The sequence below is a fragment of the Phyllostomus hastatus genome, unplaced genomic scaffold, assembly GCF_019186645.2.
Source record: "Phyllostomus hastatus isolate PE091 unplaced genomic scaffold, TTU_PhHast_1.1 phas_contig_1048, whole genome shotgun sequence".
Lineage (NCBI taxonomy): Eukaryota > Metazoa > Chordata > Mammalia > Chiroptera > Phyllostomidae > Phyllostomus > Phyllostomus hastatus.
In genome coordinates, this window is record NW_025333513.1 from 192459 (window position 1) to 302545 (window position 110087).

A 110087-nucleotide genomic window follows, 5' to 3' on the forward strand; every position below is an offset into this window, starting at 1 on the left:
TATAATATTTGTTCTGGCTTGTGTTGCTCAGGGGATTGGGAGCTGGCCTATGAACCAAGGGGTTGCTGGTTTGATTCCTGGTCAAGGCACATGCCTGGGTTGCAGGCCAAGTCCCCAGTGGGGGGCATGCGAGAGGCAACCACACAATGATGTTTCTCTTCCTCCCTCCCCCTCTCTAAAAAAATTAATAAATTCTCTTAAAAAATAAAAGTATATATTTAATATTTTAATAAATATATTATTTAATGTTTAGATCCCATAATTCCATTGCTCATTGCAATATTATTTGAAACAATGCAAACTGGAGATAACCTAATTGTCCCACAGCAGAGAAATAGTTCATAAATTATGCTATACGCTCTTGATGGAATGTTATGCAGCCATTAAAAATAATACCTACAGCCCTGACCAGCGTGGCTCAGTTGGTTGAAGAATCATCCCATAGACTGAAAGTTTATGGGTTTGATTCCTGGTCAGGGCACATACTAGGTTATGGACTCAATCCTCAGCTGGAGTAGATCTAAAAAGGCAACTGATAAATGTTTTTCTCTCATATCAATGTCTCTCCCTCTCAGCAACAATGGAAGAAAAAATGTCCTAGGGTGAGGGTAAAAAAAATGTTGCCTACAAAAATTTGGTTTAAAAAGTGAAAAATGTTATGACCTGATTTTCAGTGCAAAAAAACCCACATACATATATATGCACATATACATATATGTGTATATATATACATATGTTGGGAAACAAAAAATTATATATATTATGTGTGTGTGTATAAGGAAACAAAAAATTAGCATGTCCCTGACTGATATAGCTCAGTTGGTTGGGTGTCTCCCTGCAAAGAGAAAGGTCACCAGTTGGATTCCCAGTCAGAGCACATGCCTGGTTTGTTACGGGTTCAGTCCCCAGACGGGGCACCTAGGAGAGGCAATTGATTGATGTTCCTTTCTCACATCAATGTTTCTTTCCCTGTCTTTCTCCCTTCCTTCCCTCCTCTCTAAAAATAAACTAATAAAATATTTTTTTTTAAATTAGCATAGAAAAAAACTGGAATGAAACACACTAAAATGTTATTAGTAGTTGCATTTGGGTCGTGGTTCTGTGAGTTCTTATCTTTCTATGTTTTTATTTTGAGCATTTTTTTCTCATAATGGAAACATGGTTTGTTTTTAGGAATAGAATTATCTTCCTTACATTGAGGAAATTTGTATCCTCTTAGTTCTAGGCTTTGGAGGTGCACTAAGTCAGACTGTTCTCCATATAAGAGCCCCTGTGACCCCAAGCCCCTAAAGAACTTTTTCTTCTTTAAGCCACAACATTGTTCATTCCTCATATAAACGATCATGGGCCTTTTGCCACCCAGATGGTTGGCCTCAGAATGTGCCATTTTCAAGGCTTTTGTTGGTTTGGGTCTCCTAACTTCTGAATCACCTTCTCATATGAGGGGATCTCCCACTTCAGGAGCTGAAAATGTCAGGCATTCACTTCCAGCCTCGTTTGCAGCTAAAACATGGCCACATGACCAAGGCTCCACCCATCAGACGCACTGGAATCTGGAAGATGAAGAAGTAGGGAGTACAAATAATCCATTCAGGTACGTAGCAGAGCAGCAGCTCCACCTAATTTCCAGTTGTAAGAGCAGAGTCCAGCACTGGTGACACTAGCCATGGAGGCAGCTATCTCTGCACCTAGAGGTGGCAGTACCTGGAGTGTCGTCATAAGAACTGTTACTGTTAACAGGGTACAGCCAAGGAGTGGGGAGAGAGTGGGGATTTGAAATGGGGTCCAGAACTCAGTGTGTCCAGGAAATATTAGGAAAAAAATATATATATATAGGATGTCCTCATCCCCACAAGTCTGAGCTGGAGGATGGGACCCATGGAGCAGGGCCATTGAGAGTTGTTTTGAATAGCAACAGTTTTGCAGATAACCTCTAGAATGGTCATTTAACATGTCTGTAACCTTTAACTGGTTTCATAGATATGTTAAATAGCTGTGGCCTTGTCTTGAGACAGCAGGATAGTAGTGACTTCCACCCAGGATGTCACTGGGAGGCAACTCCCTCTGAGTACAGCCTCTGCGTAAAAGCTTGCAGATGATTGGTTCCACGCCATGGGGCCATGCCTGCCTGGACTTATTGTGGCACACAGTAAAGCTGGAAAATATGGGAATGCTGGCAAGTGTAGGGGATTGTGGGAGGAGTCGGAAATGGGGCTGCAGAGGAAGACTGGCATGGGGATTTAAACCCAGGCACGGCAGCCATGCTGGGGTTTTTTGGGGACCACACAGCTTTGGCTCAATCTGGGACAGTGTAGCTTTAGAGTGCTCCTTTTTTGCTACGTGGCTTAGGAAGCAGGAGAGACTTTGCCTGGAAGAAAAGGGCTGAAAGGACTCTTGCTGGTGGGCCATGAGAAGGTGCCACATGGCTTTGGATTAACTGGAGATTGCCCTGGCGACACAGCAGATGGTGCCAGAACCAAGGGGCTGCCTGAACCACAGACTTCTACTTCCTTTCCTGAGATACAGTGCCCTGGACTGGGCACAGGGGAAAAGGAAGGACTGTGCATTTGTGGGTATTCTAAAGGACTTTAGTACTTTTAATGAAGACATTAAGTTATTACTCTAAGTCTGTATAACTTTTTAAATAAACAATCCCTTTCCTTTTCACCAATCTCTGGCATTGAGAGATGTCTTTCCCTGGCAGCAGACAAGGAGAACCCAGTACAGATGGGGGGGAACCCCAGAGCACAAGGGTGAGTCCTTTTGGTAATAGTGCTGCAGCCAGGGGGCCCCAAAAGAAGGATTTGTAATGGGGTCCAGAACTCAGGGTGTCCAGGAAATATTAGAAAGATATATATGATGTCCTCACCACCCCCCACCCACAGGTGTGAGCTGGGGGAAGGGACATATGGAGCAGGGCCATTGAGAGCTGTTTTGCATAGCAACAGCTTTGTAGCTAACCTCAGGCATGGTCATTTAACACACCTATAACCTTTAACTGGTTTCATGGATATGTAAAATAGCTGTGGCCATGCTTTGAGCCAAGGAAAAGGGAGTGACTTCCACCTGAGATGTAACTGGGAGGCAACTCCCCCTGTTTACAGCGCCTGCATGAGAGCTTGGAGATGGTTGGCTCCACTTCATGGGGCCACGCCTGCCCAGACTTACTGTGGCAGCCCAGTAAAGCTAGAAGGATTCGGGAGTGCTGGCAAGTGTAACTGATTGTGGGAGGAGTCAGAAGTGGGGCTGCAGAGGAAGATTGGTGCGGGAATTTAAACCCAGACATGGCAGCCACTGAGGAGAGGACCACATGGCTGTGGCAGTGAGACCTATGCACTTTTGGCAGAGTGGGGACCCCCGCAACCATGAGAAGAATCACCATGTGGCTTTAGCAGAGAACTACCACTCGGCTTTAGCTGGAGATCCCGGTGACACAGCTGATGGTGCCGGGAACCAAGGGAGGCCTACCAGCCAAGCACAGGTTACTGGGAAGAACCGGGAGCTGCCTGAGCCATGGACTTCTGTTTCTTTCCCTGAGATACAGTACCCCAGATTGGGCAAAGGGGAGAAGGAAGGACTGTGTGTATTTGTGGGTGTTTCAAGAGACTTTGGGGTTTTGATGAAGACATTAAGTCATTACTCTTAAGTCTGTATAACTTGAATAAATAATGCCTTTCCTTTTCACCAATCTCTAACATGGAGAGTTATAATTCTCTGGCAAAGGGAAGGGTAAAACTAGTACAGAGCAACCCCAGGAGAAGGGGGGGTCAATTCAGTAACAATAGTATATCATATGCGCCCCCCGTCTGTTCTGTAACAGTATGTGCTGTGATTTTTGGTATTGTTCTTCACTATACAGCCTCCAACGTGCCTCCTTCATCCTCCCAATTACATAAGGAATTTCTCTATACTCTATTAACAAATTTCATTTTTACTCAAATCAGTCTGCTTCTTGAAGCACAAATCCAGACTAATACAACTTCCTCAGATCTTCATTTTGACCAGATTTGCCCAGAGACACAGTTTGAGGGAAAAGTTGGCTCCTACCAAGCTTCTGCAGCGCTTTCTGGACCCGCCAGAGATCTTCGCGTGTTCTGGCAACAGTTTGCAACAAGCGTCTTGCTTTCCAGTCAGTCACCTCCTCACATACAAACCACAAAGGGATGAGGTGAAACCAAGGGGGCCGCATGGTTTGTATTTCCCATGTGGCCCCAAGTTCATGGGTATCTCTGAGAGCATCAGAGATTGAGCATACTTGGCTTTGTCTAGAATGTTGGAAAGAACAAAGGAGTTATTTTTTAACCTTGGAATTAAAAGAGTGGGAAATATCTTCTCCTGACCCCTAGTAATGGCCCTCAAGACTGATAGCTTCTTCTTCCAGTCTTGGTGTGGATTGCATTCAGGCAACCAGGTGACTTTCTTCCACTCTCTCACACATCAACCATCTACACCCTCCTGTGTCCCATCATAGTGTAACAGGGTGCAGCCAAGAGGGGGGCCTCAAACAGGGATTTGGAATGGGGTCCAGAACTCAAGGTGTCCAGGAAATATTAAAAAGATATATAGGATGTCCTTACCCCTCCCCCACCACAGGTTTGAGTTGGGGGAAGGGACAAATAGAGCAGGGCCATTGAGAGCTGTTTTGCATAGCAACAGCTTTGCAGCTAACCTCTGGCATGGTCACTTAACATATCTATAACCTTTAACTGGTTTCATGGATATATAAAATAACTGTGGCCATGCTTTGAGCCAGGGAGAAAGGAGTGACTTCCACCTGAGATGTAACTGGGAGGCAACTCCCCCTGGTTACAGTGTGTGCGTGAGAGCTTGAAGATGATTGGCTCCATGCCATGGGGCCACGCCTGCCCAGACCCACTTTGGTAGCCTAGTACAGCTGGAAGGATTCAGGAGTGCTGGCAAGTGTAGTGGATTGTGGGAGGAGTCAGAAATGGGTCTGTAGAGGAAGACTGGCGCAAGGATTTAAACCCAGACACAGCAACCATTGGAGAAAGAACCATGATACTTTGGCAGAGTGGGGACTCTGCAGCTTTGGGGTGCTCCCTTTTGACACGTGGCTTTGGAAGCAGGAGAGACTTTGCCTGGAAGAAAAGGGCTGAAAGGAGGTGCCACATGGCTTTGGATTAACTGGAGATCGTGGTGGTGACACAGCTGATGGTGCCGGGAGCCCGAATCACGGACTTCTACTTCTTCTCCTGAGATATGGTACGACAGTTTAGGGCAGAGGGAGAAGGAAGTACTGTGTGCATCTGTGGTATCCTAACAGATTTTAATATTTTAATGAAGACATTGGGTCACTACTTTAAGTCTGTATAGTTTTTTTTAAATTTGCTTGGTATTTTATTTTATTTTTTTAAAAGATTTTATTTATTTATTTTTAGAGAGGGGAGGGAGGGAGAGAGAGAGAGAGAAACATCAATGTGCGGTTGCTAGGGGCCGTGACCTGCAACCCAGGCATGTTCCCTGACTAGGAATGGAACCTGAAGTCTGTATAGTTTTAAATAAACATTTCCTTTCCTTTTCACAACTCTCTAGCATTGAGAGACATCTTTCCTCTGATGGTGGGCATAGCGAAATTAGTGGGGGGTCCTTTCAGTAATAGGATATCATACAACAGCCACCTTGGGTCTGTTCTGTAACAACAGAACATTCAAAAGCCTGGAATGGACCATTTAGAGATGAGAAAACTGAGGCTTAGAGGTTGGCTTACTACCTCAAGTCTAAACTCTACCTAGCTTCCAAGAATGTCTATAGTCAGGACTCTTTCAATCTTTCTAGTCACAGGTCCTCCATAGTAGTAGTCTTCAGAATTTTTTGCTTCTCTGAAACTGAACCACTCTGGGTTCTATTGCCTGCCACCAAAGCAACTGTGACTCCCAATGCCAGAGTCTTATGAAAAGGAAAGGAACTCTTTATTCAAAAGTTATACAGGTTCAGAGTAATGGAGGAATTCTGCCATTAAATCCCACTCCCTTTAGAAACAAGAAAAACACCCATAATCACACAGTCCTGCCTCCCCTTGCCAAACCAGGCCGGTTGAGGTATCATCTCTCAAGAAAAGAAATAGAAGTCTGTAGTTTAGCTAGAGAGATTCCCTCAGTATTCCAGCTTCTTCCAGTCATCCATGCTGAGCTAGGCTCCTGCTTTTAATCCAAAACCGCATGGTCCCTCCACATGATGGGCCAGTGGGGGTCTGTCTGCATTCTTTCAAACCGCATAGGCAAGGCAGCCTTCTCCACTCCCAAGCTTCATGGTTCAGAGAGAGAGAGAGAGAGAGACTGGCTGGTCTGCACTTGGGCTTAAATCCTGGCACAGATCTTCCACCATAATTCCATTTCTGACTCCTCCCACAAAGGGTTACACCTGCCAGTATTCTGGTTTCTTCTGCCTTTCTTGGATTGCCTTTTTAGTCCAGGCAGGCATCTCCCAGTGACACAGGAACTGCCTTCCTGCTCTCTCTCAGGCTTGGCTAGCCCCTCTGGCTACAGAGCATCACAGGTTAGAGTCCAGCCCATTTCCCTGGCTCAGAGCCAGCAAGCACAACTATTAGCATTACTAACGCACTGGCCAAGTTCTTTAGACATGCAAAGTAACTCTCAATGGCCCTGCTCCCCTTCTCTTCCCCCAGCCGGGTCAGTGGTGGAACTTCCCATTTTGGGGACCCCAATATTCCCAGTAATACCTCTTCTCTTGAAAAAATAGGACAATATAGCTCATTTTTAAGGTGACATCTAATGTTTTTCATCACTAGTTTAAAACTTAACAGTTGCAGAGGATGAATGTAATTTTTACTTTTTAATAAATATTGACATTTTAAGGATTTTATTGACTTACTTTTAGGGAGATGGAAGGGAGGGAGAAAGAGGGAGAGAAACATTAATCAGTTGCCTCTCACATGCCCTCAACTGGGGACCTGGCCCACAACCCAGGAACATGCCCTGACTGGTAATTGAACCATTAACCCTTTGGTTTGCAGGCCAGCACTCAATCCACTGAGCCACACCAGACAGGGCAATATTGACATTTTAAATAAAACTATGTTACCCTTTTAAATGTATTGAGAAAGACTCAAATTCCATAGTGATTTGATGCTCACCATTATGCACCTTAAAAGTACATGGACAAGCCCTTCTTTAGCAATAAAATATTTTACATTATCTCTTTTTCTCCGTGTACTTGTATTTCTATTCCTTCCCCCCCTCAACAATCTAATCTTAATGTAACTTATTTTTATGCTTGAAAGTCTTTTATTGATCACCGTATTATACATCTCTGCAACCAAAAGATGTATATACATTAAAATTTAAATTTGTTTAAAGTTCCATGTAACTACAAAGCGCTAAGTAAGAAATTTCCATTTGGTTTGAGTGGCCACTACAGTATATTCAGTTGAGAAAAGCAGCATAAATATTATGATTTTCATACATATTAAACATAAACACAAAAAAATATTGGAAGTGTATTTGTCTGTGAAATTCATTGTCTTCTTCCCCCCTCGATAGTTTATATATTCATATATAACTAAAAATAAAGTTTCCTTCCTTTTTTAAAAAATTAAGCTTGGAAAGAGGAACATCAATTTGTTGTTCCACTTATTTATGCTCCACTGGTTGCTTCTTGTATATGCCCGACTGGAGATCAAACCCACAACCTTGGCATACCAGGATGATGCTCTAACCCAGCAGTCCCCAACATTTTTTGCACCAGGGACTGGTTTCATGGAAGACAATTCTTTCATGAACTGGGGTTGGGAGGATGGCTTTATAGCCTGCCACCAGATGCAGCTTAATTGTCACTGGCCACTCACTGATAGAGTTTTGAAATGAGTCTACAAACAGTTGATTTATTATGGTCTCTGTGCAAAGCTCTCCGCTAATGATAATCTGTGTTTCCCGCTGCTCTCTGGCTCTAGCATCACCGCCTCAGCTCCGCCTCAGATCATGAGGTGTTAGAGTCTCACAAGGAGCATGCACCCTAGAGGTCTCGTATGAACAGTTCACAGTAGGGTTCATGCTCCTATGAGAACCTGATGCTGCCACTCACCACCGCTCACCTCCTGCTGTGTGGCTGGTTCCTCACAGGCAAGCAGGGAGAGGGAGGTTTGGGGTCCCCTGCTCTAACCAACTGAGCTACTAGGCCAGGACATAGTTAAATATTAATTGTAGAATGGGACTGCATTCAATATCAATTCTAGTCCTGTTTTTTTGTATTAAAGCTGAGAAACTTCATTCACATGGTAAGTAGATGGGAACTGAGCATTTTAATATAGCAATGGCATCTCTTTCTGAGTTGTTTGATCCCCCCCAAAAATCACAGAGATTTTGTTAATGATGTTTCAGCTGACAATGTGATTAAGTCCCTCTGGTTTTGAAAGCAGATATTGGAAAACCTCCTGACTTAAAAACCAAAAGAATCCCTGGCTGGGTAGCTCAGTTGGATAGAGCATCGTTCCAATACACCAAGGTTTCGGTTCGATCCCCAGTCAGGACATATACAGGAAGCAACCAATGAATGTGTAAATAAGTGGAACAACAAATCAGTGTTTCTCTCTTTCAAATTAAGAAATAAAATAAAATGTCATGCTCTATTTTTTTAAAAAAGAAGTTGTCATCCAGTTTCGAACCTTCTCAGCACCCACAGCCCTGCAGTGGCATCGCACATTGGAGCTTTGTGTAGTATTCCGGGAACTTTATCCTTTTGGATAGTCCACTGTTGACTGGCAGTGGGTGGGAGAACAGTGAACCTTGCTACAGAAAGAAGGGAAGGTGAAATTGTGAAAGAAGAAAGCACTTTTGGTAAGCAGAACTTGGAAGCTGAGGATCTACAAACTGATTTTCTTAAAACTTGTTGTACCCTAGAGATACCCCACACCAATAGAGATCCACCGATCCTCCCATCCGATATCCAGATCCAGAGTTCTTGTGCCCACTAATGTGCTATACTTCTTTCTACCTGTATTTTCCCTGTTCTCCTACTCTCTTTTCTAATCTATTAGAATTTTTACAGGCCATCTCGAATCCCAGCTCCTACCTAAAGATTCCCCTTTTCCTGAATTCCTACTGCACTTGAGAGTTTGAACCTCACTTTCCCATCCCTGACGTGTACATTCATGTCATACCAGCAGCTTTGTTTAATAACGCTTTAGATAGATTATCGTAAGGTGTTTTGCAGTAGAGCTTGGTGCACTTGCAAAAGACATGAACTTTGATAATCAGATGGCACGTAAGTTCCAGGAGGGCAGGGGCTCTGTCTGTTTTGTTCTGTGCCATATTGCCAGCACCTAGCATAATACCTGGCATATAATAAGAGCTTAACTGTTGAATAAATGAATGGACTTGAGTTTGACTCTTGCCTCATCCCTTTTAAGATGAACAAAATAATAATATCTACTTCTCAGAGTTGCCATGAGAATTAAATAACCTGGGAAATTGCTGGGCATAGAGTGGATGCTCAGGTAGATCTAGTAGATGCTAGATCAACAGATGCTCAATAGACACTTTTGGGTGATACTAATAACAGTGCCTGCTTATGTACCAAGGAGTAAATCTTCACAAAAACCCAATAAGATAGGTACTACTATTGTCTGTATTTTACTGACATGGGAACTGAAGCACAGAGAGGTACAGAAACTTGGCCAGTCACTCAGTTAGTAAGTGGCAGAGTATACTTTCCTAGCATTGTACTATATCTTATTCTTTTAAAAAATATTTATTTTATTTTATTTTTAGATAGAGGGGACTGGAGAGAGAAAGAGAAGGAGAGAAACATCAATGTGTGGTTGCCTCTCACATGTCCCCTACTGGGGACCTGGACTCCAACACAAGCATGTGCCCTGACTGGGAATTGAACCAGTGACCCTTTGGTTCACAGGCCAGCACTCAATCCACTGAGCCACACCAACCAGACCTCCTTATTCTTTCTAGGACCTATAACTCTGCTTGAGGGAGGAAGAGAAGAAATGACAAGAGAAATGGACAGCAGACCTGATTAACAATTCACTCCAAGAACAGGTTTTATTTGGAAATGTGCCTGCACAGCTTGGTGGCAGTCTGGGGCAGATGGCCCCTGGCTTGCTTGTCTCCTCCTTCCTGGCCCAAGGCATAGGATCCTTGGGGTTATGGCACCAGATCAAGTTCTTAAGGGTCGGCACCCAGACAGCTTCAGTGGTCTAGGGCCTGGGGCTGATGCAAAAAATGAACTAGGTTCCATTTGGATCCTAGGTTCCATTCTAGGCTGTTTGGTGGTTGGAGGGCCTGGCCCCTGACACCAGGTCCTCAGTTCCCTCTTTTGCAGGGGCCAGTGTCACCCACAGGCCAGCTGTGGCCAGGTCCTGGTGGGCATGAATTTGGGGGTGATGGGGAAGGCGCTAGCAGAGGCTAATTTTCTGGTTCTGGGTCCACTTTGTCTTCCCGAGGGGTGGAAGCTGAGATGGGAGCCTCTTCCCCGCCGTTGATGGACTTCTGCTGCTCACTGGTGCTGGGTGACGGGGTACTGTTACTCCGGGACCCCCAGCGGGTCAGGCGCTTTAGGGAAGAATCACGGCGGGCAAGTGGAGGAGGCTGGAAGCCTGTGAAGGAGCTGCTGGTGGTGGGACGCTTGTCTGGCAGAGAACAGGCAGGCATGAGTTAGGGGAAAGGAACACGAAAGGGGAGAGGTTGACAGGCCTTGTGCAGCCCTGGGGTGAGAGGAGGACCTCCTGACCTTCAGTCCTATAGGCTCTGTAGATCTGGGGGTACCCCCTTTGCCCTTTCTTCTCCCTCCTCACTCTGGGATAGTTCCAGGGTCTACCCCCCTCTCACCTCCAGGCTCAATTGGATGCATGAGTCTGTTCATTTGGACGTTCCAGTGTTTCACATTGGTGCTGGCCTGGCGCAGCTTCTGCTGGGCGGCCTGTAGGACAGAGCCAGTGGAGTGTGGGTCAGAGCCACTACCCAAGATGGGGTGCCTTGATCTTTTGAGGTGCATAGGCCCCTCAGAATGTAACAAAGGCTATGGATCATCTCCTCAGAAAAACTCATGTATTCTCACAGAGTTATACATATGTACAGAGTCCCCAATTTCAGGGGACTCATAGCCCCCTGGCAAAGGGTCAAATATAATCGTAATTACAGTTTCCATTTATCAAGCAGCTAAGATGTGCTAAGTATATTTGTTATCTTATTTAACCTCAAGAGCAGAAGTTAACAACAAACAAGTACAAAAAAGGTTAAGTGACTTGTCTGGCGACACACAGACTCCTACACCACTGCACCACACTACCTCTCCAGGAGCTAACACAGAAACCTCTGCTCCAGTGTTCGCCTCGCCAGAAGCAGCAGGTGGTGGGATCATAAAGGAACTTTGTTTTCCTGTGTTACATATTTCTGTGCTTAAATTTTTTTCAATGACCATGTAAGCCAACAAAGCAAATAAAATAAATCATATTAATGAAAAGAAAATATCAAAATAAAAACCCTCTTCTATGGAGATTTGGGCTCCAAGGAGTGGATGCAAAATACAGGGCTAGCAAATTACGGTCTTGGAAGAGTAGAAGGAAAATTTTTGCCCACATTAATAATCATAAAAACGGCAGCTAATGTTTCTGTAGCCCTCACAACATACTAAATATCATGTACTATTTCATTTAATCTTTATAACAATGCTATTACCTATCTCTCTTCTCTGAGAGACTTGAACTCAGAGAGGTCAGGCAATTTTCCTGAGGTCACACAGCCAGAGGAGGATAGAGTCAGGGTCTGAGAAAAGGACCGCTTCCACCCAGCCCCACCCTAGGCCTCACCTCCACATCCTCGTCAGCCCTCTGCCGGTTCTGCCGCACCTCCTCCAGCTGCTGCTGGGCCTGCTGCAGGGAGCGGCTCTGCTGCGCCATCTCCTGCTGCAGCTCTTGCTTCTCCTGCTGCGCCCGCTCGATGTAGCGCTCCTGCTCCTCCTTCAGCTGCAGCAGCTGCTTCAGCTTCTCTTCCTCCTCCTGCAGCAGTCTGCCGGGCGTGCATTGTGTCGTCTCCAGAGCCAAGGCACCTGGCAGGTGCTCGGCAAGTGGGACGGTATGGGACTCAGGAAGGGGAATCAGAGGGGTCCCTCAGTCCTACCTCGTCTGGGCTAGACGCACCGCCTCCTCGTCCCGCCGAGCTTTCACCTCCAGTTGTAGAGCCTCCTGAAGCCTCTGTTGCATCTCCTCCAGCTCCTCGATGCGCTGCCGCTGCCGGGCAGCCTCCTCCTCCTTCAGCTCCATCTCAGCCTGCATGGAGGCCCGGGCCTGCCCACGGACGCAAAGCCAGGTCAATGGGGACACAGGAGAGGGAGGCGACAGGTATGCTGCCCTTTCCCCAGGGTCCTGCTAAGCCAGCCCAACTAGTTATCTCCAGGCGAGAGTCAGAGGAGCTCCTTCATGTCAGGGTTTCCTGATCTGATCGCTGAGAACCTGCCTAGGTCAGATAATGACCAGCGAACAGATGCTGCATGGCGGAAAGGGGCTCAAGTCATTCCCTTTCTAGAACCAGCCTTAATAATAATTATTATATATTATAATGTAATGTGTTACAGTTATAATTAAGGCTAGTACTAAGAAGGGAGGGGCTATAATTATAATAATTGTTATAACAACTGTTTCCTCATTTGATCCTCACCAAACTTCTGTGAGCAAAGTTCTACTAACATCAACATGTCGCTGATAAGTAATCCAGGTACACAGAAGCCACCTTGCCTGAGCTCACAGGGCTCCTAAGAGGCAGAGCTAGGAACGAATCCACTGTCTGACTCCAGTTCTCTCTCTTTTAAAAAGATTTTATTTATTTATTTTTAGAGAGGGGAAGGGAAGAAGAAAGAGAGGGAAATATCAGTGTGTGGTTGCTTCTCATGCACTCCCCACCGGGCCGTGGCCTGCAACCCAGGCTTGTGTCCTGACTGGGAATCTGACCAGGGATCCTTTGATTTGCAGGCCAGCACTCAATCCACTGAGCCACGTCAGCCAGGGCTGACTCCAGTTCTCTTAAATCCTAAATCTTACTTCCTCTACACACTTAGTCCGCCTCCACTTCTTCCCGCCTTTCTCCCATTCTGCATTCCCCAAAGTGGTTTCATTGTAAACTCAGATTAAGTCTAGTCCAATCTATTCTAACCTTGATCCAAATTCATCCTGATGACGTAATCATTAGCGGCTCCTTAGTCCAAGACCCGGCCCCAACCAGGCCCCAGTCTCCACCTAGTATTAGCTCAGGCCCCACCCAATACTTTGGCTTGGGCCCCGCCCCATACCATTTCTTCCTTCGATCCATCCACTCTGCTAGTTTCCTGAACCCTCCATCCTTCCCTATCCACAGGTCTTACCCCTGGTACAGGCTCTCCGTCCCATACTCATCTTCCAAGCTTTTGGTCTCTGTCCCAACAGCCCCTCATTCTAAACCCGGCACCATCCCTCTGCCCATGGGCTCCGCCCTCGCCTCAGGCCCTGCCCCTGGTCCTCAGTTTGCCCGCCTAGCTTCTCGGCATCCAGCAGCCAGCGCCTCAGCTCTTGGGGCAGGCCCCACCTGCTCCGCCTCTCGCAATTGGCCTTCCAGCGCTAGCTGCAGCTCGCGATGCTGGCTGCGGCGCCGCTCCTCCTCCTCCTGCAGCAGGCGCTCGGCCTGCCGCTGCGCCTCCTGCAGCAGCTCCAGCTCCTGCAGCTTCCGTTCCTTCTCCTCCTGCAGCTGCTGCAACCGCAGCAGCTCCTCCTCCTTGGCTACCCTGCGTCGCTCCCGCTGCTCCCGCTGCTCGCGCCGCTTCTGCTTCAGGTCCTTGTGCAACGAGGTCTTCCCCTCAGCCTGCAGCCGGATCGCCATCTGGATGGCTGAGGGGCGGGTGGGGATCAGCAGAGGGCTAGCCTGGGGCAGGGTGGCTGGAGGTGGCCCACTGCTAGAGAGGGGCCTTAGGAGTCACTCAGCTCGGCTCCAGCCTCTAATTGGGCAGTGTGTCATCACCTGCTTTACAATGATGAGGCGACAGAGGCCCAGCCACACCAAGACCACCCCGTGAGCAACTCACCAGCCGTCCACTCCTGGCGCTGGCGCGTGTCGGAGGCGCTCATCTCATACGTACGGGAGGCCGTCTTCACACAGAACATGCAGCGCTTTCCCTCGCGGTCCGGCAGCACCTGGGACAGGAGGGCAGGTGGTCCCAGAGAGACTGGCTTACTTTGCTGGATCAGACCATACCCGCCCTGCCCCAGGGTGCTCCAGCTCCTGGCCCTCCCCCTCCTGGCTGACCATCTTCCCCGGGCACCCCTCCCACCATCTGCCAAGGAGCCTGTGTGGCCCAGCTTGGAGGTTAGTTATGGGGGTATTTGTGTCCCCACAATTCTTGTGGCCTTTGCTCTTTGAAGGTGGGGTGGGCTGTTTTCATGTTAGTATCTCTCCGTGGGGCTTAGCATCTAGTGGCCACTCGGTGTCTATGCAGATCATGCTTGAACACCTCCGGTCACAGGGTCCTTGCTATCCAGACCATTCGTTTTCACATGGCCCTGCCTGTTGAGAATGTTCTCCATTTATTTCACAGATATTCTGGAGTGTCTACTGAGTGCTGCTCATTGTTCTAGGCATTTGGGATAGTGAGGTGTGCCTAACAGACCAGATTCCTGCCTTCCCTAAGTTACATTCTAGTGGGAAATAATAGCTACCACCTTTTGAGCTTCTTAGATTCTAGGGTCTGTACTAGTGTTTTATATGTATAATTTTATTCACTCCTCCCAGACAGTCTTGCCAGGCAGGCATCATTATCTCCACTTTACAGAGAAAGAAGCCGAGGCTCTAAGAAGTCCAGGATCTTGCCCAATTCACACTGCCTGTTAGTGTTAGAGCTGGGTTTTCTGCCTAGATCTGTGTTCTTTCCACAGAGACACCACAGCTTCCTCATTTGAAAAAAAAAAATGGACAGAGCCTAGGGTGGCTATAATTTTAAAAAATGTGCCCTGGCTGGTGTGGCTCAGTGGACTGAACACCAGCCTGCGAACCAAGAGGTCACTGGTTCAATTCCCTATCAGGGCACAGGCCTGGGTTGTGGGCCAGGCTCCTCTTGGGCGGCGTGCAAGAGGCAACCAACTGATGTTTCTTTCACACATCGATGTTTCTGTTCCTCTCTTTCTCCCTCCCTTCCCCTTTCTCTGAAAATAAATGTTTTTAAAAATGTAAAATAACAAGTGTTGATGAGGATATGGAGAAATTGGACCCCTCATACATTGCTGGTAAGAATGTCAGAAGGCGCAGCCACCATGGGAAACAGTTCAGCTGTCCCTCTACAAGTTAGACAGAGCAATCACAGGGTGCAGCGATGCTGCTCATAGGTGTGTGCCCAGAGAAATGAAAACACACGCCCACCCAGAAATTTGTATGTGGATATTCATAACAGCATTATTCACAATAGTAAACAGATGGCAACAATCCAATATCTATCAACGAGTGAATAAATAAGCAAAGGTCACATATCTAGAACGGAATATTATTCAGCCACGAAAAGAGATGAAGTCCTGAGCCATGCCGCAGCATGAAGGAACTTCAGAAACATTATGCTAAGAGAAATAAGCCACACACAAAAAAACAAATATCGCACTATTCCATTTACATGAGGTACCTACGATACTAAAGTTCATGGAGACAAAAAGTAGGGGGTGGGATGGAGGTGAGTTATTGCTTCACGGGTTGGGATGATGAAAACATTTTGGAAATAGATAATGGTGATGGTTACACAACACTGTGAACATATTTAATGCTACTGAAGTGTGCACTTACAATGGTTAAAGTGGCAAATTTCATGTTATACATATATATTTATTACAATTTTAAAAATTGTTATTTTAAGCCTCTGAAATAATGGACAGAGCCGGGGAGTGGGAGGAGGAAAGGAAAAGAGCGTGGAGAAAGAACAGGGCGGTACAGGGTTGCCACAGAGAATGGCACGTGGGTGAAGGAGAAAGGTCAGTAAAGAGGATTTCGAGAAAGTTTTGCTGTGTAGTGTGAGATGTAAGCTGTCTCCTCTGAAATCTTTCACTACTTCCACATTATTCACCAATGACTTTAGTATTTAATTTGCAGTTTGGTTGAAGAAAAAAAAAAACCTGACATGGATGAGAATGGCCTTGAGGTACCAGGTATATTTGCTTTACCTCATCTAAGCAGGAACTTGTCACTGGCTTGTCTTGATTTGCCCTCCTCCAGACCCCCTTGCCCTCGCACCACACTGCAGACCCTCTGGGCCCGGAGGCATGCTCCACCCTCGCCTGCCCCCTTACCTCCACACAGCACTGCGCATCCAGTGGGATGGTGCCCCTTTTCTCTTTGCACTCTTCACTCCCAAAATAGCAGAGGCAGCTGGGCTGCAGCTGGAACCAGCGTTCTGCCCAGTTCCTCCTCAGGTGTCCTCGCTTCCACAGGTAGCCCTGCCAGCCAGAGAAAAGTCAGAGGCTTCACAGTCCTCCCTCACCCCTCCCTGGGGGTCCTCCCCCAGTTCCCAAATGGCCTGACCTGCTTCAGGACATCTTGGATGAGCTCCTGGTAGACCTCATGGATGGCCATGCTGAGGGTATCCCGCCCCACACCTCGCAGACAGCGGCCAGAGTTGAAGAGCTCCAGGAACTGCCAGACGCTGAGCCCTCCGGTGGTCTGGGCTGCCTGGGCTTCCTGTGCCAACAGCTCCTCCAGCTCCGCCAAGCTCACCTCCAAGCTCATGCTGCTGAGTACCTTCTTTAGCAGGTACTCCACCTGAAGGAGGAGGAGGAAGGCCTGGTGACTGCAGCAGGCCGTGTTGCCAACACTAACACCAGGGGGCGCTCCTGTCTGGCTCCAGATCAAGGGCACAGGTGACCAGGAACAGGGGGTTGGAGGTAGGAGCAGAAGACTAAACTGGTGGAGACACCACAGTAGATTTGGGAGGGGATCCTGGAGCTCCAACCCCAATTCAGGCATCCTCTCCCTTTCCCCAACCTCCAATCCACTCCTTGCCTAAATTAAGGGCCGGTGAAGGTGGAAGCTATGGGCTGGGGGCCAGGCAGAGGCAGAAAATCACAAAAAATATGTATCAGAGGGTGTGCAAGGGCCCTCTCACCCAATGCCCTCACTTAGCAGATGACAAAACTGAGGCCCAAAGGGGGAAGTGACTTGTTCTAAATCACACAGCAAGTCGCTGGCAGCCAGAACCTGATGCAGATCTCCGGCATCCCACTTGAGTCCCATTCCAAGCCCCAACCCTGGGGACCCTCCCTTGTGGGAGGGCAAGGGGATTGGGGGTGGGGATCCGCAGGGCAGGGACAGGAAACCTGTTACGGAGGAACAGGAAGTGGTGGTTGGGGTACATCCTGCTGCAGTTTGTTCGCACTGCATGTTGATCACACAGCGAGCAGCCTTCTGAGAGGCCGCCTTGCCCTGACTGGCAGGGGTCTGGCAAGGGTGCCAAGCTCGGTGTCTCTGTGGATGGACACATGTCCCTCTCCTGCCCTGGTGGCTTCTTGGGAAACCCTCTCCAGGACTTCCATTGGGTCTCAGCTGGGAGCAGGGTGGGTGCACCACTCAGGGCTCAGGTGGCTCCTCTCCCTCTTACCCCCCAAAAAAGCAGGATACAAATCTGAGTGCAGTTCGACATGCCGGTTCTCCTTGTAAATGCAGAAGACCCCTCCCCTGTATGCCCTCATCTGAAGACCTAAATTCACCCTGGCGTCTTCGCAGCCAAGAGGGCTAAGGGTTGGGAAAGGCTGAACAGATGGGAGGGAGATGGAGAACGGAGGGAGGGTGCATGCTGACTGGAAAAGGGGGCACCTGCCCCAGCTTCGCTGATGAGTTGAGGAGGGAAGGGCGGGATTCCAGGCCTCCACTCCCAGGTCACCTTTCTGGGGTCCTGAGCTGAGTCCCCCCTGGCTCCCCCATGCTGTAAAGGACAGGAAGAGAAAGCCTGGAACCAGGGCCAGACACAGGTGTCCACCGGGAGTAACTGGGGAGATGGCCCATAAAAGTCTCCCTCCCCCTCATACAGCCCCCTTCTCTGATTGCCACAGCACCTAAAATCCTGCCATTTGATCTTAAATGTTCTTGTTCTTAAATGCCCAGTAATGTATCAGGCATTTACAGTTTTGTGTATATAGAATTGGTAGGTCATTTTCCTACTGAGAGGACCAGCAAAACCCCAAAGGAAGTGTAGTTTTGGTTCGCCTGGGAGAAGGCACAGGTGTTCTGGTATGGGCAATTCTAGGCACCTGGAGACAGCCAGGTGTGGACAGGTATCAGCATGGGAAGACAAAGAACAAAGGGGATGTGGGAAAGTAGAAAGGCAATTTGGCTTCCTTCATGGTTTTGCTGAGGCCTGGCCCCGAGTGATTCAGTCCCTGGGGGAGCCCGAGCCCTCACCTCATCAGGAACCATGATCAGGGGGTACTTGTCCTCAGACAGGAAGTTGAAGAGGCACCAGAGGCGGAAGGCATCCTGGTTGGACAGCATGCTGTTCCCGTTGCTATCTACCCGGTAGTTCTTCTTGGCCGTCAGGGTCCAGCACAGCTCATCAAAGTGCTCCTTAACAAAAGCCCCCTCCTCCACCTGCCACCAGGACTTCGAGTCAGCCAAGAAGGCTGCCCCATCCTGGCTCCACCCCTACACTAGTCTCCAGCTGGTTTCTCGGGACATCTATTCTCCTGCTCCCCATCCAGCGAAATCTGGGCTCTAACTTGAGGAATCCCTGAGCTGATTACCAGGTAACTAGCTGGTTCCAACCACCCGGTGCCCTCAACCCCCAACACACACATCCACGCCCACCCAAGTGCCCTGCCAACAGAGACACTCTAGCCCCTTAGCGCAGAGGAGAAGGAAGGGGAGGCCCAGGGCAGAATGGAAAGTTGAGAAGAACCTGAGAAGACAGTGCAGCTGGGACGGGCAGGGGGATAGCACTGGGGGAAGTGGGAGAGCTCTTTGTACAGGTTCCAGCTGGAAGCTGGAGGTGGGCCTAGGCAGGGATGGGGTGGGAAGCTACGGAGGGGTGAAGCTAGGGTAGAGATGAAGGAGACTGAAGGTGTGTGGATGGGGGCACGTGGCTGGAAAGCAAAGGATGGAAATGGGAAGCCAGAAGCACAGAGGGGATAGAAGTGGGAGTTTATAGGGGGGAGGAAATGTATTAGGGTGCTGGCTGGGAAATGGGGAGAGGTTAGAGGTGCCTCCCCCAGGCTGGGCCTCACCTTGTCCAGGATGTACTTGTTGAGGTAGGGCATGTACCCCTGGCTGGAAACAGGACCATCGTCATCATCTCGGAAGTGTTCCTCCAGAGCCACAGGGTCATGGGGGATGTGTAGGACCGTGTACAGGTTATGGGACAGCACCTGAGACAGAGTGGCAGTTCGCCTTCCTGTACCCCAGCCAAAACTGGGCCAAAGGACAGCCCCCACCTCTCTGTTTGCACCCAGCCCCGTCCTGGCTAAGTCCTCCACACACTATTCAATCACAACCAAACATATGTAATGGAATATTATTCAGCCATAAGAAAGAATGATCTTGTTATTTGCAACAACATGAATGAAACTTGAAGGCATTATGCTAAGTGAAATAAGTCAGACAGCGAGAAATATGTATAATGCTCTTGTATGTGGAATCTAAACAAAACAAAACAAAAACCCTCATAAATTCAGAGAAAAGATTGGTAGTTGCCAGAGGTAGGGTATGAGGGTGGGGAAAATGGGTGAAGGGGTGGAAGTTACAAACTTCCAGTTATAAAATGAAGTCATGGGGATACCATGCAGAGCACGATGATCATAGTTAATAGCACTGCACTGCACATTTGGAAGTTGCTGAGAGTCCATTTCCCCATCAGGAAGGATGCTGGTGTTGAGGAGAGTAACTACCACGGCCTCCAGTGTTTTAATGAAACCCCAGATGTGTGGCCTTCTGGCTAAGTGTCTGCATTTTTTTCCAGGGAGTAAATTGTAAAAGTTCTCATCACAAGGAAAAAACTTTTTTTGTAACTATGCATGGTGACAGATTTTTACTAGACTTACTGTGGCAATCATTTTGCAAAACAGTTGACCCTCGAACAATGTGGCGTTAGAAGCGCCAACCCCAGCTCCACGCAAAGTTGAAAATCCAGGTATAACTTTTGACTCCTGAAAAACTTAACTATAGTTGTCCGTAGGTAACCATGGGGGATTGGCCCCAGGACCCCCATGGACACCAACCCCCACAGATGCTGAAGTCCCTTATGTAAAACGCGCAGGACAGTGCATATAGTGGGCTCTCAGCAGAACCCCAACCGTGAGTTGAAAATACTGGGGGTTTTTTAATCCTCACCTGAGGACACATCCACTGATTTTAGACAGAGAGAAAAGGAGAGGGGGAGAGAGAGAGACAGAGAGAAACATCGATCGGCCACCTCCCGCATGAGCCCCGACTGGGGATGGATCCTGCAACCGTTGGGCATACAGGACAATGCTTTAACCAACTGAGCCAGCGGCCAGAGCTGAAAATGCTGTTTCTGGTCCACAGTTGGTTGAATCTGCAGATGTAAAACCTATGGATAGGGAGGACTGAATGTATATTTATTGCAACAAATAGGTATACAAGTGGACCCATGCAGTTTAAGACCATGTTCAAGGGTTTACTGTATGTACAAATACTGAATCATTATGTACACCTGAAACTAATATGTTAAATGTCAATTATACCTCAATAAAAAAAAACTTATAGCCCTGGCTGGCGTGGCTCAGTGGATTGAGTGCGGGCTGCAAACCAAAATGTCGCAGGTTCGATCCCCAGTCAGGGTACATGCCTGGGTTGCGGGCCATGACCCCCAGCAACCACACATTGATGTTTCTCTCTATCTCCCTCCCTTCCCTCTCTAAAAATAAATAAATAAAATCTTTAAAAAAAGAAAAAACTTAGACATTTACTATGCACCAAGAACTGAGCTAAGCACTTTACATATAATTCACTTAACCCTCATAATAACTGTTATCATCCCCCCATTTTAGAGATGAAAAATACCCCTAGGCTCTGAGACATTAAGTGACTCACTTGAAGTCAGAGAGCCAGCAGAGCTGGGGTCAAACCCAGGCAGCCAGGCTCTCAGCCACCTCACTAGGTCGGGGGATCTGCCCTCCGTCTGCAGACAAGGACACTGAGGCTCAAGGGACTCAGTAGCTTGCCTGAGGACCCACTGTGAACAAGAGCCCTGGATTCAAATCCAGCTCCGCAGATACCAAAGCCCAAGTACTTTGTGTGATACAGGGCTGTCTGCAGGGAGACAGCCTGTCATCCCAGGGCAGAGCCCAAATCCATCCATTTCCATCGAAGATTCAGTGCTCAGGATGCAGTGTGCCTAGCACCCAGGTATGGCCGCTGGGGTGGGGCCGTGTGCGATTCTGTGACAGCCCCTCTAAAGGTGGAAGGGAGCTGGAGAGAACTCAGAGGAAGCATCATGGAAATAGTCTGTGGGATGTGGAGGACAAGGCCCAGAAAGGATGGTGGCCATGACGGCATGGAGGAGAAACACAGATTGGTTAACAAACCCATGATACTGGAATGAAGAGGTTGAAGCTTGAACAAGGAAATCAGGGGAAGAAAATCGCCTTGGGGTAGTTCTATCATCACAGACAGCATAGTAGTTAGTCACTATTGCGCCAGCCACTGTGTGAGGCGCTTTCTCTACCCCTTGTCTAATCTCCACAACTGCGGTACCCAAACATTAGTACCCCTGTTTTTCAGGTAAGGATACTGGGACTTGGAGAGGTCGAGAGGAATTAAAGGCAGAACTCAGGTTGGAACCAGACGAGCCCAGCCCTGAAGGCTGCCGCCCTCTTGGAAGACTGATCAGGAGCCCCTTTCCCAAGTGGACTCTGGTCTCTGGAACGAGCTCTCCGTTCGTCTTGACGTCCCACACCACCTAGGTTCTCTTCCACACACCAAAGGCAGTCAGTAAACGCTGCATTTCATGGCTGATTCCACCACCGCCAGTTAATCCTGGGGTCAGTTTCTCCGAGGCAGGAGCCGGCAACATCTAGAGATGGCACGCGTGCCAAGTGTTTGTGTCTTCATTCTCTTTATTCTCTTTGTGAGAGAGGGGGGAGAAGGATTGGGACTTCTCCCCAGTGTTCTCCAGGGCCTGACAAAGTGGGGTGTCGGGGGGCCCAGTGGAGCAGCAGTGTTCTTCCTTTCTGTAACTTCCCTCTGGGCAGCCATCCCTAATCCCCACCCAGCCCTCTTTCCCACACTCGTTCAATTCTCTCTTATGCAATCTTTGGTTCTGCCTTCTCTTGTTCCAGAGGATGGCTGAGTTTCTTGTGAACTCTGCTCCCTCTCCCTTATTTTGGTAATAGAGGCTTGATTTCCCTTTGAGAAGCCCTTCTCCTCCACTCTCACATCTGCACCTGTCTCCAAGGGTGGGCACATCAGAGTCATAGTGATCAGGCCCTGGCCAGTGGCCCAGTTGGTTGGAGCATCGAGCTGTGAAACTAAAGGTCACATGTTTGATTCCTGGTCAGGGCACATGCCTGGGTTGTAGGTTTGGTCCCTGGTCTGGGTGAGTGTGAGAAGCAACTGACTGATGTTTCTCTCTCTCCCCTCTCTGTAAAATCACTAAGCATATCCTCAGGTGAGGATAAAAAAGTGATAGTGATTGGTTTAAGGAAGAGCACATGATCAAATCTGGGCCAATGAGAATCAGCCCTAGGATTTTTGCTTCGTCAAGTGAAAAACGGTAAACTCCCCGTGGAATTGCTGAGTTGTTGGAAGATATATACATCTGACATCTTTGTTCCTGTGTAGGAAGTGCCTGTTTAAAAATAAGGCCATCGGTGAAAACAGGAGTCAAGGGGTAAAGAGGGTCATCAGCCCTGGCTGGAGCGGCTCGGCGGATTGAGCACGGCCTGCAGACTGAAAGGCTGCTGGTTGGATTCCCAGTCAGGGCACATGCCTGGGCTGCAGGCCAGGTCCCCAGTTGGAGACGAGAGAAGGGCTACTGATCACCGTTTCCCTCTCTTTCTCCCTCCCTTCCCCTCTCTCTGGAAATAAATAAATAAATAAATAATTGAAATCCTTAAAAATAAAAAGGGATAAAGACAGCCATCAGTTGAGAACCTGGATCTAGCCATGCCCCAAGTCAATGCTATGCCTAGAGCTTTGGTTATGTGAGCCAATAAAAAAAATCTTCCTTTAGTTATTTTTAGTTAGGTTCCTGTCATTTGTATCCAGAAAAGACCTAACATATCTGTGATCGTAGGATACCAATCCCCACTCTGAGAGGTGCCACTGGCTCAATGCCACCTACACTCCAGGGTGACCAACACAAGAGAAATATCCACTTCTGAACTGACTAGTGTTATTCTAAGAGTTTTACATATTTGCACCTGGAGCCTCCTGGCTTCTTTTCAAACTACCCCTGTCCTTATCTTCCTTCAAGCCTCAAAGCACCTGTGTAAGAAGTGCTACACTCCAGGGGCAGGGAACGGAAGGCTAGGGACTTCCGGTTGTGGGGCCTTGGATAAACTCCTTCATCCTCTTGTTGTCGATAAAATGGGATAACATCTGCCATGCGGAGGGGCTGTGTGGACCGAGTGCCAGACTTAGGTGTGCATGGGACAACTGTTGTTCCCTTGCTGTATCGAATGCATGACCTAACGAATTGACGTAGATGGAAAAGACTGATAATATGAAGTCCTAAGGAGGTTGTGGAGAAAAGGAGACTTGGATGCCCTGCTGGTGAGATGTGAATTTGTAGTCTTCCCAGGGGGGCCAAAATCTATCAGACTTCACAATGAGCATGAGCCCAGCATTCCCGATCATCCCACCCACACGTGCTCAAGGGAACCCCGCTACACGTTCAGGAGTGTTCGTTCACTCAGCGTTGTTTGCAATGTGGAGAGTAGGAGACAGCTGAGGCTCCTTCAGCAGGGGCCAGGTGTGGCCTGTGGCCGACCTGTGTGTGGTTGCAAAGTTTACTTCTGCTACCTGTGTGCTGTGGGCAAGTAATTGAACTTCTCTGTGAGGATAATAAGGGCCTGCTCCACAGGGATTTTTTAGAACGAAGGTCTTAGCACAGCAGCCCGGGGGCGGGGCGGGGGGGGGGGAGCAGAGTGCACTGCTTAACAAAAGCTGCGAGCTATTTTTATTGTTTTATTTGTATAAACACATGGAAAGCTATCCATAATGTATTGACAGGTGAAGAAAGTAAGCTGTAGGATAAAATGTGAAGTGAATGTGTGTGCAAAGATTAGGTTGAACCACATACACTGCTATTTTAGTATGTCGAAGCAGTCAAATGTCAGCAATTTCATACTGTCCAACCTAATGTTTATTTGTATGGAGAAAAAATCTAGAAGACTCAGCAAACTGTTAACGGCTCTCCCCTCACCACCCCTCCTGAGGAGGGGAGGGACTTCTACCTTTACCATTACATTTGTCTCTGAATTTTATTAACTACTAACATGTTTTACTTTTATAATAAATTTCATCTTTTAAGAAATTATATTCTGCCCTGGCTCTCGTAGCTCAGTGGATTGAGCTCGGGCTGCGAACCAAAGCATCGCAGGTTCAATTCCCAGTCAGGGCATATGCCTGGGTTGCAGGCCACGGCCCCCAGCAACCACACATTGATGTTTCTCACTCTCTCTTTCTCCCTCCCTTCCCTCTCTAAAAATAAATAAAATCTTAAAAAAAAGAAAAAAAGAAATTATATTTTGCATTCTTATTTTTTTAAGCAGGAGCATATATTGTTTTTATGACAAAAATTTTAAACTACAGACAAAAGCAAAGGGTGCCATTAACCACTATTACTAATACACCCTGGAATGAAGCTGCTTTGCAGTAACATTCTTTGCTGATCCCTGTTTGTGTGGGCATCTCTGGGTGTTCTGCGTTCCCTGAGGGTAGCAAGGACTCTAATCTCAGCCTCGACTCAAGCTCAGTACAAAGTCCCCATATGCTGAATGTTTTTGATTGATGCTCAAGTCTAACTTAAATACTCCATTTGTTTCCCATCCGTCTCAGAGCAAGACTCCTTCCAGAGGCCTCAGGCACCACGTGACCTGGCCTGCTGCACCTTCCCTGACCTCATCCCTCTAGGTCACTTCTCTCCAGCCACTCTGGCCCCCTGGACAGTTGACAAGCCAGGCACACTGTTGCCTCAGGGCCTTTGCATCTGCTCTTCTGTCAGGCTGGAACTTTCCTCTCCCAGGTCATGGTGTGGCTCATATCCTCTCCTCCCAGGCTTTCCTTGGATGCCAGCTTCTCAGGGAGGGCTTCTCTGATCACCTTATTTGAATCTATAACCCCATCCGATCTGACTCCCACACTCCGATCCCCATTTCTGCTTTATTTCCTCCATGTCATCTATCATCTCCCATCACATGATACCTTTTTACTCCTTTCGTTTATCATATGTGTTCTCAGACTGAGCACCACAGGGGGTGGGAGGGTTTCTGTCTGTCTCATTCACTGCTGCTTCACGGGGTCTGGCACGCAATGGACACAATGCAGCTGTCAAATGAACTTAAATGCTTCATGAGGAGAAGCAGGAAAACTGCAGAAGGCAGACAGACATGGACTGAATCTCTCTGGGCAAGCTGACCCCACTGGGCCTGTCGTCATCTCTCTGACACTTAGAGGAGTTCAATGATGTAATGCACAAGCCCCTTCCACCCCAGGGCAGAACCTGCCACACAGCAGCTCGTGTTATTTGAGCTACTTTTCTCCCTGGTTTATTTGCCCACACTGTCCTCTAAGACCTGCCTTCCTCACCTGTACCTTTTTCTTTTAAAACCCTCACCTGAGGACATTTTTTTAAATTTCTTTAAAGAGACAGGAAGGAAGAAAGGGAGAGATAAACAGCGACTAGTTGCCTCCCATATGTTTGTGCCTGGACTGGGGATAGAACCCAAAACCTAGGTGTGTGCCCTGTCTGGGAATGGAACCCACAACCTTTTGGTTATGGGACGATGCACCAACCAGCTGAGCCCTGCTGGCCGGGGCCTCACTGATACCTTTTGTCAGTGGAATCTGAGGGGCCCAGGGCAGAGGATCCAATCCCTGTGAGCTGTCTGGTATCAGGACAAGGAGGAATTAAAGTCTCCACACACTTAGGGCTCAGGGCCTCTCCCGGTAGAGCTTACCAGACCTCAGACTGCCAGGCTTCCGGTGCCTGGGCGTGGTGGGGTCTGGGGTGGGGAGTGGGTGTGACCAGAAGAGGGTCAGGTGGGAAAGGAAACAGCTGGGATGGAGGCCAGCATGAGCAAGTCAGTCCTCGGCCCCGGAGGTAGGGGCTGTCATCATCCTCACTTTACAAATGAGGATACAAGGCTCAGAGAGCTGAAGCGTCTCACTAAAGGAAGGACTCTGAAGCCCTGCTCGCGATCTGTGCTGCCTGGGCTCCGGCCGAGCATCACCTGGGGAGCCCGTGAAACTGAAATATGCTGGGGCCCACCCAGATCTGCTGACTCAGAGTTTCCGAGGGTGGTGTCCAGGTGCCTGCACTGTTCACAGAGAGCACTCCCACAGGCTCCCCCGCCCACCCAGCTGGTCTCTGACCTCTGGGTTGGCTGCCCATTGGCAGCCATTGACCTTAAGGAGGCTTCATTTATTCACTGTTTCCTCTGGAGGCATGTGGGGAGTGGTTATCCTTCGGGGGTCAGGAGTTCCCTAAAAGCTCAAGTGCAGGAATTGGGGCTGGTGCCATGCCCATGGTTCGGTCATTTCCAGCCTTCAGAAGTAGAAGCAGTTACAGAGAACCCATCGAAGTAGCAAGCGATGACTGCAGAAAGAATGAACACTCAAATCTCTTCTCCTCCCCTCTGATCTCTCCCTGAGACCTCAGAGAAAACATTCCTGACTCCTGGGGCTACTTCTCAGAGGCCTTGCTGTTCTTCCTCCTCCCTCCAGCCTTGTCAAGGCTCTGCCCAGGACAGACAGAGGCAGCCCCTCTACCAACACACCGGGGCAGAGGAGGTGACCGTCACAGACAGATATCGCTTGCTCTGGCTGGTGCCGTTCTCCTGCTTGGTCCCAACCAAGGACTCCAAGAGCAGGGACAGTTTTAGTGAGAAGGTGGCCCTGCTGGTATGTACCTCTTATCTGCTTCTTCCCCGCCTTCTGACCACTTCTCTATTGCTCCTTAGCCTCTCCGGTGTCCCCGCCCCCAACACGATCACTACTTCCTCCCATTCCAGTGTTCACTCCCATTGACAGGGACCCTGCAGTTCTGCCCCACCCACCACCTGCCCGACACTCTCTCAGAGAGCTCAGATTCCTGGGGTGGAATGGTTTTCTGTCCAACGGAGAGAGAAATTGATCTTTTGTGACCAAGGAGGCTGCTGGCAGTGGGCTCAATGTGAGCCATGACGTGGTACAGACAGCGAACAGTTCAAGTATGCAAGCTCCCCATGGGCTCTCCCCTGCAAATACTCAACCTGTGGGGGTGGGGAGCAGGCACTGACCCAGTTAAAGGCCAAGGCAGGCTCAAGCAGAGATGAATTTGGGATGATCTTCTGTCTAAACTGAGACCCCACTAGATGACATGATCTGCAATAAAAGAATTTAAGCAGAATATAAGGAAGGACCTGCCTGTAGGGACATTCTCCCACATGATCAAAGTGGACTCCCTTTCCTGGGGGAGCCAAGAGTCTTTTATTGGATGCTCACAAGTCTGGCTAAGGATAGATTATTGGAGAGGACTGGTTTGGGACATCCAATGACAGGGTCTCCACGTTCAGCAAGGTGGGCCGTTAGAATAGGGTGGGGTGAACACCTGTCCAGTTCTGGCCATCTCTCTCAGGTTTCCCGGCACCTCCTACCTCGGTCATTAAGAATGGAGGTTTCCTTGAGACTGCACCCCTATTTTGGTATGCCCAGGGAGACACCAGAAATCTAGGGCCTTGGCCTCATGCCAGGTCCAGCGCTGGTGGTCAGTGCATACTTGTGAAGTGAATGGATGGACCCCTAAGGCAGATCCCAGAGAGCTGAGGGCTTCCTTGCTCTGTCCCCACTGTTCCCTGACCCTGACTGTTTAGGGCAGCAGTTTCAACCTTTTTCATCTCAGGGTACACATCAACTAATGACTAAAATTCTGTGGCACAACAAAGATACAGTATAATTTTGACCATTCATACTGAACAGTTATTGTAGTGTTGGCTATTGTCTTTTTTTTTTTTACTTGACAAGTGAAGGGGAAAGAGGTCAGTGCCCTGACTAAACAGTCAGGTATTGCATGTTTTAAAAATTCTTGCAGCACACCAGTGTGTCTCTTGCAGCACACGGACTGAAAATCACTGGTCAAGGGTCTTGCTTCTTCCCTACTAACTAGGGTGGAAAAGACAGCACTAACCCAGAACTGGAGGAAGGGAGGAAAGACACCTTCCAGCCTGCCAGGAATTGTCTAGGGCAATCACTGATGGGGCCCTTCCTGGGCTCAGAGTCCACCCTCCCAACCTGAGGTCTCCAGGCCTGAGATAACAATCTCCTAACATGGTGTGTAGGCGAAGGGGAAGGGGAAGGGGAAGGGGAGAGGAGGGAGGAGCCCGGCAGCAGTATAATGGGGTCTTTAGGTTTTGCCCCTTCCCATCTCTGTCCCATCTGGGAGGCAGGCTCAGAGGAGCTTTTCTACCAAGGGTGACTGAGCCGGCCTGGTTTGGACTAGGAAAGGCTCTTTGAGCCTCTCTCTCAGCTCCAGGAGGAAGTGACTGACAAGTACTAGCTAACTGTCTCTTTTCAAAGCCAAGAGGAAACGGCAGGAAGGACTAGGGTACGTGCCCAAGCTTGACTCTGAGATGTGTGCTCATCACATGGAGTCTGGGACGTCACCTGGCCCGTGGCCCTCAGAACCCCCATGCCGCCGACACACCCAGACAGTTGAGGGGCAGGGCTCTGGGCAATGGCTCCGCACGTGCCCCCTGGTCCTTAGACAGTAGGCAGCAGCCTCCGCCAAGCCTCCAGTTGCCCAGTACTGGCCCCCACCCCAGGCTGGGGCCTCTGGATGGCAGGGTGCCCGGAAAGGAGCAGTGTTCATGCCTGGCTCAGGCAGCAGAGACCGCTGAGGTGTGTCTGCCAGCCTCCCCTGGGCCCCGCGTGCCCCTCACCTTGAGCTGGGACTTGGAGACCTTGCCGCTCTTCTCCACATCCAGCGCGGTGAAAGCGTACCAGATGGACTTAAGCAGCTCCTTGCGCAGGGCCATGGCTGAGGCACCCGCCCGGCCCAGGGGTGGCTCTGACACCAAGATCCGGTTTCAGGAAATGCAAACGGCTGCACAGACCGCAGAGGAGCCCAGGCACGGAGCGAGAGCTCCACCTGCCTGCTCGCAGGCTGCCTGTGCTGGCGGTAACCAGCCTGTTGCTCTCGCAGTGCTCAGCGGCCCCCTTCTGGCAAGGCTGCTGAGGATCGAACCCCAGAGACTGGAGCCCCAGTCGTGTTCAGCTTGGCCTCCTGGGCTGCCGGAGGCAGCGTGCTGAGGGAACAAGTCAGCCCATCCTGACTCCAGAGTCAAATGAGGTTTGTTGGGGGTGTCCAGTCCCCATTCCACACTTACTGGGTTTTAGATAAGTTACTTGACCTCCTTGAGCAGTTTCCTCATTGGTAAAGCAGGAAGAATGCCCACCTCACAGAGTTATATGAAGGTCTGAGAGTGGATGTAAAGCACAGAGTAGGCCTGGACAAAGCACTTCTTGTAGAGCCGTCTAACAGCACTGTGGTGGTGGGGCGCCTCTCAGGCAGAAGAAAACAAAGGCAACAACACAAAGCTGGAGGAGGAACTGGGCCAGGGCACCTCTCCAGGTCAGGCGGACTTGACACGTGATTTGCTGCCTCCCCCTCCTCTGGGCTTTGGCTCTAAGACACTCAAGAGCATTGCCCACTCTGGGCCCACTGGACCTGAAGACCCAGAGCCTGTTTCTCAGGCACACGGGTGAGCCTTGTGGTGGGGCAGCTGGGGGCTTGGGACTCAGGGCTCTCCACAGCAGTGCTTCCCTTTTTCAGGTCCAGTGCCCATCACGGCTGGGACGCACCCCACCAGGAACAGGGTCATGGATGTTGAAGGTGCCTGCTTAGGCAATTGAGACAACCCCTCCCAGGGACATGCTCCAGTACCCTCTGCTCCCAAGGAGCAGGTGGCAGGAGCAGAGCTTTCTAGGGAGCCATGTTCTGGGAGCTTGCTAGGCATCCTGGGAGAGGACACCCGGGCTGGGGGAAGAGGGTTCCTTCCCCCAGTGGCAGGAAGGAGCTCAGGGCACCTTTAATCCCTGCAGTGTTTCCAGGCAGAAGGGGTTAAACCTAAAGATTCTTTCCCTTCTCCTGCATTTCTTCCTTCCCATCAGGGCAGGCCTGATCCTACCACAGTTTTCAGTGGGATCCAGCAGTGGCTTTGGAATGCCATAGCATGGTCCCGGTCCCCTGGGGGGGTATCCCCAGATCCAGGACTTCAGCACCAGACCCTCAGTAACCTGAACAAAGGCACCCCTTGCCCCACTCCAACACAGGGTTTTGCCCACATGGAGTAGCTGACTGGGTCTGGAGGGGCTCTGATGATGTAATACAAGGTAAGTTGCAAAAAACCAGAAATCCTCCAGCCTAACCATCTTGAGACCCAGCCAGCCTGGAAGCAGTGGTCACACTGACCCCACTTAGCCACCCCAAGGCCCACCTGCTTAGTGGTGGGCAGGAAGCCACTGGCAGGCCCTCAGGTCTTATCTCACACGTGGGCGCCTTCCCACCTGCACACCTGCCGGTAGGGCGGCCTCTCCAGCCCAGCTCCAGGGATCAGCAGAGTCGGTGCCAAGGACGGAGCTGTGAGCCTAATCAGAGCAGCTCCGCCACCAGGGCCAAAGACTGAGAGGAGAAAGGGATGGACCCAGGTGGAAACTTGAAACTTTTATTAAATACTCATTCACCCGTTTGCCACCACTGCTCAGAGCAGGAAAAAACTTATCAAAACGCAATTTTAAAAAATTAACCCCGATCCCCAGTATGTACAAGGCTGTTTCTTGCCTCTCTACCACAGAGAGGCTGAAGGGAGGTTGGGGGTGGGGTGGGAGGGCTGGGCACCTTTTCTCCAGCCACAGGCCCCTGAGCACTTCTGACTGCAGTGGTGGGAAGTCCCCTGATGCCAAGTGGCCAGGCACCTCAGCTGGCCTCTGGGGAGACAGTAATTGCTCAAAGGGGCAGGGCTGGGACTGTTCTGCCCCTATTGAGCTGAAGACCTATCTGCCCTCTCCCCTGGTGGACAGTGACCAGTTGGAGAAGATGACCAATCCCCACAGCAGCCCCAATTGCCACCTGAGAAGGGGAATGGGCTGAGGACAGAAAGGGGGTTCTCTGGAGCGGGGAAAGTGGGTGCCCAGCTGATTTTGAAGGGAGGATTCCCCAGTGCAGCCTGGTGATCAAGCGTGTCCTCCTTGGCTTCTGAGGAGCTGAGGAGACAGCTCCCCCGATTCCAGCTGTCCAGCCCTCCTCTTGGGCAGGGCCCCGACCTGCTTCGGTTAGGCCATCTTCCTGCTGCCTTCTGGCCCTGGAGATCTACGTGGCCACCTTCCATGTGTCAGTCACAGCCTGAGCCCTTGGAGGCCAGATGGCTGTGCAGCACAGCACCTCTTCCAACACGAACAGGACCCAGGCCTCTAGGGCTCAGCAGCCACTCTCTGACCCTGTGGTCTCCAAAGTCAAAGCCCCTTGTTGCATGGCAGCAGTGGCCACGCTGATGGCCTCCTCTAAGGTCTGCTGCTCCTCCAGCTGTGGAGAAGAGAGTGGAGAAAGGAGAGAGTGAGACTCCTCTCCTAGATTCTAGGGATAGTGGCATGTGACCCACTTCTCTGAATTCACTCCATCCACCCAGTGCCACACACAGCACTTAGTAGGGCCCCAATAAACAGGAAGTCACTGATAAAGAGTCCTATTAGGCTGGGTATGGCCAGGGGGCCACAGAATGGCCCAAGGTCAGAGAGACGGGCTTGCTCGAAAAAGGGAATGACTGGTTGGAAAGGACCTTAGTAATCATCTACTTCAGCCTCCTTATTTTCCTGATAAAGAAACAGAGGTGTGAAGAGACGAAGGGCTTAGTCCACCAGGTAGGCTGCCACTGAAATTATTCTGAAGGCTGGAAGGAGTGTTGCCACTCTGCTTCAGTCAACAAAGAGCCTGAAGCAGGTATGTGGATTTAGGAAGAAATGGATTTGTTCTCTGAAGTGAGCTCTTTTTGAGCCAAATGCCCTTCTCCTGGGTCCTTTCTCCAGCCTGGTGGGATCCTCCCAGACCTACACCCACCTGCACAGCAATGTGTGTTCCATTGGCCGTAGCCAACAGCGCCACCTGTTGATGATGAAGAGATGCTACACTTGAGTCTTCAGCCATCACAGCCCCAGAGGTAATGATTGTGACCTGAAATACAGGTAAATGAGGTTTTCCAACTCACCTACATTACTCTCCCTCCCCCAATCCAAGCAAAATCCCTCCAAGCAAGATGGCTGGAAATACCAGAAAAGAATGGATAAAACCATTATGGATCAGGTTAATGGACTTAAGGCTCACAGGACTTAGGGCTCACAGCTGAGTGATGTGTTTTTTTCTTACAGCCAACTTAATTTAGGGATTTTGAATCATAGGACAGAGGTCTAAAAGACCCCAGAGATAATTTAATTCCCTTTTGAAAATGGATTGAAGTCCATAAAAGTGACTTGTCAGTGGTAGCAAAACAAATAAGGGGTAGATTGAGATTTCGAAACTGTCTCTTGACCCCCGGTGAAATGCCTTTCAACAGGAAAGTGGCTGATGGCCCAGAGGAACTGAGGGAAGCCCTTTCTCGTGGGGAAATCTTGGTCCTCGTAAGAAAGCTTGACTGGGTTAGCCTGCACTTTACTGTCTACCCAATGGAAAGGAAGAACAAGAGAACAAGAAACCCCAAGCAAACCGCCTGGTCATACGGGCTGCGTCTGGGTGCCATCAGCGCTGACCATGGTGACTGTATGTGTGCCAGATGTAGCAAGGTCATCGTCATGATTGGGGATGGTGAGGGTGGTGCTGCCGTGCTGGGTCACCATGCTGATGGCACTTCCCAGGGCCTGCAGGTCTACCGGGGACAGGCTGACCTGCCGACAGGAAGGAAGGAGATGAGCTGGGAGTGCCGTGCGGGTTGTCTGAAAGCCCCTAGGAGGTCGGCTCCTGCCCTCCCAGACACTGTGTCACAGGGATGGAGGAAGTCAGGGACAAGCAAGTCAAACAGGTCCCAGGTTGTATGGGAGGCTACACTAAAGAATTCTGCTCATCACTTCTATTTACCACCACTTCGCCACAGGGCTCTCTGTTCCATGTAGTTCGGGGTCTCCTCCTAATTTCATCCTCATGCCAACTCCAAAAGGCATGGTGCCCTTGACAGTGAGGGTGCTGACAATGGTCAGATTATACTGCTGGCTGGAAACCCAGGCTTCCAGACCCCTCACCATGCTCTCTCATATCTACACCACCGCACCTCTCTTGAGAAGGACATCCGAGTGTCTCACTCAGATGTTCAGGACCTATAAGCCTCCAAGTAGAGAGGGAACTACTAACTGTGCTCCAGAAGTCCCAGAGACTTCCTGGAAGCATGAGGAGGAGGATGGGCTATGTTACAAGATTGGTACCCTCAGCCTCAGCTCACTGACACCCACAATGCTAAAAAGAAACTGGGGAGAGAGGGGACTGTCACGCCTTCAGGGTCCCCAGCGAGAGTGGGAGAGGGCACCAGCCACAGCGGCCCACCCCATCCTTGCCCCTAGGGCCTGTACCTGCTGGGCACCGTCCTGAGTGAGCAAAGCCACCTGGGGAGCCCCATCTTCCTCAGTCACCATGGCCACTTGGGCTGGGATGTCATCACCCTCTTCTTTCACCTCCGAAAGGTAAGCAATGCGAGGGCGTTTGGGTGGTGGGCTCTCCTCGGCTGCAGAGGCGGCTGGGAGAGGAGAGCCCAGGCTGACACCTGACACTGGACAGCCATGGAGAGGCCTGGCTCGTCCCCACTCTCACCTCCTGCCCACGCCCCTCACCCTTGAGCTGCTGTTGCTCATAAAGGGCCTGCTCGCTCTCCTCTGTGGCCTCCAGCTCGCCGTGGGCGCTGCGCTTATGCATGGCCAGGGTGGAGGTCTGCCGGTAGGTCTTGCCGCAGGTGCTGCAGGTGTAGGGCTTGCAGTGTGTGTGCACCACGTGGTGCTTATACAGGCTCGAGTACTCGGTGAAGCGCTTCCCGCAGCCTGGTACCGTGCAAACGTATGGCTTCTCCCCTGGGGACACTGGGCTGTGAGGGGGGTGGGAACTGGGGCTGGCAAGGGGGAAACTAATGGGACAAGGCTGGGAGCAGGGTTGGTGAAGGGAGAGGCAGAGGGAGCGAGAGGGTCTAAGACCTAGGAAAGACAGCCAGTGGAACACAGAGGGACACGAGTGTGGGGCCACTGAGCCCGGAGGTAGGTGGAGAGAAAATGAGGAGATGGGACAAAGTTGGGGCTAATGGAGGGAGCATTGGGGTCTTGTAAAGTTGAAGGTCACCATCAGAAGAGGAAAGGGATGAAGAGGTAAGACTGTTGTGTCAGGTGTGATGGCAGAGTGAGGGGACAGAAGGCTGGACGAGGAACGTAACACTGGGGAGGATGAGGATACACAGGAGTCACATGGACAGGGAACGAGGTGAGGAGTTGGAGGGGACATTTCCCTCTGCTTTTCCCCCCATCATGCCTGACCCTGGCCTTTTACTGGGTGCTCAGCTGGGGAGGGAGAATTCAGAGTGAGTGGAGACAGCTGGCAGGTAGCTGGGAGGGCGGGCGGTACCTGTCAGATTGCACAGTGCAAGTGAAGCAGTGGTTCCGAGGATACGGCTGGAACCACAGAACCCCCTCGCCCCGCCCACAGACCAGCCTGGACTGGTCAGCAGAGAAGGGCTCGGGGCTGTGTGTCAAGAATGTGTCTCAGGTCAGAAGCATACAGTAGAGGGGGCTAGGACCTCAGAGGGGGTGGTCCTCACATGCCAGCTGGCCCACCTGTGTGGATGCGCACGTGATTCTTGTAGTTGGTGGCGCTGGTGAAGCCGCGGCCACAGTGGGGTTCGGGGCAGGTGTAGGGCCGCTCGCCCGTATGGGTGCGCACATGTACCTTGCGGATATTAGATGTGGTGAAGGAGCGGCCACAGCCCTCGAACGGGCACCGGAACGGGCGTTCACCTGTGGAGGTGGGATGTGAAGGTTGGGTGTTGTGCAGGAAGGGGGCGTCCTACTGGAGCAAGAAGCAGGGGTAGCACCAGGCTCTAGATCTGAGACTGAGCGGGGCAGGGAGGGCGGGCCCAGCCTACCAGTGTGGGTCCGGACGTGTTTCTGCAGGTCTCCTGAGGTCTTGAAGGCCTTGCTGCACAGCTCCTCTGGGCACTTGTATGGCTTCTCACCAGTGTGGGTGCGCACGTGACTCTTCAGCCCATATCCTGTTGGCCACGTGGGAGTGAGGGTGAGAACACTCAGCGGGGCCTCATCCTCCACCATCTGCTGTCCCCAGTTCAGGGGCTCTCCATTGTAAAGTATGCCCTGTGAGGCTCCAGACCTCCTTTGGCACAAGAAGCTTGCATCTGCCTGGCAGATGAGGACTGGAGAAGCAAACTCTGCTCTCCTTCCCTTTCCAGGGGCAGCTGGTGCCACTCCAGAACGCAAGTGAGAGGGAACCTAGGGGTGCCTAGAGAACCACAGCTGAAGATCCTCAACTGACAGGAAAAATAAAGCCTAGAGATGCAATCGCTAACCCAACACCCACAGTCTGGTTGGAGTCAGAGCTGACACAAAAGGAAGGGGCTCTCTGCCAACCGACCCCCCAGCCTCCTTCTGCTGGCCTGGACCATGCTGCCACCTGCTTCAATGACAGGGCTTTGTCCAGAGAGAGGGCCCTGAAAGCAGTTTCTCCAGGAAGGCAGCCTGGTGTTGGCTTCCCTCGAGGGAGTTCCCAAAGCTAATCTAGAACCCTCTGCCCTCAACTAGAAGTAGTTCACCTTTAGTTTCCAACTAGATAGCTTACCTGTGGCAAAGGCCTTTCCGCAGCTGGGAAAGTCACACCTATATGGACGGTCACCTGTATGAGCTCTTTCATGTACCTGCAAGGACGAGCAATGACTAATTTAGACAGATAAGGATATGATGGGGCTCTTCGCTTCTTTCTCAGGCCCAGAGTATCAGTATTGGTCACCTCCTTTATTTTTGCCTCCTTTTCAGGTGAGAGGTCCCTTCCTCCAGGGAGCCTTCCCTGGTCCCCTTTCTTCCTGCACTTTCCACGTGTCACAGCCCCCCATGTGTACCTTTCTTCCTCCAGTAGGCAATGAGCAACTTGAGGGCAGAGACCCCCAGTCAAAGTGGGCAGGTAGAATTACAGGCTGGCGGGGAAGATGGAAACGCCAAAAGCTGTCTGTGGCAACCTTACCTTTAAGTGATGAGCGGTAGTGTACAGACGCCCACAGCCCTTGTAGCCACAGCGGAATGCTCTGTCCCCAACCTGCTGCCCTTTGCCGTTATGGGAAGCCTGGCTGTCGTGCAGAACCTAAGGAAAAATCTTGGGGTCCCTATATGTATTCTCCTCTATGGAGGGAGGGAAGAAGTAGGACATAGGGCCCATCTGTGGCAGCTTAGGACCCAGTGCATAGGGTTAAACTGCCAGGGGGAGAAGACAGAGAGGGAACAGACGGGGGACACTGGAAGAAAAATGCTGGCGTGTGGAGTCTCCACCCATCTTTGACAGATAGAGGGAGGATGAGTGTCATGGGGCTATGACAGCTACAGAAGAGAGGACATCCTAGAAAACCAGGTAAGGTGGGGAGGAGCGGTCTGGATGGCCACACCCAAGCTGGGCTGGGAGCCAAAACCCCCCCTTCTGACCACACACACATAGGAGGCCGCAACTCTGGACACCTCTCTCCTATGATGGGAGGAGCCCGGTCCTCCCTGGGGGAAGCCTGTGCTCAGAGGGGCATTAACAAGGGGGCTTTCTGTGGGCATAAGCTCACCTAGGTTCCCAAGAGTGAGGGGCCACAACCAGCAAACCATAGAAGCCCCCAGGACAGGGGCCTGCAGGTCCCTGCATGTCCCCATCAGCAGCAGCAGCTCCAACCACTGTGCCCAGCTAACAGACAAGTCCTTCCCTTTCATCTCTCCTGGGAACACTGCCAAAGCCACCCATGCACAGCGGCCTCTGGTCAGGGGCTGTTACTGTTCTTTTGCTTTCCTGGGGAGGGTCCTGCTGGGATTGTCCCCAGCCTTTGTTTCTGGGACACTTTGGCCTTCCCAGGAGCTGCTGAAACAGGGCTCTGGAAGTCATGGTGAACAGGGGGCCAAAGGGTGAGGCCAAATTTATGGCAAGTTCTATCTAGTCAGCTCCTCCAGGCCAGGGGGTCAAGCAGCTGACACAGTTTCATGGACACTTAGGAAGCTGGTGGTTGGTGGGGGAGAGTCCCAGGTGGCCAGGCCTGCTCAGCAAGCTAATCCACTCGGGCATTCAAATTTCACTCCTGCCTCACTAGCTCTCCGGGGGTGATCAAGGGAATCAAGTAAGTTCCAGGATGGGAGTGACCTCTGAGATCATGGGGTCCCATCTCACTGCGTTAGAGAGGAAGGAGCTGAGGCCTGGGAGGAGCGTGAACACCCACGGTCAGACTGGGTAGGGGCAGACCCAGCACAGACCCCAGGGTTCATGATTTGAAGCCCAGTTCTTTCCAAAAGCATCAGGTCTCAAATTTGGCTTCTAAAACACACCTCAGGGAACAAGGGTATGAGTGGACATAGCCCAAAGTGGCCTGCTGTACAGGTTTGTGCCTCCCTTTGAAAAGACATAAGGATGTCCTCTTCTATGATACAGCCTCACTAGTTTTATTATTAAAAATAAATAAAAAAACCCCATCCCATCTTTGGGTAAAGCTGGTGCTCCAGGAAGTCCCTGCACAAAGCCCCTGCCCCGAGGCTCTGTAGTTCACCCCCAGGGAGGGAGCGTTCGGGTTTGGAAAGCTCACAGATCTCCGCACCCACTTCCCCTGTGCGGAGGACCTCGGCTCCAGCAGAGGCAGCTGGGACTGACTGACATTTGAAGAGCTAGGACCCTTTTCCTTTGACGCTGAGCTACTGTGCAGGCCTCATGTTCCAAGAATCCCAGCTGCTCTGTTGCATCTGCCCTTGTCACTGCCTACTAAGGTTATTTCCCCAAACGACTAAATGAGTCACAGAGAAGAAATAAATACAAGAACATCTGACCTCAGTTGACTGGAAAACTAATAAAAGTCACTGGTAGGGCTTGCCAGGCAGCACAGAGGATTATTACAACAGCCAAAGTGAAGCTAGGCCCGAACCCCCAAACTCCCATTGGACGGATGACACTGCTTCTCACAGCTGCCTTCCTTCTGCAGAGGCAGCATAAACAAGGGTGAGTGCAAACAGCTGTTGGCAGCCCTGACCAGGCTGGGATGCACGCCTGGATGAGGATGTGAGAGACCAGTTGGGGAGCTGGGGTACAGGGGCAAAAAGAGTAGCCCAGGCCATGTCCTAGCATGGGGCAGTCTTGTCCTCTAAAGAGGTAGCAGTTCTGGCAGGGCCAGGAGAGCTGACAGTAGTGTCAGGCTCTGTGAGCTCACCTTGCTGGCATACTGCTCCAGGGCCACCACTGTGTCTGTGCTGAAGCCCTCATCATCCTCTGCAGCCAGGTCCTCCAAGCCCACCTCAGTCTGCACAGCAAGGATGGTGCTGTCGGAGGGCATAGCCGCAGGGTGGTGAATGTAAGCAGTGGAGCCATCCTCCAGCTGGACGACTTCCAGGGCGCTGGGGTCACAGCCCTCTGCAGAAACATGCCGTTAGCCAAAACGCTGCACACAGGCAAGAGATCAGGCGACCCTGGCTTCAGGTAGTGGGAGGTACATACACCAAGGAGGGTTTCAGCCTCGGGTTTTCCCTGGCCTGTCACCTCCTTCTGGGGCTGCCTCTCCCAAGGGTGAGGTCTGCTATGGAGCACTCACTGGGACTCACAAGCTCCTCAAGAGCCCGAGGGGATTATCACCACCTTGGCCTAGATGACCTCGAGAACCTCCCAAATGGTGGTGCCTTACCACCTCTACTTCCCTCCAGGCATCAAGCATCTGGAGGGATCTTTGCAGGACACAAATGTGATCATGTGACCTGAAGCCTAAACAATCTGACTGCTTCTCATCGGTCTGAGGCTAACGACCAAAACCCTTCTCCAGACATTCACACCCCAAGTGTTTTGGGCCCTGCCTCTATTTGGCTTCTTCTTACCTGTCCTGCCCTCACCACCTATACTCTAGTTTCCAGCAGTTTCTGGAATATGCCATTCTGTCTTCTCATCTCTGGACCCATGCATGGTGTTCCTTCTGTTCGCAGTGCTGAACTCTCCCTAGCTAAGTCCACTTCAGTCTTCAGCTCTCAGAGCCAGACACCCTCCCTGAGCCGGATCCCTGTTTGTGACGATCAGTGCATCAGTGAGGATGGGCTTCACCTCCAGCTCCCCACCTAGACTCTAGGGGAGCAGGGGCTGTGTCGGACTTTGTTCTCTCCTGTATAGTCCACACCCAGCACACCACCAGGCACGTTCACGTAGTCCCTCAAGAAACTACTTGTAAAAGGAATAAGTTGTTATTCTTCAGTACCTTAAAGGCTTTATTCTTAAATGTAAGTTTTTTGTTCCTGGTCTTGCATGACATCCTTAGGTCCTATTTAAAGTCCTAAGACTTTGTGGTTTGTGCAGAAGCAAAAGCTGCCATTCAAGGCCCACGCTACCAACCTCCAAGGTCCAGCCTCCCAGGGACAGAAACTGTTGCTCCTGTGACACCCACAAGGGAAGGTAGGTAGGATTGACTATGACCCCACCTTTGGGTGTGCGATGTATGTAGGCCATGCTGCCATCTTCCAGCTGCACGGGTTGTCCATCCTCAAAGGAAAGAGGTTCTGTAACGAGAGCAATGACTGCCTTTCTCTGGAGCTTAGTGCCAGGGAGGGGCTCCTCAGTGGGGGCTGCTGGGCCTCCCTCCATGGAGCAAGAGTGTCTTGGGGTGCCCTAGACACTCACCTTTCTGCACCGTCACTTGGTGAATGTATGCGGTGGTACCGTCCTCAAGCTGGATCACTTGCCCATCAAGCAGCTTCTCTCCTATGGAGGTGAAAATGGAGGGAAGTGGGCTCAGCCCAGTCAAGGGCTGAAAACACCTGCCTATTTTTAGTGGTGGCCTGAGACACAGGTGTCATGGCTGTGTACTTCAGCACAGGTGACATTTTCCAGGCTACCTCCCTGCCTGCATATATAGGCCTGGGCCTCAGTTCTAATACTGATCTAATCCTTGATCTTAAAGTGAATCTATACTGAATACACTACATATGTTTTATTAATATACATTTAACCTATGTAATTTACAACCTAATAGTAAGTTTCTGAGACTGAACTAAATGGAGAACAAAGGATGCCCTGAACCTAGAAAGGCCCCAGTGGGTCAAAATTCAGATACGGCTCACACTAACTAGATAAGAGCACATGCCCTGGACCCCCAGTGTGGCTGTGCACCAAGACACAGACCTCTGCTAAGGCAGCACGGCTTTCTGGTGAGAAGCAATGGGCTCTGGAACCAGTCCGGGCCTCCTGGGTTTGAACTTTGCCTTAACCTCTTACTAGGTGTGTGCCTGTGGACAGTCAGCTTGTTTACCCTCTCTGTGCATCACCTTCCTCTTCTTCTTCTTCTTTTTCTTTTTAAAGATTTTATTTATTTATTTTTTAGAGCTACACCAGCCAGGGCAGCTTCTTCTTCTTAAAGTGATTAAAAATTGTGTCTTCTTCATTGGGTTGGTATAAAAGTTAAATGAGTTAATGAATATAAAACAAACACTCAGAACAGTGCCCAGTATGTAGTCAGCTCTCAATAAGCCTTAGCTTTTCTTACAATAAGCCTAATTTGCCTATTAGAAGAAATGGAAAATAAAGTAATAGGGAGCAATGTGAATGTGACTTCTAGGTCTTCTTCCATTACCACTGGTGGGTAATGTTTCCTTCACTGATTTAACATTTTCTTAAAAAAAAAAAAGATTTTATTTATTTATATTTTTAGAGAGAGGGGAAGGGGAGGAGAAAGAGAGGGAAACATCAATACGTGGTTGCCTCCCGAGCACCCTGCATCGGGGACCTGGCCTGCAGCCCAGGCATGTACCTCGACTGGGAATCTAACTGGCAACCCTTTGGTTCACAGACCTGAGCTCAATCCACTGAGCCACACCAGCCAGGGCTGATCTGATATTTTCATTTCAGTTTTCCAATGAAAAATTGACTCATGGCAACCAAATAAGCACTATAAAAAGTCACTAAGACTCCAGAGTTCCTAAGATATTATCCTTCCTTTACTGGAAAGCCCTTCTCAGAACAGAAGGCTCTTAGATTTCTGTGTCCAGTGAGTATGAGAGGAGGGCACGGGGGAAGGAAGTGAGGCAGGGAAGCAGGGACACCAAAGAGTTAATAACAAGTGTTCTGTTCATTCCTCTCCTTACAAGTTTCAGGTTTAGGAAGTTGAGCTCTTATGATGTGGGTAAAGGACCAGGCAATTCCAGCCCAGCTCTCTGCTGACGTCTCTGCCTCAGAAGAATTTCCAACTTGTTCCCAAACTGGGTCTTCGTGGGTCAGTAGTTAACAGTTCTACAACCCAGCTGAAGGAGAGTGGAAACAAAGGTAAGAACTAGGAGAGGGGAGAGACACCCCCCTCTCTTCCCTCCCACCAGCGAGCAGTAGGCCACCCCGCATTTTAACACTCTGTCTGTCCTGGCAGGGGCGCCAGTGCTGGGGGTTCTGAGGACGTCAGCAGAGCTTCTGCTAGCAGAGTGGGCATTGCTAAAAGGCAGAAAACGAAATGTTAAGAAGAGTTATTTGAGCCCTGGTCAGTGTGGCTCAGTTGGTTGGGTGTCATCCCACAAAACAAAAGGTTGCCCACTGGATTCCCAGCCAGGGCATGTGCCTGGGTTGCGGGTTTGGTCCCCTAGTCTGGGTGTGTGTGAGCGGCTGCATGTCTCTCTCACACTGATGTTTCTCTCCTTCTCTTTCTCCCTCCCCTGCCCCTCTCTCTGTAAATAAATAAATAAATAAATAAATAAAATCTTTTAAAAAGGAGATGAGAAAAACAATTTTAAATGTAGAGCTATTAATGTTTTATTTACACTTCTGTATTTCTAGTACAATCCTTGATCTATAAGTGAATCTATACTGAACACACTACATATGTTTTACTAATATACATTTAACCTACATACTTTACATTTTAATTTAAAATATATTTTGAAATGTATAATACTGGCTGAGAAAAAATTTTAACTGACAATTTCTTCTAACTTTCAGAAGGGGAAAGGGGGTGGGGAGAACAGCTGGCCAACGTGGCCCTCATGTCCCATTACAGAGAGGTGACCGTACATTCCTCTCAGTTGGAACAGCCCAGTGCATTTATTGATTTATTACTTTAAAAATCTTTTATTTATTTATTTTTAGAGAGAGGGGAAGGGAGGGAGAAAGAGAGGAAGAGAAACATGGACGAGGGAGAGAAACATCCATCAGCTGCTCGTACACACCTGGACCAGGGACCGAACCGGCAACCCTTTGCTTTGTGGGACAGCGCCCAACCAACCGAGCCACACCAGTCAGGGCTCCGGTGCATTTATTCACGGCACATTCTTCCACGCTCAGAAGTGTCGAGTCTGAATGACATGCTTTATGCTTACCCTAATTTCAGGTAAATCTCATAAAGTTTTAGGGCTTCCTGCTCGTTGAGGGGCCCAGACACAGCTGCCTGCTGACAGAGATGAAAGCACCCAGGCAAGCGCTTCAGGGGAGCTCACCAGAGAGAAAGGTGCCTTCTGAGACAGTGGGGTTCTGCACCCGGAAGTCCAGCTCTACCCTGCGGTGAGAAATCTGTGGTGTGTGAGTGTGTGTGCACGCGTGTAAGCACACACTGCAATGCCTTGGAGGCGGCAGAGAATAGAGCCAGGAAGAGTGATGACAGAAGGGTATAAAGGGGACGTGGGAGTGGCAAACAGACCCAGACACAAGAAGCAAAGACATTAGAAAAGAGTGTGGCTTCCTCAGGCCAGGTGTGGCCACTTGCCTTTTACTTATTTTTCAACCATTAATCCATAGCAGAAGACTGAGGCATGGGAAATAACTGGGTCCGTGGAGTAAACAGCCCAGGGCACACAGTTCCTATGTTCTTCCACCCCACCAAGACCGCAGCTGCGGGGCAACACCTGTGATGGCAAGTCCGCAAACAGAGGGTTTTGGGCTTCAAAAGTATTCTAGAGAAGTTCCATTTTCAAGAAAACTAAGCCAGCCAGACTCACACATAGATCTTGATAAGAAACCTTCCTAGAAGGCACCCCTCACCCACTATCATATGAAAAGAGCTTACTGATGAGACTAAGAGGTCTCCTTGCCATCACCAAGAAGCAATTTAAAATAAAACCGACAAACAAATTACCCGAAAACTTGAGAACCGAAATACTTTTTAACGCTGTGTTGAAATGAGGAGGGCAATGCTGCAATGACAGTGCAGTCGTGAGGACGGCAAAGCTCAGAGCCCGGAAAAGACAAAGACAGAGAGGGAACGTGGCGGTGTCTGCCCAGTGCTGTCCGAGGGGGACAGGCGTGCCGTCTGGCGTGCCTGAGGGTGCGGGCGAGGAAGGAGGCTGCGGTGGAGGTGAGCGTCCCTGGCCCGACGGCCCGGCCCTTCAACAGCCCTCTGTTCTAATGCCACCCTCACCTTAAGATCCTAGAGAATCCGAATTTCAGGTAAATCCGAATTTCAGACATACAATGAATTTTGTTTTAGTACCTAAATGTCATTATTTTAGTGGTTTTTAGCACTTAATCCCAAGTTTACCCATGTCTATCCCATGCAGTATTTGGGACATACTTATACTATAAAATTATTCTCTGTTTATCTGAAATTCAAATTTAACTGTGTGCCATGTGTTTTTATTTCTGGCAACTTTAGTGGGGCCCACGACATGAGATCTATTCTTGGGCGTCCCCTCTGAACCTAGAAGAGTATCTTGTACATGGTGGATGTTCAGTAGATAGTTTGAGTGCTTACTACACTTGCTTGAGCCCTGGCCAGGTGGCCTGGTTGGTTGGAGCGTTGTTCGTACACCAAAAGGCTGCAGATCTGATGTCTGGTCAGGGCGCGTACAAGCAGCAGCTGATCAATGTTTCTCACATTGATGTTTCTCTCTCTCTCTCTCCTTCTTCTCTCTCTAAAATCACTAATGTATCTTCAGGTGAAGATTTAAAAGAAAATTTGCTTGAAAGCACCAAGAAACTGGACAGGGCTGTCGGTTTTATTTAACCAGCACTGTGCTCATCTATTCCAGAAATATTTGTGAACTATTCACTATATGCAAGAAATTCTGCTTTTCAAAGGTCTTGGCTCCAACAGCTGAGCTGGTCTGATTTTCCAGTTGCCTAGATGGCATTTTATTTTAAAGAGTTCCCTTTTTAATCAATTACCTCAAGAGATTCTCGTGCAGAACAAATTTTGGCAAGCGGTGGGAGGCCAGGGTCGGGGTGAGAGTGTTGGGAGGGGACACTCCTCTCCAGAAGCTGAGGGAAAGAGCAGGGATCCTGAGGTCCTCAGAAATACTCACCTTTGACAGCTTGCTGGACGTAGGCCGTTGTCCCATCGCTAAGGGTGACCGTCTGCAGCCCCAAGCTCTCCATGGCAAACTGCTGCTCGTGCACTCAGACATGAAGTTGGCTTCTGGTCAGCACCGAGAGCCGCAGCTGAGGTCAGGGATTTCCTTCTAGGTCACAAATCTGAGGGAACAGACAGTTTCACATTATGAGTTGCACAGGTTCCTAATGCCACAAGGACGCACAGCAGAAAAGTGAATGAGGGCAGCTAAGAAGAAAAAGAGCAAATTCTTCAAAGTAGAGAACTAAGTTGGTTTTTACGAAGTGGGTTCAAAATATATGCCATTTAAGAATTCTAAAATTTGGGTACAAAAGAGAAGCACGCCAGCCAAACTGGTTGTAAATTAAGATTTCACTCATCAAAACCCACTTTTAAACTCCCTCTCCTTAGAAGGGAGCCCTGTTGAAGGCAGCCAGCCAGCCGACCGCACTGTCCATTTGACACCTCTCCTGCGCTCAGATCCATTCACGCACCCTCTGCAGTGAACACCCACCCGCATCACAAGTGCAGTGAGTCCCCAACAGAACTCACCGCCCCTCCCCCCCAGAACTGTTCCACATCTAGTGTCCTCTATCTTGGGGATGGCATCTCCAGCTACCCAGAATTGGTGGAGTCATCCCTGATTCTTCCTCTTCCCTCAAAAGTCTAGGTACACCACTATATAACAGCTTACACAAAAATTAACTCAAAATAAAGACTTGACTGTAAGACCTGAAACCACTAAACTCCTAGAACAAAACATAAGCAGTAAGCTCCTTCACATCAGTCTTGGCAATGATTTTTTAAAAATTTGACACCAAAAGCAAAAATAAGCAAGTGGGACTATGTTACACTAAAAAGCATAAAGAACTCATACAACTCAATAGTAAGAAACCAAAAAATATTATTAAAAACAGGCAGAGGATCTGTACAGATATTTTTCCAAAGGAGATATACAGATGGCCAACAGGTACATGAACAGATGCTCAGCATCCCTAATCAGCAGGGAAATGCAAGTCAAAACCACCATGAGGTACCACCACACACCTGCTAGAATGGCTGTTATCAAAAAGACAAAAATTAAGTGTTGGCAAGCACGTGGAGGAAACGCAGCCCTTGTGCACTGTTGGTGGGAACGTAAACTGGTGCAACCGTTATAAAAAATAGTGTGGAGGAGGTTCCTCAAAAATTAAAAAAAAACCCTACCATATGATCCAGCAATTCCACTTCTGGGTATTTAACCACAGAAGATGAAAACGCTCACTTGAAAGGACACATGATCCCTCACGTTCACTGCAGCGTTATTCACAACAGCCGAGACACGGACATAGCCTGAGTGTCTACCGATGGATGAGTGGGTAAAGAAAGTGTGGTATGTATATATACAATGGGACATTATTCAACTATAAAAAACAATGCTCAGTGAAATAAGTCAGACAGAGAAAGACAAATACTGTATGATCTCACATGTAGAATCTACCCCCCGCCAAAAAAAATAAAACAAAATCAAGCTCCTAGATACAGAGAGTAGATTGGTGAATTACAGAGGACAGGGGCTGGGTGAGGGCAAAATGGGTAAAGGGAGTTGAAAGGTACAAATTCCAGTTACAAAATAAACAAGCTTTGGGGATGTAATGGACAGAATGGCAACAGTTAACACTACTACACTGAATATTTGAAGGTTGCTAAGACGGGTGAATCTTAATTCTGTAACTATGTATAGTGACAGATGTTAATTAAACTGTGGGTGATCATTTTGCAATATATACAAATATTAGAGCATTACTGTTGTACACTTGAAACCAATGTGTAACATTGTATGTCAATTATACTGCAGTAAAAAAAGAAAGTCTAGGTACCTTCTTCAGGAGATTATCACCTCTCACCTCTTGACTACTTGCATGAGTTTCTTAATGTATGTCTTCAAATAAACTCTTGCCTGTTTCCTATTTATTTTGTCAGGATGACTTAGAAATAAAAAGTATAACCCTAAATCCACTTTCTTGATGAAAAGTCTTCCATGGCTTCCTCCTGCCCTTAGAATCCATGTTGCAGGCAAGGCGGGGCCCCTTACAAGTCCCGGCAGCCCTGGGCACTACGTCCTCCTAGCACTCACACTCCTGGAGTCACCGACATCAGTGCTCGTCACTGCCTCTGTAGCACGTGTTGCCCACACAGGACTCTGGACTGCAGCCTGGTTTCTGGCTCGCTGTGGGCTCTCCACAAATTCTTGCGGGAAACTCTGGAGCGTCCAGCTGGCAGGACTTCCTCTGCATCTGTCGTGGCGTGGAGCCTACTGGAGCTGGAGAGCTCATACTTGTGGAGCCCTCTGCTCTAGGTTCAGTGGTTAAGGTTTTCTTTGCCACCCATCCAAAGAATGCCCCTGGACTCATAATCTAGACTGGCTACTAGACCCTCACTACCTGCCAGATGATCTTCTCAATCAATCACTGTTTTTGTGTCTGCTCCCAGAGAGGTTATTTGCATGTCATTGTGGATGTTGCTGCCTGCAGCCAGAAGCAATACTAGCTGGGGCTTGGGCAGCCCCAAGGACTGAGCGGATCAATTCCTTACACAATTATAGCCCATTTGTGGCAGACTGGTTGACATGCTCTTCCCTAGACTTGGCATCTCCACTGTCCATGAACATTTACTGAATGGGCGAAGCTCCAGGGATAGCAATACTACTACCATCAACAGTCAACACTGCTGCAGAGCTAACTACGTAGTAGGCATTTTACATGTAACTCCTCACAATGACCCTATTATTACCCTCACTTTACAATGGAGGAAATTGAAGCCCAAGATATAAGTAACTTGTTCAAGGTCACACAGCTAATAAGCGGGAGAGTAGGATTTGAATTCAGGCCAGTAGAGTACTTGGCTCTTAAGTACTCTACTTTGCTCCCTCGTACAGAGGTTTTGAGTTGAGGGTTTATGGACCCTGTAGACACCTAAAAATAGTGTATGAGCTTCAGCAGTTTTCTGAAGAGGGGGAGTCCACACTGCCAGCAGAGTCTTAAAGAGATTAAAGGTAAAGAACCGCTTGTCTCACTGTGAATTCTGACATCTGACCCATCTTCCCTGGTTTGCTGGGACCCATGCAGTAACCCCACCCTAGCCCAGGGCTCTGGTAACTCTCCCGTGGTCCCAATCTCAGGAAGCTCAGGTGCTAGTCTCTTGGTCTGCCCCATGACCCTCAGCTTTCGTTCTCTTTATTAGGGAGAGAAGTTGTTCTGGTAACTTATTTTTGTGTAATGGCACTGTGCCAGAAATAAGGAAACATGTGAGAAACCTATGTTGAAAGGGATTACAAAATGGCCCCAAATCTTTCTGGCTGGGTGCCTTGGATGCTGTGGCAACGGTGGTTTAATTTAGCTCACCTGGACTCTGTTGGGACTTTCTGAGGAAAATCTGTGGTGCGGTTAAGAACACCAGCTCAAAGTGAGACAGCCTGGATTCCGATCCAGGCTCTACCTCTTTGAAGCTGTGTATCCTTGGGCAAGTAACTGAACCTCTCTGAGCCTCAGATGGCCTTCTAATAAAATAACAGTGAAATCTTCACAAGTCGCTGTAAGGATTAAATGATGTCATGTATGTCAGCATTCAGCAAAGTGCTAAACGTTACATAGGAAGTACTCCAGAAATATGGGCTCCAAGGAGGAGGGGGTGGAAAAGAGCCTAAAGGGAAATGCTTTTGAAACAATGGGTATTTCTGAAATGCAGCCAAGAGTAGTGGCAACAGCCCTGGACTACTCTGGAGAATGGCTTCTAATCTTGATCCTACCTCTCAGGACAGCCGCCTCACCTGTAAAATGAAGCTGGTCCAGATGACCCTAAAATTCTTTCCACTGCTCATGCTAATTACATTTATCACATATATAGCCCTTAATATGTATCAGCCACTGTTCAAAGCCCTTTACCTACATCAACTCTTTTCATCTTGAAAATAATCTTACGAGGATGTAGATACATTATCCCCATTTTACAGATGAGACAACTGAGGCTTAGAGGTGAAGTAATTTGTCCAAGGTCGCACAGCTAGCAAGTGCTGAAGCTAGGATGCAAAGCCAGGTAGGCTGGCTCCATACCTCTCAGTATCTGGTGTATTTCTTCCTTCTGCTAATCCACTGTGATACAATGTCAGCAACCAAAACACTCAAATATTGGTTGTTAAACCTTCATCTCACCCACTGCAACTTAAACCCAGCTCTTCTTGACCTGAGCACAATGGGAAGAGGGAAGAGCTGATAGCCACATCTCCCAAAACAGCTCTTCTTAGACTCAAAGCAAAGACATCTCCAATCTTTCATATGTCCTTGCATCCAGGCTAAATACTCAATTTTCCTCCTTAAGCCTCATAATACACACTTTTCAAACAGTCCACTTTTGCTTTCTAACCTCTCCCGATGTCCGAAGCCGCCTTCCAATGGGGCCTGACTGAGGGTGGTGAGAGGTGCTCCATGGGTGTGAGGCACGTGCGAGTATGATTGCTGTTCTGCTCCCTTTCTTTCATCAAACGACTTTCTCTGAACCCTCCAGGGTCGGTACTACACTAACAGCAGTGAAGCTGACAGCGTCTGAGAGGCATGTCACTGCCTCAAGATGGCTGTGTCTGCGCAGCTCCCGCCCATACTTGACATTTTAGGTTCCTAACTCCCGTGGCTCTCTAAGAAAGGGTGAAAGGGGGAGCAGGGCAGCTGCTGTTTTCTCTGTGGAGGGGCTAGGTGTACCAGCTCCCCAGTGACCTGAGCTGGGCACAGGGAAGAGACAGACTGGGGTGGGGGGGCGGTGCAGGAAGTGGGGGAGGTAAGAGGCATGACAAAAAGTAGGGACAAAAAGGGGGCACTCTGACTCTGACAGAAGTAGTAGTAAGTCCAGTTTCTGTTTGTTACATTTTTTAAAAGATTGTATTTATTTATTTTTAGAGAGGGGGAAGGGTGGGAGAAAGAAAGGGAGAGAAATATCAACATGTAGTTGCCTCTCATGCAATCCAGGCATGTACCCTGACTGGGCACCTGGCCCACAACCCAAGCGTGTGCCCTGACTGGGAATTGAACCGGCAACCCTTTGGTTTGCAGGTCAGCACTCAATCCACTGAGCCATACCAGCCAGGGCTGTTTGTTGAATTTTTAAATGAATTTAACCCATTGTTGGCTCTGATGCAGGAAACAGCCCTATGGCTTCATAATACAGGGTGGGGAAAAAGTAGGTTTAGAGTTGTACATACACAAAATATGGAGTTTATTCTTATTAATTTCTATACAAACTGTTCACCTACTCTTTTAAAAATGTGTTTTTATTGTTGTTCAATTACAATTGGCCTCATTCTCCCCATTACTCTCCCCTGCCCTACCCACTCCCCACCTTCCACTTTCAATCCTCACCCCCCAACCCGTCTTTGTCTATGTTCTTACACATCCCCTTGACGTGACCCTTCCCCTTCTTTCCCCTGCTATCCCTTCCCCCCTCCCCTCTGGTCACTGTCAGTTTGTTCTTTGTTTCCAGGTCTCTGGTTCTATTTTGCTCACTTGTTTGCTGTGTTGATTATGTAAACCAACTTTTGCCTCATGCTGTATAAAAGGTTTCTCAATATAAAAACCTTTCTCAAAATAATTATTGCGGAGAAATAACACTTAGAAAAACTTTTTAGACATTTTAAATCTTTAGGTCTCTCTGTGAAACAAGGTATGCTTCAGTTGCCACCTCAAAGCAAACAAAGCGAGGATATGGAAGGCAAGAAACTGAAGAGCAGCCGTGTACTTGTGTTGCTCCCCTCGGCCTCCACCCCGCAGTGCAGACCCGACCCGACCCACACACAGACTGGGCTTCTCCTCCACTACCAGCACCTGCTCACTCTTGCATCCTTTCTGCCAACCAGAGCCCCCTGGGCATTCAGAACAGGCTTTCTGTACTCTGTCTCAGTCAGCCTGGAGGGCAACTGTATGTCGAAGCCAAAAAAGAAATAAAAAAACTTGCTTGGAAAGAGAAGAATGTTCAACTTAGGGGGGAAAATGACAATTTTCACTCAGAAAATTCCTCATTTGGGAATACAGAAAACTTCTCAGAGGGGATGGACAAAGTGGCATTAGGTTGAGAGGAATAAAGGCTGAGAGAGTCTAGTGGCAAATTAGAGCCAGGTTTGGAAGAGCTGTCGTAAAATTATTCTGTGTTTTTACTACAGAAAAAGACTTCATTGCACATACAAAACCCTAGTGAAACAGGCTTGGTCATGTGGGTTCATAAACACTAAAGGGAAAACAGGAAATCAACAGAAACTTGCATTAACATAACACATGCATTTAAAACATCAGCTAAGCATATCTTTCCAAAGGCCCACTGATGTTAAAAGCCCAAATCACTTTTTAGTATGGTTCCTACTTGGCTACTACAGTTTTATAGATTTGAATTAGTCATAGAAAGTTAGGAGTAATTAAGCAAAGTGGATTATTTTCAATTTCAAAACAGCAGTGAAAATGCAGACCCCTTTACTGCAGAACAGAATGCACTTAAACTAAAACAGGTAACTTAAAAATCTAATTCTCAGCCATATGTTTAAGCGAATTTTAACACCTTAGTTTATAAACACCCAATCATGGCTGAGTTTCAAAACCACCCTTTGTCTACGAAAAGAAAAGTCCAAAATAAAGGCATTTTGAAAGGGTTATCCTAAGGATTTGCTTTTACACCAACAAGCCAATCAATATAAATATGATGAAGTTATACCTGACTGTTTCTGGAATTCAGCCTGGGGGCTTAAGGGCTATTTGAAAATGAAACATTCACCTTGACCAGTGTGGCTCAGTTGGTTGTGCGTTTTCCCTCAAAGTGAAAGCTTGCTTGTTTGATTCCCATGGGTTGGGACACACGACTTGGCTGCAGGTTGGATCCAAGGTCAGGGTGCATACGAGAGGCAACCGACAGATGTTTCTCTCTCACATTGATGTTTCACTCCCTTTCTCTCTCCCTCCCTTCCCCTCTCTCTAAAAATAAAATAAATAAAATCTTAAAAAAAATAAGAAAATGAAACATTCCATCAAGATCAGGAGAGACTGGATCATCATAGATTAGAAACATTACCCAGTGACAGAAAGGTTAAATTTACTTCATTAGTTCATTAAAATGGAACAATATCCAGATTCTAACAAGGAAGAGAAGGCAAAAGAGAAGCAAAAGAAAATCAAGTCCAAAGAAGAGTTAGTTTTTAAAAAATTAGGAGAAAATATTAAAGAAATAAAACATAAGACATGACATTAAAAATACATGCAACTAAACTGTACACTTAAAATGGTTAAGATGGTTAATTCTATGGTATGCATATTTTGCCACAACTTTAAAAATTGGGTAAAAACAATACATGCACATATAAGCCTCTAGGAACAATATCAAATTCCTACTGGACAAATAAGGCTACAATATGAGTTCAAAAGCAAAAAACACTAATAAAAAAGGTGCATTCTCATCAGTAATTAAAGAACAAGAAAGAGTAATCATGACAATATTTTACTCATTAAATTACCAAAAACCAAAGTAAAAGTATTAGCATCCAATAAAGAGATAACTCTACACACCTGTTAGAATAGACAAAATCCAAAACACTGATGCCACCAAATGCTTGCAGGTTTGTGGAGGAATAGCTTATTCATAGCTTGGTGGTAATATAAAATGGTACAGCAAAACGGTACTTTGGAAGACAGTTTGGCAATTTCTTACAAAGCTAAACATACTCTTACCAAATGATCCAACAGTCCTACTCCTAGATATTTTACCCAAGTGAGTTGAAAACTGATGTTTACAGCAGATTTTTCGTAATTGCCGAAAACAGGAAGCAACCAAAATGTCCTTTAATAAACAAACATCTATACAATGGAATATTATTCAGTGATAAAAATAAATGAGCTATTAAGTCACAAAAAAGCATGGGAGAACCTTAGGTGCATTTTGCTAAGTGAAAGAAGCCAATCTGAAAAGGCTACAGACGAGTTCAACTCTAAGACATCCTGGAGAACACAACACTAGAGACAGTAAAAACATCAGCGGTCACCAAGAGTGCAGAAGGCGGAGAGGAGGGATGAACGGGGGGAGCACGAGATGTGTCTGAGTGGTGAGACTATTCTGTGACACTGTAATGCCAGACACCTGACACTGCATTTGTCACAATCCACTGAATGTACAACACAAAGAGTGAACCCTGATGTAAACTGTGGACTTCAGTGAATAATAATGTACTGATACTAGCTCATCAGTTGTAACAAATGTACCACACCGGTGCAAGATGTTAATACAGGCATACCTTGTGTTACTGTGCTTCACAGATATTGCCATTTTTTAAAAACAAATTGAAAGTTTGTGGCAACTTACTGAGTAAACATTAACGGGAGTTTGGAAGAAGGTGATTCCAAGAAGGTGATTCCAACCCTCGTGGATAACTTTGAGGGGCTCAAGACTTCAGTGGAGGAAGTAGCTGCAGATGTGGTGGAGAGAGCAAGAGACCTGGAATTAGAAGTGGGGCATGAAGATGTGACTGAATTGCTGCAATCTCACGATCAAATTTTAACAGAAAAGGAGTCTTATCAATGAACAAAGAAAGTGCTTTCTTGAGATGGAATCTACTCCTGGTGAAGATGCTGTGAAGACTGCTGAAATGATAACAAAGAATTTAGAATGTTACATGAACTTAACTGGTAAAACAGTGGCAGAGAGGATTGACTTCAATTCTGAAAGTCCTACTGTGGGTAAAACGCTATCAAACAGTATTGCATGCAACAGAGAATCATTTGTGAAAGGAAGAGTCAACCAATGCTGCAAACTTCACTGGTGTCTTATTTTAAGAAATTGCCGCAGCCATCCCAACCTTCGGCAGCCGCCACCCTCATCCGCCAGCAGCCCTCAATGTCAAGGCAAAACCCTCCACCAGCAAAATGGTTATGACTTGCTGAAGGCTCAGATAATGGTTAGCATTTATTAATTATATACACTGTTTTTATTTAGACATAGTGCTATTGCTCACTTAATAGACTGTGATACAGTGTAAACATACTTTTATATACACAGAGAAGCCTAAAAATTTCTGACTTGCTTTATTAGGATGCTTGCTTCATTGTGGTGGTCTGGAATGGAACCTGACATGCTCTAAGATCTGCTTATAATAGGGGAAGCTGGGAACAGGGAGTGTGGGGAGGTATATGGGAATACTCTGTACTTAGTTCAATGTTCTGTAAACCTAAAACTGCTCTAAGGAACAAAGTCTAGTAATAAAAAGAAATTCCAACTTCAGAACATTGGCAAAGGCGGGCAGGCACAAGCGTGTGCCACTGGCGGCACCGGGGACTGCTCCCGGCCCTCCAGAGAACACTCTGTCAAGGCTAAGCCCCCATGGGGAAGGTTCGGCATCTGAGATCTAACAACCTCATCTTCACAACTCACTCCACAAAAAGGATCCGCAGAAAACAAGAGTTATCTGAAAATGGATGCTTGTTTAAAAGTTTTAGACAAGAACCACAAACCATCTGGATGGATGGAGGAGGTTAACACATTGATGCTAAGTGAAAAAAGACAGAAGGCTGAACATCCGTACAGTTCCAGCTCACGGAAACCTGAACTCCAAGTGAGACACGGTAGGAGAGGCCAAAAACAAATGAACAGTTGTGCTGAAAGGAAGGGTATAATCTTTAAAAAAAAAAAAATCACTGGAGTGAAAAGACAGCACCATCGAGCTGAGAGGCAATTCTCTCGTGTACACTAAACCCGTTTGCCTGGCTGCCAGCTTCTCTCTCTCAGGGTTTTCCTTTGGTCTCCCCACAGCCTTCCTATCATGACCTGGTCCTCATCTCTCCATGGTACCGCAGGGAAAGACAGCTATCCTGCCTCTAATTCACGCCAGCCTAAATGCTGAGATTGGAAACTTCTTCCTCTGAAATTGTTCTTCCTTTCCTCTCTTCTAACCACTTGGGGCCAGTTACGTGTTTGGGATGTATGTTTAAATGCAACAGTCTTCCAATGGGGTTGCTGTGCTTTCTCCATCTTGTGGGACAGTGTCACAGTGGGGTTCCATTATTTAGTATTGTACCTTGACCTCTAGGTAATGTATATATTCTTTCTTTTTTCTTTTATCTTGAGAGTATGTTTATGAAAGCTGGGGACAGTGAAACAAAGAAGGACTTAAGACAGAAGAAGCAACAAGAGAGCCTAGGTGGGGGTGCTTTGCTCACTTTGCTCACTTCTCTCACTGGGAAGTCAGAGAACAGGGGCCTGCAGACAGGTTCAGGTGGGGGTAGCCTGGGACAAGTGGCCGCTGCCCATTGCTCGCCTGGTTGGAAGCCTGGTAAGGACCTTTAGAGTTTAGAAGAGAGGCATGAGTGTGCTCCCAGGAGGGAGAGTGCACTACATATACTAACTCAAAGCAATATCCACGACGCTGTAGGGAAAACAGGCAGAGTCATACGCTGCCCCTGGAGGTTCACACTGGTGCAAGCTCTCTGAGGGTCAATCTCCCAGTATCAATGAAAATTACCAATGTACATACCATGTGACCCAGCAATATCATGTCTAGTCTACAGGTAGACACACATGTGTGACATGATACATGTCCAAGGTTATTCGCGGCAGTTTTGTATGCAAAAATAGGAAAAATTAGAAATAGCATAAATGTCTATCAATATAGAAGAACTTCCTTCCTATGTAGACACAAATGAGGAAGCTTTTTACAGACTGATATGAAAAATTCTAAAATACAAGGTGGGGCAAAAGTAAGTTTACTATTTTGGGTACACAAAACACAGAGTTTATTCTTGTATTATTATTTACTAACTAATGTATTATTTTCCATACAAACAACTGTAAACCTACCTATGCCCCACTCTGTACACTAAATAAAAATGGCAGGGTACAAAACAATGCCTTCTGTATGCTGCCATGGTCATAAAAAGTCTGTGGAAAGGTAGTTAAGAAATTACTAACCAGCTTTGGCTGGGGTGACTCAGTGGATTGAGCACCAGCCTTCGAACCAAAGGGCTGCCCGTTCAATTCCCAGTTGGGGCACGTGCCTGGGTTTCGAGTCAGGTCCTGAGTTGGGGGCGCGCAAGAGGCAACCATACATTGATGTTTCTCTCCCTCTCTTTCTCCTTCCTTTCCCCTTTCTCTAAAAATAAATAAAACCGAAAGAAAGAGAGAGAGAGGGAGGGAGGGAGGGAGGGAGGGAGGGAGGGAGGGAGGGAGGGAGGGGACAGACGAACAAACCAAGGTTGCCTGTGAAAGGATAACTGAATGATGAGGGCAAAATGATAGAAGGGTGAACTTCCAGCCAAGATGGAGGTGTGGGTAGACACACTGTGCCTCCTCGTACAACCAAAAAGAAGGACAACAATTTAAAAACAAAAAACAACCAGAACTGACAGAAAATCGAACTGTATGGAAGTCTGACAACCAAGGAGTTAAAGAAGAACATTCAACCAGACCGGTAGGAGGAGTGGAGACAGGCAGCCGGGGTGGAGAGGACTCGCAGGAAGGCAGCGGCTAGTGGACCGGGCTGCTTAAGGCGGCGGATTGTGGAACGGGGTAGGGTGCTCAAGGCAACAGCTGGTGGAGCCGGTGGTCCCACATTCTCGCAGATACACTGGGAGAAACTATTGGGGAGCGAGACAGACCACTCAGCCCACAGCTCCAGCTCCTGGAAATAAAGCCTCAAACCTCTGATTGAAAACACCTGTGAGGGTTGAGGCGTCAGCAGGAGAGACTCCCAGCCTCACAGGAGAGTTCGCTGGACAGACCCACAGGGTTATAGAATGAACACAAGCCCACCCACTCGGGAATCAGCACCAGAAAGGCCCACTTTGCTTGTAGAAAGCAAGAGAAGTGACTGAAATCTCGCAGAGAACGGAGCAAGCACCATTGTTCCCTCTCAGACCCCTCACCCACAAATGGTGCCACAACGCAGCGAAGTGGGTTGCCCCTCCCGGGTGAACACCTAAAGCTCCACCCCTCACTACAGAACAGGCGTGCTAAGAAAAAAAAAAACAGCCCAAATGAAAGAACAGATCAAAGCTCCAGGAAAAATACAATTAAGTGACAAAGAGATAGTCAACCTATCAGATACACAGGTCAAAACACTGGTAATCAGGATGCCCATAGAACTGGTTGAGTTTGGTTGCAAATTAGATGAAAAAATGAAGGCTATGCTAAGTGAAATAAAGGAAAATGCACAGGGAACCAATAGTGATGGGAATAGTGATGGGAAGCAAACTAGAACTCAAATCAATGGTATGGACCAGAAGGAAGAAACATTCAACCAGAAAAGAATGAAGAAACAAGAATTCAAAAAAATGAGGAGAGGCTTAGGAACCTCCAGGACATACTTAAACACTCCAACATCCAGATTATAAGGATACCAAAAGGAGAAGACGAAAAGCAACAAACTGAAAACTTATTTGAACAAATAATGAAGGAGAACTTCTCCAATCTGGCAAAGGAAATAGACTTCCAGGAAGTCCAGGAAGCTCAGAGAGTCCCAAAGAACCTGGACCCAAGAAGGAACACACCCAGGCACATCATAATTACATTAGCCAAGATTAAAAATAAGGAGAGAATCTTAGAAGAAGCAAGAGAAAAGGAGACAATTGCCTACAAAGGAATTCCCATAAGACTGTTAGCTGATTTCTCCAAAGAGACCTTACAGGCAAGAAGGGGCTGGAAAGAAGTATTCCAAGTCATGAAAGGCAAGGACCTACATCCAAGATTGCTCTATCCAGCAAAGCTATCATTTAGAATGGAAGGGCAGATAAAGTGCTTCTCAGATAAGGTCAGGTTAAAGGAATTCATCATCACCAAGTTCTTATTATATGAAATGTTAAAGGGATTTATTTAAGGAAAAGAAGATAAAAAATATGAACAGTAAAATGACAGCAAACTCACAATTATTAACAACCACACCCAAAACAAAAACAAAAGCAAACTAAGCAAACAACTAGAACGGGAACAGAACCACAGAAATGGAGATCACATGGAGGGTTATCAACAGGGGAGTGGGAGGAGGAGAGAGGGGGAAAAGGTACAGAGAATAAGTAGCATAGGTGGTAGGTAGAAAACAGACAGGGGAAGGGTAAGAATAATACAGGAAAAGTAGAAGCCAAAGAACTTACACGTATGACCCATGGACATGAACTAAAGTGGGGAATGTGGGTGGGAGGAGGTGTGCAGGGTGAAGGGGAATGAAGGGGGGAAAATGGGACAACTGTAATAGCATAATTAATAAACTTTATTTAAAATTTTAAAAAGATAGAAGGGTGACTTTTCAACTGTATATCTTTTCTATATAAAAAATTAAACCTTCATGAATGCATTACTTATGTGAAATAAACATAAATAAATGAATAAAAAAGACAGTCTAAAAGCATGCTTTATACTCTTTTCATTGGCTACAGGAATATTTGATTCTCTGCTAGTGAGGTATGGCTAGTTCAGTGCTGACAGGATAGATTCCATGATGTTACAGGTTTGCAGCAAAACCACACCTGAAAACTTAGCTTCACAATTCATGGATGCCATTCTGGAGTGCATTCTGGAAAGCTGATCAAGCTGAGCATGAGGTACAAGCAAATCTATATGGGACCTGAGGCCATACTGGCTTCACCACATGTCCCAGCCTGGCCACAAGTGGGGGTCTGGCTGGAGTGGTGACTAAGCAGGGGCTGCCTTCCTCCTCACTGTTCTAAAGATCTCAGGACAGTATGTCTTAGGTTAATAGGTTGATCTCAGACCAAGAGAACCCCTGCCATACCTGCCACATCTAAGCCTCAGATAATTTCTACAACCTCAAAGAGCCCCCAGTTCCTTGATTCTCATCTTAAATGCATGTGGGTCTCATGCTTTATTAAATCCCAGAGTAGCAAGAACTTCCAACAAATAAAGGTTTATGCAGTAAGAAACACTACCAAGCACAAAAGTTGTATCTGGGCTCCTTGGAGATGAAGCACTTACTGAGGGCAGGCTTGGGGTGAGTGCTAACCCAGAGGCACTAGAATAAGCACTCTGGCTTCCAGCTGTGGTGTCTAACATGCCGTGAGGCTGTGAATGATGCACCCAACACTGCAGTTCTTTTTGATTCTGAACTGCACTTCTACCAGCAAAACAAAGATGACTGCATAGCATTTGTGAGATCCTCACATTTCTATTCCTTTATTGATAGTGGCCAGGGCAAGAAGCATCTGAGGTTTTGTCAGCTTAATGCCACCAGTTAAGACAATGGCTTCAGCTGCATTTGAATTTGTGTCTCAGTCTTGTTTAGCTGGTCAGACACTCTCTTTACAACATAAACATCAATAGCTAAATGACACAGGGTGAACTCAGTGGAGCAAGTGTGCTTCCAGATGCTGTGAGACTAATGTGCCACAATACGTTTTCCTTAAATTTGACTCCCTGGGGTGGGGTGGGGCGGGGCAGGGGGAATAACACACTCCTACTTTCTATTATACTGTTTATAGTTTCAGTTCCTGGAGTGCACGAACTTCAAGTTAAACAGCACCTAACAAAGAATGCACCCACAGATACTAAGTGAATAATACTATTAGGTCACATAGCTAACTGAGCTTTTTAGCTCAAATTTGAATCCTAAATCAACTCCACTTATTGTGAACTAAATGCAATTGCAAGTCCTGAGACCAGAGCTGAAGCTTTCCATCTACTGCAGAACTCTGAGCTCCTTAAGAGAAGTTCCTAGCAGAGGAGTAAATGCCGAGTGAAAGAGTGGAGGAGGAAAGGAACTGAGTCACACCACCCCAACGCTCCCCCAGTCTCAGTTAGGATGACCACTTCTTCCTCAGCTGAAGTACCACCTTGCCTCAGCTCCAACATCCATATTCACTGTTTTCTCGTAGACCCAGGTCAATAACAAGGCTTCCATGGCTGATGTCACACCAGATCAACAGACTCCAGCCTGTCCCCCCTGCACTTAGCAGTGACGCTACACCAGGCAGCTTGAAAGCAGGGATGCATCTTCTCTGTCATCACACACATGGGCCCAGCACAGTGCCCAGTACATGACAGGCGTCTCTGTGTTTTACCTTAGTGAAGGAAAAATCTTAACACCAATGCTGTCACCTTGTGTAGAGCTCAGCAATTTCCAAAGTAATTTCAGATATACAGATATATTATCTTCTTTAAGTACTAACTCATCAACCCTCACAAGAGGAGGGGCTAAGACAGCTCATGTCTCATCTAAACAGTCATTTTGCAGATAAAGATGCAGAGGCCACAGCTGCCAGAGGAGTCCCAAAGGATCACACAGCTATAAGGTGGTGGAGCCAGGGCTCCCCGCCATACCCCTTTGTCTCTTACTCAGTAATGGTGTTCTTTCAGTTCCCAGGAGAGCAGTTTATGATGTCTAATAGACTTGTAGATCCAACTGCCTACTCAACATCCCAACACCCAAAAAACCTCAAACTTGACATATTCAAAAGTGAATTCCTTATCTCCCCCTTCTCACTACTCTCCCCTCTTCCAGACTCCCCAGTTTTACTAAATGAGAACTCCATCCTTCAGTTGCTCAGGCCAAAAATGAGAGAGCTATCCTTAACTTCTTCTCTATTTACAATATTTCACATGCTACATCCAATCCATCAGCAATTCTGTTAGCTCCTTTTTCAAAATCCAGGGTGGTACAAAAGTAGGTTTACAGTTGTGAGTACATGAAACACAGTTTATTCTTGTATTATCAATTATTGTATTATTTTCCATATGAACAGCTGTAAACCTACTTTCGCCCCACCCTGCATACCCAGAACCCAACCACTTCTCACTTGTCTACTGCTTTCCTCAGGGCCCGAGCCACCACCTTCTCTTGCCTGCACTGTAGTGGTAGCCTCCTAACCAGTTTCCCTTCTCCACTCTCAGCCCCTGCAAGTTTCAGCACAGCAGCCAGAATGATCCATTATGTCAGTTCACATCACTTACCTGCCTAGAACCCTCCAATGGCTCCTGTCTCACTCACAATTCACACTAAAATTCAGTGCTTATGATGTCCAACATGAGCTGCCACAATCCTCCATCTCCAGCTGTTTCCTCTCCCACTCTGCAGCAGCCATACTGGCTGGAAGCCTCGTGTTTCTCAAATATGCGAGGCAATCTCCTGCCTCAGGACCTTTCTATTTCCTGTTCCCACTGACTTGAATACATTTATTTCCTCCACACATACACTCAGCTCACCCCTTAACTTCATTTAGGTCTTTGCTCAAATGTTACCTTTTAATGAGACCTTCCTCGACCATCCTATTTAAAATTTAATACCCTGGCTCCTGGTATTCTCTATTTCCCTCTTCTGCTTAACTTTCTCAATATATACTTTCCTTTTTTGTATATTGTAAGTCTCTCCCTCATCCACTCCCCAAAAGGTGAGCTCCATAAGTTTTACTGGAACTTTGTTTTATTCATTGCTCTATCCTCAACTACTAGAAAAGTACCTGGCCCTAACAGATATTCACTAGACATTTGTGGAATGGATGAGTAAATGAAAGAAACTCCATATCTTCAGAGTCTTCCAGTAATCTAAAGCCTTTAGGCCAAAAGAAGAACCTAATTGAGTTCTGAACTCCCTCTCACCTCCTCTGCTGCCTCACCTTCCTAGGTCCAGTCTGGTCCTTTACTACTAAAAACCATACCTGGGCTGGAAGCAGGAAGGACCAGAGCCACAGGTGCCTGTTGCCAGGATGTTACAATTCCCAGGCCACCAGGAACAAAATTCTCCAGGGTGCCAATTTTTATATTTAGCATCCTGCTGTGTCACACACAGAAGAGGTCACAGGTAGGGCAGGACTAAATATACCACTAACCTATGTAATGGCACTGACTCAGCAACAGCAGCTCATTTACTTTGAGGTGTTTTCCAGGAAACTGAGCTAAACTCTCACTTGTTCATCTAGCTGTTTATTTCTTTATAATTCTATTATGAATTTCAAACATTCACAAAAGTAGAAAGAATATATAATGAAGCCCAAGAACCCATTACTCAACTTTAAAAATTACCAACATTTTGTCAATTTGGTTTCCCCTATTCTGTGTCTGGAACACCCACTAAATATTGCATCTATCTGTTTTTTTGAGAACTGGTCTATATACGACAGACCCTGACCTTAGAACCACAGTATTCTAGCAACTATGTCAACCAACCAGATTTCTTCTAATCTTACCAGAAATACAGTGCAAACGAGCACTTACACCACTCCCTCACTGAAGCAATGACTGAAAAAAAATGGTGTCTAATCTCCCGACTGTTAAAATCAAGGGACTTGCCCATTGTCACCTATGGAAGGATTTGGGGAGAGGGCTGTTGTGGCTACAAAATGAAAGTATATGTAAGCTGTTTTCACTTGTTTGTACTGATGCAAAATTTCTGAATGTGTTCCTTCAATCCTTTAAGTCTTTACTGACTACCTGCTAAATATGAGGGTCAGGATTACGATGATAGAAGGTAAAGAAAACCCAGTCTCTGTTCTCAAAGAAATCTCAGTGGAAGTTGGGAGGTGGGGGTGAGGAAAGTGCACAAATACCAAAGACACGAGGAAGAATATGCACTGTGCCCTAAGAAAGATTAAATAAGCCTAAGGCAAAAACTCCTTTAAAAAAATAAATCCACATAATTTATAGACCCCAGGATTTACCCCTTCCTTAACTCTAGTTTTGCCCTCTGCTGTATTTATTGCTGTAGAGTCAATAAGTACATTATAGGAGACCTGAGAACTTGGTGACCCACAGAACAGACTTTTAGACAGGGATCTTTAAGGTCACAGTTTGCTACTCACCATCCAGTCTTCCGGTGGGAGGGCAGAGGAAAGCTAGAAAAGCGCTCCCTGCGCTTGCAAAACAATGGAGCTAATTCAATGCAGGCAGAAGCTGACACTCAAAGCATTCTACCCTGAGGGCATATACAGCAACCAGTTTCATAAACAAGACAGGATCTGTGGGAGTGGGTCAAGGAGACAAGGCTTGACTGATTCAGAAGAATTTCTAAGGCCTGCCTCTCTTATTGCTACCTAAAGAACTGTGATCTTGGTGATCTATTATCAGAACTTTCCAGGAAAAGTATAGTTCTTTGGACAAGCCAAAGAAACCAATGGTTTGGACAGTGCTGTGTGTGAAGGAAGGAGAGCTGAGTGGCAGGGCTGTTCATGTGGTCCTGGGTTAGATACACAGGACAGTGGAAGAAGGGCAGAGTTAGGAAGAGAGGGAGGTTTACATTGTAACCCATGTCATCAAGATTGGTGAGAATGGCTGGGAGAAAAATAAGAGGGTGGCAGGAAAAAGGCACTGCTGAGAAGTGATGGACACAAGGAGAGGGAAAAGGTGAAAGATGATTTCAATTTAAAAAGGACATCACTGATGAAAATGAGGAAAATGCCATGAGATCCAGGAATCCGAGGCAGAGTCTCACAGCATGTTGGACAGGGTGTAAAAAGGAGGATCTTAGGATGGGAGGATGTGTATGTTCTAGCTGATGAAGGGAGTCACTAGATAAACTATAGATAAGTTTTGGGTAACAGGACTTGGCTGAGGATGGTAGAAGAAAGGCAGCTAGAACACTGAGAAGAGATTGAAAATAGGAAAACATCACATGAAGAAAGACTGCTAGACTAGAAGGTTTTAGAATATATGAATTCTGGCCCTGGCTGGTGTAGCTCATCAGACTGAGTGCGGGCCTTTGAACCAAAAGGTTGCTGGTTTGATTCCCAGTCAAGGCATGTGCCTGGGTTGTGGACCAGGTCCCCAGTAGGGGGTGTGTGAGAGGCAACCACACGTTGATTTTTCTCTCCCTCTCGTCTCTAAAAGTAAATAAAATCATTTTTTAAAAAAGAATATATGAATTCCTGTGGGTAAGGAACTTAACAGCATGACAGGATTTGGGCTAAAGGGCCAATGAGGTGTGAGACATCTTAAAGTAAGATAATGGAAGGCTGGGAGCTCCAAGAACTTGCAGGGTGAGATGGTATCAGGACAAAGAAGGAAGAGAGGTATTAAAGGTGTCTCAGGGCATATGGGGTCAAAAGTCATGAACAACAGGGGTAACAGAAACCTTGGGGTTTGTGGAATGAGTTGATGTTGGGCTTAGGAATTACTAGAAAATAAGAAACAAAAGGCTGATGGTGACCTAGAAAACTAGGTAGGTTTGAGGCAAAAGAGGTAATGGAACAAGTGAGTTTTGAAGAATGAGTTCAAATCCCAGCTTTGGCACTTATCTGTGTGAGTTTCAGGTTCTTCATTTGTTTAAAGCCAACCCAAAACAAACAAACAAAAATGGAAGATGGTGGTGGAGGTAATAACAACCACCAATCTTGGGGTTGCAGAAAGGTAAATGTGGACCAGGCAAGGTGTAAAATGCTTTGCATGCATTATCTCAGGTACTACTATTATTCTCACTTAGCAGAGGTGGCAAATGAGGTTTCAGAGAGGCTAAATAGTATACCTGAGGAATGCCATGTATACCATGGCTGAAGGAAGGGCCACAGTCACTCTAGAACCCAGGTCTCTTACCACATCAATGACTGGACCTGAAGCACTCTGCTATCCTGCTCAGCAAACATGTTAACTGATGGGGCCTGATCAAAGGAAATGGCTGTGGACTATCAAGAGTGTAGGGGGTCATAGGAGTGACAGAATAAGGTTCATTCATCAAGTGGACCCTGGGGTGAGGTTGTAAGATTAAACTCCTAGGGAGGGGCACAAAAATGATTAGATTGCAAATATTATGTTAACTGAGAACTGCAGAATTTCATAGCTGAAGCAAACTTTGAGATACTTTAACCCAACCTTATTATAATACAGATGAGAAACTGACATCCAGAGTGAGGAAGGGGCTTCTCCCAGTTCCCCAAAGCACAACTGTGGCGCAACTAGGAAGTTGAATCTGGGCCCACACACTCAATCCAGAATTCTCTGATGCCTTCAACAATTACCACTTAACATCCGCCTCCGTATCTTCCTGGGCACCGGCATGATGCTAGGACACTTCTAAGCCATGTGCTGATTGACACTGGGAGGCTGGGGTACAGAGGGATGTCAGTGGGATGACTTTAGGATGAAGGGGGAACATGGAATGAGCATCATGAGGTAACAGGGCAAAGAAGGGATAATCAGATATTAAGGGTTTGTGGAAGATGACTGGGTGGGAAACTACTGGAGTAAGGCTTAAGAGCCACCAAGTTTGTGGGGGAACACAGTAGAATTGGATGGGTTACTGGATCAGTGAGGGTCACTGAAAAGGTTTGGTCATCAAGGAAGGGCGTGGGGATCTCGAGTCTAGAGTCACTGTATTAGAACTGAGGGATTGACTGACTTGGTGGGGTCCCTGGGCAGTGCTGGGGAAATATCTGGGTTGTCAAGAGTCAATGACTAAGAATTGAGGGTTACCTGGTGAGGTCTGAGGGTCAGTTGGTGGGGTGTGGGGTCACGGAGGTGGAGGCGGGCGCAGTCACGGAGTAAGGTGTGGGAGTCGTGGTGTAGGAGTCGCAGGGCAGAACAGAGGGGAGGGATGGGGGCCAGGATCCCGGGTGGGGGAAGGGTCAGGCCGCCGTCCAGTGGCCCAGACACCGGGCTAGGGCCAGAGGAGGGTGGGCAGGACGGGCTCGGGACCTTCTCGGGGCCATGCGCCCGCCCGGACTCCCACCTGGGCACGGTGGACCCACACTTCCCAGAGCCACCAACCTGACAGCCCCCGAGGGCGACTCCGCCGACAGACCGCCATGCACCGGGCCCCGCTACCAGCGCCGGCCCCGCAACCCGCCTGCGCCATAGCCCGCCCGCCCGCGCGCAGCTTGCCTCGCGCGATATCCAGGTTCCAGGGCCACCGCACTTTCCTCTCCTCCTGGCGCGCCTCTACCGGGCCCCGGAACCCGTACACAAAACACAGGGCACGCTCCACCCCAGACCCCCAGGCTCCGCGGCTGCCGTCCTGTTTATCCTGGTTCCCGGGCCCCTGGAGCGCGGCCGGCCGCGCTCTCACCGTGCCCTTTGCAATCCCCGCCTCCCGGCCGGGGTGACGCACTGCCCGCGAGGCCGAGCGCCTGGGGAGGGCGTGATGACGCCACCACGCCTGGATCAGGGCCTGGACCCGCGGGCGGCTTGGGTCGTCTCTATAGCCATGAGGAACGTCTACCTGCCCGCCGAGGGAGTCGGTACACCTGAGACCAGAGGGGGGAGTGGGGAGGAGCCCGAGGCCCCGAGGGCTCCGCGCAGTTTCGTCGGCGGGTTAGCAGGTGCACTTCAGGAGACCAGGAGGGCAAGATGGGCAGTCTGTGAGGGAAGCGGTTTCCGAGGGTCCCACTGCCCGCAATGGGTGCCACAGACCCAATTCTCGGGGCTCAGAGCCCTAGGCATCCTCCCGCGCCTTACCGTCCCGAAGCGCTTTACAGTGCACAATCCGTAGGCCTCGACCTTCGAGCCAACCCCCGGAAGGAAGCAATTGCAGGTACTCCTAGCTCCTGCTGGAAAAGGATGACGTTGAGGACCCTTGAGGGACTTTACTCTTTGGGGAGGGCCCCCTGACGGGCCTCTTGGGTTCTCTCAGTCTCATCCGCCCCCCCCTCCCCCGTCAGCCTCACCCCCAGATTCAAAACCAGCTACATCCCTTGTAGGCTAACTTGGAGTGAACAAAACCCAGCCGTTTTACTATTTCCTTCCTCCCACCAGGAAGGGGCTACTATTGAAGCATTCTCAGAAATCTAAGAAAAAATTGAAACAGAGTGAGCTTTTGGTAAAAAATTAAAACTAAGCCCTGGCTGGTGTGGCTCAGTGGATTGAGCGTCGGCCTGCAAACAGAAAGGTCGCTGGTTCGATTCCCAGTCAGGGCACATGCCTGGGTTGCAGGCCAGATCCCCTGTGGGAGGCGCGTGAGAGGCAAATGCACTTTGATGTTTTTCTCCTTCCCTCCCCTCGCTCTAAAAATAAATAAAATCTTTAAAAATAAGGAAAGGCATTAGATAAGTAACTAGTAAAGGTTGCCTGTTAGGAAAGGAATTGGGTGCCTGGAGGAGCGAGGTGAGAAACTTTTCCCTCACTACCTTTTGAGATTTTAATTCGTTTCTTCTGTGTCCCTCATTCCCTTACAGCCCCAAACACTTTAACGTAAAAGAATTTGAAAGAAGTATTCTGATGATTTGTAAATATTTCTACATTTATGCAGTACTGGGTTTGGGGCTTATGGCGGCTAAACATGCCACTAGGGGCACTGATACATTATTCTTCTCCTTCTCTGTCTGAAGAGCTTAACCAGAAGCCCTCCCCTTCAATTGTAATTTTTTTTAATTAATTTATGTATTTTAGAGAGAGGGGATGAGAGGGAGAGAAACATGGACGTGAGAGAGAAACATCAATTGGTTGTATTCTGTACACACCCCCAACTGGGACTGAACCTGCAACAAAGGCATGTGTCCTGACTGGGAATCAAACCAGCAAACTTTCAGTTTGCAGAACAATGCCCAACCAACTGAGCCACAATGGCTGGTGCTCTCCTTCAATTTTAGACATTCCCTCTTCCCCATCTTTGTTTTGGCTCAGCATTTCCAGAAGCGGGACTGGGGACAGAGTTCTAATCAGGTTCTCAGTTTTGGTGGGCAGGGAGTGACAATTGATGACCCATTTTTATGGTTAATAATTAGTCCTTTATATATCTCTTGTCATAGAAGTAAATAGAAAAAAAAAAGAGAAACACCCTGACCACTATGGTGGAAGTTTAGCAAGTCACTTCACATAGATATGGAGAGGGAGAAAGTGGCTTGTCCTGTAGCATCAACTACTCATCAGAAATAGAGCAGGGAATAGAATTCAGGTTGTCCTAGTTTGTTGCCTCACCACCTTTTTCCATAATAAAAAATGCATCTGTCCTTTCTCACATTCCTTGCAGAATCTAATGTGATTGGCTAATCACCTCTTCCATTGCTCAGTTAACAAAATTCTGGGAAATCAGTGTCTGAATTGGAAGTAGTAAGATTGTGATGGTGGGTAGTTTCAGGTACTCAAGAGAACTGGTGAGGAAAACACTTTGAAGTGGAGGATTGAAGATCATTTCTAGCAGCTTCTGCTCTGCCTTTGAGCCCCACCCCTGCAATAGGGCTAGTGGTCTTAAGGCATTTTTTAAAAATGGACTCCATAAAAGAATTTTAAAGAGCTATATACCCCATTATTCATTTTGATATCTACATTTTCTTTTTTTTAAAGATTTTATTTATTTATTACTACAGAGAGGGGAAGGGAGAGAGAAAGACAGGGAGAGAAACATTGATGTGTGAGAATCAAACTGTTACCTGTCATACTTACCCTGGGACCAAAATCACAACCCAGGCACGTGCCTTGACTAGGAATCGAACTGGTGACCTTTCAGGTCACAGTCTGGCACTCAATCCACTGAGCCACACCAGCCAGGGCATTAACAAGTTTTCTGAATTGAATTGTCATAGTTATTACTAGTACACAACTTACTAAACAACATAAACATATCTTTTTAAACTTATGAAACAAAAAATACAATTTTAATTGAAAATGTATCTCAATGAGAAATACAGTGTTTCTCCTCAATTAGTTCAAGTATTTGGATAAATATTACCTAATGGTAATATTCTATTTTTTATTTTTATAGACATAAGTGCTAAGAAACCTTCACATAGTAATTGGAAAAGGAAGAGATTTGTTATAATGATATTCCTCTAGTCTTTGAACTGTTTCTAAATCACATGACAGCAATCACAAAGTGTCCTATTACCAAATACTCTTATCAAGTACTATCAAATAGAGTATTTCTTTAATTTTATTAAAAGCAAAGAATTGGAAACCACTGAACCTACGGAAGGATTTGTTACTTGTTTCATTAGAGTCTCAGTCTTATAAAAATGATTATTATCTTTTATTATTCTTTTCACTCAGAAGCACCTAGTTGAATCAGATATTGATTTTCATCTTCCACCACTATTTTTTATTATATCATGCATACAGGATATTTTTGTTAAAATATTGAAGTACAGATTTATTTCAGTGTGGAAAATACCTGCCATTTGTGGGATTAGCAGAACCAGTCTTCATTTCAAACCTCTATGGTAGAAATTATTGTATGGTAATCAGCCAAGTCAGAATTGCTTTCAAGTTAGAATTTAAAGGAAAAAGTTTGACTTCATTCTTCAATTTAAATAAATATGTTAATATTCTTTAGAAAACATGCCCAAAGTCACTGGGAAATTATTAACTGTGGTTTATAAAATGGGTTACTAAAAGTCATGTTTCAGCCCTGGCTGGTGTGGCTCAGTGGATTGAGCACTGGCCTGCAAACCAAAAGGTCACTGGTTTGGTTCCCAGTCAGGGCACATGGCTGGGTTGTGAGCGGCCCAGGTTCTCAGCTGGGGGTAGTGAAATTGATGTATCATGTTTCTCTCCCTCTCTTTCTCTCTTTCTTGCCCTCTCTCTAGAAATAAATACAATCTTTAAAAATTTTTTAAATTTATTTTTAGAGAGAATGGAAGAAAAGGAGAAAGAGAAGGAGAGAACATCCATGTGTGAGAGAAATAAAGATTAGTTGCCTCTTGCACACCTGCAACCAGGGACCTGGCCCGCAATCCAGGCACGTGCCCTGGCTGGGAATTGAGCCACTGACCTTTGATTCACAGGCCGGCACTCAATCCACTGAGCCACATGAGCCAGGGCAACAAAAATCTTGTTTTTAAAAAAGAACTAACATTATAAGTGACTGTTTTCTAAAAAAAAAAATCATGTTTCAAAATTGTATAGATCTAATATTAATATTATAAAAATTGTAAACACAAGATGGTACTGTTTCTCATATAATTCTCATATAATTCAGGATAATGCCTATAATGTGTAGCTAAATCCTGTACTTATTTATTAAGTGATGAGTAGGATAGAAGGGAGAAGCATGTTAGCCACTTGGCAAATACGGGCATGAGCTTATGTGGGACTCTGATTTTGGCTTTTGAGAACAATTAAATAACAACCGTGTATAAACATCAGAAGTAACTCCAATGACTTTGTTACACTTCATGATCAAAATTTTTCTTATGTATTTAATAAAGAACAATGGATTGAGCAGCTAACAAATAATTTCATTTTTTACAAGTAGGAGGTAGAAAATTTATAAGTTGAAATATATAAGAAGACTAATTATAATGGGAATAAGTTTAAATCAAAGGAAAAAACAGCCCCTCCCTCCTACTTCCCAGTTTTTGCCCTGGCCATGCATTAAGATTTGGTGTAGGTAAGGGATTTGCCTTTCTTCTGTCAAGTAGGACAAGGACATGGTGAAAGAGATACAGAATGGAAGTGTGCGTGAATATGTCAGCTGGCTCTCAAAGGGTTAGTTTTCAGTTGAGGATCTGGAAATTTATTCCCTCAAAACTCTCCTTGGATTGATTTCTTTTTTTACTTTGTTTAATCCTCACCAAAGGACATGTTTATTAATTTGAGAGAAAGAGAAGGAAGGAGGGAGGGAGCCGGGGAGGGAGAGACAGACAGAGGGCGGGGGGGAACATTGTTATGAGAAGCCTCAACCTTTTGGTATATGGGAAGATGCTCCAACCAACTGTGCCACAAGGACAGGGCTCCTCAGCTTGATTTCCTTGCCTAGTTACCCCTTGGAAAGTCTTCATGTACTCCACTGTAAAGACTGTTTGATACAGGCAGACCCATACTCCACTGGCTATTGTTATCAAGCTGTGATAGCCTGATGCACAATCCCTGGCGTGTACCAGGAGCTCAGTAAATGTGGAAGGAATACACTTATTTCCTTTATAGATGCTAAAGGGGAAGTTTAGGATTCTGGTAGGCCAACACACCATACTTTTGCTCAGGTAGATTTTTTCCTTGTTCCTCTTAAATGGCTAACTACATCATGTAGATATTAAAGCCAATAAAATTCATGTCAGGCAATTATAAAGTTGCAACAATTAAGATTCACCTGTCATCTGAGCCTAGCAATTGGGATTGTAATTCTTCATTTATAAGAGATTGGAGATTGCTCTTTTGTGCCCTATAGTGATCTGTATTTCAGAATTCTGTTTGATGGCTAAGAATGTACTGCATTAAAAGAACAACCTTCGCTGAGTTGATGCAGGCACTTTGCTAGAGGCAGGCTATCTAGGGAGGCATCTGAGCTACCTGTGGCTTGGCTAGAGTTTGGGAAAGGTACTGTGATGAGGAGGAACAATATCCTAAATTTCCCCTACTCCCTAGATTCCCCTCAGGATGATTCTTGATACTGCTTTTAAAAATACACGAGACAATTTTTTTCAAATTCTGATACTGTTACAGAAACAAACCCCCTCCCCCAGGGTATTTGTTTGCCATGGTTCTTTGCCTGCCACCATCGTGTTAGGAACTGTGGCTCTTGGTGCCAGAGTTTGGTAAAAAGAAAAGGAACTATTTATTCAAAAGTTACTCAGGCTTAGAGTAATGGAGGAATGTCGCTGTTAAATCCCACTCCCTTTAAAACACCCACAAACACACACTCACTCCTGCCTCCCCTTGCCAAACCAGGCCAGGCAGGGGTACCACATCTCAGGAGATGAGAACAAGTCTGCAGCTCACTTCTCCCGGTTCTTCCCAGTAATCTCTGCTCCACTGGGCAGTCCCCCCCCAGCTCCCTGCACCATCAGCTGTGTCTTGGGGAACTTCAGTCAATGTAAAACCACGTGGCACCTCTCATGGCCTGCCAGCAAGAGTCCTTTTTCTTCCCGCATGACCTCGAAATGTCCCCATAGTCCTGCATTGTTCCCGTCCCACGTGGCAGCCTGCCTTTTTGTTTAAATCCCAGCCTGGAACCTCTTCCATAACCCCATTTCTGACTCCATCCACCCACAGTTGCTACACCTGCTAGCACTCCCATATTCTCTGCCTTTCTTGGCTGTCAGTCCAGGTGGTCGTGGCCCCGTGGAGTGGAGAGAACCATCCCCAAGCTCTCCTGCAGGAGCTGTAACGGGGATCTGCCTCCCAGTTACATCATGGGTTGAATTCATGGGTTGAACACCTTCATGGCTCCACAAGGGCCAGGACAGTCTGCTATTATTGATACGCAAAATAACTGCTGCTTTTCCCAGCCCCCAAGCTAGGCTTGTGGGGGCCCAGGGGCCTCTCAGCCTACACCGAATTATAAAACCATTAGGAATAAGATGGATAAATGAAAAATTTGAGTAAGTCCTGTGTAGAAGCCAGACACTTTGTCTCTTGAAAGCTTTTTCCAGCTCTAGGATAAGCTATTGACATAGAGGAAAAGATGCCAGGCTGAGGGGTTTCGTTTAATCTTTTAATAATAATAATAATAATAATTAAAAAACAAGACAATACAAAATCCAAACATTTCTTTTTACAAGTTCAGATACATTTTTTCCCCAAGTGCAAAATAGTCTATGAACTGCATCATTTACTGTTTATTGTTGACTGTGTAGATGCTTACAATATCGGCAGCAGTGGAAGGCATATATAAATACAATATTTTGAAATTTCTTCTGCATGAAAAAAAAGCCTCCCACATGATAATGATTAATCTGAAACTCAGTTCAGCTCACACAAAGGAATAGTTTTCAGCTTGTCCATACTGTTACAAGTCTGTGTTGTCTAGATAAGCTGATAACAGAACTGGGGACTCTATTCCCTCTAATCATATATTTTCTTAAAGGGTTCAGAAATTGCCCAAGGACAGGGTGTGATACTGCCGAGACAGGTTGAATTTAAAAATACCCTTGTGTTGTTTGCATCCACTTTTTTCTTACTGTGCTTGCGGAGTAAGCCAAGCAGCTAACATTATTTCCTGCTTATGGTTAGTTATCCTTTGTTTCCCTTCCCCTAGTTTGAGCCTCTTATATTGAGGTTAAGCAGCAAATAGAAAAGCTCAAATGCTCTATAACGTTTTCTGACATTTTGAGATCTGACCTCCTAACCCATTCGAGACTCACCTCCATCATGCATATGGAGAATACTTCTCATATGTAAAAATGTTTCATTAGGGCCAAAGATGAGGACTGTATTACTGAACCTTAAACAACAAATCTGAGCCTCTACCATCTCAAACTAAACCAACCCTGGGGAAGTTAGAGCAGTCACAGCTCAATGTCTGCCCCTGGGGATTTGTAGGCTTGGGGCAGGTGGGAGCTCTAGGTCAGACTCTGGTCAGCTTCCTCCAGACTGAGTTCCCTCAGGTTTAGGGAATGGGCCTGGTCTAATAATGCAGAATGAGGAGGCAGAGAAGTGAAAGGGATTGCATGTTGCTGAGGACACAAGCACCTTTCTGATATGCATCACTGGGTGCTCAGAGCCCCTGCAGAAATGGTTTCCCATTCCCTGACTCAGATCAGGGCAGGCTTTGGACTAAGATAAATGAAGCCTCACAGCACCGAGAACCTGTAAACACCCATCCTGCAGAGTGGCCTCTGGCTGATTCCGGGATTCCCATTTACATCTTTCCACTTCCTCCTCTTCCGTCTGACTTGTAAAGGCGAGACCTAGAGAGTCCCTGAGTGTTGACTCCTCATTCAGTCCACTTAATCCCCTCCCCTCAACTTGGAGAACCTACACTAAACTTGGACATTAGCAGTTCTTCACTGCTCACCAAGATCTGTCTTGCTTGACATCAGTAAGAAACCTCGAGGTCTATACTTGCCATACTGTGGAAATCATTTGCAGGTCCCATAGAACCATAGAATAAGATTGGAGGAAGTGTGTTTGTATATGTATGGCAAGGCAAAGCCAGACCCTAAAGACACACATTGGGAAGCACTCCAATGGGCTAAGAGAGATGCAAATGATAGGGAGAGAGGAATCAGTTATTTTAGCTTCTTCTGGTGGAGAAACAGGATGGCTAAAGTTGAATAAAGCAGTTTTCATGGCATTTCCTGGGGAGAATGGATACTTCTATTAAATGACCATTTTCCTGCTTGGAGGCAGCCACTCTGGATCTTTATAGCAGCACCCTCTTCGATCCAGAGAGGCAAAAGCAGCCAGACACTCCACCCCTAATGGCCACGATGTTGGCTAACAGATGTCAGGCAACCCGGCTGTGACATTGGTTACCTACGCACTAAGACTGTTTTGGCTGGTGAATGCTACTAGCTGAGGAAAGGGTAGGAGGTCAAGTCTCCTGAGGGAGCAATAGCCTGGGACAGTCACTTAGAAATAAACACTACAAGTCCATTGGTAGCCTCTGATTGGATAACACTATAGCTTTGGGGGAACTAGCAGTAGCAAATGGCAAATAATTTTACAGGCAGCGGTGGATTGTGGGTGGAGTGTGGGCATGGACTTGATTCTTCTTCCTTTTGAAAAGCAGTACTCCAGGAAGCTAGGCTTGAAGTCAACTCTGAAAGGGAATGGCCATGTCAGGCAAACAACTTGATGCCTGGATAACTGTCCAAATCTTGATTTCTTCAGCCTTGCCTCTGGCCTCAGGGCCGCGTCAGCCCCATCCCCAGGGGGTTTGTCCTGGTCCTCTTCCAGTGTACACCAGGGGAAGACGGGATGACGGCAGGGACGATGGAGGTTTCCCTCTTGGGGTGGAGAATCACTGACCTATTCCATCAGCTTATACAATCATGAGGTCCATGCTGAATCCACAGAGAGGAACAGGGATAGAGGGTTGTCCCTCTCCGTTTTGCTTCATGAAGTCCCCAGAACTACTGTCTTACACATCAGGTACCTCTGAGCTGCAGCCCTGGGTTACCCACACTGAGGGCTGAGGAAGTCCAAATGGCCACTGGTTCAGGAGTAGAGAGAGGTCAGATGCGCCAGCACTCCAAGTTCATGAGATTCAAAACCTTTTTTCATCCACTCCAAACATATACTCTTCTCTCTTGGGAAGCTATAAATAGGGTTGTCCTAATAGAGGAGAAAGAAACGAAAACAAAACCAGGAAACAAAAACCTCTCCCTCTAGACAACACAGAAAGACTCAAATGATTGCACTTATTAGATGTGGACAGGGCGGGCGGAAGGCTTGCCAAGTGCACACATGTTCCTCTTGCTGCCCACAGCCTGGGGCCAGAGGCAGGTGGCTCAGGGCTGGCTGCAGAGTGGGGTCCTCTTTGGTGGAGCCCACAAGCCATCTGGGGCTACAAGGGAAAGACAACTCTGAGGTAAGGCCCAGGCTGGCTTCTGCTTAGCAGCCATGCTTCTTTAAGGGCAATGTTTAGCAAGGGGACTCGGGCTCCCCCAGGGAGCACTTGGGTGGGAGTGAGGGAATGGCTGGGCCAGGGAAGACAAGTAATAAAAGGGACTAATGTTTGAGGCTGGCTTCCAGTTGTTCTGTAGTCTAGTCCTTTAGATGATACAATTTCTTTACCCCCAACCCTTTTCTTGGTGATGGTTTAGAACCCAGTTTCTGTCCTGCAGAGTTAGAGTCTTTCTCTTGGGAGTAAAGCAGTGCTTCTGCCGTGGTCGTGCCTGCTGCTCTTCCTCATTCAGCCGGTGTCCACCAGCCCCGTGGTGTGAGCCTTTTGTAAGCCCTCATAGACTGGACCCCAGGCAGACATGAGGGGGGAGGAGTGGAGGAGCTGTATAGACAAGGAAGCCAGATGTTTGGGTGGTCCAGGGCTCAAACCACACGCCCCAGAGGACCAGCACTGGCAGTGAGCCTGTAAGTCAGAGACTTCTTTGGCAGAACCCTGGGCTGTTAGAATCCCCTGGGCGGCGGGGGGGGGGGGGCGGGTAGGACATAGCCAGGGCAGATTTTGGCTCCAGACTAGTAAGGCACAACCTTATAATGGCAGAAGCCCCTCTTCTCCCTTCCCACTCCCCAGCAGACCCACTTTTTAGGCCTTTAGCACCCTTACAAGTTGATGGGGTTAGGGATGTGAGATGGTAAAATGGACAGTGTGGCTGGGGAGGAGCGTGGGTACTGTTCCTTCACCCCTCAGGGGGAATAGGGCCAGTACTGAAAGGCTTTTCCAGGGAATGTGTAGGAAAAGGAAAAACAGGAGAGGGGGAAAGAGAAAGAGAGAGGCAGAGAGACAAGGACACTAGAGAGACAGAAAGGGAGAATTCTTGGTCTATCTAGTGATTTTTTTTCTCTGAAAACAGAGAAGAGAGTTCCTCATCCGAGGGTGGGGGCTGTCGGCTCTGAGGGCTAAGGCGTGTGGAGTCTTCAAAACCTGGGTCTTGGGCATAGGGGTACTATTTGTAGGGCCTCAGGAAGCTGGAAACTTTGGAGCGGAGCAGCTTAATGAAGGATTTTGGCAGCATCTCCTTGTGCTTCTCTGTGTACTTGAAATAGTTCTGGGGGTGAGCCAGCACCTCAAAGAAGGCCTTGATGAGCTTCTTGTCCTGCAGAGGATGGCAGGCGGCAATGTCAGCATCAGTGATGGGAAAGGGGAACCCCAGCCTCACCTCGGCAGCAACCCCTCTTGATGTCTAAGGGGCATACTCAGAGGCGAGCTGGATTCCCATCCCCACTACCTGTTCCTCTAGAATTCTACAGCTCAGTCAGTGGCAGCCCTCTCCTTCCATTGCTCAGGTCCCAGTCGTTGGAGCCACCCTTGACTCCTTTTTTGCTCACAACCACAGCAAATCCTGCTGATTCTACCTTCAAAATGTATCCGGGTCTGACCACTTTTTGCTGCCTCCACAGCTGGCAGCCTATCGGAGCCACCGTCATTTCTCACTTGGACTACTGCAATAGCCTCCTAATTGGTCTCCACGCTTCTGCCTATCCTGCATTTCTGTAGGTTGTTCTCCCCTACACCGGCCAGAGTGCCATTTAAAATTTTTTAATTAGGTCATGTTCTTTTCCCATTTAAAATACTTCTCTGGTACTTTTCAAAAAGCCAAGTCCCTTACAGGGCCCACAGGCTGAGTGTGATTTGTGCCCTGTTCTCTCTTCCATCCCTCCTCAGCTCTTATTCTGTGGAGCCACACTGGCCTTCTCTAGGTTCTCAAACGTGCCACACTGCTCACATGCTCCTTAGCTTAGATCACTCCTCTCCCCATTGTCTGACAGGGAGTCCTTCACCTCATTCAGGGCTCTTCTCAGAGGCCTCCCCTGACCGTCCTGTCCGAAACGGCAGCCTGCCGTGTGGCGCCTACTCGGTGCCAGGCGCTGTGCACTAGGACTCATCTTCTGGCTTCTAGGCTAGTGTTCCTTCCCTTGCATCAGCAATTTTCAGAATGAGAGGTGGGGCTTCCAGTCTCCCATCCTCACTCCTATCAAAGGGCTCTGCTACTGTACACATTGGAGTTCCATAACACATTTGAGATAAGGGTTCAGATGCCTTAAAGAATGTTTAAAAAGCATTGCTGAAATTGTATTCTTTGCATTTGCAAGTTCTGAGGAGATCTGTGTCATCATGTCCCTTGTTTTTTTAAAAGTATTTTTATTTATTTATAGGGGAAGGAAAGGGGAAAGAGGGAGAAAAACATCGATGTGAGAGAGAAACATTGATCCTTTACCTCTTGTACGCACCCTGACCAGGGACCAAACCCACACCCTAGGCATGTGCCCTGACCAGGAATCAAACCGGTGACCTTTTGCTCAGCTCAACCAACTGAGCCACAGCAGTCAGGGCTCCTGACCCTTATTTTGATGATAATACAAACATTAGTAACCATAGAGACAAATCTTTTATTTTTTCATTCCTCACCCGAGGACATGTTTATTGATTTTAGAGGGGGGATGTGGAGAGAGAGTGAGAGTGTGAGAGAGAGAGAGAAACATAGATATGAGAGAGAAACATTGATTGGCTGCTTCCTGCACACACCTGATTGGGGATCGAACCTGCAACCTAGGTATGTGCCCTGACTGGGGATCAAAACTGCAACCTTTTAGTGCATAGGACAAGGCTCCAACCAACTGAGCCACTTGGCCAGGGCAGAGACAAACCTTTAAAAATATATATATATTATTTACTTATTTATTTTTAGAGAGAGAAGGGAGAGAAAGAGAGGGACAGAAACATCAGTGTGAGAGAGAAACATCAATCAGTTGCTTCTCATTATACTCCCCATCCAGGGACCAAACACACACGCTCCCAGCCATGTGCCCTGACTAGGAATTGGACCCGGCAACTTTTTGCTTTGCAGGACAACATTCAACCAACTGAGTCATACCAGTCAGGGCAAGACAAACCTTTTTTAAGTTAATAATTTATAAAGGGCTGTGATTAGGACTATAGTTTCTTAAGTAAAATTTTCCTCAAACTGGGATCCACAAGACCCAGGTGTCTAAGCCTTTCTTCAGTGTCGGAAACATTTATTTTCCCTTCAGAGAAGTCTGTACTGAATTAACTGTGAGAAACACTCTGCTGATCTGCGTTTCTGTGGGTGCTGAGGAAGGGAAGGAAGGGACTTACACAAAAGCATCTCTCTATACTGCATTCCCCCTATATTTTTTGATGGAAGAGGCAGGGGAAATTTCACCTCCTCATCTTTCTGTTCTCTGCCCCCAAGGTGTGGTTGACGCTACATACAGTCAGACGGGCTTAGGCTCAAATCCCAGCTTTGCCTCTGGGCAACTTCTGGAATTCTGTGCCTCAGTTTCTCATCCGTAAAGTGGGAATGATGGAAGTACCTAATTCATAGAGCTATTGTGTGTTATTGAATGTATTCATGGCCTATTGGCTGCACGTTGTTACACGTTCATTAAATGTTGACTATTGTTAATATTCACTTGCCTTTAAAATCTCTTGGTGGTTTTCAGACGCATAGAGCCGGCCATCTCGCACAATGTCTTCTACCAGCTGCTCGTAGTCCTCTGCAAAGTCAACCATGGGAAGAAGCTCCGGGGCGGGCACTCTACCTGTTCCCCTTGCTGCTCCCCAAGACCCATGAGCCTCCCATTTCTCACCCCCCTCCCTGGCTCTCCTGCCCTTGCTCACCGTCGTAGGTGACATAGGGGATCTGGAAGCCACGCGCACTATTGGCCTCGCTTGTCTTGAAGTTGATCCAGAGCTTCCTGGAGCGGGCTGTAAAGGCGATGGGGCGCTCGTACGTCTGGCAGGTCTCATAGGTGGTAATGGAGGATGGGGAGGCTGGGAAGGCAAGCAGCTAGTCATGAGAGCAGCAGGGCAGGCCACCCAAGCCCCCCTGGAGGGAGGGCTGGGGGAGAGGGGGTCGTGCTGACAGGCTGTCCCCTAGGCACACACCGCCGCACCCCACCCTCCACATACACACACAGTCTCCCACCAGCCTGGACTTACTCCACAACCCTATTTGACATCCAGGCATTCATGTGGTGAATGATATTTGACATTTAAGTGAATGGAACAGCAAAAACTCTCGAACAGGAAAGCGGCACATCTAACAGTACTGGTGTTCTAATCCCAGTGCTGGCTTTCTTAACTCTGCTCTCCACTGAACAGGTAGCATCACTGCTGTTTCCCTCCGTTAGCTCTTCCCCTCCCAAGGCCTCCCTTGCCACTGCTCCAGTCCTTCCTGTACCGGTTTCCTCTCTCCCCCTCCCAACTGGATTTGGACTGCCCTTCCCTGGTCCAGCTCTGCAGCCACCCACAGTTTTTTCTCATGACGAGGACGTCCCCACATTCGTCCTCAGATGGCAGGAAGATCTCGGGTACCACGATAAGGATCTTGCGCTTGGGTGGGGGGTTGATGTTCCAGACGCACTCCACACCGGCTGGGTAGTTGCCTGGGTAGTTGGGGGACTCGATATAGCCAGTGAACTCACCCAGCTCCCCACCACACTGACGATCTGTAGTCACGCGCCAGTGGACAGGGCAAGAAAGAGAGGGGGAGTCAGTGGGGAAACAGGTGGGGAAACCGAAGAGTTCTGAAGTGGAAATCACACACATCATCTATTCTCCACATTCTGGGGCCACCTTCCCTGCTGCCCTTTTAGTACCTTCTCATCTCCCCTCACCTGTCTCTGCCTCCCCATTACCTGTCTCCAGGGAGAGGATGCTACAGGGCCCAGCCCAGCAAATGGTCTCGAGACTGACTGGGTTGGGGAGAGATGGAGGGTGAGACTTGCCTGCCAGTCCACTTCTCAGCCCTGCTCCCTGCTGGGTTACTTCCTCCACCCTGCTTCTCCCTGTGTCCATTTTTCTCAGGCCTCTCCAACCCATTTTCTACAGCGGCCTGCCACCTACTCTTGCACTGGGCCACGCTGGTGGAGCCGTCAAAGTCAGTGCTGGTGTTTCCGGGACAGCGGGTGCAGAAGTTCTGACGGAAGTCGGGCTGATAGGATCCCATGGCACAGCGGATGCAGCGATGGATACTGGTGTTGTAGTAGTGCCCAGGGGAGCACTGGACTGCAGGAGGGGGGGGAGGGGGGCACTAAGGTGGTAGGCAAGTGGGAGTTCTGGGGCACGGGATGGGCAGGATACGTTCATCCCAGACACCAAAGCTCCTTCCCGAGTCCAGCCTTTCCTAGTCATTGCCAGGGTTTAAGGCCAGGGGAAAGCAGACTTGGACAGTGTGGCTACCACGGTGCCAATCCTTTTCTCCCATGCGCGGAGCGGTGCTGAGCCTGTACAGAAGCTTGTTTGTAGGATTGAGGAGGAAGTGCTGCCAGCTCTCTGAAGGGGACAGGTAATTAGCACTGCTGTTTATTTATTTAAATTTTTATTGATTGGTTTTTAGACGGAGAAGAGAGAGAGGAAAAAAGCATCGGTTTGTTGCTCTGCTTATTTATGCACTCACTGGTGTGCGCCCTGACTGGGGATGGAACTGCAGCCTGGCATACCAGGACAATGCTCTAACCGACTGAGCTGCCTGGCTAGGGCCTTGGCACTGTTACTTAGTCCCCAACTCCCAGGCTTGTGGCTTCCGGCAGGTCAGGATGGGTCCTGTGAGCAAGGTATTGGTAGTGGTGAGGCAGCTGGGCCTTTCTTGGTTTGGGGAAGATGGCGGTGCAACAAACCTGGGTCTACTCTGGGAACCGGGAGGGTGCCCTAGTGGGGTGAGTAGCCTACTCACCTTTGGTGTCACAGTCTTGGAAGGAGATGGCCCCCTCGTGCTTGGTGGTGAGGCCCCCACCACACGGAAAGCACAGAGTCCGTCCTGCTTCAGGTTGGTAGGTGCCACGTGGACATGGCTGGCAGGGTTTGAACCCATCTACAGAGTGTTGGCCAGGTGAGCACTGACCTGCAATGAACCAAGGGCCCAACTCTGATGGGGATGGTCCTGGTCATCCCTTTGGGGTCACCCACTATCAGGGGACAGAGGCACACAAACAGGATCTTGACTAGGAGAGTGGCCTGGAGCCTGGGCCTGCCCTTGGGAAATCCCATGGCCATGGGCGTCCCAGTGCCCACCCTACCCCAATCTGCATTGTTTGTTCCCCTGGCACCTGCACACGTGGTGACGTTGGTGGCTCCAAGAGGCCCGTGGGCATCACTCCCAGGGCAAAGGTCGCAGGAGAGCTGCCCTTCTCTCTCCTGGAAGGTGCCCGCTGGGCATGGCACACACTGCTCCGTCTGGCCGTGGTAATACGTCCCCTGCGGGCAGCTGACTGAGGGAGAGTCGGCCGCGCTAGCCACCCACCCCAGCCCCTATTTCCCACCACCCAGGCCTGGGACTCCCCTTCCCACTTCCCCAGATTTAAGGAAAATCTCTTTGGAAACAGACAGAATCCTGCTTGGAAGAATCAGAGGCCAAAGCCACATGCAGGAGGACTGGCGGTGCCACCTGTCGTTCTTCTAGACTGCAGCCTGGGACCACGGAGCAGAGGGTGACGGGCAGGAGGGTCTTGGCTGCCTCACAATTTGAGAGATGCAACTGAGGCCATAAAGCATTCTGCTCTGAGCCAGGCCCAAGCTGGCCTCTCCCACTCCCATACTCCCCTGTATCCCAGGAAGCTCCCTTACCACACTTGGCCCCAGTGCGGTGCTGCCCGGGCCTACAGGCCTCCACCAGCTCGGCTCGCTCCCCAGCTGCAGGGCCTGGTTTGTGGGCCAGCTCATAATCCAGGCCTGCCAGGCGCAGGAGGAAGCGGTCCTGGTTAATGGACTTTCTAAGCATCTTCAGGGACCCTTTCAGCCGTCGTTCCATCCGCTGTCGGAGGCAGGGCAGGCCACAGCCAGCTGGTGGCGGATGGTGGTGTGAAGTCAGAGGAGAGAAAGTGGCTGTCAGCAGGACGGAACTGAAGCCAGGAGCTTCAGGTGAGAGGGACTGGCTCCTGGGCTTTGCCTTAGGCACGGTCTGCCCTGAGTACAGGTTCCACCCCTCCCCCTTGCTGCTGAGACCTGTGGTTTCCCTATTTCTGCCCACACTCCCCCCACTTCCCGCCCTCTTTCCAGCAGTGCTCCCAGTCCCACCTGTGGTTTCTTCGGCTCTGACCTCTGCCTCCAGTTCCAGGGTGAGCCGAGTGACTTCCTTGCCTGGAGGGGTCCGGGCCCTCCGGCCCTTGCCCTTCCGAGAGGAGTCACATTTGAGGTGGATGAAGGTGACCTGGCAGTCAGAGCAGGGGGCACCACCTGGGGGAAAGGCCTTGTCAACCCCAGGGCACTCACGGGGGACAGGAAGCTCTCACTCCCAGCTCTTGCTCTTCCACCCGGATCTCTGCCTGCAGCTATCCCAATGCTCTTTGAGTCTAGGGCGCCAATTAATTGGGTTGGAGAACACCCTGGGACTTCCTTGGGCTGTATACCTACAATCTGCTTTTGCCCCTGCTCTTTCTAGAGTTCAGGGCACTAGTGGGGTTTTTGAGATCTCACTAAGCAGAGGAGCTAAGGGCTGGGAAGGGTTTGGTGGGCAGACAGCCTACTAGAGTGGGGTCCCCAGTCCAAACCTGGCCCCAGGATTCTGCTGGCCTCCTCCATTTTGCTTTTGTTTCGCAGGTGCAAACGGCATTTGGCGTCCTTGATCTTGAAGGAGGCCCGCTGCTTAACCGACAGCACTGCAGCCTCTAGAGAGATGGTAGAAGCTCAGCGCAGCCCGGGGGCCCCGTGGGGGTGAGGGCTGCTGCAGAGGGTGTTGAGAAGCTGGGCAGTAAGCCGGGGGCTTGGCTGGAGGAGACGGATTACAAAAGCCGAGGCAATCAGAAATGAGGGGAAGAGGGAGCAAGGCAGCAGGGCTGAAGAATTACAGAGCAAAGAAGGGGATCCAGAAAAAATTAAGGCCAAGGGGGTTACTGAAGAAGAGAAATGGGGGTCAGTAAGCAAGAGGAGGGCGGGAACTGGCCTCTGGGCCGGCGCTCACCATGGCAGTGGTTGGAGTTTGTGCTGTTCCCGGTGTGGCCAGCTCGGGCTGGAATGGCCCTGGGGCTGGGGGTGCCACAGCTCACCGTGAAGCCATTTTCAGACTCTGAGAGAAGGGGGCTGTCACAGCTCTGACCTGGTCCCCACAACCCTCACTGGTTGGACGTCTCTAAGGGAAGCAGAGGAGCTGTCTTCCCTCCCCGCCAGCCCTCTGGTAACTTCTTCTATGTACCTGGCAAAAACCGGGCCCGGGAGGGGCAGGTCAGGGCACAGGTGTCCTTCTTGCCAGACCGGTTGCAGCTGAGCATGGCTTTTGAGGCACCGGGACCATTCGGACACTTCACCGGCTCTGCAGGGGGGAGAGGGGCCTGAGCAGGAGAGGGCCTTCATTCCCCGCCTCTCCCTCAGTTGGCTAATTTGGAGGAACAGAATTAGTTACGTGCATAACTGTAATTGTACAGAGCCTGATAAAGGGACTAATGGAGCATCTACTGGAAACTTCATGTCTCTAACTCAAATAGCTATATTCTTCACCCGCTACTACCTCATACTTTCCTCAACGTGGACCGCCTCACTCTCCAGGATCCCTGAAACTACAGTTCCAGAGGAGGCCAGCAGAGGGTGCTGCCCACCTGTGCAATCCTTGCCATTCCAGTGCAGCCGGCCCTGGCCCGCGGGGCAGGTACACTGGTAGCTGCCAGGAGTGTTGACGCAGCCGAAGCGGCAGCCTCCCCGGTTGATGCTGCACTCATCCACATCTGGGGGAAGGAGCAGGGAGACACAGACAAACAAATGGTGGGGGACGAGAAGGAGCCAGGGAGTGGGCAATGAGTAATGACCTTTGGTTAGAGTTCCAGGCACTTCAGGATGACTGCTACAACTGTCCCGAGAAGAGCTCAAACTTAAGACCTCCTTCCCATATCTCTGCCTATGCTGATGGGCTTTTTAAAGGCTTCTGCCCCTATCTACTAGTGGGGAGATAATTTGGGAGCTGAGGATGGGAGTCAAGGGAAAGTGATCTGGATGGGGGACAGACATTTCAGAGGCAGGATGCCGTCTTTCCCCTGAGACCGGATCCCCAGTTGTGGTAATTCCTTCCATTTCATCATGATGGACGCAGACATGGCACATGTACCAGGGGACTGCCCACAGCCACAAGCCAACTCAGGGGCTTGTTCACTTGAGGGGTGAGGAGGTGAGAGGGACCTGGTGGCTGAGGGTCCAGATTTGCTGGCTTACCCCCACAGTGGGTGACACCATACAGCAGGTAGCCATGATGGCAGAGGCACTGGAAACTGCCCGGCGTGTTAACACATATGTGGTCACAGGTTCGGTCAAAGGAACACTCGTCTATATCTGGAAAAGCAAAGGTTCAAGCCACGGAATCCGTCCTGGGGGACTTGACCCTGGGAGCCTGGGGCCCTGCTCAGGTGAAGGGCCCAAGTGAGAGGCCATGGCTCCCCCCGTCCACCGGAAGTCCCTATTCATGGCGTAGCCCCAGGATCAGCGATTCAGCCTTGCTGAGGCCGAATCCCCCCGCTGCCTCTACTCGGGAGTCCTTGGAACCAGGAACTACAAGATCCGATGCCTACAGATCAGGGCCGCTCTGTGTGGTTACGTCAGACCCTGCCAAGGATACGAATGGGGGTGGAACCCATTCTCTCAATCCCAGCCAAGCCACATGCGCCCGTGTAGAGCTGGGCTGCTGGGGAGAAGGCACAGGTTTGTTCATTTGCAGCACGACACTGCTTATGGAAACTCTCCCCAGTGTCTACTGACTTTCTCAGACTCTGGCGGGTTGAAGCTCTCCTACCCTAAGAACCTCTCCAAGGCTTTCCCCTTGGCCAAAGTCTACTCACCCTGGCAGTTCCTCTCGTTGATGAGAAGCTTATAGCCCTTCTTGCAGCTGCATTCAAAGCTGCCCACTGTGTTGCGGCAAATGTGGTCGCAGCCACCATTGTTCAAGCGGCACTCGTCTATGTCTGGGGAAGCAGGACAAAGTAGGGAAAATCAAAGGTAATACTGAAGGCTGGGGACAAACCCCTCCCTTCCTCCCTCCCTCCCTCCCTCCCAGACTGAATCAAGGAGAGTCAGGAGCCTGCCCCTTCTGACTTTCTCGCTTTCCCCAGCTCTTTCTTCCCTATTCAGGGATGGATCTGCACCACTAGTAACATCTCTCCTCAGGCTGAGTCCTCATTGAAGGGGACAAATGGGAACCAGAGTCAGCCCTCAGGGAGTTGCCTGGAGCAGGAAGTGGGTGGGCATGTGACCAACAGAGCTGGCCCATGCCCTTCACTCTGTGGCCGGTGGCCCTTCCCAGAAGGGCTGGTGGATAGGGTGTATTCTTTTCCTGAACCCCACCTACACCTGTCACAGGAGCTCAGTGGGGCGGATGAGGAGGTGGCACAGCGAGGTGGAGATTAAAAGGGGCAGCAGCTCTTCGGAGAGAAGCCAGTGAGGCTGGGTAGCTGATGGGGGAGGGGTGGGGACCAGGCAGGGGGCTGGGCTGGAGAGATCTGGAGAGACTCAGGCCTGAGGCAGCTTTCAGCACTAGGAAGGGAAGGGGGGTGGGGGTGAGCAGCTTCCTTCCTGAGGTCAAGTTCCCCAAGCTGGTGGCAGACAGGACCCAGGCTATTCACCCCTACTTGGGGGAGGGGGCAGAGAGGGCAGCCTTCTACTTCACTCTTAGCATACCTGTCAACAGTGCTTCCCAGCAGGAAACCTCTCAACTCTGGCTGTCTGACCTGCTGCCCCAGCCCTCCCCCGTCCTCTCTGCCAGCTGTTGGGCCAAAAGACACAAAGAATGAGCCCAGACCTCCTTCCAGTCCCTACTCCTTGTGACCAAGGAACACAGCCCGGATGAATCATTACTTTCAGTAGGGCTTCCCTTTCCCCCAACTTTTCCCATAGACCTGGCTAATTAAAGGAGGGGCAACAGAATGGACAATGTGGGAAATTATACCAAAATCACAGCTAACATGAAGTGTCCATCATTTGTCAGGCACTGTTCTAAGTCCTTTATTTATATGTATATATAACTCATTTAATCCTTACAACATTCTGCAAGCACCATCATGCTGGTGAAACTGAGGCACAGAAATACTAAGTAACTTGCCCCGGACCCCGGAGCTAGTAAGAGGCAAGCTGGGATTGGAACCCATGAGCCAGGCCCCAGCACTGGTGCTCCCAACTGCTGCCCTTTCCTCGCTCTGACGCGTAGTACAGCGTTTTCCCAGGGAAGGTCCAAGGACTGTGGGGTACGAAGGGTGTGGAACACACTTGTGATGCACACACACACGGCTCACATACCCTTCTAGACCCAGGGACAAATGTGAAGGGCACGTCCATTAACCAAGAGGGCCGGGACACCAGGGGATGGGAACGAGAGTAGGGAAAACAAGGTGGCGTGGGGCAGGGGATTCGAAGGACCTGGTTAGACTTTGGTGCCCCTTGAAATGCGACAGGGAAGGTGGGCAGGAGACCAGCCTTAGTTATGACCTCAGTTCTTTATAATTAGGGTAGTCTCCAGGGGGTGCAGGAGGTCTGGGCCCGTGATAGGGGCCCTATCTCAGATCCCCTCCTCAGCCCTTTACTTGTACACGCTTGTCCTCTGAAAGCCCTTACCTTTGCAGGTCTTCCTGTCTGGCTGCAGCATGAAGCCCACAGGGCAGCTGCAGTGGACACCCGTCGCTGCGTCGTGGCACTTACTGTCACAGCCCCCATTGTTGACAGCACAGGTCTCTGTTTAGGGGGGGAGGTGGGGGTGGTAACCAGGTCATCGCCTGGCCTGGAGGAGCCCCACACTCTAGGGTGATGGACAGCACGGAGGCTGGAGGGAAGAGGGAAGGCCTCGGCTGCCTCCCTGTGCTTTAGAAGGAGCATGAAGCGGAGGCTCCCAGCCCCCATCCCCTCACAAGTGCAGCCAAGCAGTCCACGTCCCTGCCCCCTACTTGATTGAAACAAGGTGGACAGCGGTGAGGCAGGTACAAGCCAGAGCTGTCAGGCAGGAATGTGCTGAGGGGTGGAGGAGGTGGAGAGGGGAGGGCGCAAGGAGGGATGGGAGCAATTGCTATCAGAGAATAAGAAGGGACACACAGGAGTTTCCTCCTCTTTCAACAGACTATCTCTTTGGAGGGCGGGGCTCACGGCGGCACAATCTTGGGAAGAATGAGCCTGGTGGTTCCTAAGACAGCTGACGGCCACCGGTTCGCTCCCCCTTTCTGCCCAGCTCTCCTCAGATAGACCCCCGTCCCACGACTGACTGCTCGTCCTCAGGAGACGGCACACAGTCAGATCCCAGCCCCTTCCAGCCTACCTCCAGCTCCTCGCAAGCCCCCCCTACACTACCAGATGGAGACAGGCCAGCGTTCTGTGGTTTTACTTTCCTAGTGGGGAGGGGAGGAGAGGAGCAGAAGAGGAAGAGTCAGAGAAGGAAGGGCGAAAGAAGGCAGGTCAAACAGTCAGAGAACCTTGGAGCTGTTTCTTCTATTGTCCTCTCCTGACGGGTAGACTTCTCCTTTGCTGAAAGGCCAGAGTAGGGGTGTATGGATGGGTCACTCTCCCTATTTTCTGAATTCAGAGCCGGAGAAAAGCAGGTTTAATAGCAGAGGAGTGTTGGGTGAGCCCAGGGGAAAGCCATCAGCTCAAACAGTGCAAGGCCCCGCCAAAGGGGTGTGGAGGTGGTGTGAGGACCTGAGGGCCCTAGAATTCTCCCACTAGAGAGAGCAAATCCCAAGGCCTCCTCGAGGGCCCAAAGCAGAGTGTTTCTCAGGATCGGGAGCTGAATGAGAGAGGCGCCATCTTTGAATGAGAGAGTACTACCATCTTCGACTCCTAAAACTTCGGCCCAACCCTTGTCACTGAGGAGACCAGCAGAGCCAGGGAATCAGAAGGCTGACTCTGCCTGTGGGTGCCTGGTCACGCCCTGGCCCCTCGAATGCTCAGGTTGGGCGCAGCCACAGCGGGATCTCCGGTGCGGCACTCCCACCGGAGCCTCTCCTGAGGTTCCCAAGATCATGGGAGGGAAGCTTGAGTTCAGGCTCCAAACTCTGCCAACCCCCCAAGGATGCTCTTAGTGTAAAAAGCGGTCCCCCAGCCCTGGAGCAGGCAGAGGGGAACGGGTCCTATGCCAAGTCACAGTTGATCCTGAGGGATCCAGGGCAGGGAGTAGCAGAACTGGCACGGTGCCCATCCCAGGTCAGGGCAGAACGCCGGCATAGCTGTCTGTCCCCATGGGACAGCTGTAGGCAGGGCCGGGGCGGCGGGACAGCATGGCCTCAGCCCTGTGCTCTGCAGGTCACGGTGTTAAATCAGTTACTCTGTGCTGACTCTGCACCAGGAACTGACTAGCCGCTCTCACACAGCACCTCAGCCACCGGGGCAGCCCTAGGGAGCACTCGTCCTCCCGATCTTAGAGAAGAGGAAACCAAGGATCAGAGAGGAGAGCGGCTTGCCTGAGGCCGCAGGGTCTGAAGGTGGCAGAGCCAGAACCCGCACTCAGGCTGTCTGAGCTCACGCGTCCGCTCTGCACCGTCCCGCTAGGAGAGGGAGACCAGCGGTGCCGGGGCTGCGGGCTGCTGTGGGTAAGGAGCCCCAGGAGGGGCGGCACCCAGCCCTACCCACCCCTACCTCAGGTGGCACGGCGGGCGCGATGGGTAAGATAGAGCTGCTGTGTCCTCAGCTGTGTGGAGAGCAGAGGAGAGGGACAGATGGTTGGGCAGGGGTGAGGTGTTAGAAGGTGGGCAAGGCAGAAGGTGGAAAGGAGGGAGGAGAGAGGAAGGAGAGAAAGAAAATGACAAGATCGAAGAAAGACAAACCAACAGGAAGCCTCCCAGGCCAGCGCTGGGGGCTCCGGAGACACTCAGCGGGCCGTGCCCAGGCTGCCAGGGGAGCCCTGCGTGCGGGCTGGCGCCCAGTCAGGCCGGCCCGGTGGGCATGCGGTTAGTGGGAGCCCCGGCGGTTAGCCCTTCCCCTAGCAAGCCAGTGGGAGCAAGCGGAGAGAGCAGACATATTTACCATTAGAAACGGCCTGAGGGGGGACGTGCTGCTCTAGCCGCCTTTCCCCTGTTTGACATTGTAAAAAAGCTGTTTAGATGCCGGGCAGGAGCCACTGTGGCCCACCGAGCCCAGCCCCTCCCCGCCCTCCTCCACCCTGAGGCCCACACCACTGTCCCCATAGGATGAGCCCTGAGACTCCAAGACTTTACTCCCCAGCCTTCTGCTGCCCGATACCCTCAAGGAGGCTGGATTCCCACCAAGTGACTCATGGGCAAGTCTCAGAGAGGGGCAATCACGGGCCCAGCACCACGCGGCATGCCAAAGGCAGGGCTGGGAACCCAACCCTACGTCTTACAAGCTGCCAGACCCCGAAGGGCGCCCCATGCCCACTGCACTGTACCGCCCTCGGTCTCCCCACCGAATCTGAGTGGCCCGATGGCCCCGGACAATGACGTTTCCACCCACCAGGGCTGGGGAGAAAAATGAGATGCAGGGCAAGGTAAAACAAGTTCTACTGGAGAAGAGGGAGAGGAGCTCAGCATGAACATGGCCTTGGGCCTCAGGACAGCCACGCCGGCTCCTCCTGCCTTACCCGGCCGTGGCCTGGAAGGCGGAATGAGTCTTGCATTGGGGAAGAGCTCAAGCTTAATAGGGGAATCGTCAAAAGCAGCCGTGCCCAGGGCCATCTGCTGAGAGGAACCCCCCACACCTGGGGGCCCACAGCTCTGTCCTGTCACATGCAGCTTCCCCCTGGGGACTGCATGCAGTTTCTTCAGGGAGACTGCTGATGTGTGAGTGTATCCAGGGGGCGGGGGGAGGTTTGGAAAGCAGAATTAGATTCACAAGGGAAAAATGAAAGGAGCTGGAACGATCAGCCTGGAGCAGGCAACAGGAAGACCTAAAAGTGCTCCAAGGTCTTTGAAGAGTTAGTTCAGAGGAAAACACGTAGCGGGTGAGGTCTTCGTTAGAGAACTTTCAGAGCCGTGCGTGCAGGTCTCTGGAGCAGGCAGCTGAGCGGGACCTTTCAGAGCATCATCTGCTCCCCTGTCCCTGTGTCTGGGAAAAGGCTGGTGCTGTTTGCAGAGACAGGGTGGGTCTCCGGGGTGAAACGGGGGACAGTCTGGTTCATAAGCTGAATGTCGTGACTCTGGTGTTCACACTCCCCCAGCATGCTGCAGCCACGACCTGAACGGCCACCCACGAGTCCTGTGCCCGCAGAGGCAGCTTGCCCCTGCCTGGCTCACTCTTCCCTTTCATTCCCACTTCTCCTGGGGCTCACTGGTCCCATCACCTCTCTCAGCACTCTGTGAGCACACAGTGATCGGCTTTCACAAAAGACTTAAAGACTTAGGGAATTAGGAATCGAACTTAAGGAATGAAGCTCATCAAATGTACCTAAAGGTGTGTGAGGTGAGGCTTAGGAATTCAGGAAAAGGGATCCAGGTGTTAAGAAGGCCCCACACCAGGGCGAGAGGGATGGGAGGCAGGGTTTGGTGAGGAAGTGAGGCCTCGGGCAGAGCTGGGAGGGAGCCCACTGGATGTGTAGGCGAGAGGAGGAAACGGGGAGGGAAGGGAGAGAAGGCACGCAAAGGAGGAAGCTGCTGGAGTCAGGAAACCCCATCTGCCAGCCGAGGGCTGGCTGTTCAGGAAAGAGCTCTCAGTCCCGGTGGGGACAGCGGGCTGTGACAGCCCCGTCTCACCACGCTGGTCAACTGGAGCCTCCGTGCAGGCTTCACCCTGCACCGCCCCGCTCTCCGCCCCGCTCTCGGCCACAGACTGGGCCCACAGGTGCCTCTGCCAGTTACTCCCCTTTTGGCAACACCTTGTCCTGGATAAAGAGGGTGCTGAGGCTCTTGGCGGCAGGGCCAACGGGTGGGGGAGGAGAGGAGGGCCAGGGTGCCCTCCGGTCTCTCGGAGTCGTCCCTCTCTAGACCTGGCTCTGCCCGGGTCTCCAGCTCACTGACCAGCCATCCTGCGCCCCACACTTGGGCCCCCTGTGCTCCCCACGCCCCTGGATCCCAAGGACCCCCAACCCCTTCCCCCATCACGGGTGGACTAAGTGCCCCACCGGCCTCACCCACCGATGCACGTCTTCCCGTCGGTATGGAGCACGAACTTGACGTGGCAGCCGCACCGGGGACCCTGCTCTGTGTCGTCGCACGTGTGCTGGCAGCCACCGTTCCCGTAGTTGCACGTCACTGTGCGGAGAGGGCAGGAGGCCCGTCAGCTTGCTTCTCCCTCCGGAACACAGCTACTGGCCCTCTCGTCTAGTTGCAGCTCCTTCTCCCTTCCCCGCCCACCTCTTGCCGAGAGGCCCACACGCCACCTCTTTGTCTCCCTCTCTGCCCGGCCACCCCAGCCATCTCACGTTTGCAGTCCCGCTGGTTCTTGGTGAGCTCGAAGCCGGGGCGGCATTCACAGGCAATACCCCCTTTGGGTGTCTCCCGGCAAATGTGAGCACAGCCGTGGTTCTTGTTCATGCAGTTCATTCCTTCTAAAAGGGAAGAGGAGCGGGGTGGATGCCCTGTGCTTCCAGACGCCTAGAGGGAGAGGGACTGCAAGGGACGGCTGGGCCCAGGGAATGGGGAGAATTCCAGTGAGGCTGCAAGACAGGGCGGGGCTGGCTCCCCTCACAGGCTCCCTGTCCTGCCCTCAGAGCTCAAAGCCATTCTGACTGGGGTGCAGATACTGACACCGAACCCCCGAAAACCACACGATCACCCTCTCCTTCAAACAACCCAAATCCAAGTGTCGAATCATTGCCTAGTGCTGTGCGCGGCACTGAGGATTTAGGAAGGACCCGTATACAAGGTAAAATGTGACACGTGACCTCTTTTCTCAGAGAGCTGACAGTTAAACTGGGAAGAAGATAAATAACACAGTATGAGTGGGGAGCAACTGGCGTAGATCATTATTACACAGTTTTACTCAACAAATATCTGAGCTCCCACTACACACAGGACAGGCAGTGTATCAGGTTCTGGAGATGTGCAGATGTCGTTCCTGCCCTCAGAAACGTCACCGTCTCGGCGGGGAGCCCCCGAGAGAGACAACAGATGCCCACCGTTCCTGCCTGACCCTCCCGACCCAGTCCAAGGGACGCTGCCTCAGGCAGCAGCAGCTTAGCGCCAGCTGTCTCCGGTTCATTGGTAAAGAGATTCACCTCAGGCCTGGATACGGGGACGCCACGTAGCAGCCTCGACCCCACAGGGACCCCAACCCCAAATAAACCCTCCCAGTGTAGCTCTAAGACAGAGCGTCTATTCACGGAGCCCGTGGGAAGTGACCGGGTTGAGGGACCAGAGGAGGGGCTGGTGGAATGGAGAGCACTGGGTGAAACTGAAGGGCTGTGAGAGAAGCTTGCAGGCAGAAGGGGCGGGGAGCCTGGGCGTGCAGCCCTCCCCGGCAGGGGCTGACCTTCTGGCCGCTGAATGCACGTGTGCTGGTTGTCACTGAGGAAGAAGCCCTCCCGGCAGTGGCACTCGTAGCTGCCCATCATGTTGACGCAGCTCTGCTGGCAGCCACCGTTGCCCTCGGCGCACTCGTCCACATCTGTGCGGGACAGGGTCGGTGAGGCCTGCGGTGCGGGGCAGGCTCCGGCCGTGCGCACACGCCTCCCCTCAGCCCCGAGCCAGCACCCAGCCCTAGGCAGGCAGCTCTCACCCACTCGCCAGCTCAGGCCCCACGGCTCGGGAAGAGGCCACTCTGAGAGGGCAGAGCTGGGGGGCTAAGCACGGGGGAGGGGACATGTGGACATGGCATACTTAGGTGAAGACGTGCCCCCATCCCTAGCCCGCTGGAATTCAGTCTGCGGCAGAGGAGGCCAAGAAAGAAGGCCGATGGAGAGGGATGGAGAGGGACAGAGATGACGAGCAGAGACTGCGTGGGGCAGGGACCCGGGGCCGCCGGTTGTGATGGACAGCCTGGCCGCCAGGGACCTGGGAAGTGGCTCCGCGTGCAGGGGGAGCTATGGCCATGGTGGTGAGGTCAGCGAGGCAGTGGCCATTTCTGTGGACAGGCCACGGGCTGTCCTTTCTCCCCTCCCCCCGTGCCTGGGCTTGCTGCCCTAGTCCCGAGCCGTTCTCCTATTTTGGTTTAATAAAACAAAGTCTGGTGGCTTGGCCGCGAGGGTCGGGGGCGAGCTGCCAGGCCACACCCTAATCACCACCCGAAATCACGGCCCCCAGGCCCAGGAGCCAAGCTCATCCTGGGGCTCCCACTTCAGCACTGGACTCCGTTTCTATGCTACCTACTGCCCTCCCAAGTCCACAGCCCTTCTCGGTTCTCCTTGGCTCAGGAGGCATGACGGAGCTTGGTTCCCAAAAGGAGCAGCTGGAATCTGGGCTCCCGAGGGCTCCTTCTGCCCCTCTTCCCATCCTCTCTGCTGGGCCCTAAAACTCTGTCCTTTCCCCTTCTGGCCAAGGGTTGAGGGCCCCTGATACAGCAGGCTCCTGCCTGAGAGGCGCACCTGCTAGGAGAGCCAGGGAGGTGCACTTTCCTTTGCCCCCTCCGGCCTCTGCCCCTTCGTGGCCACACTCATGACTTCTCCCGTCCCTGTCTTCCCGCGCTTGCCCGTCCCGCACGCCATCCTCCTTGTTCCCCTTCCATTCCAACCTTGGGACTGTGCTGCTCTAGCCCAGTTCTTTCCTACAGTTCTCACCGGGAAGGCTGAAGCCACCCAGGGCGTGGATGACTTCCTCTCGGCTCCCCTAAAACCCACAGGTAAGGTTGGGACTTTGGCCCCAACCCTGGGGTTAGTGTTACAGGTAGAGCTTTGCTCCCAGTGACCGCTTCCATACCTACTCATGCTCATATCTTCTGGTTGGTTTTATAAGGAAACAAGACTTGATGAGAATCGGGGGCCTAGAGAGGTCAAAGGCAACCAAAGAAAGTCAGAAGCTGATGTTCATAGTCCTGTAGGCAGATCACCGTCCTGGTCCAAGTGTCACAACTTGTCTGTCCAGAGGAGTTCCCAAAGAGGCCCTCATGGGGGGCGGGGCAGACAAAGTGGGGTCCTTCCCGGGCAGGGCAGCCACAGTGCCGAGAGAGGTGGCCGGGGCTGAGGGCAGAGGGCCGGGGCCGGCAGGGCCCGGGGCCTAGAGGCCTGGGCTGGGAGTGGAACCCGATACACCGGGGCCAAGGACAAAATAAGGCGGGTTTAAAGGCGCTCTGCAGTAAGGAGGCTGCCCTCAGCCCACCGGGCCTCGGGGTGGGAGGGCGGCCTCGCCTGCTTCTCGGGGCACCGTCCCTCTTGCCTCTCTTCCTTTCCTGGTTTTCTACGCTTCCAGAGTCTTATGTCTGTTTTGGCACCAGAGAGAAAGAATTTGAGGAAGGATGCCTGGGTTTATATCTCAAATCTTTTTATGCCACGGGCTTCAGTTTTTCTACTGGTGGAGGAATCTGACGTGGTCCTAGTAAATGACAGAAACCACAGCTGAGTTCAGCTCCCTGGAGATTCTCTCTCTGATGCAGCTCCTGGGGCAAAGGAGACCAGGCCGACTGAGGCCTCAGAAGTGAGCAGAGGGTGGGCCTGTGGACTTCAGGAAGAGCTGGAAGAAAACCAGCCTGTGAGGGCCGGGGGCTCCGCAGGGCACAGGGAAGCACTGGCAGCATCGACGACGTTGCTCCTGTGCGCTGAGCACCCAGTATGTGCTGGGCTGCACAAGCGTCCTCTCACGGCGATTCACCCAGGCACGTGGAGGAAGCTGAGATCCCCGGAGACTGGTGGATTTGCCCGAGACCACGCAGCTAGCAAGTGGCAGAGCCACAGCTGTCTAGAGCCAAATCACCTTCCCACCACGCTCCACCCACCGAGGCTGAACCCACTCTTGTGGTCTCCTGGCCCTCGCCCTGGGAGCACTTTCTGGCAGCATCTCCTCTGCTATTTTTCACCCGGCAGTGGGATGGCTCCGTCCCCGATACCTAGTCTCCAAGGGAAATGACCTTGCTCTCTACTTTGCAGCTCTGTGGTCACTCTCCCCGCTGGCCTGGGAAATGGGAAACGCTGGAAACACCTTCCTCCCTACCAGATACCCCCACCCCCTCTCCCTTGCTCACCCAGACAGTTGTGTCCATCATGTGCCAGGTGGAATCCGTCGTAACAGGTACATCGGTAATTGCCAGGGATGTTGACACAGTCGTGCACGCAACCTGCATTATCCTCTCGTTCACACTCATCCACATCTGTGGGCAAAGGGGAGCTGAGGTGGTGCAGCCCGTCTGGGTGCCCCCACTGGCCAGCCCTGTGGTGGTGTTTTAAAAAATAAATCGCCATGTGTGTGTGTGTGTGTGTGTGTGTGTGTGTGTGTGTGTGTGTGTTTACGTAGTGACTTTCACAGTCTACAAACCATTTGGCACTTTGCTATTTTCATCAGGAGTCAAACATTTTCACGTGTTTCCATCCGGTCTTTCTAATCTCTACTGCACACAGCTGCATAGTGTCCCACTCTGTGGCTCTATCCTAATTTGTTTTTTCTCTATCATTAGATTCTTCCATTTATTTTACTATCATAAATAAGGCATCAAAGAATATCTTCTTCCGTATATTATTTTGTTTCTTTGAATTTCCTTTGAATAAGAGTAAAATTCTTGGGTCAAAGGGTGTAAGGGCCTTTTAGGAGTCCCGCTAGGTATGACAAAATCACTTTTCAATTTATAATGTCACCAGGAATTAATGAGTGTACCTTGTCCACTGAAACCGTATCAACACTGAAGGTCATATTTAAAATAACATCTCGAGACTGTTTATTTGCATTGCTTTAATGATGAGGGGGAAGGTGTGTTTGTTTACAGTAAGAATTTCCTCTGGGACAAACTGCCTGTTCCCACCTTTTGCGGACATGCTGGAAGAATCCAATGTCGGGCAACCTCAGGCCTCAGTCCCGTGACTGATCCCCCCACCCAGCCCGGTGTGTGCAAAGGAGAAAATGATGCTCTCTGGGAAAAGATGGCTTCTCTCTTCTCCACCCCTCCCCCATGCCAGTGGGAATTGCAGGCCTTAGCGCAAGGCACAGCGCAGCCAACTGAAGGCAGGTGCCCCCTGTCCAGGCACCCTCCCAGCCTCACCTTTGCAGTGTTTGCCGTCCCCCGTGTAGCCAGACTTGCAGATGCACTTGTACGAGCGTGGGGTGTTCTGGCAGATAGCATCAATGTGGCAGCTGTCGGTCCCCTCCACACACTCGTCCACATCTGGGAGGGGCAGAGGGTGCACGTGAGACCCTCCGCTGGGGCCTCCCAGAGAGTGTCTTGAAGGGGCTCCCCAAGGGCAAACCCCCCCTCCTCTCCAAAGTCAGGACAGCGGCTCCTCCAGCAGGGGGTGCTCTCCCACCCCTCTGGTTTCAGAGTGGTCTCTGCAATTTCAGGAATTTAGAAAGAAAAACCTAGTTCCCTCAGAGATACTTAATCCACAATGACAGCTAAAATTCCATCATTTGAAACACCCCCTTTGATTTAAAAACAAACAAAAACCCTTGGACTGGGTAGCACACTTAACTTGATTAGAAATATTCAGCCCAGTGTGAGTCAGGAGCAAGCCTGGTGGGAGGGGAGAAGGCATGCGGACCTCGGCCTCTGGGAAGGTGGCAGGGTCCAGGGCCACAGGTGGTTAAAGGAGGAAGAAAGGGAGACAGAGCCTCCGAGAAACCTGCGTTCGCCTCGTGATTCTGCTCGAGACCAGGCCTGCTTCCACTTGCCCACCACGGCGCCAAGAATCTTCAGAGGAAGGAAGCTCCATCCTGGAAGGTTTCCCTCGCTCCTGTGCCGTCAATGCCACGGGGACCAGGGGCTGGTGGGGGCTGGGGGGGGAGGCTGGCACCAACCCCTAATGCCTGCTGAGTGCAGCCCTTGTGACCCCCCAGCCAACTCAGGCAGGCGTCCACCCGGCACCCTGAGCAGGAGCCGACTCCCACTGACACGAGGTGCTACACACAGAGCTGTGCTAAGGGGTGAGGCCACCTGAGGTCCAGCAAAAAGAGGACGGCTCAGAACGGACAAAGGGAAGAATCACTTATCGCCTCTTGGTTAGAAGACTCCAGTTTCTGGGGTAATGTTAGGGTGCCCCTAAAACTGAACCGAAATAGGAGAAAAAAGTTTCACTCGGCTGAAAATGCTATGTAAGGTGCTTGCAGAAGGTACTACACCGAAGGCTGTGGAGGCTCAGAGGTGACTCAGTCCACCCAGAAGGCGTCACGAGTGAGTAACATGAAGCAGGATGTGGCTGAGCGTCACGGAGGCATCAGAGGTGAGGTCAGGGTTCCCCAGCCTGGCTGCACCACTCAGTCGGTTCCCCCAGGAGATGCCCCAGCTCCCCGCCCTCCCCCAAGACTTTGGTCAATAGTCTGGGCTGGCACCTGGCCAGCAGTATTTTCCTGTGGCTCCTCAGATACGTCTAGAACGCAGCCGGACTAGTGGAGAAGTTCTGTTACAGGGAAGATCAGCGGAAGAAGGAATTATTTCTAGCAGTGAATTGGGAAACTCAAGATAGTGTTTAAGCAGTCACTTGCAAGTAGAAGAAATGTATCAACAAAAGACTGTATAAAGGACTGCAACTTCCAAGTGTGATCTGTGGACTGCAGAACCGCCTGACTTCTGTTAAAATGCAGATTCTCGGGCCTTATCACTGACCTATTTGAACCCAAATCCTTAAGGTGCTTGCTATCTTCTAAACTGAATGAACGGACACACAGACCAGCAATCACTCAGACTGAGACACTCATGAGCCCTGGCCTGAACCAGTTAACTAACTGTCCTCTGCTTTCACATTGCAAGAAGGTCTTCGGGGGCAGGACTGAGGAGGCTTCCTGAGGAGAAGTGAAATTTGGAACAGTGGCCCCAAACGCCCTGCCAGGATCTCCTGGGCTTCACCAGCTCCACACTCCAGCCTCCTGCTGCCCTCGACCAGCCGTGCTGCAGCAGTCCCCACGGCCAGGGGCTCTGACGGCCACTCAGGCTCCGTCGTCACCTCTGTCAGCTGGCCCCCAGAGAGGTGCCCCAAAGAGAGAATGGAGAAGAGGGAGATGGAAGACCAGTTCACAAGAGGGGGCAGGAGGGACCTCCGTGTACAGCAAGGCCAAGCAGAGAATCGGTCTGTCCGGCTGATGAGGAGAAGATGGCGCTGAGAAATGCACCATCACAGAAAGAGCCTAAGCTATGGCACGGTGGAGGGTGGGGGAGGGGGGCCAGGCTTGAGTCCAGCTGCACCACTCTCCAGGGAGGTTTCTCTGATTCCTTTGTTTCTTCCTCCTCTGAATGGGGGTGATAATACCTCCTCTGGAGAGGCTGTGAACGTTGATGACGTAATCTGTGTAGAGTACCTAGTCAATGTCTGGTAAGTAACAGGTCCTCAATACATGATACACGGAGGCTGGACATGATGTTAACTGTTAATCACTGGCTCAGACACCAGATGCTCAGAGCCTGTGCTGTGTGAGATGTTGGCCACAAGGCGCATGTGGCCATTTAATTTAAAATTCAGTCCCCTGGATGCCCTAGCCATAAGCCAAGTTGTCAGTAGTCGCCTATGGCTAACGGCTACCATAGTGGACAGCACAAAAGACACAGGACATTCCCAACCTCACAGCTCTGCTCTAGGAGTTCCGAATTAAGGAACTTCCCAGGGCCTAGGTGGACCAAAAAAACTTCCCAAGGAGTGTGATTCAAGTTGAGTTTTGAAGCTGGGATGAATGGTAAGGGAGGAGAGAGCAGCCCTGGCTGGAGTGGGTCAGTGGTTGAGTGCCAGCCTGCAAACCAAAGGGTTGCCCATTCAAACCCCAGGCTGGGCGCATGTCTGGGCCGGATCCCTGGCTGAGGGCGTGCGAGAGGCAACGAATCGGTGTATCTCTAGCACATTGATGTTTCTCTCCCTCTATTTCTCCTTCCCTTCCCCTTTCTCTGAAAGATAAATAAATAAAATCTTTTTTAAAAAAGGAAGAGAAAAGAGCAAATATTAAGTGTGGTTAAATTTGTGAAAAAAAGATGAGGCACCCAGAGTTGGTCCTTTCTGTGTCCCCATATTTACACCTGCCCTCTGCTGTGGGAAAAATATTTGTAACAACTAATTCCAAACTTTGAATGGCTTAAGGCTCAGTTTTATATGTTCTTGTTGGGTCCCTGGAGGAAGGGGGACCGGATGATTACCCCTTCCCTGTGGCAGCCCTTGTGCACCTCAGAGGCAGGCATGGTGCTTCGGACAACTCCAGCGAAGAATGACCATCCTGTGCGCACCACTTGGAACTCTCTTCTTCCGTGTCTCTCCCTCCCTTCCCCAGCAGCCAGTGCGGGGGTGACTGGGAAAGTCACCTGGAAGCTCCTCCTCCAGGGCCATCTCAGAGGTATGTGCCTGTCTCTGAAGCAGCTGATGCTTCGCTAAGGTCTGCAGCAGGCCCTCTGGGCTCCCAGCTCCTTCCTTTGCTTCCACATCAGTGCTCGCCAGTAGCAGAGAGGAGCCTGCTGCTGACTGTGGCACGCCCAGGCTTCCCAGCAGAGCCTTAGGACTCTTCCAGCACCGGGCTTCTCCCACCCGCCACCTGACCCTCCCACCTGTCCTTACTCACAATGCTCATCCCTCTCCAGCAGAGCCTTTGTGCACTGCAAGACGGTATCTCCTCCTCATTCCCTCTACAACTAACCATTCCATTCCACCTCTTTCCACGCATTCACTAACACATCACGTTCTTTTTTTAAAGATATGTATTTATTTTTAGAGAGGGGGGAAAGGAAGGAAAAAGAGAGGGAGGGAAATATCAATGCATGGTTGCCTCTCGTGCACCCTCTACTGGGGACCTGGCCTGCAACCCAGGCATGTAGCCTGACTGGGAATCGAACCGATGACCCTTTGAGTCACAGTCCAGTGCTCAGTCCACGTAGCCACACCAGCCAGGGCACGTTCTTCACATCTGAGATGCATCCTCTTTTTTCTCCTAGCACACTGTACCCAGCTTCCCAAATATGGCTCAACATCGTCTACCCAGAAGCTCTTCCGGCCAAGTTCCTGGTCCTGGTCCCAGGGGACTCAGTGTGCCTCAGCTCACTCACACCTACTGTGGCACGGCTCTGCTGGGGCTTTGAAGTCATCTCGTGCCCATGCTGGTGCAGCTCAGTTGGTTGGAGCATTGTCCTGTACACTAAAAGGGGGTTCGATTCCTGGTTAGGGCACATACCTAGGCTGTGGGTTCAATCCCTGATCAGGACATGTATGGGAAGCAAGCAGTTGATGTTTCTCTCATGTTGATGTTTCTCTCTCTCTCTCTCTCTCTTTTCCCCCCTTCCCTCTCTCTAAAATCAATAAACATAATTTTAAAAGATTTTTTAAAAATCTAGTCACTTTTTTCCATTCTTTTTTGTTTTTAAGATTTATTTATTTTTAGACGGGGGGAAGGGAGGGGGAAAGAGAGGGAGAGAAACATCTATGTGTGGTTGCCTCCCATGCACCCCCTACTGGGGACCTGGCCTGCAATCCAGGCATGTGCCCTGACTGGGAATTGAACCAGTGACCCCCTGGTCCACAGGCCAGCACTCAATCCACTGAGCCACACCAGGGCTAAAAAAAATTTTTTTTAATTTATCTCATGTGGCATGTTCTACTTTTCTCACCTGGCTGGTCACCTGCTGAGGAAGTGGCCCTTCAACTACTTGGGTGGAACCTTTTAAAGCAGAACAGGTCCAAACCAGAGCTCTGAAACAGGGCCCTCAAATTTCCAGCATTTTCTCCTTTGCCACTTCATTCTTTCAGAGCTCCTTCCCACCACACCTGCCTACCCACCCAGTCCCTCCTGGGATCCCATCAACACCCCTGGCACAGTCCACCTCAGCATGTTCCCTCGGGGTGCGGGTGTTTACCAGCCAGCCTGACAAGGCCATGAACACTGTCGAGCAGGGACTGGTTTGGACCAGAGGTGCTCAACGCTGGCCACGCACTGGCACTCCCTGGGGGCCTTTGAAAAAGGTGACTGTCTAGACACTCTCCTCGACCATCTGCGCCAGGATCTGCAGGGTGGGCCTGGGTTGTGGTCAGTCTTCCTCTTCCCAAGTAGGGTGATGTGAATAGACTCTTCTCTCAAACTGGGAAGAGACTGGGGCAGCCACATGGCAGGGTGTTTGAGAAAAGTGTTTCTAAAGTGGTGCTATGTCAGTTCGGACGCCAGCTTGCCCACGGCTGAGTGGTCCTGGGCCAGCCTCTGGACTCACATGCTCCTTCCTCTGTAAACGTGAATCATAAAATGACACCCCCCACTTCAGGCTGCCACGAGGGTCAAATGAGTTGGTACTTAGCACTACAGTGCAAGCACATAGTAAGTGCTCAATAAAGGTTCACTATGTTTGGTCCTCTCCAACTTTCTCCCCAGGCTCTTTTAAGAACCTCTCTCTCATCCCCCCTTCCCCTTATCAAAGCCCCATTTCAAGCCTATTGTGGGGCCACACAGCTCCAGGGGGCACGTGGCGGTGTGGGGAACTTGGGGGAGACAGCGCCTGTTCCACCGCCTACTCCACCCCTGCTGGGACCTGCCCAAGGAGGAGGCTGAAGTGGGGGAGAGACCAGCTGGGACCCAAAGGCTGCCTTCCACAATTCTCCGTGAAAGCCGTCCTTTTGTGCCCTTACCCCACCCCGGGCACTGGGCCGGGTCAAAGCCGAGCTGGGGGAGAGTGGCGGCTGCAGAGGGCGCACGCAAGAGCCAGGACCGCCCTGCCTTACCCTCTCCTGGCATGAACGCACAGGTCCGTAACTGTGTTGTCCCACATCCCTTCTGGATTCGCTCAAGTGCCCAGCAGAGCATTCCAAAAACTCTGCTACGTACAGAAAGGAAGGTGGGATGGGTGGGGACATGAGGGTTAGAGGGCAGGCCAGGAGTGAATTGTGACAACACAGGCAGTCCTAGAACTCTCGTGAGGATGGGGTAGAGTACTCCAAAAGGGAAGCAGGAAGACACCCCAGAACACTTCACATACTGCAAAATTCTGCCTAGGTCCAGCTCAGGAATAACAACAGAAGGAAAGGAGCAGGAATGCAGGCTGCAGATAAGCCGACACCCCTAGGCAGAGTCCACCCCACCTTCACATCACCACGGTAGGTACCTAGCCACTCACAGGGTTGGGTAGTTATGCGCCAATTTGCTGGGCCCAGCGTAAGATTCAGCGCAGCCTGCCTGGCGTCCCAATGTGCCCACGACGCTGTGACACCCTTCTTGCCCCAGGCAAGCTAGCCTGCGATGTTTGGTGTGCCAACCTTATTCCTCTATTTTTCTCTCCTTTGGTGCCTTCAGATCTCACCGGTCATTGAGGACCAGTCTGGACGCCACCGCTGGGCAGCCAGCTGTGGCTGTTCATCCTTCTCTGACCTACTGTTCCTCTTAACTCCCCAGGCTTTTACTGTCAGGTTCTCTGACAGCCTAACCAATCACCGTCGTGATCCTCCTTCTATGCTACCTTGTGCCATCATTTAACTTTAGTTTACATGTATTATCTTCCTACTGCATCTGTAAGCTCCTGAGACCGTGGCTTCTGAGTCTTTGAAACCTACATGGCAGTTGGAAGAGTTCAGCACACTCATTCAACAGTTACTGAGCACGGCAACACGTCAAGCATGGTGCTGGGTCCTGGGAGTTCAGCAGTGAGCAACACAGCTAAGACACTGAAGGCATTTAGTGTCTATTTGTTAAATGGGTGGATGGATGGATGGATGGATGGGTTGGCGGGTGAGGGGATGAGGTCCACATTTGTGGCATCCTCTCTGTTCTGGGTGGAGGGCAGTCCTCGAAGTCTAGTGTTAAGGGTAGCAAGACAGGAAACTCAGAGCAGGTTAAGATATCTCCTTAAAAACATCCATTGGGTGATGCTGAGGCCAGAAAAAAACTGGGACCAGTGAATCTATGATAGGATTCCTAGGAAATCCAATAGAATCCACAGGATCTCAGGGTCTTCAGATGTTATCTCTGGCAGCTCAGGCACCTCTTCAGATGTCTCCCAGCCTCGGTGACAGGGCACCAGGGGCCACCTGAGACCAGTGTCCTATTGCTGCTTCCAGTCAGTTCCCTTCTCCTTTCCCCCAAGTTACCTCACACACCCAAGTACCGTCCAAAGTAGAAGCAGCCCGAGCTCTGGCCGCGACACCCTAGCCCGCAGCGTGCGCATGAGTACTGGTGAGCGTGCACAGCTGCTGCGCCTCCCGATCACAAAGCAATTAGGGAAGCAGGTGGGGCCTGGCCTCCCACCTCCCACTTCTGAATGTGCCTTCCCGATTTGGAACTGGGTGAGGACAGGCCCATCCTCAGCCCGGCTGAAGCCTAGGCAGGGGTGAGGGCAGCCCGGAGAGAGTACAGGAAACCACACAGATGACCCCAAGAAGACAAGACAGGCACTTAATTCTTTTTTAAGAAGTACCCTTCCCTCTTACACAAGCTTGGTCTACTCAGCTGAAGAGCCAGGAAAAGCAGTCAGTGCTTGGTGACCGGGAGGGAGTGGGGCGAAGCCTGAGAGCCTCACCATCCGTTGGGGCCCTGGTGCATTTCTCTCTGATGTCCCAACTCATCCCTAATCCAGCTCCTTACTCATTGGGAGGTACCTTTAAATGGACAAGAATTTTCTCCCTTTTATTTATTTATTTCTAGAGAGAGAGGAAGGGAGGGAGAAAGGGAGGGAGAGAAACGCTGATGTGAGAGAGAAACATTAATCAGTTGCCTCTGGTTCATACCCCGATCGGGGACTTAACCCACAACCTAGGTATGTGCCCTGACCGGGAATCAAACTGGTGACCTTCCACTTTGTGGGACGATGCCCAACCAACTGAGCCACACCGGTCAGGGCTATTTATTTATTTTTAAAGTCCTCACCCGAGAATATATTTATTGACTTGAGAGAGAAAGAAACAGGGATGTGAGAGAAAAACATCGACCGGTTGCCTCCTGTGCATGTCCCAACTGGGGACCAAACATGCAACCTGGGTGTGTGCCCCGACCGGGGCGGAGCCCGCAGCCTTTCGGTGTGCGGGACAGTGCTCTGCCCAGAGAGCGACCCTTTTAGTGTGGACTAAACCTCCAATCTTGAGTCAGAGGCCTTTCGAGGAAGGGAAGGGTAGGGGGTACCCGCAGTGGGGAGGAAAGAACGGAAGTTTGGAGAGGGAGGGTCAGGGAGGCAGGCGGGGGGCAGGCGCAGGTTCCAGTTTCATGATTAGCAGCTTTACCTCACTAAATGGATGGAAACATTAACAACATAAGGAATGACGCTGTCAGATGCTGTATAATTCCATTAAATGTGCAAAGTGCTCTCACGTGGACTGTCTCATTTGGTCCTCACACAATCCTGCCTCTCACTACACAGATGAGGAACAGGCCGGAGAGGGCACCTGAGAAAGAGCAAGCAGCCGGCGCTGAGCCAGGGTCAGCGCCTCAGTCCAGTGCTCACTCGCCACGCACCGTCTCTGTGCGCGCTTGGGGGAGGGACCCGAGCCTTAATTGTTGGGCCTCCTCCCACCCCAACTCAGCGCTCAGTCCAGCATGAAGCAAACGCCCAACGCTGGAAGGAAATCAGCAGTGGGCACGCGGAGGCTCTGAGGCTCGGGGCACGGGCAGCGGGCAGCGGGGAGGAGGGCGGCGCACCACGGTGCGCGCGCAGAGCTGCGGTGCGGGAGGGGTGGGCAGCGCCGCAGCGGACAGGTGTCTCCTGCCCTGGATGCTCTATGCTGGGCCAAGCAGCTGGTGAAAAACAAAAACAAACACCAGGGATACAGGTTCCTGCTGTTAACAACTTCAAACCGCCACAGGAAAACTCCAAATAAATATAATTAGAAACTTGTAAAAACGTCCTCTCTGTAAACCTGCTCCCCAAGGTCTACCCTTCGAGCGCTCCCCTTCTCCCACCCCAGCCCCATGTCCACACACCTGGACACTCCACCCCCACCCAGGGATTTCTAAGATCTGGTTCCTAATATGGATCTTCTGCCCAGGTCTTTCCTCAGCTTGTCACTGTCTGTGCCCAGATGCCAACAGCCCTGGCCTGGGGCTCTGAAACCCAACCCCCCAGTTCTCTAGGGATATGGTCACAGCAGCTACAGACACAGGGAAACCTTAGGTAAGAGTGACAGCCACTGCGCCCTGTTTAGCCATCACCCTGCCTGTCGGGGCAAACTGAAGCATCCAATGGCAACTACAGAATGGCGCCTTGGCCTGAAAAGGGGAGACACCTAGGCTGGAGCAGAATGCAGAGGGCTAGTGTGAGAGCCGACGAGACACGGTGTGAGAGCGGGGATGGGGCCCGGGACCTCACCAGAGTATTCAGCTCCTAGAGCACACACACTTAAGCTCCACTTCCCAGCGTTGTTGGAAGCACACACATTAACACACAGAAACATTTGTTCTGCGGAGGCTACTTCCAGGGGAAAACACCCCACGCAGGGACAGAGGAAGAACTTTCAGGTACTGGGTGCCCCAGGACCATGGGGTGGGGGAAGAAAGGAAGAGCAGCCCGGCCATGCAGACTCGGGCAGGGAGCAGAGGGGCAGGGCCCCGGAAGAAGAGGGCCTGGGGTCCAGGCCGGCAGCCTGGGGAGGCGGCTGCTGCAGGGCTGAGGCCTGTGTGTGTCTTTTGCCTTCAGTGGGAAGGATTTCAGGGAGACGTGCAGAATCTCAGGGCTGAAAGGGACCCTGCTGCTACTCTCGTCCACTTTACAAATGAGGAAGAGAATTTCAATCATTTCCCCAGAGGCCCCAACCCTTAGGCTCTGTATCTATGTAATCGCACTGGCACCATACTCCCCACCCTGTGTCACTTGGGGCTGGCAACACGTGGGCACGGGAGGAGGAGAGCGGCGAGTCTGGTGACAGAGGGGCCACTGGGGAGAAGCTAGGGGTCCACGTCCTCTGTCAGCCCAGGCGACTAGCTCCTCTACCCCTGCAACGACCGTGGGTGGGCAGGGGTGTCACTTTTCCCCAGAGACCAGCAGTCCCTCTCTCTCCAGACCCCTGTCTTAGAGCTGGGCCTCCAGAAGTTGTCCCCAGGCCTGGGCCTCCTGCGGGCACTGCCAGCCTCAGAGCAGCTCTCTTTGCAGTTTCCAGCCCTGACAGGGACTCTTTCTTGCAAGCAGTCATGTGCTAGGGGTACAGCACATCAAAGGAGGCCCACGCCCTGCCTGGAGGGGACCAGACCCCGGGACCAGACCCCGGGCACAGACGGGGTGAGTTCAGGCAGCAAGCCCTCCACTCCCACCTTCTCAAGAGGGTCTGACGCCATCAGTTCCTCCCCCGCTCCAGTTCAAACCGAGCCATTCCCCCTCCTCACTTCTCCAATGAAAACAAAATGCACATTGCCCCGCTTCCTTTTTCCTCTCACAGGAGCACTGGGTGCATGCACACATGCACATACACATGCACATACACGTGCGTGCGCACCCCAGTGTGTGCACACCTCACCTCACACTCTCAAACTCACACCCAGGTCTGGCTCCTTTTACAACAGGTCCCAGCCACTCACATCTCAAACCGGTTCTCATGCTCTCGGATTCCTGAAGGTTTCAGAAAACAGTCTCATTTAGGGGTTGCCCATAACTTTCTTCTTTCTCTGCCTGTAGTCACTCTGGCTCCCCCGTCCTCTACTCCCCTCTCTCTCATTCCACCCTGCAGGGACTCAGGAGATGAAGGGTAAGAAGTAGAAAAGTTCCCTAACCCCACCCCCAGGGGACATGTCACTGAGAGAAGAGAGGTCAAAGGGATTCCTGAGGAATTTCTAAGCAGTCCAGCCCCTCTCTGCCCTCTGGACAAGGAGGGGGTGCTTAGAGGGAAGACCAGGTTCCGAGAGTGGGGACTGACTCCCCAGTGTGGCCTGGAGGGGGCGCGGGCATCAGCCGGCTGCCCATGGGGCCACCCTTGCCCGCTGACACGGTTATGGCTTTCATTTCATATTTTGGAGGGAGGGGCTAGGAGGAACAGTCCCCTCACTGTAAGGGCTGGCCACAGCAGCCCAGGGAAGCCAGGAGGAGAGGAAACAGCCACATTAAAGAGGAAGAAAGGGGTGGGGGAAAGAGAGACACACACAAACACCCAGAGAGAGACCCGGACAGACACACCGACACAGAGAGACACTGTGTGCTGCCAGATGAGCGCTCTCGGTCCCCGGGATGGAGTTACTTGGAAATTCTGAATACACAACTTTATCAAAATTCTGCCCCTAATGAGGAGAGAAAAACAACCAGGTGAACCGATGGGCCAGGCAGGCTCTCCCTCCCGGAGCCCCTCCTGGGGACGAGTTTTCCCTGAGGCCAGGAGACCTTTCCACTCAGCTGTAACCTGAGCCCTACACCAGGATTAGGCCTTTTTAACCACTGCTGCACCCCCCTCCCCAAAGCAAATTAATGCTTTTAAGTTAACAATTATCTTGGTTATCCAGTCTGTCTACTTTAAAATACTCAGACAGGCACTTGAAAAACACTCAAAACCATGTACTCTCAGGCTCAGTCACCCCAGTCACAGAGCTTACCCACCCACTCACCCACCACGGCTCTCAAAGACACTAAAACATCCTATTCACCCTCAACAACTAAGTCACAATTTACACAGAGGCCCACCTGTGTTACCTGTGGGTGATCCTGGTGAACCTCGCCCCCCTCCACACACACACACTTCCACCTGCACACTCAGGGTCCCTTCCCTGTCCTTCCCCTCCTCCCCATTCTGCATCACTTTGGTCCCCCGCCCCGTCCCCCCACAATCTCTGGAGAAAAGGGACAAAATCCAGACATCACCAGACATATGGTAACAGTGAAAGATACTTGCCAAGGGTATTTGTATTTTCAAGACCCGCTAAAGCTTCATTTAAAAGCACGTGGCACTAACGGCACACTTTATGGAACCGGCGACACTTAGGAGACATTTGGGAGCGACGGAGGTCCGCAGCATTCTTTGTCTGTGGGTAAGGCTGCCCTGCTCAGTCAGTACCTGTCCTGCCTGCGGCACTGGCCTGCACATTTGGGTCCAGAGACACCCCTGTAACTCAACAAACATATTGTTTAGAAATCTCTGGCAGGCTAGGTTGATAAATTTCCTGAATATCTGGGTCAAAGGTAGCTGAAATGACAGGCTGCAGTTCTATGCCCAGCTAGACTCGGGATCAGTAGGAAGGAAGAAGCAAAGTGAACTACAGCCCAGGCAGAGTAAAGTGGCCCCAATGCGAGATAAGCAGAGGACAAAACTCTAAGTTCCTTGAGGGCAAGGACCTCCGCTCTGGCTGCATTTCCCACAGCAGCCAGCAGGGTGTCCCAGGAAGGAGTGAGCCTCCAGGTACCATGGAGGGATTCTGAGTCCTCCTGTCCGGGAATGATGGGCTGATCTCACAGGCTAGAAAGCCTTGGTTCGATGGCACCTGTCCCTTCTAGGAGTTCCCATCTGCCCCAGGAACCCCTCTGAATGAAGATATTGCTTGCTCCCTGGCTTCTCCCCCAGCCCCCCAGTCTTACTAGGCAACTACAGACACTGGCTCCAACTTGAAAGAGGCCCTTATCTTGTCTCTAGGTTATTGCACTAAATCTGTTCCTTCCTTCAGACTAAACTCCCTAGCTAATTCCCTGTTATGAGTAAGTCAGCACGCACTACAAAAGCCAGCTTTGTTTATGAAAACACAAGCAAATCCACAGTAGGAGAGGGGCTGCTCCCAGGCTGGGGGTAGCAGTGATAGTGGGCTGTCTGGAACCAGGGCTGGAAGAGAGGCAGTTTGGGGTTGGAAGGGCTGGGGGTGGGGCAAGGTATTTGACAGACAAGGGTCTCGGTTTTGGTTCTGTTAAAGGACAGGGTGGGGGAGGCAGGGGTAGTCGAAGAGGCAGTGTGTGGGGAGAAGAGGATGGCATTGATACAGCTCCTTCCTTTGAACAGAGCGGGGGCCCATGCAGCACAAAGAGCAGTTTAAGAGCCAAGTGCTCAGGCTCCGGGACACAGTGACCTACCTGACTACCACAGACTCAGGCTTCCCCAACTCCCAAGTTCAACTTCTCCTTCTGGCCCAGCCACCTCCACACCCAGCTTGGTTTCAGGAGCTCAGGGATAACAGGCAGAAGAATCCTGTTCTCCTGGGCAAAGCCTTTGCCAGGAGGAATTTTCTTTTTGTCCGTATATATCTCTTCCTGGGTGTGGACACCATGGGGGAAGGGTGCAGCAAGAGGTCAAGGGGGAGGGGAGGCTGTCCCCAAGAGAACTGTAGTGCGCCAGCCTGGCTTCTGCCAGCACAGCCTTGGGGCTGGCCAAGCAATGAGCCTGGGAGGGGGGAGGGCCTCCCTGTCTCTCTCTTTAATTCCTAGAGGGATCTGTCAGAGCTCCCCAGTCTGGAATTTTACTTTGTTATTTCAATGCAATTCTGACCTGGATTTAAATGGAATTGAAAACCCAAGGCCTTAATAAATAAATATTATGATAAGAAATGAAAGCCATGCAAGACGAAAGATTTCCCCCCAAAGAGGCAGAAACACAACATTCTTGCCGGGAGCCAGAGTCACAGAAATTTTCTTCTCTTCTTCAGCCCCCTACCATCCCCTGAGAGATGAGTTGGTTTTCCCATAAAAGATTCTATTTTTCTTTAACATTTTTCCACTGATAAGGCAACAACTCCGAACTTTCTATCTAACTTTGCATGAGGACTGGGGACGAGGGACAGAAATCTATGACATGACTGAAAAGTTTTCACGCTCAGTCTCTCCAGGCCACAACTGAAGTTTCTGGCAACGTTTGAGAGAAGATTCTATCTCATACTTCTGGAGGACAAGAAGTCTTTCAAAGATGCTGGGGTGGCAGTGAAACAGGCAGAATTCTTAGGTGCGTGGTCACGTCTGCTCAGGACCCCCCAAACTTCTCACTTATCCGTGCCACCTCTGGCTCTTCCAGCGCCCAGAGGGCAGGTCCCCAGCCCGGGAGTGTGGTGCACCGTGCGGGTCCTGACAGCAGCAGACTTCCCAGCACCTGCCCTGCCCCTTGGAACTCGCGTCCCCGCCCTCGGGCCCCGCAGACTCGCAGACTCCGCAGCCCCGCGGCCGCGAGCCCCTCCTTCCTTACCTTGTGCGGCTTTGCTGTGCTGGGCGGCGCGGGCTTGGACAAGCAGGACGAGCAGGCAGAGCCCAGGCACGCGCCCCGAGCCCATGCTGGAGCCACCCGCGGCCGGGCGGCCGGGGCCGGTCTCGCAGCTCCCGGAGGGCGGAAGCGGGCCGGGCCCCCGCGCGCCGGAGGGGGGAGGGGAGGGGGCGCCCCTCCGGGGCCCGGCCGGGGGCTGGGGTGCGGGGCGCGGACCGAGGCTCCCTGGCAGGAGGTTCCCGATGCTGCCGTCTTCTCCCGACCCGACGCCGGGAAGAGCAAGGCGGAGAGCGCCA

The 110087-nt window shown here is 50.1% G+C and overlaps 3 protein-coding genes across 12 annotated transcripts; all 3 read right to left on the reverse strand.

Moving 5' to 3' along the window:
- Positions 1-10005: 10005 nt before the first annotated feature.
- Positions 10006-29677, reverse strand: DEF6 (DEF6 guanine nucleotide exchange factor). The gene is made up of 11 exons (XM_045835144.1): positions 29072-29677; positions 19199-19339; positions 18381-18566; positions 16509-16745; positions 16277-16423; positions 14038-14146; positions 13545-13843; positions 12108-12274; positions 11798-11996; positions 10818-10908; positions 10006-10618 (listed from the first exon to the last, which is right to left on the reverse strand). Exons 1-11 carry the CDS (start codon positions 29165-29167, stop codon positions 10395-10397), a joined length of 1896 nt encoding a protein of 631 aa, XP_045691100.1. The 5' UTR covers positions 29168-29677; the 3' UTR covers positions 10006-10394.
- Positions 29678-30878: 1201 nt separating this feature from the next.
- ZNF76 (zinc finger protein 76) lies at positions 30879-65656 on the reverse strand. Of its 10 annotated transcripts, none has more exons than XM_045835321.1 (15): positions 65339-65656; positions 53015-53117; positions 44628-44796; positions 40036-40116; positions 39837-39914; positions 38591-38790; positions 36397-36513; positions 35998-36073; positions 35291-35416; positions 34983-35162; positions 33999-34232; positions 33741-33904; positions 32901-33065; positions 32245-32358; positions 30879-31713 (listed from the first exon to the last, which is right to left on the reverse strand). In XM_045835321.1, the coding sequence occupies exons 3-15, from the start codon at positions 44698-44700 to the stop codon at positions 31609-31611; spliced, it is 1713 nt and encodes a 570-aa protein (XP_045691277.1). In that variant the 5' UTR covers positions 44701-44796; positions 53015-53117; positions 65339-65656; the 3' UTR covers positions 30879-31608. The 10 variants fall into 10 exon arrangements, with proteins under 10 accessions (XP_045691277.1, XP_045691301.1, XP_045691281.1 ...); XM_045835345.1 differs by having other exon boundaries at positions 33741-33842; positions 35095-35162; positions 53015-53146; XM_045835325.1 differs by having other exon boundaries at positions 32931-33065; positions 53015-53146.
- A 9834-nt stretch (positions 65657-75490) lies between these two features.
- On the reverse strand, positions 75491-109861 carry SCUBE3 (signal peptide, CUB domain and EGF like domain containing 3). The gene is made up of 23 exons (XM_045835354.1): positions 109777-109861; positions 95826-95948; positions 94818-94943; positions 92178-92312; positions 91129-91254; positions 90842-90958; positions 88779-88826; positions 86388-86504; positions 84623-84745; positions 84003-84119; positions 83396-83521; positions 82996-83112; positions 82765-82869; positions 82355-82471; positions 81882-82040; positions 81432-81647; positions 80915-81076; positions 80542-80709; positions 79713-79874; positions 79118-79315; positions 78486-78638; positions 78282-78361; positions 75491-75939 (listed from the first exon to the last, which is right to left on the reverse strand). Exons 1-23 carry the CDS (start codon positions 109859-109861, stop codon positions 75790-75792), a joined length of 3030 nt encoding a protein of 1009 aa, XP_045691310.1. The 3' UTR covers positions 75491-75789.
- Between the last annotated feature and the right edge of the window lie 226 nt (positions 109862-110087).

Bases quoted from the DNA above. Each gene is read 5' to 3' on its own strand.
- DEF6 (XM_045835144.1), bottom strand. From the start codon at position 29,167: ATGGCCCTGCGCAAGGAGCTGCTTAAGTCCATCTGGTACGCTTTCACC. The intron at 13,844-14,037 runs GTGAGTTGCTCA...CCCGCCCCTCAG, and splicing joins GCGCCAGGAGTGGACGGCTG to CCATCCAGATGGCGATCCGG. The intron at 10,909-11,797 runs GTGAGGCCTAGG...TCTGTCCTACAG, and splicing joins GGGCTGACGAGGATGTGGAG to GCCGCCCAGCAGAAGCTGCG.
- ZNF76 (XM_045835313.1), bottom strand. From the start codon at position 44,700: ATGGAGAGCTTGGGGCTGCAGACGGTCACCCTTAGCGATGGGACAACG. The intron at 35,417-35,997 runs GTAAGCTATCTA...CGTGGCCAACAG, and splicing joins CGGAAAGGCCTTTGCCACAG to GATATGGGCTGAAGAGTCAC. The intron at 34,233-34,982 runs GTGGGCCAGCTG...CAGTGTCCCCAG, and splicing joins TCACGTGCGCATCCACACAG to GGGAGAAGCCATACGTTTGC.
- SCUBE3 (XM_045835354.1), bottom strand. From the start codon at position 109,861: ATGGGCTCGGGGCGCGTGCCTGGGCTCTGCCTGCTCGTCCTGCTTGTC. The intron at 86,505-88,778 runs GTAAATATGTCT...CCCCCTAAACAG, and splicing joins CCCTCAGGCCGTTTCTAATG to AGACCTGTGCTGTCAACAAT. The intron at 82,041-82,354 runs GTTTGGACTGGG...CCTTTCCCCCAG, and splicing joins CAGCAGAATCCTGGGGCCAG to GTGGTGCCCCCTGCTCTGAC.